Source organism: Caretta caretta, chromosome 1 (genome assembly GCF_965140235.1).
Source record: "Caretta caretta isolate rCarCar2 chromosome 1, rCarCar1.hap1, whole genome shotgun sequence".
Taxonomy (NCBI): Eukaryota; Metazoa; Chordata; order Testudines; family Cheloniidae; genus Caretta; species Caretta caretta.
In genome coordinates this window covers 93,085,051-93,229,229 of record NC_134206.1, presented here as the reverse complement: position 1 = coordinate 93,229,229, position 144,179 = coordinate 93,085,051, and the positions used below count along the sequence as shown (strand labels likewise).

General features: G+C 40.5%; 1 long non-coding RNA gene across 3 annotated transcripts; it reads left to right on the top strand.

Moving 5' to 3' along the window:
* The first annotated feature begins 25,270 nt into the window (after positions 1 to 25,270).
* LOC142072474 (uncharacterized) lies at positions 25,271 to 130,563 on the top strand. 3 transcript variants are annotated; one of them, XR_012668842.1, is made up of 4 exons: positions 25,272 to 25,502; positions 25,777 to 25,848; positions 109,736 to 109,947; positions 130,390 to 130,563. It is a non-coding gene; the product is annotated as an uncharacterized LOC142072474 (long non-coding RNA). The 3 variants fall into 3 exon arrangements; XR_012668841.1 differs by lacking the exon at positions 130,390 to 130,563 and having other exon boundaries at positions 25,271 to 25,502; positions 25,777 to 25,878; positions 109,736 to 110,137; XR_012668840.1 differs by lacking the exon at positions 130,390 to 130,563 and having other exon boundaries at positions 25,273 to 25,502; positions 109,736 to 110,137.
* Positions 130,564 to 144,179: the final 13,616 nt, after the last annotated feature.

Sequence of the window (144,179 nt, the reverse complement as noted above, 5' to 3'; positions counted from 1 at the left end):
GAAGGATATGATGGAAAATAATAGGTGTTCAATGGGGATTATGGATAGGCAGGGAGTGTATATGACAGCATTACCACAGAACAGGCAGAAAACTAATGAGAAAAAATGATTATTGAAGTCCATACTGTTCTTGAGTTGTTATGGCAGTAGGGTCAGAAGGAAAAATAAACCAGAGGTATGGCTAGACATAACCACAGTCAACCAGGGACATTGTAGGGTAAGGGTGAAAAGAGGAGAGAGATGTGAAGTGATGAATAAGGGAAAGAGAATCTGAAGAGGTAGGGAAGTGACACAGTGTGACGGTGCACTCCATATGATGTTATGAAAATATGCTAATGAGTGTGAATATAATGTAACTGGAATATGCTTCATGCAAAAGGTCTCTTGTATGGTATCATTACAAAGCTTATAATCTACTGAGTGTGTTCATGTTATTTGTATAAATGTATCATTCTTGTATCTGAAACTAGAAATATGAAATATAACTCTGAGGTCCTATTGTAATTATGCAAAGTGTGGGCCATTAATGATGGCCTGGAATCTTGATGGCTCCCATTAACCAGGACAATTGGTTGTAAATGGCTCTGTTTACCTGTAAGTCTTCCTGTATACCTTTGGGCTGGCAAGTGGGTAATGAAGTCTTACAGTGACATGTGATCATGTCACCTGAACTGGAATCCATCTTTAACCTGGTGCTTTTCCATTTAGAAGGAGGGGTGGGAACCCAGAGAGGGACAAAGGATTCCCACCTTGTACAAAAGATATAAAAGGGGGTGAACAGAACAAAGGGGGCTGCAGTCATGAGAAATCCCTTAGTTACCACCTGAGCTGGAAACAAGGACTGTACCAGGGGAAAGGATTGGGCTCAGACTAGGAAGGCATCCAGTCTGTGATAGAAGCTTATTGAAGCATCTCTGAGGGTGAGATTTTATCTTTATTCAGTTTTCTTACTGTATTAGGCTTAGACTTGCATGTTTTGTTTTATTTTGCTTGGTAATTCACTTTGTTCTGTCTGTTATTACTTGGAACCACTTAAATCCTACTTTTTTTTGTATTTAATAACATCACTTTTTACTTATTAATCAACCCAGAGTATGTATTAATACTTGAGGGGGCAAACAGCTGTGCATATCTCTCTATCAGTGTTATGGAGGGCAAACAGTTTATTAGTTTACCCTATATAAGCTTTATACAGGGTAAAATGGATTTATTTGGGCTTTGGACCCCATTGGGAGCTGGATATCTGAGTGCTGGAGACAGGAGCACTTCTTAAGCTGTTTTCAGTTAGGCCTGCAGCTTGTGCGGGATGTGGTTCAGACTTGGATCTGTGTTTGCAGCAGGCAAGCATGTCTGGCTCAAACAAGGCAAGGTACTGAAGTCCTAAGCTGGCAGGGAAAATGGGCTCAGAGGTAGTCTAGGCACAGCAGGTGGCAGTCCCAAAGGGGTTTCTGTGATCCACAGGATGGGAATATACGAGGAGAAGGGAAGGGGAGAGACGTGATTTAGTTTGTGAGGTGGGATAGGGAGTTGGAGGACAAGAGTAGATCTATGTAAAAGTAGAGGAAGGGAGATAATTGAAAGTGGAATTTGTTTTACAAGAACAAATCCCAGGTTCATCTGCTTTCCCCAGGACAGAAGAAGATATTCTTTTTAGGGTAGCTAAAACACTGAATACTCAGTTTGTTAAAGCTATAGATATGTATAATTTCCATTTCTATTCTTTCACGTGTATTGAATTTCTTTTTTCACCAGCCACTTCACTCAGCTCAGAATAGTCAGACCAGTTTATAAGTCAGTATCTGCTGTGTAGCTGTTGCTTTATTTACACTATGTGTGTAAGATCCACAATGGTTCTTCCAGTAGTGATGTCACCTTACCTTGCTCCTCAGAGTTTCATCTTTCTTATTTATTCAGGGAAAATAAACACAGAGAAGGCCATTTTCAGGTAGCTGATGTTTTACTTTGACCCAGCAAGATAGATGTACTGAATCAGCAAACCTCACAGATACCTGTATTCTGACATCACCTAACCAAGTTAGAGATATTTTAGCCAGTAACCTTCCAAAAGGCATGTGTCCAGACATCAGCCAAGCAATACAGTTTCTCCACCTGTAACTTCACACTGGCTTGGTTCTTGACATCAGCCCAGAAAGCTAGATGTTATAATGGGCAGATTTGTTTCCACTAAACTCTGAGATGAGACCTATATCTTTTAGCAGACGCTTGCCAGTTCTCAACAATTTGTTGAAAGAACTGAGAGAAGAAAATATAACTACAAAACTGGTCATTGGTGAATTTGAGGTTGCCATGGAAATGAGCCACTGTAAACCTGTGATGGAGACAAAAATGATTTACAAGCTTCATCGCGCAACACTGCAGGATTGAAAGAGAACAATTGGACTGGATTCTGCTTTCTGTTACATTGTACATCCCTATAAACTCCACTGAAATAAATTGAATTAGTCTAGATTTACACTGTTAAAATTGAGAGAAGAATCTAATATTTTGTTTTAGTCCAATATAATAGTTTGTTTTAGTCCAATATAATCATAAGGAACCAAACTGAAACCTGTGCATATGCGTGTCATTTCTATGGAGTATCAGGGACAAAGGACAGAGACCATTGTAAATGATGCAGTTGTGTAATTTGGAATTGTCTGGCATCACTTACGCAAAATAAATGTGAATTACAACAGAGAGCAGAAGGAGGTTGTACTAAGAAATACAACAAGTATCCGGGTGTAATATACCAATGTAGGGCTGTAAGGGTCCTTGAGACCATCTAGTTCATCATCAAAAATTTCATCTAGAAGTTTCAAATCAATATTGGGCCCTCAATCTGGACACTAGGAAAGATATATGTTAGGATCCAGCAGGTTCAAGGGAATGGAGAGATTCACAAAATGTGTGGATGGCAACTCAGCCCAACCTATAAAAATTAAGCTTACCACCAAAGAATTTAACAGCTGTCCAATGAATACAGATGATCTTTATTGGATATTCTATATTCAAAAGAATCAAAAGAACATTCTGCAAGGGAGAAGCGGACAACAGCTCAGTGTGCTTCCTTCCCAAACCTAAGGTGCAAGATTTCACTCTAAGACTGGATAGGTTTCTGAAGTCTATGGGCCAGGATCCACTGATGATTCTTCATATCAGCACTAATGACACTGCATCATGGGATATCTCATAGATAGTAGGGTGGCCAGTTCTGGTACCCACAATTCAAGAAGGATGTTGATAAATAAGAAAGGGTCAGAAAAGAGCCATAAGAATGATTAAAGAGGATTAGAAAATGCATGCCTTATAATGATAGAATCAAAAAGCACAATCTATTTACCTTAGCAAAGAGACGTGGTGACTTGATTAGTCTATAAGTATCCATATGAGGAACAAATATTAAGTAATGGTCTTTTCAGTCTAGCAGAGGACAGTATAATCAGATCCAGTATAATACGATCATTCAAAATACTGCTGCAAGTATCATTTTCCTAGTTTGTCACTTTGACCATGTCACCCCTCTCTCTGCATCCCTTTACTAACTCCATTCTTGAACTGAAATGAACTACTTATCCTCATTTTCACAGCCTGTCTTCTGTCATGTGCTGTTGAGATGTTGACACTCACTTTTTTTGGTCCGTGATGATGGCCTTCATTGCTCACTTGTTACATTTTTGTTCAAACACCTTCATACTTTTCCTATGGTGCCTCTTACGTTTGGGAAGGGTTTCCTATAAAGATGTGTACAGCCACCTCATAATTCATCAGATCTCTTCTTAACATTCTCCTTTGTCATGATACCTACACAAATACTGATGGTGGTTAGGAACATAATTTGCTACTGCCCAAAATGCCAACTGAGCAATGCTGTATGATTGTGATTGTTTCCTTATACTTCCCTGTCTATTTCCATCTGCTGTCTTTTGTCTTATACTTCAGTTGTAAGCTCTTTGGGTCAGGACATGACCTTTTCGGTTCTGTGTTTTCACAATGCCTAGTACAATGGCACCCTGGCTCATGACTGGAGCTCCTAGGCATTATAGTAATACAAATAATTTAATAGTAATTGTTACAGCATTCCTGGAACTCTTTTGTGCCCTTTCACTGCAAGAATCTAATGAGTTAGGAACTTTAGGAAAAAAGGTAATCCATTATTATGTGATTGTTATTTCTCTGGAGACATGTCTTCCTTCCACCTCTTATCAGAACCAAGGACTCTACAGCATCATATTTTTGTGTCTGTTATTCCAGCTGGCTACTGTGACTGAAGTGTCTTTTACAACTTGGTAAAAAGGGAATGGATCATTGAAACTCCAGGGGCAGCCTTACCATCTCAGCATGGGAATGCCTCCTGCTGGGTCTCCTTGAAGAACTATAGAACAATAGACATTCCTGAGATGGCACAAAGGCCAAAGCATTGAGGTGCACTGAGATATGTCTTCGGAGAACAATAATTATAGGTATCTCTTTTTCACTCCCGCTTCCCTCACTAAATAGATGATAGAATAATGTAAGCCTTTTGTAGCAGTAGACAATCAAATGGGTTAACTTCTTCTAGGACAGGAGTATTTTTCTTTTAAATTATAACTTTTACCTTTAATTGAATTGGATATAGCAATGTAATTACAATGTTTTGACATTTACACTACTTTGTCAATCTTCTTATTTTAATACTTGTTGTTACTGCTACTAGTTGTTGGGTTTTTTTGGGGCGTGGGGGGAACTCCAATTAAATTAAACAAAGCCAAGTTATTGGGCCAGATCCTCAGTTGTTGTAGTCAGTGTAGCTCCATTGAAGTCAACGGACCTCTAGCAATTTATACTATAGGAAGACCTCACCTACCCTGCTTTGTTAGATATGATTAAATGACCAGAGTATGCAAAAATCTAACTTGAATATTATGTATCTTTGTATGGCATGTTTGGAAAATGGCTAGTCTAATTATAATGGACCAACTGTTTATGGAAACGTCACTATTAAGCAGCCAGTATAAGCAACTCCTCATCAGCATATTTCTCGCATCTAGGAATAAAGCATGATTTACAGGATATCTGGAACAAATAAAATGATAAATATCAAAAGTAGTTGTTTATGGAAAAATACAATTTATGCTTGAACATACTCTTTATTCTTCAATGAAAGATGTGGGTTTTTTTTTTTAAATTTTACAGACAGGAAAGATTCATTCTGATTTCTTTTCAAGTTAATTAAAACACTAATCTGATCGCTTTGCCTGAGCCATGGATGAATCTTTTATGCTGCTTTATAAGAACATGTTAAACTTAAACCACTGGCCTTTCTCTGTAAGCCTTTTTTGAATTATGTACAGCTATGATTCTAAAATACTAATCTATCCCCTAAAGAAAAACGTAGTTTCTCATTCATAATGATGCAAATTGTCTTACATGTTCACATACTTATATCCTAGTGTAGACACCCTTTGTGGAAGTAACAATCCTGCAGACTTTCTATTGTGCTTAATTATTCATGTTTAATGTTTTTTTTTCATATTGATTAAAAATTAATTCCCTTTTACAGACTGGTTCTTTCGAGAAACTTACATGGCATTGACTCAAGCCTCATCTATATAACAATGATTGAAAATCCATAGACTACTTTGATGCTCCTGAGGGTTACCCAGGCTTGTAAGGCAACTCACAATCCTTGGTGAAAGGCTGTCTTGTGTGTGCCTGCTGTGGATCAGCTCACTGCATCTGCCAGTCTTTGGTGATACAAGAACTACTTTCCAGGCCCCTGCATGATTTGATTTCTCTGCTCAGGTAGTGAGAGGTACACCACCCCAAAGACATGGAGCATTTCCTGCATTATCCAGTCACTGAACACCCTCAAAATTACCAGCCCTCCTGTTTCCAAGAAACCATACACACCAGTTGGATTGTGGAATCCAACTTTGCACCCTCATTTTGCTGAATTCCACAGCACTGAGATATACTGACAATGAAAACAAACAAAAAAGGTTGATTTATCAAAAAAAGATTCAAGTAATACTAAGAGAGAATATTGGAAACGAGTGGTCACAAACAGTTATAACATACTTTCTTGAAACCAAACTTAACTAACAGGTTACCTCCTGTCTAAAGAAGTTTAGCTCAACCAGAATTTCCTTCAGAATTTTCAACCAAGCCTGATTGCTTCATGAAAAAAAAGGGGTCTTGGTGCTGCCCTCTTTATTATTTTATTTATTTATTTACTTATTTATTATTATGTATTATTTATTTCTGCAGTGAATGGTACCCAGGTGTCTTCTCTGCGCCCCTCCCCCTGTAGAGTCGAGTAAACCTTTTGAAGTGCACCTTTAGATAAAAATCTCTCCCCTGCTGTTTTTCTCTTCTTCTTTAAAGGATTATCAGAACTTCAGAAAGATTCTATTTACATTCCGTTCAGACCAGTGCTAGGGAGCCCATTGTGAATGACACAATACTCAATTTACGTCCACCCCCCTGGATCACCATCTTGATGTGGTAGAGCAGTTTGAGTGTTCCCATGATCCTCAGAGCAATGCTCTTGGGAGTCTCACACTCCTGGCAGAGTCACCCAAGGCAGCAAGGTTGAAGGTGAGGTTTCAGACTAACAGCAGTACAATCTCCCCTTCCAAGTCTTCAAAGCCAGAGCAGGCAGTTGAAGAGACAATTTATCTTAATGGCTATGAAGATAGATGAAGGCTTCAATGGGATGAAGGTCTCCAATTGGCTTGGTTTTCTTGCCATTGGATTTTGATCCTCATTTGGTCAAGTGTCATGTGGACACTGATGTTCAACTGTATCTCCACTTTAAAAAAAATCATGCAGAGGTATCTTTCATATTCATGTTCAAGTCCTGTAGTGATCAACAAGTGGTCATGGAAGCAGGACAAGGATGACTGGAAGCTCCTAGTCATGGACTGGCACACAGGCGGCAGCTATCAGATGGTCATTTGGACAGAGGCAGGAGTGACACACAGCAGCTGCAACTCCAATTGCAACTAAGCAGCTCCTTTTAGGATGCACTCTACTCACCCCACATATGGACGGGGCTCGAAAAGGTGCCCTAAACATAGTCTGCCTTGCCTTTCCCCAAATAGATAACTGTGTCACGAGGGATCACCTTACCATCGTCAAAACCAAATAATGAAATTTGGAACCTAGAAGGTTCACACCCTGATGGACAACTCAAAAAGTAACCAGTCAGAGTAAGGAACAGTGATCATGGCCAGAGAACTCAGGAGATATGACATTGATATTGCTGCACTGAATGAGACCCAATGTGCAGGAGGACAGTTCAAAGAACAAGGTGATGGTTCCACTTTTTTTCTGGAAACGAGCTGGTGATTATAAATGACAAATCTATGGCTTTGGTTCTGCTATCAAAAACAAAATTGTCCACTAACTCTTGGAATTACCAGTTAGCCTCAATTAATGACTCATCACCCTTCACCTTAAACTTGCCTAGAATCAGCATGCAACACTCATCAGTGCATATGTGCCAACCCTTGATGCTGATGATGAAACCAAAGAAGAATTTTACTTCAACCTTGACTAAATTCTCTATGTCATCCCCAAAGAGGACAAGATCATACTCCTTGGTGATTTTAATGCAAGATTTGGATGTGAATCAGAGCTTTGGAATTGCACGGTCAGAAAGGAAGGAGTAGGCAAGACCAATTCCAACAAAATTCTTCTCCTGACCAAATGCATAGAACATGATCTAATTATCATGAACACCATGTTCTGCCAAAAGAATAAGTAAAACACATTGTGGAAAGACCCACAATCTAAGCATTGGCATCTGATTGACTATGTCATTATCCATGAAGAAGTTTACATCACCAAAGTGATAACTGGTACTGACAATTATTGGACGGACCATCAGCTTATCTGCTGCCTCGCTTCCATCAAACTCACACCAAAATGACAAATGCAGAAGAAATCAGCCAGATGGAAGATTAACATTAAGAGTCTTAAGGACCCAACTAAACATGACCTTTTTCAGCAGTGCCTAAATGAGAAACTGAGGAGTAACAAAACCGAGATGGAGAGCTCTGAAGATCACTGGAAAGTGCTCAAATTGGCTGTCTATGCTTCATGAGAGGGAACACTGTGTTTCTTAACCAGGAAGCACCAAGACTAGTTTGCCAAGAACCAGGAAATCCAATACATGATTGACCTTAAGAGCAAGGTTGGCAGAATGACAACTTCAGACTGAAGCAATACATCCACCATCAACTCAAAGCTGAAGTTCAAAGGAAAATCTGTGAAATGAAAAACAAGTGGTGGGAGAACAAAGCGAAGGAGATCCAGCAACTTGCCAAAACCCATGACGTGTGGATTCTTCAATGCCATCACAACCCTTTTATGGTCCCAACACCCACGGGCTAGCTCTCCTCAGATCCAGGGATAGAGCCAACCTTCTCAGGAACAACAAATTGATCAGTGCATGATGGAAGTAATACTTTGAAGATTTCCTGAATCATGACTCCAACACTGATGAAAGCATCTTTGACTTAATCCACAACATCCCATCAAGGATTACCTCAGAACCCCACCAACATTCATCCAGATAAAGAAAGCCAACAAACAGATGAAGAATATGGCATCTGGACCTGACAGAATCCCTACCAAAATCTTCAAAGAAGGAAGAGAAGAATTCTCATCAGTTTCACATCTTAATCTTCGAGATTTGGAATTCAGAAGAAATCCAAGCTGATCTTAAGGATGCTATGATTGTATCCTTTTTGAAGATGGTTACAATCATATTGTGGAAACTATGGAGGAATATCCCAATTGTCCACCTCCAGAAAGATTCTTGATAGAATTCTCCTCAACTGGCTGCTCTTCTTGACCAAGGAAATCCATCCAGAATTGCAATCCAGATTCAGACCACCAACTTCAGGAAAAATCCTGTGAGCAACATCATTAAAAACAAAACATTAAACTCCATCAATTGTGAGGCTCTGTGGAGAATTCTTCTTATATTTGCATGCCTGCCAAAATTTGATGCTGTTCTCTGACTCCTCCATGACAACATGCCTATGAGAGTCATCAGTAATGGCTTGAAAACAGACCCCTTCCTCCTTCTCATTGCTGACAAGCTCCTCTCTGGAGTTGACATCCCACACAGAATGGACAGCAAGATCTTCAACCTCACTTGCTTCCAATCCAAGACAAAGACTATCACTAAATCAGTCTTTGAACTCCAATATGCAGATGACTGTGCCTTGTACACCCACTTGGAAGAAGATCCTGAAAAAATAGTCCACACATTCTCTGAGGCCTCACACTAAATACCAAGAAAACTAAAGTACTCCACCAGGCTCCAAATCACCAGGATCCTGCTCCCATAATTCAGATCAATAAAGAGACCCTCAAGAATGCCAAGTACTTCCTTTATCTTGGCAGCTGTCGCAGAAAGCTGACATTGACAAGAAAATTCAACACCACCTTCAATGAGCCAGTGCTGTCTTGTATGGTGCCAAAACCTGGGTCATGTACCGTAGAACCCTCAATACCATCAATGGTGCCTCCACAAAATCTTCTGAAACAAGTGGAATGACCAATACACCAACAGCAGTGTTCTGTCCCAAGCCAGAACCTCCAACATTGAAGCTATGATCATACACCACCAACTCCATTGGACTGATCATGTTCTTTGATTGCCAGAAAATTGACTCCCGAAGCAGGTTATGTACTCACAACTAAGCAAGGGGTCAACGGATGAGGGATGGGCAAAAAAGGGGGTTCAAATGCACTCTCTCAAAGCCATCATGAAGAAGTGCAATATTGATATAAACTCATGGGAAACCCTAGCCCTTGGCCAACCGAAATGGAAAAGTACCTAGTGGAAAAGATTCCAGTATTTTGAGATCCAACAGAGACAACAGGAAATGGAGAAATGGGAAAGGAAGAAAGAATGTTTCACAGCCCGACTCAGCAATCCAGATTCACCCCTTTCATTGGGAAATGTCTGCCCCAATGTGACAAGTTTTGAGGATCCTGGATTGGTCTCATTAGACACCTGCAGATCCACCAGTGATAACTGGATATAATTTCATGTAAAACAATCATCCTTAAAATTTGAGGGATCACCGATGACTCAATTTACATATAAACAGCACTTATCTGATCAGAACTTGTTTTTCACCTCTGCTGGTGACCAGTCCTTATGGAATTTAAGAACATATTTTAAGTGTGTGTGTGTGTATATATACATAGTATCCATAAACACATTTCAGTATGATATTGAAGATCAGTGTGACACCAGCTTTCATTTGACATCTCATATAACATTCTTCATCCTAGAATGTACACAGCAGACTCAAGATTTCTGTAAAGTCTCCATACCCCTTGCCAGTTGGTACTAAGTGGTTTTTGGGTCATAGAAACCCAAAGGTTGATCCAATTTGATGTGGTGTATGAAAACAATTTTACTATGCTCTAAGGTATATGGTTGAAATATTCTTTTTCCTGTCCAGTTAATGAAGCCAGAACAGCTTTATCTAAAACCAATTGGCTGTCTCTTCAGTAGCAAGAATATAATCAAATAAAATAGACCATTAGTAAAGAATACTATTACTTAAGCATGCATTTAACTTTATTTTAACGGAGTGTGTTTTATTTCCACATTTGAGCACCATCATCATGGTACAAGTAAAATTCTAGGAATAGGGTTTTTTTTTTTTTAAACTCTTGTGGGGGTTTTGTTTTTGTCATGAATCTTACCATGTACTGCTTGTAGTGTGCATGAATTGTTGTTGTTTTAAAGCCCTGGCTCCTGGACACCCTCAGCTTTCATATTTATAAAAAAAAGGACATTTTTAATCCACATTTTTATGTGGAAAAGCTTGAAAATGTGATCCCTAAACATTTCAAAAACACACAGGTACAAAAGAACCCATCCAACAAAAATGAAATATCACAGGCTTTATGCTAATCTCATGATTGTGGGGGGGCTTGATTCATGAATTTTGACTGCTTGTGGGTGGCAAGGGCCCATCTCTTCATTGCTTGCACGCACACATCTCCGAGTGAAATCAGTGGAAGTTTGGAGTGCACAAAGATCTTATAAGCTTGTCCCAAGAATCATAGAATCATAGAATATAAGGGTTGGAAGGGACCCCAGAAGGTCATCTAGTCCAACCCCCTGCTCGAAGCAGGACCAATTCCCAGTTAAATCATCCCAGCCAGGGCTTTGTCAAGCCTGACCTTAAAAACCTCTAAGGAAGGAGATTCTACCACCTCCCTAGGTAACGCATTCCAGTGTTTCACCACCCTCTTAGTGAAAAAGTTTTTCCTAATATCCAATCTAAACCTCCCCCACTGCAGCTTGAGACCATTACTCCTCGTTCTGTCATCTGATACCATTGAGAACAGTCTAGAGCCATCCTCTTTGGAACCCCCTTTCAGGTAGTTGAAAGCAGCTATCAAATCCCCCCTCATTCTTCTCTTCTGCAGGCTAAACAACCCCAGCTCCCTCAGCCTCTCCTCATAACTCATGTGTTCCAGACCCCTAATCATTTTTGTTGCCCTTCGCTGGACTCTCTCCAATTTATCCACATCCTTCTTGAAGTGTGGGGCCCAAAACTGGACACAGTACTCCAGATGAGGCCTCACCAATGTCGAATAGAGGGGAACGATCACATCCCTCGATCTGCTCGCTATGCCCCTACTTATACATCCCAAAATGCCATTGGCCTTCTTGGCAACAAGGGCACACTGCTGACTCATATCCAGCTTCTCGTCCACTGTCACCCCTAGGTCCTTTTCTGCAGAAGAATCATGCAGAATACATCATATTTTTGTGTAGGCCAGGTGCGGGTGCTGACTATTACTTGTTTGTTATTTCTCTGGGCTCAGCTTTGCCTTTTCAGCATCGTCCCATGTTAGCATTCTTACAGAGCCACCACACCCCAGAGGGAGCAGCACCAGGCATTCTAACCCAGAATGCCTTCCCAATCTCCTGAGTATAACAGGGCTGCCCACTCTTTCACTCTGTGTCTGCCTCTTAAAGGAGATAATGAGACCCTATTGAAATAGGGGGGGAGCAGTTTATGAACGACCCTGGGCACAGGGATAGGTTTCTTTGTTATTCGGCAATTAGGTATTTTCCCCTTTTTCTTTTTTAAAATAAACTAACAATATATTGGTATAAAAAACTTTCCACCAAATTATAACAATTTTTAGGACGATATAAAATGGGACCTAAACTGCTTGAGATTTATGTAGTTTGTTTAAAAAATAATCTTTCTTACTAAGGGGAAATATTTTTATTTGGGTTTATATGCTGCTATTCTAGTCCCAGTTATGGCTACCAAAAAGAAGTTTCATTTATCGGGTGCAATGAGGGTCAAATAAAACAGCCTGAAGGATATAACCATTGTGCACTGAAATGTTTGTTTCATACAAAAATTGTCATGAAGCATACAAAAATAAACAATCTTTACAATGTATCAGCTCTATTATACCACATATAAATCCCTAGGGGAAGGTAAGGGAGAGGAAGGTAGTAATCAGGGGATTACCACTCTAGATTAACCCCTCTTCCTGGCCTCCCACTCCTGTCTACTGTTTGCTAGCTGTGCCTGTCTAAAATGAATTTATAGCTGTGGACAGAGTCTAAATAACCCACACATGAGAAAAATCTTACATTTCTCAACATCAGTTAGGTCCAACAGGATTTGTTTTAAAGCTAGATCCAACTACTCTTAGGGTTTTTGTTGTTTTTGGCAAGTGGCTACTTTGCACATTTGTAAATAAAATTAAACCAAACCAGCCTTAGTCATCTTCTAAACTGAACCTCTTTTTTGAGCATTAAAGAAGTTTTTGACAAATCTAAATCTTGTCAAAGTAATCTATATTGTTGGAATCTCTAGATGGGACTGGTACAATTTATTCTACATGTGGCTAGTTTTGTAGACCACTCAGAAATTATATCTGGTGGTGAAAGTGGTTATTTGTCTTATTTAGTGGTATTAGCCAAAGGAAACCTGTTATACTAAGTCTCAAACTGTATTGTCTTCCTGTTTACTTCAAGTTATACTCTGATAACACCCTCAGGTTATGTGGGAGATGGCTTTCTGAGAGATCGCCTCTATCTGCATGTGTCACTGTGGAAGTTAAAATCATACTGGTGTGATTCTGACAGACCAGGTACCAGTTCTTGCCTAGGTCTCACCCAACACGGACAAATGCATAGCTGAAAAACAATCTGTCTTACCTATGTGTTAGTACTGTTAACATATATATTAGTTATAAGAATGTGTTTAGACTTTATGGAACACTTGTAGGATGTTGCATGTATTAATCCTACTTATAATATCTGTTTCCCATATTATAAGGCGGGAGATCCCAAACTTGGTTCGCAGCTTGTTCAGGGTAAGCCCCTGGTGGGCCGCAAGACGCTTTGTTTACCTGAGCATCTGCAGGTACGGCTGCTCTCAGCTCCCAGTGGCCAAGGTTCATCATTCCCACCGCTTACCGCAGCTCACATTGGCCGGGAAGCTGCCATCTTTCAGTTATCTGGAATATCAACTGTGTTCCAAGAGTTTTCAAAGATAGTTGATCATAGCTCATACATCTCCTCAGTCAGCTGCTAGAGTATTCTAGGATGTATTTCTCTCAGGCCCTGCCAACTTGAAGACATCTAACTTGTCTAAGTAATTTTTAACTTGTTCTTTCCATAATTTTAGGCTCAGATCCTACCTCATTTTCATTGGTGTTCACTATGTTAGATGTCATGTTGCTGCTATCCTTTCAGTGAAAACTGAAACAAAAAATTCATTTAGCACTACTGCCATTTCCACATTTTCTGTTATCTTCCTCCCAACCCCACCATTGAGTAATGGGCCTATTCTATCTTGGTCTTCCTCTTGTTCTTAATGTATTTGTGTAATATTTCCTTTTTACCCTTCATGTCTCTAGCTAGTTTAATCTAATTTTGTGCCTTGGCCTTTCTAATTTGGGAAAGACCTGAAGAAGAACTTTGTGTATCTCTAAACCTTGTCTCTCTCATCAATTGGAGTTGGTCCAATAGAAGATTGTACCTTCCCCACCTTGTCTCTCTACAGTTTGTAAGATAGTTTCAGTTTTTTCAAGTTTCTCTAGGTTTTTCTGTTTCACGTGTTCAGACTGTTTTTCTATTTGAATAGCTGTGGATAGGGTTAAATCTCTTTATAATTGTAGCTGCTGTGAAAAAGTTTTTCATCAGATAACTCAATAACCAGCCTGTCTCTGATATTTTCATGTGTTGTATTCCACAAATCACCGTTTTCAACCCAAGTATGAAGAACTCTTATAAAACATTCAATATTTTGCCGGGTTCTTGAGTTCTCTGGTGAAAACATGTTCTTTCATAAATCACATTTCTCTGAGTTATAAAGTACACATCAAAGAAAAGCAGAACCTTTTCATAGTAATCTTTGTGACAGTCCTCAGTAAAATCAAAGGATTTAAAGATGTACTCTTCCTGATTCTCCAAAGCATAAATTAAAGAAGATAGCCATGTATCTCCAGTTTCCTTGTGGAGTTTGTTTGCAATTTGAAGTTTTGCAAAATACTGCTTCCAGTCTGTCCATTGTGAAGGTTTATCAAAGCTTAAGTTCTCTGGGTCATTGAAGAGAGGCACATTGATGAGATCCTGCAGCCTTTGTTGTTACTTTGTTCCTTCGGTCTGCAACATTTGTTGCTGTTTTCCTCCTGTTTCAGTTCTTAGTTTACTCCTGGCACCTTATCATGTTCTTCTGTACCAGATATGGACTGGCTACAGAGCTTGGTTATACACACCAGATGCGTTCATCATAAGATCCTTTAATGCGCTGCCAGGTAGGGCTCAGGTTCATTTAAATAAGGCATTTTATACACACCATCTAAAGGCTATAGAGAATATAGTTTAGCATTCCATTACACCACCGACACTCACTGAAGCAGGTTTGAGGGCAAGGGTTGCCTTGTAAGCTATGACACTCCAAGTGTTGATGATTGTCCCAGGAGTTCATTTTGAGTCTTCTCGTGCTTTAGTACACTGTCTTTGGCTATTGGCCACTGCAGATTTTTAGGATTCTCAGTATGTCCTGAGGCTTTTGGCTGTCTGCCAGGTGGGATATGGGTGGACTATAATGTTGCTCTCATGCTTTTGGTAGTTCCTCACTGGACAAAGTTTCTTGCATCCTAACATAAACTGATACTTGATGATTTAGCCCATGAGTTTTAAAGCAAGAAAATGTACTTTTATCCTTTGTAAATTGAGCCTTCACAAATGTTTCCAAAAAGTTATTTTGTGAACAAACAGAGAAGTTTTATTAGTGTATTTTAAGGTTATAGAACCATTATTGTGTTAGGATTTCTCAAGCTGAGACTTAAAGAAAAATCAGAAAAACTATTAACAAATGAGGGCAACAGTCACTCAACTTTTCCACAAAATAGCAGACAGAAAGGTAAAATATTGAATTGTTTTATATTGCTATAGCAATATAATTTTTTTTCAAAAATGAATGTTGTACTTAAGATAGCTATTTTCATATCTGCAAACAAAAGTTTAAACAACATTTTCTGTTCTCTTTTAATGAGGTTTTTACATTTATGGCTTTCCATGTATGAATAAAATATATTTCCCCTTTAACACAATTAAGCCCCAGTCTTGCAAACACTTGCATATGTACTTAATTTTAAGCATGTGAATAACCCCATCAACTTCAGTAAGACTACAAAGTACTTCAAGTTAAGCATGAAGTGTCTGAAAAAGTGAAACCCCGGTTTGCTACAGTTTATAGAGCTGAGTCCATACCAATATCTCTGATCTGAACACCAAAAATGTGTGTGTGTGTGGGGGGGGAGTGGAGATTGTTTAACATCTGAACTCTGATTTAGGGGCAATTTGTGAGATGTGGCTCTATTTTCATAATGGGCTAAACCAATGCTTAATTCGACTTCAGTGGGAGGTAAGGGGAGTCTTTACATTTGTTTAATGGGAGGCCTTAGATCTTCCCCCTTCAGAATAGGAGTGCTCAAAATCCTGACGCAGATCTGATTCAGAATGTTGTGGCTTGGGCCCATACATAGTGGTTTCAAATAGTTCAGACAAACATTTTTTATAGTTTCCAGGCAACGTCTGGTGTTTTAGAAGCTTGAGCCCCAGTGACTTGAATGGAAATTTCAAAATGGTATAACATCTTAGGGAATAAAAAACCCCCATTTTTTTAGATATAATTACAGATATATCTCACCTCAGAGCCCTTTTTTTTGCGGGGGGGGAGGGAGAGGGAGCAGAAAGCTTAATTTAAGGCCTTAATTCTGGAATTTGATTCAAGTAGACTCTACAGGACCACGATCTTATATGGTAGGTTTCCATTAACAAAATTAGAATGGTCCAAATGATTAACTTGCAAAAATATTGTTCACATTTTACATTAGAAGTGCACATCAATTTGTCCATTATTTTAATAAATAATAAAAACTATACATGGCTTCTGCATAGCTGTTGTTCATGGGTGGTTGTTGTTGGGTTTTTTTTTTTTTGTTTTTTTGTTTTTTTAAAGTACTGTGTATATATACCAGTGTTTAAAAATGCATTTGATTGTCAAGTTTCAGGACATAATATTTAAGTCTCAATTTTTTACTACTTTTAACCAAATGAAGAAAAGATAATCCATACCTAGAAACTAGTTCTAACAGAAGTCTGAGCAAATGCATTTCCAGCACCATGTCACAAATGTCATAACATCTGGTCTCTGTCATAAAGGTAAGGAAAGCAAATTTTAGAGATGAGACTCTTCACTAAGAATTGATTGACACAAGTCCTCAGACATTTTTCAGTAGAGAGGTTTGTGCCTCATTGTCACACTGTCTGGGAATGGTGAACCACGGCCACTGGGAGCTGTGAGCGGCCGTACCTGCGGACAGTCAGATAAACAAAGCGTCTTGCAGCCTGCCAGGGGCTTACCCTGAACAAGCTGAGAACCAAGTTTGGGAACCCCTGTTTTACAGATATCTGTGTGGACTGGATTAATTTACACTGATAACAGACCATAACGTGCTTGTAACCCTGACCACCAGAAAAGACCCAGATCAAGCATCACTGAGATGACAATGTCTGTTGCTAAGGTTAATGTGATTGAACCCAATAGCTAAATATATTCCTGCAGAAAAATTTGGTAGTAGCAGATACTCTCTAATGGAGCCCAGCATTGCACTCAGCTACCTGTGAGCTTGAAGATGGTGTAAAGGCATGCATAGATGCTGTGGACATATACAGACCAATGTCAGAAAAGAAACTATTCCAGTTACAAAAAGGAACCTCAACAGACATGCAACTTCAAGAATCTCTAAGTTACATTGGAGCGACTGGTCCAACTATTGTAAAGGACACTAAGGAAGTGACAAGAGACTGCTTTGTGATGTATGGACAATTAAGCGAATCAAATGGACTCATTATTAAAGGCAGTTGCATCATAATTAAAAAAAGAGAGAGAGGAGAAATCCTAAACCTTATCCATGAAAGACATCAAGGATTAACTAAATGCCATGAATAGGCCAATCAGTCAGTGTTGTGACCAGGAATCAACAAGGACATAAAGTATCTGCATATGAACATTGCAGAAGTAACAAACGAACACAACAAAACTTTAATAACACTTCTACCAGAAGAACTTGGAAGAGACTAGTTGCAGATGAATGCAAATTCAGAGGATGACATTACCTGGTTATTGTTTCTATATACCTGGAAAGAAAAGTCCACAATGTACTTGAAAAACACAATGCCATGGTGTTATTGAGAAAGTGAAGTGCACTTTTGCTCACTTTGATATTCCAGAACAACTAATGATAGATGAGGGACCACAATTCACTGCAGCAGAATTAAGTCATTCTGAATGAAGTAAGATTTTGATCATGTTACTAGGAGCCAACTTAATCCACATGAGAATGAAGAGACTCAAAGAGCTGTACAGACAGCTAAGATGACAGGTTTCAGAGTAACAGCCGTGTTAGTCTGTATTTGCAAAAAGAAAAGGGTGTCTCTTGAAGTTAAAAGAAAAGGAGTACTTGTGGCACCTTAGCGACTAACCAATTTATTTGAGCATAAGGTTTCGTGAGCTACAGCTCACTTCATCGGATGCATATCGGTATGCATCTGATGAAGTGAGCTGTAGCTCACGAAAGCTTATCTCAAATAAATTGGTTAGTCTCTAAGGTGCCCCAAGAACTCCTTGTCTTTTTACAGACAGCTAAGAAAATCCTACACCAGGAATATTGATTCCTTGCTCTTCTGAGTTAGCTCAACACCAATACCGACTACTGGATATAGTCCAACACAACTCCTTATAGGAAGAGAACTCAGATTCTTTTCCAAAATTGGAACAGTAGTTCTATCTCCACAGTGACCAGACACTAAGAATAGCCAAATCAGCTAAAAGAGCTTATGAATGCTTTTACCACTGACATCACTCAGTTAGGTAACTCTCAGGTCTACACCCTGGTGACTGTTCCTGTCAAATTGGATGGAGAGAAGGAATGGATAACTCCAGCTTTGATAAAGGAAAAGAATTCAGTGCTCAATCATATATGATTGACATTAACAGTGGAGAGTTCAGTAGACATCTACAGTTTGTTCCTTGGAGAGAACAATCAACATGGCAAACTTTCTAGATAGCAGATGCAGAAGGAGGAGACTGAAAGGCTCTGAATCAACCACAGACAGTAGTTGCAACTAATGAACAGCTAGATGAACAAGTTGTTATGGATTTGTGTCATGTAATTAGAAAACCAGTAAGCTTCAGAGATACTTAACAGATTGATATGTACAGGACTTCAAAAATAGAATGATAGTGTGAATATTGTACATGGTAGGAGAGTAGAAAAAGAGAATGCTAAACTGTACTATATTGTTCAGCAACTGAGTAGTGGTAATGTGTGTAAAATACCTTTATTTAAATGAACCTCAGTCGTACCTCATTAAAGGATCTTGTGATGAACACATCTGGTGTGTATAAGCAAGCTCTGTGACCAGTGCATGTCTGGTACAGAAAAACATAACAAGTGGTAAATAAGTCATTGACAGTAGCAATATAGTTGCTGGCCAACACTACTTTTCAGATCTTATCCAACACTTCATTGCAGTTAGCATACTTTTGGATACAGAAGATAAAGGTACATTTTCCTGCCTTGACTGTGTCAGCTTCTGGCTGCACCAAAACTTCCTGTTCATCAGGATCATAAAAACCCTTTGAACTCAAAGAATGCAAACCACCAAGGTGGTCAGAATAGGGCATAAGAAGATCTTAGTTTGCCAGGAATTATATTGAGGAAACCTTGTCTCCTCAGTAATTACTATTCTCTTTCTGACTATGGATCTTCATTCAGTTCAGTCTGCTCCCAGGAAAGACTTAATGTTAGCCATAATGCACATTAACATATGTGAGGGTGTCCTTGGGTGTGTAATATACATGCGAAAGGCTCAATGGTACAATTTGTACAGATGGCATGATTCTCTGTCACCCCAGGAAGAGCAGCAAAACAGATTGTGCTTGTTCAGTGCACGCTGGTTACATTGCATTCCACATGGAACAGATTTCTTCCCCACTGTGCCAGCCCCACTCCATGGGCCAGTACAAAAGGCAGGCTGGCTCATTCTCTTTCAGAGCCCTTTCAAGCTCCTCCTTTCCTCCCCACACCTTCCCCTCCAGGATCAAGGAGTGAGAAGTCCTTATTCATAAAGACTGCTAGTGTGCTTTGCCCTTGGTAGTGAAGCTCCTTGTGTGTGCCACCCTTGCACATGTACAATCTACTCTTATATGGAAATATGATAACAAGAACATTCACAAGATAGAATGTAGACTTTCTTTGGGAAACATTCAGAGTGCCTTTGAACAATATATTGATTTATCTTGAAGACAGCATTTTAGCTTTTAGAGAGAGCCATATACAATTTGATGTAGAGTAAAGCTTTGAAAGAAAAATGGAGGGGGAAAGATCTATTGACTAACATTTCAGGGACTTTTAAATTGAATTGCACCTGAAACATGTTCAGATCCTTTTTTTTTTCCTTTGTTTTTGAGGAAATATTTTTTCACATAAATGCTCCATGTAATGCAAATCTGAGGCCAAATCTGAAGTTCATTTATAAAAATCAATTTAGGGAGGAAGCAGAAGTAGTTTACAAATAGTAGGTTATCCAATCAGGGAATAGAAACAGTACCTTGTGACTTAGGGGAACATACAGCTAAAATTTTAAATCACAAACATCAAATTCTCAAAGCAATATTCTCACTGAACATTTCAGAAGTGGTGTCACAGTGGATTTCATGGGCAGAAAATATATTGGACATGAAGTACTGGAACAATTTTGAGTAGTAAGCAAATTAGTAAAAATGAAGTTGTGTTTGCAGACAATTTGCCAGCAGGAAAGAAGAATTATTCACCAAATCAATAGCTAAATTCACCAAATCAATAGCTTGTTACAAATTTTCTCTTGGTATAATATGTTTTTTTTTCTCAGAAAATACATGTTAAAGAAATCTTTCCCCATGATTCAATGCCGTCCAGGGGTCAGAATCATATAACAGGGACTAGAATACAATAATATGCCAGAGCCATTCCAGTCACATCTACTGAGTTTCCCCAACGCAGTACCTTTTTTTGCTAATTTGGTTACAGATTTCAAAAATAATTCTTCAAAGACACCTGAAACATGACACCACTAGGATCTATTTGTCACAGATGAAAACTCCCTTATAATAAATGCTTCAGAGAATGAATTCTTCCTTTGGGTAGAAATGTCCTTTTTTTTTTTTTTTTTTTTTTGGTCTCAGGTATCTGCTTTTGTTGGCACTGTCTTTAAATAAGGCCTGGTCTACTCTGGGGGGCGGGAGGGAGGATCGATCTAAGATATGCAACTTCAGCTACGAGAATAGCGTAGCTGAAGTCAACGTATCTTAGATCGACTTAGAATCACTTACTTTGCATCCTCGTGGTGTGGGATCGATGGCCACCACTCCCCCATAGACGCGATGAATCGATCCCCAATAGATCGATCACTACCCGCCAATCCGGCGGGTAGTGTAAACGTGGCCTTAGAGGTTTATTTTGCTACACAGTCCAGAAACCTTAGACTTATGCTTGACTCAGGCCTCTCACATTTGCTTTGCCTGTCTGCTATTGTTAGCTCCTGAATATTTCAAGAATACATTCTTACTGTGACATTTCCAAAATACATACTTCTCATTAATTCATTTACTATCTTGGCTATTACATGCACCTTTTTCATTATCTTCCAAATTCTCTAATCTCAAAATTTAAATGGCTCCATCATACTCTGTATGTCCTCCTCTCTTAATAAGGTCCATATTCTTCTATCTTCTATTCATGTTCACATTCACTTCAAAGAGTGTGATCCTGTTTTCCAAAACACCAGGGACTTTCTCCACCCTTCCTCTCTGCTTGAACTTTGTTTACTTCTCTTCTCTCTTAGTTCTGGCACCCTCTGTTCTCTCCAACCCTGTGGGTTGCATTTTCATTTGCCCCACCCATCAAGAATCAGGAATGCTTTCTGAGCTATTGAGTTGGTTACTCTCTGCAGTTCTCACATAAAACATTGCTGTTTACTCCTCTTTCTGCTTGCATGAGCCACTCTTTTATACTCTGAAATGAATTGTGTTAGTACCTGTTAGTAGATAGTAATACCTTTAGTTCTTTCTTTCTGTATATTTAATTCATTTATTTATATTAACCATTCTTTATAATCTTTATCTTCAACAAAGAGTATGTCTAAGGCCTAGAACACTGGTCTTGACCAATAAGTAACCGTATTCAAGAATTTATTCATTATGCTGTATTTAATAATTCTAGGGCACCTTCAAGTCTATAAAACTCCAGATATTCTTGGAAACCATCTCCTTAACATATATAAAATGCTCACATAAGCATATCTAAACTTGGGGAACTAATAAGAGATTATTGTTATAGCAGATGTTTTCTGTTGGGGAAATCAACATGGAAGAATGATTGTGGGGTAAAAAAGCCCCACTGAAAGATATTAACTTGAAGAATTATTAGTCCTTTCAGCTGTAAATAATTATGCCTTCTCACGAGTCGGGTAAACTGAGACTGTATAGAAATGACATCACAACATATGTTTCTGGGAGAATATTCTTGGCAATTAGATTTCCTTTGTCCGAAACCCTATATAATGGTAGTGATATGAAACCTTAGGGAGGGGAATGAAAACTGTTTGTCCCTTCCAGATACAGGAAAGTCACATATCCAGCTCTTAGTCTAACAATACACGGTGGCAATGTATCTATTTATTTCTGTATTCTGTATAGTGCTGTACTAATTTCTGATGAATAATCTTGGATTAAATAATTTCAATTGAGCCTGTTATTTCGACAATCTCGAGTTGTTAACTCAGACATGCAACACTATGCTACTTTTCTGTAAAGTACTGATAGGTCACACAGGACATTACATAAAAATAATTATTTTGTATCAACAAAAGGTTTGGGACAAGTGTTTTTTTTTAAATTTTAAACGTTCAGGAGCTAAGATTATTTTATTATTATTATTGAATAAAGGTTATTTTTGACGTTTTATTCATCCAGCAAGCACCCATTTCAAATACAAATACTGTTCTGCTGTAGAATCTTGCCACGAGCATTAATGTAAACAGCAAAATTGAAACCCAATATTTAAAGGACAGATTATAACCTACTTTACAACTGGCTCACACAGAAGAGTTTTAGGGCACAACTTGTTTTGCAAACTATTGGACCTTTAGTGTAAATTTTGCAATAATTAGGGTTTTCCTTTACACCCCAGCTCCTGGAGTCAAGTGATTACAGGAGAATCTCAGTCTTCATTTTTCTAAGAGTAAATTTCTAGTAGTCATGATTGCACAAAAGAGCTTGAAACATGCCCCAATTGAATCCTAAATGACTGAAATTCAGAAGGCAACAGAAAAGGAACCCCAAAGGAATTTTATAAAGAAAATCATCTCATTTTTTTAAGCTGATCTCATGATTTTGGAGGACTTAACTCTTGGTTTTTGAATGTTCAGAGGTGGAAATCCTGCACATGATACATTCTTTCCTCCATGAATCAGTTCCCTGTATCATGGGTAGCAGTGAGGGAGGGAGAGAAGTCTGTATGGTGCTGCCAGTGCATCTCCTGGGTAGGGGATGGGTAAACACTTATCCAGCTGAGTTGGTGCTGCAGGGAAATTTGTCTGCTCCATGGATAGGGCAGGTGCTGATTACTGCATCGTGGAAGCAAGTGAGTAATTGAGAACTAGATTATGATGCTGAGTTACACTCTGGCCCTTGGTCTGTCTCGGGGGCAGCACAACTACATGATGCCTCTTACACAGGACATGTGCTAGGTTTTCTTGTGGCTTGTTTGTTTGGTTGTTTTTTTGTTTTTTGTTTTTTGTTTTTTTGGTTGTTTTGTTTTTTTACTGGAGACTCTATAAAGTTTCTTGCATGTAGAAAGTAAACATGAACAATAAGATTAAAGACTTCTCCTCTAGGAAAATAATAAGTATGTGTTAATAAATGAAACTTATACAAAGTGTATTAGTTGACTGAGAGAAATGAGGCCTTATACTCAACTTGATGGCATTTCTCTGTTTGTTACATCTGGTCGGCAGACACCCCAAAAATAAACATGGGGGAGGAAGAAAGAATGAGTGGGCAGACTTGGGAATGGGAGTGTATAACGAGGCCCTGGTATAGCAGCACAGAGTTATAGGGGGCATACAGGGTCCTGATGGAAGGGAGAATATTGTAGGAGAACCATAGTATGGGGGGCAAAGAGAAATGGGGGCATAAGAGAAATGGAGGGCACATGCAGCCAACAGTGTGGAGAGGGAGAAAGGGGGACAGTGGTATGGGAGACTGGGGCATTGAGGATACAGCACCAGGCATGTGATGGAGAAGGGGAATGGGGGCACACACAGCTCCTGGAATGAGGCAGTGGGTGGGGATTTGCAGGGAGCCTCTGAAATGGAGGGGCATAGGAGGGTGGCGCACAGGCTTTTGTGAGGGAGAATGGAGGGATGCTAAGAGTCCTGGGTGTGTGCAAGGAGCTTAGACCACTGAATCAATGAAGTGTTCTATTGCCTAGTATTATCCTTGAAATTCACAATTCATTCATATTTCATGGTTCTTAAAACACTTGAAAATGTTGAGGAAAAGAAAACTAGCTTGTATATGGCAAGCAAATTGACTAGATGAGCTAATCTGGCTTTCTCATCTATAATATCTATGATTCCACGGGTTGGTAATTTTGTACAGCTGAAGATCGGATAAGGCTTTTTCTGTACTCTATTTAATGTCAGGAGTAAAGATCATAATATTTAATAAATTGATTTTACTGCAGAAGAAAATTACTAATGTTTTGTGTTTTTTAAAATGTAGCAAGCCAATATTATAGAATTATTTTCACATTTTTATGTATATTATTTATGGAACTGAAATGATCTGGTGTAGCTGTAGAAATCTCTGGATGCAACTGAACTCAGATCTATGCTTGCTGGAAATTTAAAAAAAAAACAATTACTGATATTCTAGGCAGCCTTAGATCAACACAAGAAGACAGCCTGCAGCTCAATTTATGCACATAGTAGCAAGTACAAATGAAACATGGAAAATAGATGGATGAAGGAATTATGACTCATTTTAATAAAAATGTATCAACATAATTTTAAACTCCAGTGGAACACCCCCCACCTGCCATTCATTTCTGTAACATGAATTCATATTTTGTTTAATTACCCCTTGTTCCAGTAAGGCAGTAGTTCTCAAACTTTTGTACTGGTTACCCCTTTCACATAGCAAGACTCTGAGTGTGACCCAGCTTATAAATTAAAAACACTTTTTTATATATTTAACCCCATGATAAATGCTGGATGAAAAGCAGGGTTTAGCGTGGAGGCTGACAGCTTGCGACCTCCCCCATGTAATAACCTCACAACCCCCTGAGGGGTCCCGACACCCAGTTTGAGAGCCCCTGCCGTGAGAGGTATATTTTTCTTTGGATGTCATTATGAGCAACTCCCCTTCAGGTTGTTACTTAATGGCAAGTACATGCATGCACACTTTAGGGAAACTAGACTGCTTTGATTCTTTTCTAAAATCTAGTAAAAATTCCATTTGGAGGTTAGAAGTAAATTGAGCCCCATTTAAGTCAGTGGAACACCTTACATGCATAAACATAACCATGTGTGTAAGTAATTATTAAGGATTGGGCCTTAATAATTAACCAAAGCAAGAGGAAAAAGTTTTCCACTTCAGACAAATATGTTTTTTTAGAATTCAATCAGTTTCAGAGAACAACAAAGAATAATTCCTTTTCAGTTCAATTTTGCAAGGTTTTTCCAATTAACTGGAGGCAGTTTCCATTAGAAAAATTAAATACTGCTGCTAAATTTTACGAGAAGGCCTTGAACTGCTGCAGCGGCACAGGAGCCAGCAAACAGAGCTGTCAACAGGGGAGTTTGAGTGGGAGCTCTGTTGGAGGAGAAGGTATTTGTATTGGGTTTTGTATTTCTATGTGTAGAGGCTTGTAGGGGCTTTGTGCTGGGAGAGAAGCTGAGCCCTGATTAGGGGGAGGAGCTTCTCTACTAGGGGTCCTGAAAGGTAGCAGTTGTAGTGGCACAGAAGCCAGCAAACAGAGCTGTAAACAGGGGACTTTGTATTGTGGTGCTTGTTTGGGGTTTGGTTTTGCTGTGGGTGGTGGTGTTTTGGTGTGGTTTGTGTTTCCCAGATTAACAGCCTTCCCACCTAAATCCTATGACAGATACAGAGGCAGCAGTGGGAGCGACTCATGTCGTGGAAGACACAATGAAGATGACTGGATGTGGAAGCAGTGGTATGTACATGATCCTGGAGGGGGCACCTGGTAAGAGTTTTGTCTGTATGAAATGCCGTCTGATAGCACTGATGGAGGAAAAGATCCGAGGTTTGGAGATGCAGGTGGAAAGTCTGGTTGAGTTTAGGAAGGGGTTCGAGCAGATTATGGAGCAAAGACATGAGGTATCTGAAGGGAAAAGTTCAGACTTGCAGATGGAAGCCGGGTGGGGGGGAATTCTGAGGGGAGACTGGGTGAGGAAAGTGGTCAGTGGAAGCATGTGACTAAAAGAACCAGGCAGAGGAAAAGACAGGCTAGTGAAGGAGAAATAGAGCTCAAGAATAGGTTTGCAGAGTTGGAAAATGAAGAAGAGGCTGAGCAGGTAATCACTGAAGGTGGAAGGGCAAGGAAGAGGAGAAGAGCGGCTAGTCCTATAGGAAAAGGGGAAGAGTCAATGGAGACTACACCAAATATGAGCCCCAGGAGGATACAGGATGGGTTGAAGAGGATTACAAGGGAGAATAGGAATGGAAAGAACTTGCAGCCAGAGGGAACAGGGGATGATAGACTGGAGAATAGCACCATCACCAGGAAAAGGCAGGTCTATGTGATCGGGGACTCTTTACTGAGAAGAATAGACAGGCTTCTAACCAGAGCTGATCCAGAGAATAGAAGGGTGTGCTGTCTTCCAGGTGCTAAGATACGGGATGTAGACCTGAGGTTGAAAAGGATCCTAAAGGGAGCAGGAAAGAATCCCCTAATTATCCTTCATGTGGGAACACATGATATGGCTAGATTCTCGCTGGAAAGTATTAAAGGAGACTATGCTAGGCTGGGGAAGACGCTTAAGGAAATTGAGGCTCGGTTAATCTTTAGTGGGATTCTGCCTGTTCCTAGAGAAGGGCAACAAAGGTGTGACAAGATTATGACTATCAACAGATGGCTTAGGCAGTGGTGCTATAAGGAGGACTTTGGGATGTATGGCCACTGGGAGGCATTCATGGACAGAGGACAGTTCTCTCGGGATGGACTTCATCTGAGTAGGGAAGGAAATAGACTTCTAGGATGGAGGCTGACACAACTGATTAAGAAAGCTTTAAACTAGGAATTTGGAGGAGATAGTTGGGAGATGTCCAGGTAATCTCCATGCTGGATTTTAGCATTGAGAGGGAAGAAAATGAAGTAAGAAAGGATACAGCCGTGGGTAGGAGAATGTATATAAGGAGGAAGGGCAGTGTGGATACCAGTCTAACAGGCTGTAGAATGACCGTGCCTAATAGGGTACAGAATGTGAGTGAGGCCAAACAGCAAAAATTAAAACGTTCGTACACCAATGCGAGGAGCTTAGGTAACAAAATGGAGGAACTAGAGCTACTGGTGCAGGAAGTGAAACCAGATATTATAGGGATAACAGAAACATGGTGGAATAGTAGTCATGATTGGACTACAGGTATTGAAGGGTATGTGCTGTTTAGGAAAGACCGAAATAAAGGTAAAGGTGGTGGAGTAGCATTGTATATCAATGATGAAGTAGAATATAAAGAAATAAGAAGCGATGGAATGGATAAGACAGAGTCCGTCTGGGCAAAAATTACATTGGGGAAGAAAACTATTAGAGCCTTCCCTGGGATAGTACTTGGGGTGTGCTATAGACCGCCGGAATCTAATTTGGATATGGATAGAGCCCTCTTTAATGTTTTTAATGAAGTAAATACTAATGGAAACTGTGTGATCGTGGGAGGCTTTAACTTCCCAGATATAGACTGGAGGACGAGTGCTAGTAATAATAATAGGGCTCAGATTTTCCTAGATGTGATAGCTGATGGATTCCTTCATCAAGTACTTGCTGAACCAACTAGAGGGGATGCCATTTTAGATTTGGTTTTGGTGAGTAGTGAGGACCTCACAGAAGAAATGGTTGTAGGGGATAATTTTGGTTCAAGTGATCATGAGCTAATTCAGTTCAAACTGAACGGAAGGATTAACAAAAATAAATCTGCAACTGGGGTTTTTTATTTCAAAAGGGCTGACTTTCAAAAATTAAGGAAATTAGTTAGGGAAGTGGATTGGACTGAAGAATTTATGGATCTATAGGTAGAGGAGGCCTGGGATTATTTTAAATCAAAACTGCAGAAGCTATCGGAAGTCTGCATCGCAAGAAAGGGGGAAAAATTCATAGGCAGGAGTTGTAGACCAAGCTGGATGAGCAAGCATCTCAGAGAGGTGATTAAGAAAAAGCAGAAAGCATACAGGGAGTGGAAGATGGGAGGGATCAGCAAGGAAAGCTACCTTATTGAGGTCAGAACATGTAGGGATAAAGTGAGACAGACTAAAAGTCAAGTAGAGTTGGACCTTGCAAAGGGAATTAAAACCAATAGTAAAAGGTTCTATAGCCATATAAATAAGAAGAAAACAAAGAAAGAAGAAGTGGGGGATGGAGTGGAAGTCAAGGATAATCTAGGCATGGACCAATATCTAAACAAATACTTTGCCTCAGTCTTTAATAAGGCATTAGGAATAATGGTAGCATGACAAATGGGAATGAGGATATGGAGGTAGATATTATCACATCTGAGGTAGAAGCGAAACTCAAACAGCTTAGTGGGACTAAATCGGGGGGCCAAGATAATCTTCATCCAAGAATATTAAAGGAATTGGCACCCAAAATTGCAAGCCTATTAGCAAGATTTTTTAATGAACCTGTAAACTCATGGGTTGTACCGTATGATTGGAGAATTGCTAATACAGTTCCTATTTTTAAGAAAGGGGAAAAAGGTGATCCAGGTAACTGTTAGTTTGACATCTGTAGTATGCAAGGATTTGGAAAAAAAATTTGAAGGAGAAAGTAGTTAAGGACATTGAAATCAATGGTAAATGGGACAAAATACAACATGATTTTACAAAAGGTAGATCATGCCAAACCTGATCTCCTTCTCTGAGAAAGTAACAGATTTTTTTAGACAAAGGAAACGCAGTGGATCTAATTTACCTAGATTTCAGTAAGGCGTTTGATACCGTGCCACATGAGGAATGATTAGTTAAATTGGAAAAGATGGGGATCAATATGAAAATTGAAAGGTAGATAAGGAATTGGTTAAAGGGGAAACTACAATGGGTCCTACTGAAATTGAACTGTCAGGCTGGAGGGAGGTTACCAGTGGAGTTCCTCAAGGATCCGTTTTGGGACCAATCTTATTTAATCGTTTTATTACTGACCTCGGCACAAAAAGTGGCACAAAAGTGGAGTGTGCTAATAAAGTTTGCGGATGATACAAAGCTGGGAGGTATTGCCAATTTAGAGAAGGACAGGGATATCATACAGGAGGATGTGGATGACATTGTAAACTGGAGTAATAGTAATAGGATGAAATTTAATAGTGAGAAGTATAAGGTCATGCATTTAGGCATTAGTAACAAAAATTTTAGTTATAAGCTGGGGACGCATCAATTAGAAGTAACGGAGGAGGAGAAGGACCTTGGAGTATTGGTTGATCGTAGGATGACTATGAGACGCCAATGTGATATGGCTGTGAGAAAAGCTAATGCGTCTTGGGATGCATCAGGAGAGGTATTTCCAGTAGGGATAAGGAGGTTTTAGTACCGTTATATAAGGCACTGGTGAGACCTCACCTGGAATACTGTGTGCAGTTCTGGTCTCCCATGTTTAAGAAGGATGAATTCAAACTGGAACAGGTACAGAGAAGGGCTACTAGGATGATCCGAGGAATGGAAAACTTGTCTTATGAAAGGAGACTCAAGGAGCTTGGTTTGTTTAGCCTAACCAAAAGAAGGTTGAGGGAAGATATGATTGCTCTCTATAAATATATCAGAGGGATAAATACCGGAGAGGGAGAGGAATTATTTAAGCTCAGTACCAATGTGAACACAAGAACAAATGGATATAAATTAGCCACCAGGAAGTTTAGACTTGAAATTAGACAAAGGTTTCTAACCATCAGAGGAGTGAAGTTCTGCAATAGCCTTCCAAGGGAAGCAGTGGGGGCAAAAGATCTATCTGGCTTTAAGATTGTCCTCAATAAGTTTCTGGAGGAGATGGTATGATGGGATAACATGATTTTGGCAATTAATTGATCTTTAAATATTCATGGTAAATAGGCCCACTGGCCTGTGATGGGATGTTAGATGGGGTGGGATCTGAGTTACTACAGAGAATTCTTTCCTGGGTATCTGGCTGGTGAATCTTGCCCACATCCTCAGGGTTCAGCTGATCGCCATATTTGGGGTGGGGAAGGAATTTTCATCCAGGGCAGATTGGAAGAGGCCCTGGGGTTTTTTCGCCTTCCTCTGCAGCATGGGGCATGGGTCACTTGCTGGAGGATTCTCTGCAACTTGAAGTCTTTAAACCGTGATTTGAGGACTTCAATAGCTCAGACATAGGTGAGAGGTTTATTGCAGAAGTGAGTGGGTGAGATTCTGTGGCCTGCATTGTGCAGGAGGTCAGACTAGATGATCATAATGGTCCCTTCTGACCTTAATATCTATGAGAAGTTACTGCTGAGTTATATTGGTGGGTGACGCTAATTAGCTCCACTCCAGTCTATAATGAGTAGGGGAGTCTCCTTGAGCTTTAAGCCAACTGTGAACCTGTATTTATTAGTAGCCCATTCCCCGGCCCCCCAAACCAAGGGGTGGGGCGTGCGGTGCGTTTTTACACTTATTCAGGATATGTCTGTGCAGGAGTTGGGAGGCTCTTGCCAACCCAGGTAGACAGACATACATTAGCTGTGCTCAAGTTAAATTAGTGTGCTCAAAATAGCAGTATTGTTGCAGTGGCACAGAAAGTGCCTGGGGCTAGTTGCCCAAGTACAACCCTGCCCAGTCCCCGGGGTATGTATGTTGGCAGCTAGTCCAAACCGCTACTCATGCCACCATGGCTTCAACGCTATTTTTTAAACATGCTAGCTTAGGCAGAGCTAGTGTGTCTCTGTCTATAGGCACTGGGTGCCATTTCCCAGCGACTGTGTAGATCTACCCTCAGGCTCTGTATGATCTATCAGGAATGAGGTCAAGACTTAGGCTTGGTCTACACTAGAAAATTAAGTTAGCTTAACTATGTGGCTCAGGGATGTGAGTGGTGTAGTTAAGCCAACCTAACCCCTTGTTTAGACTGCACTAGATCAATGGAAGAATTCTTCTGCCGATCTAACTACCATGTCTCAGGGAAGTGGATTGCCTATGCCAACAGGGAGAATCCCTCCCTACAGCAGTGCCACGACGGCTGTGCAGCTGTGCCTCGGTAGCATTTTTTAAGCATAGCCATGTGTTTACCTTCTTCAGTTAGCTATAATACTTCCTGCCCTTACTAGTAGAAGCTATGGGGAAGTCCAGTGAAAATGTCCCAAGAACCATCCTACCAGCAAGAGGCAGGATAGCTCAGGGCAAGAAATAGTGGGAAAACACATAGAACATATACTGCTGCTTCCTTAAAAGGAACAATATGACTCCTCAGTTAGCACAGGCTGGCTGTATTGCTCAGCAGAAGGAACCCCTATTCCTGCTTATATGTGTTCATCCACTTATTTTCTATTTGTGTGTGTCATAAATATAAAGGGAAGGGTAAACACCTTTAAATCCCTCCTGGCCAGAGGCAAAACCCTTTCACCTGTAAAGGGTTAAGAAGCTAAGATAACCTCACTGACACCTGACCAAAATGACCAATGAGGAGACAAGATACCTTCAAAGCTGGGGGAGGGGGGGAACAAAGGGTTCTCTCTGTCTGTGTGTTGTTTTTGCTGGGGCCAGAGCAGGAATGCAGGTTAGAACTCCTGTAAAGGGTTAATAAGCAATATAGTTAGATATGGGTTAGATTCTGCTTTGTTTAAATGGCTGGTAAAATAAGTTGTGCTGAATGGAATGAATATTCCTGTTTTTGTGTCTTTTTGTAACTTAAGGTTTAGCCTAGAGGGATTCTCTATGTTTTGAATCTGATTACCCTGTGAGGCATTTACCATCCTGATTTTACAGAGGTGATGCTTTTGCTTTTTCTTTAATTAAAATTCTTCTTTTAAGAACCTGATTGTTTTTTCCTTGTTCTTAAGATCCAAGGGTTTGGGTCTGTGTTCGCCTATGCAAATTGGTGAGGATTTTTATCAAGCCTTCCCCAGGAAAGGGGGTGTAGGGCATGGGGGGATTTTGGGGAGAAAGATGTTTCCAAATGGGCTCTTTCCCTGTTATATTTGTTAGACGCTTGGTGGTGGCAGAATTCACTTGGGACTATTGATTTTTGTCCCACCCTACCTTTTTTATTGGTGTGGTTTGTTAGTAGCTGCTAGTTTGTGGTTCTGGAGACACTGTGCTGAGTATGAAGCTCTTTCCATCTCTACCCTCAGCCCATTTGCAACAAAAGAGGAATTGATATATCTGGTAAGTGAGTGATTCCTAGGTACCTATCCCAGGGCTTGCGGCTCCAGTGATTTTATTTTTCAAGGCACCTACAAATTAGGTGTGGTGTATCCTGGCCTTAGTAAAATTATTCACAGACTAGGAAAACGACTACATGGGTAAATAAAGAAAATGTCCATATATGTTATGGGTTACCTGCTTATGGAAATGTTGAAATGTCCAGAAAATGAACTCAGCAGTAACTGTTGTTTAAATATAGTGAAAAAGTTCTTGAAGAACTCTGCTACCTTTTCATTCAAAAACATATATTTTAAACACAATCTATACAGTATTCAATTATAGGGCATCCAGAGCTCCAAAAAGTGTCCAAATATCTTCACTAATTCATCATTTATAATTTCAAAACTCAAAAATGAGCAAGTATGGCTTGTACTAGTTTAATTAACTACAAGGCAAGGTTATTGTGAAGGTTAATTAAAATCTGCCTCTATGACTGTGGGGAAAACACTTTTGATAAGTATTTCAAGAGGTATTGTGGTGTTCTGTAAAAACCTTCAAGCATGGTAAATTTAGTGGGTTGACTTAAAAATACGGACTTTTTTCTGATTTATCCAAAAAACCTGATAATCACAAATATTACACTGTCATTCGTGTATAAAATAAGAAAGACAAAACATTCTTTGTAGTGTTTTATCTAACAATTTCTAGATTTTGATTCAAGGCACTTGCCCTATGTCAGCTACACAAATTAGTTGATGCTTTTTTTTTCTTGTTTTCTTATTGATTATTATAAGCTGTTGAGACAAGACCACAATAGTTCCCTTGGCACTCCACCAGCATGCAACAAAGGTTGTAATGTCAAGTATACAGCTTTCCTCTTTGATTAAACTCATCCTCAAAGGTGACTCCTTCCAGAAAGAAAACAAAAATTAATCCACTAATTACACTGCTGGCTAAACTTCTGAACTAGGAAGAAAATGAAATTTTATTTAAAAAAACACAAAAACCAACAATACTTTCTTTTCTCCATTTCTACCCCAGACCATGAAATGTCCGACTACTAAAAAGAAAAATAGTTCAGATACTCTTGTTTGCAGCGCACAGTGTTCATTACATGTTGCAACTATTCTGAGCCACCCTCTAGTTTAGGTAAAACAATTAACAAAAGATGTTGCATTATAGTATGCTATATTTTTGACATTTTAGGTTGCATCATGTTGAAAACTGATGTGGCAAGGCAATCTAATGGTGAAAGTCTGATTCTACTTTGAAAGGTGCCTCACATATCATGTGATTTTTTTCTTGTCTCCGAATGACTTTCAGGTCAAATGTGATCAGTGCAAGTAAAAAGGAGATATTTTTGTAAGAATGAATCTTACAAATTCTAGGGCCCTTGCTCCCATATTCAGGATACTCCTACACAGAGAAATGAAAACTCCATGTTATAGGGTTAGCCCTCGGTCAAAGAGGTTTGGAGTTCTGTAAAGAATGAATCATACATTTCCCTTGATCTGTTGGAGACAAGATGTATGTGAACAAAGGTTCTTGTTTTGTTACTGCATCCAGTCTACATTCATTCCTTGGATACCATGGCATATGCTCTGATGATCAGTTGTATCAATTTAGATGGGATGTATAGTCTCAAAGACTCAAAGGTGTTAACCTAACCCAGACACTGTTCAACATTAAACCGTTTTAAACTAGGTTTTGGATTTGTTGTACAGCCACCTTAGCCTGCTTAATACCATGGCAAACACACCATTAAAATCCTTTATAACATTTTTATTAAAATTATAGAAAAGAAGGAAAAACAGTTACAGCATTTGAAATAAAGTATTAAATAAGGCTTTTATTTTAACAGCCTCCCTTGTTTCCTTTCCTCTTGCTAGAGAGAGGTTTTAGAAGGAAAAACCTCTTGATTCACAGTTTTTTAGATGATACAAATTGTCCTTTGTGGAGAAAAGATAAGTTAGTTGAGATGGGCGGGAGCTGTTATTGCTGTTAAAGTCTGATCCCATTTCCTACAAAGGCAAACATACACACAAAGAGAGAGAAAAGAATAGCAAAGGTAGAAATTACAGCTTCTCTGGTGTTGACTTTCGCTTGTAACCTCATCGCTGGAATAACAAAGGTCCCACTGAGGGTCTTATCAGTTACTCCAAGACCTGACAAACTTGTACTAGCATTAGGATGTTTAGGGCACTGCTTTAAGTTGCTTTCTAGTCACAGGCTTGCAGCAGTGTTGCAAAATATGCAGTCTTGGCCGGCTGAGCCAGGGTCTCATAAAACAGAAGGCAGAGGAAAAGAAATAGGAAGGAAAAGAAATGAAGTGGGGAAGGAAAAGGATGCACAAGGAAAGAATTATGATTCAGAATACACACAGTAGTTCTGTTGTACAAGAAGATGCTAATTTTACAGTCAGAAGCACTGCATTTTATATCAGAAATATATCAGGACTCAGACTAGATAAAGATCAAATTTTTGAACTAATGCTGGACATTTTTTGTCTGATAGACTGGTGAGGGAGAACCCCCACAAAAGCATAACGTTCATGATTATAAATGCATTTGAAGCAGTCGTGGTAAGAATAAACTATCCCTCATACCATGAATTTTCTCAAAAAACAGAAATAATAATGGTCTGCAGTTCTCTCAAGAATTTGCGTGTGTGAGGAGTGAGGCACCACTTCTTTTGGAGGTGCAATTCATGTCCACAAAAAGTTTACGTATAACTGTTGCCACCATTTTGTGAATCAGTTCAAAGAGCTATTGTTTTGTACAGTTATATACAGGTATTGTTTAATAAAACATATCTGCCCTCAACACCGTTTTATTAGTGTGTTTCAATGGGTTCAGTATAATTCCCTGTGTAACTGATCCTAGCCAAATTGATCAAGGTATTCATTTAAATATGTCATAAGATTGCAGGAAAAGCCTTATCACTTTGTCACACTCTTGCTTTCTTTTTTTTTTAATATATATATTGGTGAAATCTAATGTCCCTTTCTTATACGTATATGACAGTACAGAAGTCTTTAAAAGAACACCTGTAATTATAGTTGAATAAAAAAAATTACAATGGAAAAGTTTTCCACTGGAAAATGTAGTTTTTGTCAAAATGGAAACATTTCACAGGAACTTTTTAAATTTCAACTACATTTTTGATGTGGGGAGAGGGGAGCCAAAATGAAAGATGGCAATGAAGGATGAGGAATCTCTCCCAACATGGAGGAGGAGATGCCAGGTACCCCCAAGGCTAAGAGGATCACAGCCACCACTGCCAAGAGGAAACAAAGGGTGGTGATGGTCAGTGAGTCACTTCTAAGGGGGATGGAGGTATCTAACTTGACATCCTGGGAGGTGTGATGCTTGCCAGGTGCCCAAATCGGAGACATTACATAAAGACTTCAGAGGATAATCTGACCCTCTGACTACTACCCTATACTGTTTACACATGTGAGCTACAATGATTTTGCAAGGTATAATCCTGAGCAGGGATCTGGGAGTGAGGTTGAAAGAGTTAGGGGCACAGGTGGAGCTTCCATAAATTCTTTGGTCTAGGGCAGGGCCCACTCAGAGACAGACACAGCCTGCAGCTGAATGCATGGCTTCATGGATGGTATCACCAGGAGGGGTTCAGCTTCCTTGACCATGGGATGCTTTTTTGAGAAAAAGCTCTGCTGATCAAAGATTCCCTATCAAGGAAGGGAAAGAGTACTTTCAAATACAGACTGGCTAACCTAGTGAGGTAGGTTTTTAAAAGCCATAAGTAAGTCCAAAACATTGAGACTGAGGTGAAGGGTCAGAATCTGGGGGCAACATGAGTAATCACACAGGGGCAAAGGAGAGACAAGAGGGAATATAGAGGGGGAATCTAACATCTTACATGTCTGTATCCTAATGCAAGAAGTATGGGAAAGAAACAGGAAGAACTAATTTAGTATAACAGAAACTTGGTGGGCTAATTCACATGACTGGAATATTGGTGTTAGTACCTGTTCTTAAATATTAACCTTTTTAGTCCTTTACTTTCTGTATATTTGATTCATGTATATATTAACTATTATTTAGAATTTTTAGGGTATTAACAAACAGTATGTTGAATTCTAAGTCCAAGAAGATTGGCCCTTCACCAATAAGTAACCCTATTAAGGAATTCTTTGAGTTAGACTATATAATAATCCTGGGCACATCTATGTCCATAGAACTCCAGATAGTCTGAGAAACCATCCCCTTAACACACACACACACACACACACACACACACACACCTGGGAAACTGATGAGAGATGATTGTTACAGCAGATGTCTTCTGTTGGGGAATCAACAGGAAAGAATAATTATGGGGAAAGAAAGACCCACCAAAATATATTATCTCGAACTGTTACTCCTCTCAGCTGTAAATAATAATGCCTTCACACACAAATCAGGTAAACTGAGAATGTATAAAAATAACATCAGAACATATGTTTCTTTTGGAAAAGAGGTTTTATTTTTTGAGAACTCTATACAATGACACTGGTATGAGAACTTAGCTGGTGAATAGAAAAGGAGTACTTGTGGCACCTTAGAGACTAACCAATTTATTTGAGCATGAGCTTTCGTGAGCTACAGCTCACTTCATCAGATGTTTACTGATGAAGTGAGCTGTAGCTCACGAAAGCTCATGCTCAAATAAATTGGTTAGTCTCTAAGGTGCCACAAGTACTCCTTTTCTTTTTGCGAATACAGACTAACACGGCTGTTCCTCTGAAACCTAGCTGGTGAATGAATCTTCTACATTCCTCCACATACAGTGAAGGAGAGAGCCAGCTCTTTTTCATCACAGGGTGGTAATGTACCTATTCTTTCTGTATTCTGTGTAGTTCTGTATTAATCTGATTGATAACATTTTATTAGACAATGCCAACTGAGCCTGTTGTTCAACAATCTTGAGTTGTAATTAACTCAGACACACAACATTTGTATAGAAGGGCACAGCTTTCAGGAAGGACGGGCAGGGAAAAAAAGCAGGGAGCTGTTGCCTTGTCTAACACACATGTATATTTGCATTAAGGTTCACATAGAAGTTGGAGGCAGACTTGTTGAAAGTCTCTGCTTAAGGATAATAGTGGCAAAAACAGGGATGTTGTCATGGTAGGTGTCTACTATAGACGACCTAAACAGGAAGAAGATGTGGCTGAGATTTTTTTTTTAAAACTATTAACAAAATCATCCAAAACACAGGACTTGGTGGTGATGGGGGACTTCAAGTACGCAGAAATCTTTTGGGAAAATAATACAGCAGGGCACATATTATCTGAGTTTTTGTAATGTATTAGAGACAACTCTTTACTACAGAAAGTTGAGAAAGTGACTGGGGATAGGCTGTTCTAGAGTTGATTCTGACAAACAGAAAGGAACTGATTGAGAATTTGAAAGTGGAAGGCAGCTTGGAAGAAAGTGATCATGAAATTATAAGGAATCATGATTCTAAGGGATGGTTGGAGAGAAAACAGCAGAATGAAGACTTCAAGAAGACAGACTAAGAGAATTGGTAGTTAAGATCCTGTGGGAAGCAAGTCTAAGGGACAAAGAGTTCGGGAGAATTGACAGGTTTTTAAAAAAAAAAACATTACTAAGGGCACAAGAAAAGACTATCCCAAAGTATATGAAAGATATTAGGTAATGTAAGAGACCACCCCTGGATTAGCCAGGAGATCTTCAACAATCTGAAACTCACAAGAGAGTGACACAAAAAGTGGAAACTAGGTCACAGTATGAATATAAAAAGCAACAACACAAGCATGTAGGGATAAAATTACAAAGGCCAAGGCACAAAACACAATTCAACTAGCTATGGACAGAAAGGATGACAAGAAAAAATTTACAAATACACTAGACAGAAAAAAGGAAGACAGGGTAGGGTCCATTACTCAGTGAGTATGAAAAGAAAATAAAAACACAGCAATGGCCAACGTGTTAAATGCCTAATTTTGTTGTTGTTTCAGTTTGCACCAAAAATATTACCAGTGATTGGTGACTAACATAGTGATCATCAGTGCAAATGGGTTAGAGTCTGAGGCTAAAATAGGAAAAGAACTAGTTAAGAATTATTTAGACAACTGAAATGTTTTAAGTCAGCGGGGCCTGGTGAAATACTTACTAGAATACTGAAGGGACTGGCTGAAGGAATCTCTGAGCCATTCAGCAATTATCTTTGAGAACACCTGGAGGACAGGACAGATCCCAGAGGACTGGAAAAAGATACTATATTTGCCCATCTATAAAAAGGGAAATAAGGACAACCCAGGGAATTATAGACCAGTCAACTTAATCAGAAAGATAATGGAGCAAATAATCAATCAATCAATTTGTAAGCATGTAAAAATAATGTGATAAGTAACAATAAACATGAAGCTGTTAAGAATAAATCATGTCAAACCAACCTAATATCCTTCTTTGACAGGGTAACGCAGGATAGGTTGATAGCAATAGATGTGATATGCCTCAACTTTATTAAGGCTTTTAATACCATCTCATATGACCCTCTCATAAACAAACTAGAGGTTTATAGCTTAGACAAACCTACAATACTATACTAAACTTACTGACCCTCTGAGCCACATATAATAGTCTTCAGAAGTTTGAGAGCCAGACACTTTTGCCAGGGCTCAGGGCTTCAGCCATGTGGGAGGCACCTGCTGGGGATCGGGGCTTCAACTGAAGCCCCAAGATCCCCTTCACCACAAGATCCGGTTCCCCATAAACCCCAAGATCCCCTTCCCCACAAGATCCTCACCACCCCACCGTGGGGTAGAAGCCCTAAGCTTCCCAACCCAGTCTGGTAGGTGGAGAATGTGCAGAGGATGTTGGAGGCTCCATGAGCCACACTTTAACTGTAAAAGAGTCGCATGTGGCTCATGAGACATGGTTTAGACACTCCTATACTATAAGGTGGGTACACAATTGGTTGGAAAAATATACTCAAAGAAGTTATCAATGATTCACAGTCAAGTAGGAAGGGCATATTGAAGGGTCCTCCACCGGTAAGAGCCGGTGCGCCGTACCAGGACTGGCTTTCCGAGAGGGCAATGTAAAGCCCTGGGGTTGTGGTGGGGCTGTGGTGGGGATTTAAAGGGCCCTGGAGCTCCAGACGCTGCTATCTTCCCCCCACCCCGCCCCAGGGCACTTTAAATCCCGGCCTGAGCCCTGCTGCCTGAACCCTGGGGTAGCGGCGGCGGGGCTCTGGCTGGGATTTAAAGGGCCCCGGAGCTCCAGCTGCTGATACTCCCCCGGGGCCCTTTAAATCCCCTCCTGAGCCCTGCTGCTGAAGCCCTGGGGTAGCAGTGGCAGGGCTCTGGCGGGGATTTAAAGGGCCGGGCAGTAGCAGCAGCTGGAGCCCCGGGGCCCTTTAAATCCCTGATGGAGCCCAGCCACCGCTACCCCAAGGCTCGGGCAGCAGGGCTCAGGTGAGGATTTAAAGGGCTTGAGGCTCTGGCAGCTGTTACCACAGCAGAGCCCCAGGCCCTTTAAAGCTCTGCCAGAGCCCAGAGCCCTGGGGTAGTGGTGGCTGGGCTCCATCGGGGCTCCTCTGTGATTTAAAGGGCCCGGGACTCCACTGCGGTAGTGGCAGCTGTAGCCCTGGGCCCTTTAAATTGCCCCTGAGCCCTGGGGCTCCCAGCCGCATCTGCAGCTGGTAGCTCAGGGGTGATTTAAAGGGCCCTGTGCTCCCAGCCACCACTACCGCAGCTGGAGCCCTGGCCCTTTAAATCAAGATTTAAAGGGCCCAGGGATTTAAGGCCCTGCCTCTTCCGATTGAGGCCACTCCCCCTGCTCAGGACTCCGGCATACTATTAAGTCCTGTAACTTACTTTCACCCCTGGGACTATGTCATTGAGAGTACACTTAAGGTTTGTAGATAACAAGCAGCTGGGAGGGGTGGCAAGTGCTTTGGAGGACAGTCTTAGAATTCAAAATGATCTTGACTGGAGAATGGAGAAATGGTCTGAAATAAAAAAAGGATAAAATTCAGTAAGGACAAATGCAAAGTACTACACTTAAAAGGAATAATCAATAGCACAAATGCAAAATGAGAAATGATTATCGAGGAAGGAATACTGCAGAAAAAATGATCTGGGGGTTTTATAATGGATCACAAGCTAAATATGTGTCAACAGTGTAAAACAGTTTAAAAAAAAAGCAAACATTATTCTAGGATGTATTAACAGGAGTGTTTCAAGCAAGATGTAAGAAATAAGTCTTCCACTGTAAGAGTAGTGAAGCACTGGAACAAATTACCTAAGGAGGCTGTGGAATCTCTGTCAGTGGAGAATTTTAAAAACAGGTTAGACAAACACCTATAAGAGATGGTCTAAATCAGAGGTTCTCAACCTATTAATCATTGTGGGTCACATATGCAGTCCACAATGTGTTACCTGGGCTGCAGGTTGAGAACCCCACCCACCCCCCATACTCTGCTATGCCTAGCACCCCCCAGTCCAGAGACCCCTTCACAGAGTGGATCCAGGAGTGGAGTCCCGGTGGCGGGGCTGGGCAGCAGGAACCCCATACTCTGTTGTACAGGGACAGGCAGCATTCCCAACCTGACCCTGCCATCAACACCAACCTTGACCTGCACTGTGTGGGGCCAGGTGGCAGCTCCAACCCTAACCCTGGACCCTGTTGTGTGGGGCGGGAGCGCTGACTCTGGACTTCAGCCCATGCTGCGGGGGGCTGGGCACAAGCCCCGGTCCTGGACCCAACTATGTGCTAATTGGGCCACATGCAGCCCACTGGCCGCGGGTTGAGAACCACTGGTCTAGATAATACTTGGTTCTGCCTCAGTGCAGGGGACTAGAGCAGATGACTTATTGAGGTCCCTTCAAGTCCTACATTGCTATGACTGTATGCCTTTAACTTTCTCATTTGGTTTTGATAATGTCAAAATGTTTCAGTTGAAAGGTAAAAATGTTCCATTTAGATTTTTATATTATAGTAAAATCTTGATTTTATAAGTCTATATAATTGTGTTGGACACTATCAAAATGTTTCCATGATCCCAAACCAAACTTTTTTGGAAATTTTATTTCAAAGGAAAAGTCAAAATTTGGGGGTTTATTCCTCTTTGGAACAAAAACAAACTTTATTTTCATTCCATTTTCCAACCAGTTCTATTTTTAACATTCCTCAGTCGAGCTATTTACAGTACATAAATTCTTGTACTGTGCATTATTGTTTGCTTAGCCTTGAACATCATTGGTTTGGAAATGAACATGTAAATCACAAACAGTGTGTTTTTAGTAAACTCATGTAATATTGAACACCTCACTTGGATTTCCTGCTAATCAGTTGGAGACAGGCGCTCAAAATAATCAAAATGGGAAATGATGCATAAAGTTAAACACAAATCTATTAATTAAAAAAGTTAATTAAAAACCCTTGAAAGATTATTTTAAAGAACAGTTGTGGTAGCCTTCTGAGCACAATCCTATGATTTTACATATCTATTTATTATTTTAGTCAAAGAGCAGTACTTAGCTGTACAATCTCAAATCACAGCAGGATGTTAATGCATGCAGATCATGCCATACAGAGCATACAATCTATAGTGAAATTCAAAAGCTAGCATTAATGCAACATTAATGTTCTTAGATTGAGCACTCATAAGTCAGAATTGCTCTGGGAATGTTAACTCTGATGAGGGCTGGTCAAAAGTTTTCTATTGAAACTGTTTTTCGATGGAAAACTTGCTTGACTAAATGATTTTTTTAATGAAAAGTGTCCACCTTCCTGGAACATTTCAACTTGTTGAAAAAACAAACACCCCCAAATTGAATATTTTTATTAGGAAATGCTGTCATGGTGCATCATGGGAGTTGTCATTTGGGTGTCTCATGCCACCACTTTCCTCTCTGGTTTAGGGTCCACAGCTGGACTATGTCTCTCACAATGCTCTGCAGCCAGGAACTCCTATGACGGCTCAGCAAGATGAGAGAAAGAAAGAGAGAGAGAGTCTGGCAGGAAGTCTGGCACAAAGAAACAAAATGAAGCATGAAGCCCTGAATTACAACTCCAAGGGAGGTTTCAGAGTAACAGCCGTGTTAGTCTGTATTCGCAAAAAGAAAAGGAGTACTTGTGGCACCTTAGAGACTAACCAATTTATTTGAGCATAAGCTTTCGTGAGCTACAGCTCACTTCATCGGATGCATACTGTGGAAAGTGTAGAAGATCTTTTTATACACACAAAGCATGAAAAAATACCTCCCCCCACCCCACTCTCCTGCTGGTAATGGCTTATCTAAAGTGATCACTCTCCTGTGATCATGTGCCAGCAATGCCCCTCTGCCATGTACATTGGTCAAACTGGACAGTCTCTATGTAAAAGAATAAATGGACACAAATCAGATGTCAAGAGTTATAACATTCATTAACCAGTCGGAGAACACTTCAATCTCTCTGGTCACGCGATTACAGACATGAAAGTTGCGATATTACAACAAAAAAACTTCAAATCCAGACTCCAGCGAGAGACTGCTGAATTGGAATTCATTTGCAAATTTGATACAAATAACTTAGGCTTGAATAGAGACTGGGAGTGGCTAAGTCATTATGCAAGGTAACCTATTTCCCCTTGCTTTTTCCTACCCCCCCCCCCCGACGTTCTTGTTAAACCCTGGACTTGTGCTGGAAATGGCCCACCTTGATTATCATACACATTGTAAGGAGGGTGATCACTTTAGATAAGCTATTACCAGCAGGAGAGTGGGGTGGGGGGAGGTATTTTTTCATGCTTTGTGTGTATAAAAAGATCTTCTACACTTTCCACAGTATGCATCCGATGAAGTGAGCTGTAGCTCACGAAAGCTTATGCTCAAATAAATTGGTTAGTCTCTAGGGTGCCACAAGTACTCCTTTTCTTTTAACTTCAAGAGACACTGTGGTGGCAATTATAAACAGAAATTCAAAGTTTCCAGCTAAAAACTTTGAGAGAAAAATGAAAGAAAAATGAGAAGTTGAATTTTCTACGTATTCCCCTCCCCATACATTTTCCCACCATCTGTAACTCTGACACATTATACATACTCCATATTTTATATAATACATTCATAAAAGTAATGACGTGAATTTTTGGGTATCTCTTAGGCAATGATGAGTGATGTTTTCCTCCCACTTTTTTTCTTTCTTGACTCAGTGGGACTACTCACATGAATAGAGTTAAGCATATGTGTGTGGCAGGATTGCAGCCTTGAAAAGTAAGAGGATATTTTTGACTTTAAAACTTCACATTTAAGCAGTGGCATACAAATGGATATAATTAATTAAATAGATTAGGTTTTCAATTTTATTTTATATTTGTGTATTATAGTAATATAAAATCTTCTAGAGATAAAAAAAATGATCAGACAAGAAAGGTCCTGTAACAATGACATGGTCCAAATTCTGTTACTTTACCCAAGTGAAGAGTCTCATTGAAGTCAATGATAAGTCACAACCATGACCTAAACAAAAAAAAAAAATAGTCTGGCATCTTTGTTTCCTGAACTGGTAACAGCATCAATATGACCATTCTTAACCTCTATTTTCTAGGTTTGCTTTATCTCAATCACAAAAATTCTATCAGCCATAAAGTCTTACTCTGGGAAAGAAGCCTTAAAACAAATAAATACATACATCAGTTGGATGACTTATTCTGTAAAAGGATGAGGATATGGAAATTTTCTGGTTTCAGATTTTTGTACTTTTCTAACTCAAAACCAGCTTTGATATCTGCAACTGACATTTGGAAAGTTTATTTTTAGAACAGAATGCCAAAAGCGATTTAAGCATCTGAACTCAATGAACACAGTCTTCAGTGTCCCATTGCTCTGGAAAGGTTATTTAAATTAATTAATAACACAGCAGTACTTATAGGATATTGTGTGAAATTGGTTGTGGCCAAGTTACAAATCAGAGTTAATGTGTTGTGACTTATTTTAGTTTAAAAGAGAAAGATGGCTTTCTTCTTTGTTCTCCTGACTGCAGTATTTTTACTCTGAGATGTTGACTTATTATACATGTACTTTATAGTTTAATTACCTTCATAAAGGAGGGACACTGCCCTGGCCAATTATCAATGTAGTCTCTCTGACCTTTCCTTTTTTACGTTCTTCTGCTCTAATTGCCGGACAGAAACATTTCTCATCATGAAAATTTTGCTCTTTTCCCCTCTATAAGAAAGTTTCCACACCAGCATGAAAGTCCCTTGGAAGTGGAATTGCTACTAGGCCTTGGAGGGAAATATATTTCTATTTAGGTAGGAGTTTAAGTTTTGGGGGAAAGATTGATGACCAATGCACATGGACTGAGATTGAAGGCACCACCAGGGAATAGTTTCCCTTAATAAGTGACTTTAGTTCTGTCACTTTATTGGATAGCTTCAGGCTTCTGATTATAAAAACCTAGCCTGAAGAAAAAAGGAAGGCGGGGTCATTTGAATATGACAACCTGTAGAGGGTGAAATGCTGAGAAAGAGACAGTATACTGGCTTGAGCCTGAAGGGTATTCTCCATCCTCAATAAACAATGTGATGTCTTTCTTAAACCTTCCTAACCTAAACAAGAGTCTGGTGATTCTGTTTCTGAGGGTACCCAAACCCAGGAATTTATACTCTGTTCTGTGAAAGTGGAGGTGTTGTGTGTTTTTTTAAGTACTTCTTCACCACAGCTGCTAGTGTAACAATGATTACTTACTTATATTCTGATAGTGCCCACAGTATGCTACCTACCAAACCCATAGGAAGACACAGATACAGTCCTGAATAGGTGACAACTGAAGTTTCAGTCATGCACTTTGTTGTGGTTGAGTGGGTGCTAGGTTATTTATGGTCAAAAAAAAAAAAGAGCAAATGATTATCCTGGGAAATACCTTGTCCCATTGGGATGAGACGGAGGCACAGTAACGCAACCTTTTTTCCTGGTCTACCAGTACTGGCTTCACACTATACAACCTGAGCCGTTGAGTCTTTCTCAATGACTTCCTTCACCTCAGGTAGCTAGGTGCAGCTGCTGACCTGCATGTTCATTGCCTGTGTTAGCCATCATTTTCAGGGTTCATGCTGGATCTGTCCACGTCGTATAATGCCCAAGGCGATATTTCGGACAAGCCTTCATCACTGATAGCATAGCTCCAACGAGCAATCCCCTATTTCAGATGTTACACCCCTTCCACCATGATGAGGTACAGGTCGGACTTGTGGGGGGACAGACTTGACTATGCTGATGATGTTGTTCTTTGAGTACAAAGCCCTAACAGGTTTCGTGAGGCACTCCAGCATATGGAGGAGGAGTCAGCTAAGATTGGTCTCCATGTTTCATGGTCAAAGACAAAACTGAAAAATCTAGGACCAGGTCCACCTGAGACTCCAATCTCTTTGCACAACCATTGAATCAGTCTCCAGCTTTTGCCATCTGGGGTCTATACTTACCAGCTCCTCCAGTTCTCACACGGAGGTTCTCCATCAGTTTGGCATCACAACATGTGCCATGGGCCATTTACAGTGGATATGGAATCAACATCATCTTGGTATGACAACCAAGTTTAGGATTTTTAAGGCCCAGCTTGACAAAGCCTGGGCTGGGATGATTTAGTTGGGGTTGGTTCTGGTTTGAGCAGGGGGTTGGACTAGATGACCTCCTGAGATTTTTTCCAGCTTCCTCCTCCTAGTGTGATGGATGTCTGTATTGTCCTGTGCCGGGACTAGATTGATAAGGAAGTCCCATTCCTTTGTGGGGCCACAGATGGGGTGCATGTAAGGGGGTTTATGGGTTGCTGTACCCACAGGAGCCCTTACTGGTATCCCTCTGCTTTGGCTGCAGTGGGTTTCAACAGCCTGGTTCTCAGCTACTAACCAGTGGTACCATCACTGACCATTTAAGGCAGTCAGGAACCATACCTTACCTCCCTATATTGTTTCAACTATTCCCAACCTGGTACTTATCCCAAGCCTGATACTCATATATACTCTACTGCCACCTGCAGAATGGATTAACCAACAATAAAAGTACACTTTATTTACAAGTGAAAATTTAGAGGAAGCAAATAAAGGGAAGGGGGAAATTGACAACCATACAACCCATCACTAACTTTACTTCCAGGGTGGATTTACTAGAATTCATGAGCCCAGTTCACAGGGGTCAGCACCACCATGTTGTGCGATGGACACTTGACAAAATTACCAGACTTAGTGGTGGACATTGGTGGGGGATAGGAGAGGGCTCTGGGCTGTGGCAGAGGGTTGGAATGTGGGTGGGGGTACAGGCTCTGGTCCAGAAATGAGGTTCTATACTTACCAGGGTGTGGTAGAACTGATCATTACATCGATGCCTGAAGGTTTGTTTGGGGGCATCAGATGGAGGGCTTCTCAGAACTTGGCCAGGAGTGAGAGGGACTGTAACTGGTCTCGGTCACCCATGCTATCCTTTGGGAGTTCAGTGCTGGTGCTTGCAAGGTCCTGTGGGACTCTTAGAAAGATGCCATGAACCCTCCAGCAGACTGTTGTTAAAATGCCAGTGAGCCAACTCCGGCTGCTCAGGCATTAATGAAACCACCTCAGTCACTAGATGGTGGTCTGAAAATACAGCTGGCCTGATGCTGGAGAAGTGGACCTGCAAGATGTTAGATGAGGAAACCTAAATGCAGTTCAGCTGGGAGTGGCATGACTGAGTATCAAAGAAAGGGGTAGTGATTTTCTCCAAATCCAGTGCAGAGGGGTCAGGCTGAGTCTCATGATCTGACCCAATGCTGCTTCCAGATTTAACATAATAAATAATATAAATATCTATTTATAGTAATTCTAAGCATATTAGGCTGACATGACTTAGTTTTCATCTGCAGTGCACTCTCTGTCACTCTCTTCTTATAATTTATGCTTTTTTTTTCAAAAAAGAACACAAGCCATATATATTTCTCCCCAAGTTGTACAACACTGTATTTAACACTGACAAACAGTGGAAAAAAGACAAACAACAACTCCATCCCTACTAGGGTTTCCACTCAGCCCTGAGCCTACCTCTTTTGCTCAAGTAATGAAGCAGATTGGGTACACAGTCTATAACATTATGAATTTATTTCAGGCCTCCAACATGCTAACATGATTAAAGAACACTTCAGGCCTGTTTCTGATCTCACTTTTACTTAGATCAGAAATAATTATTGTGGACTCAGACTACTCAGTTCAGCTTTAACGTTCACCCCTTTGCTTTCGTCACATTGTTTTATAACCTTAATAATCTCTAAATGTATTGCTGAATTTTACACTATATGCACTTGAGAAATATTCATGTTTTTGCCTAGCCCCTGTTCATATACTATACCAGAATATACCTAGATAAGCAAACCAAAGCCAGTACACGTTCACCAAGTTTTTGCTTTCAACTCCCACAAGCTTAGGATCCTTAGAAGAAAATGTGTACTCCCTCTGATGTAAGTATTTTAATGAATTAGCCCCTAAGCCATTGACCTCCTACTAAGCCTTAAAACTATCAAGTCAATAAACAACTTAAGCCAGCACACAAAGTAAATCCCTTATATTCTTGTCTATGGGTGAATGCATACCTAGAGTGGTATTGATTATGTAATTAATTCTGATGTTTCTGCCTGAGGTATCACTAAAAGCATTGAGACTCCGATGACACATATGATAGGAGATCAGGAATGACAACAAAAGAATTAGATACCATCCCTGCCATCTGTTAAATTTAAAAAAAAAATCCTTAAAATTGTCTATTAAGAACAAACTAATGGTAACTGTCAAGAAATACTGCATAGCTGAGAAATGAGATTTTACTCATAGGATGCTGCTGGTGCCCAAGAAGATTATGAAATTAGGGGTCAACTTTAAATTGGTTGAATTCAACATGGGGAGTGTTTGGATCCAGAATGCAAAACTCCTCCTATAGAGGGCTCCCACTCACTGCTGTTCTTCTCTGAGAGGGAGTCTCATAGACCTTTACTCTCTTTTCCTTGGGACTTACCATGAAGCCATTATAGGATTTGCCCTATTAAGCAGCAGTACTAGCAGTGGAGAGGCTTCTGCTACTCTCTGATGCTGTGTGTTTAGATTATTATAATCCCTTGGTAGTCCCATTCTGAATTAGGAGGCTGATGACTTTGATTTGGCAATCTCCATGCAGAAGCAGAGAAGCCAGCTGAAGAGCCATGAGGGTGGCCAGGTCAGGTGGGGGACAGAAATAGTAGAGCTGGAAAATCCCTTGAAATATTTTTTCTATTTTGGCTAGGATGCCATGTGCAAATTAACACTCAGATGACTGCCAGGTTTAGATAAATATCTCAGCCCCAAATTCAACTCTGGCAGCATCCCAATCTGGACACCTCTGCAATCTAGGATGAGCCATTTCATCTTTATTGAAAGATCTGTCTATATAGTTAAATTAAAAATCCCTTTCATATAATTAGCAGTGCTTATTTACTTTTTTTTTTCTCCTTTCCACTGTAGTTGTGAGTTTTGAATTTCAAAAGAAGACAAATATAGTAAACATATGCTAATGGAAAAATATGTTTGACACATTATGGTACCTAAATGAATGCATAACAAATAACAATTACTGAACTTAGAATATAATACAGTCAACAATAAACTGAAATATGTCAGAAATCACTGTTTGCTTCCCCAAGAGGGAAGCTAAATTAGTATGGAAAATTAGTCTGTTGTGCTAAGACAGACATCATTTATCTGTTTCTCTATGATTTTAATGCAATTTGTAACACTACAATAAGGTATGTCACTGGGAATTAAATGGGAACCATTCATTTAAATAATAACAAATCTCTATAAAGTAACATTGTAACTGTTTACTTGATTTTACAGCATGGAAATATAAGAACACATTTGTTGAAGAAGCTGTTGCTGTTACCTAAATCAACACCCATGATTAACAGTTAAAAGCAACAACCTACAAAGGAAGAAGGTCTCTTTTGTGAATGTGCCTCAGAAAGTGTACTTAAATGTTGAATCAATGTCTGAGCTGTATGTGAGATTACTGTGATGGAGGTGAGAGGCCTAAATCAGGTAATTGATGGTTGATTTGACTGTTAGATAATATTCATGGTTTACTTGTTTGTAGAAAGAATATCATTTTGGTTTTGGAAAGTTATAAAGCACTTGTAGAAATTTCCTTATGATTTAAGTGTGGTTTGACACTTCCCTTTTTGGGTATTTATCATCTTCTTTCAACAGTTTGCATCCAGTAATTTCCAGTTGTCCATATAGCTGCAAGGGTTATGTGGTATGGGGTTTCCAGCAGTTAGATCCTGTGGGAAAAAGTTGATCTCATGGTCTGATCTCGTGGTTAAAGTAACATACTAAGAATCGGAACATGGTCTGTCCACCTTCTCCACTGCAAAGGAAACTAACTAGTTTTTTATGTGCTTCACGTAGTCCTTCTATTCTTCATGAAGAAATAGGACCTTGATCCATCTTCCACACCAGACTGCACTGGGTACCTTAGCAGCCATTCTGTGACTCATCTGATGCTTCTTGTGTCAAGTGATGTCCCTTCACTGGTTGAAAACTGTTAGGGTCTAGGGACTCTTATTTCTCCCAAGGGAACTTTCTTGCCTAATGATTCATAGTTCACCACACCATTAGACCTGCTCTGCTACAGCTGTGATAATTTTTAATATTCACTGGCATTTGGAAGACAGAAATTACTAAATGAAAGACAATTGATAGATTTAAACCACAGAATATCCCATTCCACAAATAATAAAAAAGGAGGTGCAAACATTTAATAGGATTTTCAGGGGGCTGGTTCTTTAAGAGAGACAGAGACCAGCCTCCCTGTCTTTTGGCTCCTTTTCCCATACAGGAGCCGCTCAGACCCTCTAATTAGCCTGATAAAGGGTTACCAGGGCTCAGATGAGGTGGTTCCTGCAGACATGTGCTCTGAGGGACAGGGCACCCTCAAACCATAGCGTAAACTCAGTCTGTCATGGACTGCATGCCTCCTCAGAGAAGAGCTGCAGCTGACACATCTCTACAGCCCCCTGACTTTGGAAAAAAAGTGGCAAGAGACCTGACTCCAGGGAGGGACCCAAGCAGCGAGAACACTGCTCAAAGGGAGTGGATGGTGGGAATGGATAAACTGAGACTGACTGCTAGCTAAGATTCTGGAGTAGAGGTTTGCTGGCATTTTCACTGAATCTTTGGTTACTAAACTAGACTCCTCAGAAGGCGTATTGTTCCCAACATAAAGCCTCAATGAACATACTGATGATATTAAACTGAGACAGGGAATATCTATAGGCACACCCTGTGACAGGGACTAATTGTGAGGTATGTGACAGTATTCCTCTGTCTTATGTATTACACTTTTCCTGCTGATATATTGTGTATCAGTATTTTTTAAAAATATGTTTGGATATGTTTAGCAGGGAAGAAGCTTGTAGTGGGGTGGTCACCCTGCTCCAGTCCTGAAAGGGTTAAAAGCCAGCCCTTGGAGAGGGCTGGGGCTGAGAGCCAATCAGAAAAGGCTGGGAGGCAGCCAATCAGGGCCAGGATGGGCTCTATAAAAGGGCTGCAGGGCCTTGGAGAGAGATGGACCTGGCTGCCTGAAAGAGTAAAGAGTACATTGGACAGTGCAGTGCTGAGGAAGGGCAGAAGGAGCTGGGGAAGCTCCAGCCTGGCAAACCCCCAGGCAGGGGCCTTGCTGTCAGGGCCAGAAGAGGTATTAGGGCTGTGGGGAGGCAGCCAGGGAATGAAGAGACAGCAGGTCCAACACCCTGGCCGATGATGAGTGGCCATTGCAGAATGCAGTCAGCCCCTGAGTAAAGGCGCTAGATGAAGACTGGCAGTGGGTCACTGAGGTAAGGTGGGTTTAGGGTATTGGGGTTCCCCAGGGAGGGGAGGATCCCTTAGAGTGTGGACACTGAGTAATATCCCAGAGAAGGGGCATCGTGGGCTGGGAGGGATGCGGGGCCTGAAGTACAGTGGTGGAGATTGACCAGGAAGTAGGTACCAGTAGGCAGACACGGGCCAACAGGATTCCTGCAGGTAACCAGCAGGAGACGCCATGGTATTGAGTGTGCACCGTGTTACAAAGCTACACCTGAAACAGGCTAGATGTGAGCAGAATTGTGGATGACAAGTCACATTTGGATGAAACCTGGTAATTTCATATTTTGAAAAAGGGAAAAAAAATCTTAACTAGTCTTACAGTAACCTTCATTTGTGTCCATTAGAGGGAGATTGAATATATTTGAAATTTGGTTATGTCCAAAATTCAGACAGATGAAAGTGTGTGTTTGAAATTTGTGGGGGTTTGTGTGTGAAATTTGATCTGAAACTAAATTCTAAGCCCATTACTTAGGTCTAAACTAGACCTAAAATAACTCAGGGCCTGTCAACATTGCCCCACGGTTCAAACTATGGGAGCGTGAATAGCAGTGTGCATTAAGGTGCTGAGCTGTAACTCCCCAATGTGAACACTGCAGGCACGAAATTTAGTGCAAACTAGAAACCTTTAAGTTCATACTTGGAGCATCTAAACAGGGGAATTACAGCCCAGCACTTGTAAAAGAACAGACAAGCAAAGGTAGAATAGAAAAGATGCTGTGTAATTGTAACCCATCCATTTTCCCACTAAAACACTTTATTTATTTATTTTTTAATCTAGCGAGAGGGAGGGCAGCCAAGGGGAGAGGATTGGTCCTGTTATAATCACTCATGTCTCTACATGCAGATGACTGAGCAGGGAGGATGGATTTTTCAAATCCTAACAAAAATAATCTAGTTTGGTTTATATAACCTATGTTAAAACCTCACCATAGTTCATTATCTGGATGAAGATACGGAAGGCTGGATTTTTGCTGGCCGTGCACTATGTCTAAGGTAGGGACAGAACACAAGAAGCCTCACTCATTTTCCCTTGACCCAGTGTACAAGTGCTAGTCACAATCCCAGTTGGAAACACAAAGACTCTAAGTCTGATGGTAATGGACAAGATGTGATGTTGGAGGTAAGCCCCATGGCCCTCTGCACAGCCCAGCAAAGTTGGCCCAGTGTAAGAGAGAGTACAGTCTGCAAAGGAATGGCAGAGCTGCTGCTTTAGCCTGCACTCTCCAAAGACCCCTGGAGGAATTTGAGCTCAATCAATCAGAATGCCTCTCGGCATCCTTCTGGAAGACCCTCTACATCCCTGTCCACATACTCCATACAGTATGTGACTCAGACTACACTATGGCCAAAATCTTCTAATGTAAGTACTGAAAGTTGGGATCCAAAATCCATGCTCAAGTATTTAAATAACAGGCAACTTAAATATAACTAAATATGGGTTTAGGAGCCTAATTTTAGGAACCTGTGTTTAAACAATTTTGCCTATAATTCTATGTGTATAGCAGCACATCCAATTCCTAAGAGTTTTCTTTTAGTAGTACAACTCAGCTGCTTCTAATCCAGGTTTCATGGACTGAGTTGCTGGCCAAACCCAGAGAAATAGAAATCCTGGGATCAGTGGTTCAATATTTTTTTAAACATATATTTTGCTAAACATATATACTTATACCTGGTCTACAGTATACTACACTACAATAAAAAGTTAGGTCAACCCAGCTATGTGAAAATGCACACGTCCTGAGTGACATAGTTAAAATGACCTAACCTCCCATGTAGAATTCTTCTGTTGACATAGCTACCACCTCTTGGGGAAGTAGATTACCTATGCTGATAGGAGAACCTCTCCCATTGGCATAGGTAGTGTTTTAGGGTGACCAGATGTCCTGATTTTAGAGGGACAGTTCTGATATTCAGGGCTTTTTCTTATATAGGTGCCTATTACCTCCTATCCCAGTGGTGGGCAACCTGTGGCTCACAGGCCGTATGCAGCCCATCGGGCTAATCTGATTGTGGGCCTCAGGGATGTGCTAGCCACTGCTTCCTGCAGCTCCCATTGGCTGGGAACGGTGAACCAGGGCCACTAGGAGCTGTGTGGGGCTGTGCCTGCGAAGGGTCAACGTCAGCAAAATGTCTCACAATCCACAATCAGATTACCCTGATGGGCCGCAGGTTGCCCACCACTGCCCTATCCCTGTCCCAATTTTTCATACTTGATATCTGGTCACCCTATAGTGCTGGTCACCCAAAGTGCTGCAGCTGAGCCAGTGAAGTATTTCAGGTGTAGGCAAGCTGTATTATTTATTTTAATAATTGACAGTTTAAAATCCAATACACTCTTTTATTGTGTCATTTTGACTTTGTTAACCCACTCTAATAACTAGATTCTGGATCTTGGTTTGAATAAGAATCACCATATTCTGTACTGATTTCAGTGTTTGATTTCTAAACATACTGTCTGGATACAGTGAACAGAGTCTTGTATAGTTTGGGATGTTATGAATGTTGAGACTGTTCAATGATTTAATTCTAGCAACCTTTCTTTGTCTTGTTCAGTTACGCTTTCTTCCCCTATTTGATCACTTTGGTACTAATTCAGGAAAGCACTTAATGACATGCTTAATTATAGGCAGATGCTTAAATCCAGTTGACTTCAATTCAACCACATGCTTTATTGCTCTCTCTGCTTCCCAGAGTCAGGGCCTTCATGATATTTAGTATGAAAGATTTCTGATAAAGGAGGTGGTTATTAATCTTGACAGATTACAATATTTTCAGATACTGCAGAGGTCTTTAGACCCAGAAAAGGACTGAGCCCTGAATGCCTCGGCCTTGTTGTGGTTTTTAATCCTACACTATGGGATGAGAGTAAATCTGTGCTGGCACAATGCCACTCACCTCTGTCTTGTTAATGAAGCAAAGTGTAGAAACCTTTCCAGTTGTCTTGTTCCAGTTTCCAAAACAAAGGAAAACAATGGATGTTTCAAATAACAGTGAGCTGTTTCATGATTTTTTTTAAATGTTCTGTCACAAGAACATACTGTTAAAAGTTGAATTGTTAATTTGTACAATTTGATTTAATTCTGTTGTGTGCAAAGTGCGATTGCATTTATTTTCAAGTAAAAACAATAGTTGCTATGAAAGAGAACATAGGCAATATTTATCAGACTTAATGGATACTAATGCACTAAATCCATATTGTAAAACTCTCATGTGTGGCCCAAGAACAATGATCCTCTGAAACCTTGCTGGTGCCTACCTGTTTACAAACTAATGACATGGAGGCCTAACACGTTGAAATCAATGAAAAGACTCCCATTGGCTTCACTGAGCTCTGGATCAGACTCCTGATGAATACTGATGGATATAAGCATCTTATAAATACTCAACCGTTACAGTGTAGTTGTTACACCTGATTGCAGCAATTGTAATGAAATAGTGTAAACCAGTGCTGGACAACCTGTGGCCCACGGGCTGCATGTGGCCCGCCAGGGTAATCCGCTGGTGGGTCAAGAGGCAGGTTGTTTACATTGACTGTCCGCAGGCATGGCAACCCGCAGCTCCGAGTGGCGCAGTTCCTGGCCAGTGGGAGCTGTGGGAAATGGTGCGGGCCAGCCACCGCTTCCCGCAGTTCCCAGTGGCTGAGAATGGTGAATCGCCACGACGGAAGTTGAGGGCAGCCCTGCCCATGGACGGTCAATGTAAACAAACTGTCTCGTGGCCCGCCGGTGGATTACCCTGTGTGTGGCATTGCCCACCACTGGTGTAAACCATGTGCCTAATAAGGAGATACCTCTTTAAGAGATCTATGTGGGTTGGGTAGGAATGAGTTGTGTCTGGGTCATTGTTGCTAAACAGATGCACAATTGGCTCTCACACACAGAAGTTTCTGGAATTGGGTGTGGTAGTTTTGGATAGGTTCTGTGGAGCTGGAATACAATGAGGGCAAGGAGTCAGGGCAGTCCATGTGCACTGTGTGGGTTGGGAGAAGCTGAGCCACAGGAGCAGAAAGCAGGCTGTTTTCCTCTATCTGAAGCATTTTGCAGCAGGTTAGTAATATTCTTAACCCTTCAACAGGGAAGCCCTAGCAGTGTGAATATAGAAAGGGGAAATGGGGAGGGAACGCTATTTTTTTTTATTTTAATTTTAAAATTGGAATGCTATTTGATTTGAGCCAAACTTTTTTTTAGTTAAATTGTCTCAACTGGTATGATTCACCAATTCCTCTCTTCTTTACATGTGATGATGGGAAAAGAGTCACTTATATTTTACTATTCTCAGTTTGTATTTTTCTTGTAACAGGGTTTTTAAAAATCTATATACTTAACTGAGTGGTTGGTTAATTAGTTAGCTGACTACCCAAATGAGTGAGTGCAGCAGAGGAAGAGTCTGCATGGATTCCAGTTGAAGATTTCTACAAGCAAGTGGAGGGAAGATGTTGTTGCCATGCTTTTGACTCAGTAAACAGTATAGCTTTTGGTGATCGTTGACTGTAACTGAGACTCAGGTGAACTCAACTTAAGATGTTGGGAACTCTGAGTTTCTTCTCACTGTGTTTCTGTCCGGACTGACCTGTTTAGGTTTAGTTTGCTTTCATTCTTTATATTTATGTATAACTGTGAAGATAATGTATGTAGATTAAAAAGTAGCCATATTATATAGTAAAAATTATATTATTGTTGTTGATGTTTCTCTATGATAAGATTTTATAAAGTTGGTACTTAAGAATTAAATACATTATTTTTGTTATTTTTGGATTTGATTGTCAGGAGGTTGACCCTGTGCAATCCTGGTTGAAAATCCTCAGTGACTGATTCAGGGTCTCTGATCTTTCTCTGGGAGTTCTTTTTAGGCACTGAGCGAAGGGCAGTGAAGTAATCTCTGGCCCACAAAAGGTTACAATAGCTGTAGATTTATTATCATTCAGACTTAACTGCACATTTGGATATTGCCAAATTTAGGAATGCTGATCTACATACAATGATAGATATTTTACCATCTCAGTGACATGTTGCTGCTGAACTGAGCAGCTCTTATTTCATACCAGAGATCATGTAAGAGCATACATGAGTATGAGAAGAACCTATGTATCCACAATGCATGAGCTGAACTCTGACTACAGGTATAGGCCCACTTGAGGGGAAGGAGTTGGGTAATACTGTTTGACCTGGCCTGTAAATGAAGGGGCCAAATGTTAATGTTCCTTCTAGTAGCACTGAATCTCCGTTCATGTGTACTACTTTTCCTTTGTCCATTACATTAGGGATGTTGGGATGGTAGACACCTGTCCAGAGTTTTTCAGACAAGCTCTCTCTTCCTGCATACTACTTAAGCTTAAAGAAGATCATATGTTCTTATGACAGTTTTGGACTTGGTGAAAGTGTTGGCTATTGTGATGCTTTCTTAGGAATTCAGGACTGTGAGTTATGTGAGTTACCTCTCAGCATCACCTACCTACATGGCTGGGGATCCCCCATTCATGGATACACAATGGTGTCAGATAGATGGATAACCAAAATATCTCCCCCCAAACCCCTCCATTTTTATAGTCCAGTAAACCTTTTTAAAGTATTATTGTTTGTTCCCCAGAGTGTGGGCATCATGTCCCTTTTTTCTCATCCTCTTGTTAATTTGCTTTTCCTGTTGACTTCAGATGGAATTACTAATGTCTTTTGGTTTACCCTGCTCCCTTTACATTTGAGACGTAGGCTGACAGGCAAATCAAACCTGCATGGTTTCATGGTTTGAGCATATTTTCAGTACATACCTAAACTTTTTTAATTGTTACCCATACATACAGTACACAATGATTACTATGACCTGTATAATCATTCATGGGATATCTTAGACAACATTCTTTATAGATAAATACAATGAGAGCAGTGTGTATGTCAGACCTAATAGGAGTTGCTGTATGAATCCTTTGCCAGTGGGCACTGAGGCGCTTCAGAGTCACTGCTACCTTGGAGGATGATCTAAATGTGCATTTTTAAGGGGATGCATGTAAGAAATATCAGAGAACAGTAATTTGTCTGGTCCTAGTGCAACAGGATTATTTTTATATCATCATATTTTTTACTTATTTGAAAATGACTGTAGCAAATAAAGGAGCCTGGTTTGGAATTAGACAATTTAGACAAACTAAGTGCAGATTTAAATGTTCTGTAACTATTTAATTGTAGTAAATGGAATATACACTCTTCAAATAAAGGAAATGTTTTACCTTAGCAGTGTTTGCTGGTATGTTATACATTATGGATTGTAAATGCATTGCAAATAATTTTAGGCCGTTTTATATAGAAAGGTTTATAGACAACTTTCAAAATACTTTATCAAAGTGGATAGATCGTGTTTGACTATTACAACTCAATTATGTTAGTTATGTATTAGCACCCAATGCCCTCACTCAAGACTGGGGATCAGAATTGCTCAGCATTGGTTTTACCATTGACTTAAAGGGGATCAGTTTTCAGCTAACACTGAGCACTGTTGGAACTCCCCATCAGGCTCCCAGTGTGCTAAGTGTTGTACCTAGTACATGGAACACTATGGTCCCTGATTTGAATAGCTGAAAGTTATAAACCATCAGACATCTATGTTTTATTTTAGAATGCAATACTGTTTATTCTCAGTGAAATCCTCCTCCTCATATAGGGACATGAAAGAGTTAAACTAATATCACCAGTCTTTTACCAGTTACCTGTTTCCATGGAATTCTCAATATATGCTTGGAAACTATTTCTAGGGGAGAACTTACATACCAGAAGGCTGAACAGATGGGCATTTCCAACTTTATCGTTCCAGAAAAAGGAAGGGTTTTCAGTGTTGTTGACATCTGAAGTTTATACAAGAACATGCCTACCATGACAGATGAAGAATATAGCACTAGTCAGCCTCATGATCAAGCAGCTTGGAACTTGGTGACAGAAGTTTGTCCATGTGTTGAAATCCAAAGAAAAATTAAAGTTAACGTTCATGAAAGCTCATAAACTTGTCACTCTGCTTTGCAAAGCTTTTGATGGCAATTTTCTGCTTTTGGAAGAGGAACAAAAGCACTGACAGGAAAGACTGAAAGAAGGAGCAGTCAGATATAAGAACCAGAACTTGACCTCATATGAACCAGGTTTATAATGCCCATGATCACAATATAAGGCAGGGGCTATATCAGAAATATTTCCTTAAAATTCTCAATTAAGGCTGTCACTTTTTTCCATTGGAATTTTTTACTGTTATTTCATTCTGGGGTGTTATCCAGACCAGTGAGGGGCTGTGTCACCACCTGCCCTGCAACCCGGGGCACCTCGCAATGCTTTGCTGCTGTGGCTTCCAACCCGGGCTCCTCACAAACAGCATGCAGATCACACCCTGAGTATCTGTGTATAGCCACAGCCCTGGTCCACAATTCTGACCCCAGCAGCCTATCAGCAAACACCAGCCATGCTCTGGCTTCCATCATCATTGATTACTACATGCAGTGTAAACACTACCAGTCCCAGATTGTTCCCCAAAAATGTGTTTGCACTGTCCAGCCCTCTCATTGACAGTCCAGCTATATTAGGTCCCTTGCCTCTAAGGGGATCAAGATACAACAATTTGCCACCTTAAATCGAGTTACCCACACAGTTCACAACATTGGGTTAGTTTTGATTAAAGGAAAACAAATTTATTTAACTGCAAAGAGAGAGGTTTTAAGTGAGTACAAGATTTAAGGCATTAAAGTCAGAAATGATTACAGGAAAAATAAGGACAAAATGCCTTTGCATACTAAATTTAACAAACTAGGCTTGGTTCAAGGTGAAATTCCTACCATGTGTTTTCAGTATACTCCTGACCAAACTCTCAGGCCAGGATCTGATCCCAAGGTCCAAAGGCTGTTTCTTTTGTCGTCTTAGGTAAAAAAAGAGAGGTGTAGGGATAGATAACTTGAGGGCTTTTTTGCCCCTCGCTTTTATATTTCAGTCACCATTTTGAAAAGCTTTTTCCTGAGTGTGACCCATAGTTCTTTCCAGCTGAGAGTAAGGGGATATGGAGTCTAGTAGGGAAGAAGTGTTGTGCTGTTTTTTTTCCATCTGTGTATGCTGAAATGCAGATTTTATTTGTGTTCCTCCTTCCCCCTCTTGCTGTCTGAGGACTCTGTTTACAGCTTATATATAAATTGAGATGAACACATATCCCTTTGTTTAAGACAGGCCTGCTTGATCAATTCTACCTAATTGGGACTATGTGAGTTTGAACATGTTCCTTTAACATCATAACATTATGAATAATATTGTTCCATACATTTCAGCATGATATTATTGATGAGTGAGTTACCAGTTTTCAGATGATACCTCACAGGGTATATTTTGTACAATAATTACTACAATAGTATGCAAGGTGTGAATACATTCCCATCCTTCCATCTACAACTAGAGGGAGATTGTGGCTATCCCCAAGTGCTCATGAAAGGAGATGAGAAGTGCATTACCTCCTTGGGCTACTATCACTTGAAGTTACAACAGGAGGTAACTGCAAACTTGGGGCTATTACTCCCCATCTTGTACTGACAGACATGGAGTGGGAAGAGAGTTGGTGGATCCATTACTTCTCCCCCACGTGCCAGCTAAAAGAGTATAGCTGAGGAAATAAGGAGCAGCAAAGGCTGTTTTAGAACTCTGAATTGCAGTTCAATCATTGATCTGCTCCTGGGGCAGTGCAAAGCTGCAGTGCCATTTCTCTGGATTGGCGTACAGTGTAACCTAAAGAAGATAGTCTTTAGTGATCCTTTTTCCATTGTACAGTTTAAAAACTTACTGATCCTCATCACTACAGTACCTGAGCATCTTGTAAACATGACACATTTTAGTCATAATAGATATAATGTTTCCCATGTTTAATTGATGGGGATTTGAGGCAGAGAGAGATTGTGACTTCCTAATGCTCAAGAAAGGGATTTTGTTCCTGGGGCCAGAACTGAACGCACATCTCCTGAGTCCCCATCCAGTCCCTTAACCACAAAATTGTCATTCTTTTCCTGGTACAATAGCTACTGGTTAGGCAAGACCCCTATGATATGTTACATGTTTGAGGAGACAGTTGTCTCCTCAAACATGTAACATATCATAGGGGGCTTGTCTAACCAGTAGCTATTGTACAGCAGCTTCTTATTCCTTCGTGCAAATAGTTCCAAGTGTTTAAACTCCATGTATAACAAGTATGTAATATTACAATTTTAATAATATTACTGTGCACTTTTTCTGAATGGCATGTGCAGCTTTTGTTGCTTTCAGCAGAATGTAACATACTGTCCAATGTGTATTCCACTTATTAATTAAAACTCATAAATTGCTATAACTTCAAACGAGGAGCCATCTTGAGGTTTAATTTCAAAATTTGCCTGATTCTCAGGGACTCATAACATTTGTAAGAATAATAAGCACTTTTACACCTAATGCTCCACAAACAATAATGACTAAATCTTCACAATACTCCTCTGACGTATTATTATTATGATAATTTAAGAGGGGGGGGGGTGTGTACATATAATGCTAGAATAGTGCATAGTGCTTTCCAGAAGAAACAAATACAGGGATGTAGTTCCACAAAAGGGGACTTGGACTCAACGTTGCAGTGCTTAACTTTAGACACCCTGCCACCTAGAGGAACCTATACCCCTAAGTCAAGAATATAATGGTGGGGGGGGAGTGAGGGGAGAGGTGCCTAAGAATGGTATTCATAAAAGCCATCACACTGAGTAGGAAGCCACCTAAGTTAACCACCAGGAAATGCTGAGAAGCCTAAGCACTGCCCCTCAGAAGGCATTAGGTGCCTCCCTCCAGCTTAGGCTTTGGCACTTATCTAGATTAGGGATTCACAGCTATGAACTATCACCTGGAGTTATTCATTGGTCCAGAGAGAATGACTCCCTACGCCAATAATAAGGGCACTCAGTTGGGAGTTCCAGCTTCCAGTGAATATTTAAGTATTTCATACAAAGTAGAACAGCTTCAACAGGAGATTGAGAGCCATGCAGGCTAAAATACCCTTTCGTTTGCTGGTTAGGACACTCACAAAAGTGGGAAAGGAGAAGCCCCTGCTCTGAATCAGCCAGCAAATGGATTTGAACTCAGGTCTCATCTCCTGAGAAAGTGCTTTAAGCCACTATCGAACAGGAGGGGACACCACCCTACCGCCTTCTCTGGCTGTGTTTGATTTAGTTTCTCAGTTTCTTATGTGCACTGGTGCACTGAAAATTGTATTACAATTTAAGCAAATGAAATGTCACTCCACACACCACCTTACACTTCAAAGTTAAGTATTCTCTGTCAACCTCTCAAAACACACACATAATAAATTGTATGGGCTTACCATTGATACATTTTTCATTCTTAGTTATATAGCAAATATAAAGGAATGACAAAGATTTTTGCCTTTGAATAAAGGGTAACCAACCCTTTAACCAACCTGGAAAGACTGAGCAATACCGCACTACCCTGTATATAACAAATGCTATCACTTTGCAGATATGACTAGGTCTCAGGCACCTGTATTTCCTACCTTCAGGGACTTGTGAACAGTAATAGTGTGCCAACAGCCTTCTTAAAACAAAATATTTTTATTTAGTAGCTGGAACAAAACAGAAAAAAAAAGGATTTTAAATCAAACACCTCTCATGAATATGTATTCTCATCAAATCTAAGGCTTCAATACAAATCAAGTTAGGCAGTCTTTACTCTTAAGTTATAGGAGTAGAACAGTCTTACATTATTTTAGGATGCTAAGGAGCTCTTGGGACACATCCTGGCTGCAATTTGTCTCCCAGAGACTGTTTTCCCTCTTCCCAGACAAGTGGTTTAAAAAAAAACCCCTCATTATAGGTGTGCATCTGGGCTCAATAACCTACAGGGCCCAGCTGTGAAGTCCTCCTTCTGTCTCAAACTTGTTTTTCCCAGTTGACCATCTGGCCAGTTTGGAGGATTCCCTTAGGATGGTTGCTCCATTGTTCAGGCAGTTAAACTAAGTCAGCCTTAGGATCTTGCAGACACTGGCCTTATGACTGTACCTATCTGCTGGTAAAGCTGTCTATTCCCCTCTGATAGCATGACACCCAACTCAGAAATCCAGTACGTTAAGATGTTTTGGAATATGGATTCATATTCATCAATGTGCACCTCAACATTTGTCACAGGCGCCCTAATCAGGTTTTTCACATTTTTCTTAATTTATTTTCAGTTATCTACGCTCCATACAAAGGCATTGTTTCCTCTTTTTTATTGCTAAAGATTATTTATATCAGAAATAAAGAATCATGACACTAAGAAGATAGTTATTGATCACACAAGAAGGAATCTTATAGCATATTAAGCCTCCCAAATGAATACATTTTGTGTGCCTGCCATTTTGAGCCACAACTTGCATCTCATACTTGGGCCTTGGAAGATTGAGATGTATGGTCCTGACCTTGGTTGGGGCATTTGGGTGCTACTGTAGTACAACTACTACTAATAATAAATTTGACTCACTCTCACTATACTTCAGTGTAAATAATAATGGATCATGGCTCCCTTTGGGAAAACCTATGGGCTGGCAACAGTGATTATGAGGCGATGAGCACATATAAAGGCTTCCTAAGGGGACATGTATCTGTGGGAAGAGGGTCAGGGTTGTCTTTCTGCAGAATGGACAGTAGGAATATCCAACCAACCTCACAGATCTTCTGAGATTTAAAGGGAATTCACATGCAGGCCTGGGTCACCTCCACTACTGCCTGAGTCTCCATGTTCTCACTAGTAGCACTGCTCCAGGTGGAACTATTCTCTCATTCTATTTTTGCCCTCTGTGGAGGGCTAAATGCATGGTGGGAATGCCACATAGGTTGGCTATTCCTTCAACACTCTACCTGCCTAACTGTCCATGACCCCCTTCAACCTGTTGTGCCCCAAATGCCCAGTCTGTGTGTGTTGGCAGGGAGATCCTGAAGGGTTGGAGGGAAAGGGAGGGTACTGATCACTCCTGAACTCCTCACATAGATTTTCAACATTTTTAACTAGGCTTGTCATTTTCTTTTTCCTCCTAGGACTTTCACTCTCTGGTCTAAAATCAGAATCTGATCATTTGTAACTATTTAAAAAGCTTTTAGAGCAGTTGGACTCTTTCGATGAAAGACACTATATGAATATCAATAATGGCAGCTTGAGGGTACTTTCTGTTTAAGCCAGTGTACTGTACATTCATTATCTCAAACATTGAGGCCAAAAAAAGTACATGAACCCAGCAGAGTGTCATTATAGAATAACAAGAAGCTAACTTATCATTTTTATACTAAAACATTTAATTAAATATTCACATTATGACTGTAAGTGAATTTAAAGGCTCAATTTTTGTATTTTTAACAGCTGGAAAGTAAATTTGTTTTAAAAATAGACTTCAAACATGTTTGGCCCTTCTTTCCCCTCCCTCTGCGCTTTCCTCTTTATCTTGTTTCTCTGATACCCAACTCTGCCTTTCCCTGTGCATTGGCCAGCTAGAGCCTTTCCCCGAGACTGAATTTTGATTACATTAGGCCAGATTCTTAAACCGTTGATTGTCCTCACAGTGACTAGTACTTGACCTCAACAATAGTCTCATTATTTTAGGTAGGAGTCCTCACAGACTACTGTATTGCTTAACAGGAGTGAATCTCGCCCACCGCATTTCAAAACTAAATAGAAGAAGGAAGGCATTGTCTCAAGGTACGTGAACACTATAGGAGCTAGAATAGCACAACTGCAACTATGCCACTGTAGTGTAGACACTTGCTACAGTAACAGAAGGAGTTTTTCCATTGCTGTAATAAATCCAGCCCCTCGTGCTCCAAGAGGTGGTATCTAGGTTGATGGAAGAATTTTGCTGTCGACCTTGCAATGTCTACTCTGGAGCTTAGGTTGGCTTAACTATGTTTCTCAGGGGTGTGAGTATTTCACATCCCTGAGTGGTGTAGCTAGGCTGACCTAAGTTTTAGGTGTAGTCCAGGTCTCAGTATCTGGTAACAACCAATGGCCCACTGCAAAGCACTAAGGGTTCAATTCTGCAGGGTGCTGTGGATTCTGTCCAAAAGCCAGCAGACCACTTAAGTGCTTACTTAACTTTAAGCTTATGGACAGTCCTGTTGAATTTGGAGGCACTACTCATATGGCTAATATTAACCACATGGTTAAGTGGCTTGCTGGATTGGGACTAGAATATCCAGTACCTTGTAAGATTGAGCCCATGAGCACACTGCAGTTGTTGAGACTATTCATGTACTTAGGTTAACTATGTACTTAAATACTATGCTGAATCTGGGTCACCATGAACACCAATATATGACAATGAATCTAGATACCTTAACCCTTGCTAGCCTGTGAAGACAAAAGGCGGCATAAGAGAACAATCAGAAGAAGGGCCTGATTCTGTTTCCATTGAAGTCAAAGGCCAAAAAAAAAATCTCATTCTGTGTAAAAGAAAGACAAATGAGGGATGAGGGAAATATGTGTTTAAACATTTCTTCTTTCAGCAGTTTCACAACCCCATGAATTTATCATTGTGGGTATTCCTCCCCCTTCTCTTTTTCATGCCTTTTTGTATTTTTCTGCTTCAGGTAAGGGAAGAGCAAAGCTGAGAAGGCAACTTCATTGCTGGAAAACAACTTGCATATTCTGAATATAGTAGCAGTAAGAGCAGAGGGGATATTGCAGCGAGACAGTTTAGAAATATTTGCCATATTTGCAGTACAGCTATTGAGAAATAACCATAGTGGTTATGTAAAGCCCTTCATTCTGATTGGCTAATCTCAGAGTTCAGTGATTTGCATATTATATACTTCTCAGAGAACTCTACAGTGTTTAAATAATTCATACACCCTGTGGCAGGTTTTGTACCTCGTCAACCCCTTGAGTCATGGAGGACGAGTGCTAACCCAGCCTCTCTATGCCTATGTCTGTTTCTATCCCCCCCCCACTCGCCACCTGGTGGTCAGCACAGTGTGGCCCAATGGCCAGGGTCCGTATACTGCCTCTCCCTGAGTGGGGTAATGCAGTCTAGTGGCCGGAGTCCATGAAATGTGCCCCTAGGACAGTGCGGTCCAATGGCCAGAGTCCACCTAATTCCCCCTCCCTTAGTGGGATAGCGCAGCCTAGCGGCTGGAGTCCATGCAATGTGCCCCTAGGGCAGTTCAGCCCAACGACCAGAGCCCGTCTAATTTCCCCTCCCATAATGGGATAGCGCAGCCTAGCAGATGGAGTCCAAGCTGCCCCCTGTGGAGGCAAAACAGGGGTCAGGTAACTGGGGCCATCGCAAGGGGACGGTGACCCCGGCAGGGAGGGCCCAGGCCTACCCATCTCCACTGGGCCCCGAACCAAGGCCCTGCCAGTGGCAGAGCGGTCTGCCACAGGGTCAGCGGGGAATCCTACCGAAACACGCTGACCTCATAATGGTAGGAGGTACCACTCCCTTACCTTCCCTGGGTCACATCCTACCATTTCTCCAGCAGCAGTAGTCCATATGGCATTGGGGTCTCCAGGTTCCCCAGCACCAGACACTCCCTTGGGTTCCGATAGCTGCAAGCCTCTGGTCCAGGTTTCTGGCTCTTCAGCTCTCATAGATATGGGCTGTAGTGGCTCCTGGGCTGGAGCCTCTGCCGAGCATCCTTCCTCCTCGGCAGCCAGCCCTGACTGAGCAACTGTGCAGGCTGTTATACCTGACTTTCAGTTGGAGCATGCCCACCAGAGTCACAGGGACATGGCTTCCTCTGCTAGGAGGGAAGGGTTAACCCTCTCTGTACCAGTGTGGGTCCAATCTGCCCTGTCACCCTCGCCCTCCAAATCAAACCAAACCCCATTGGAAAAGTCATAAAATATAATGGACACATAAGCAATAGGGTTCTATAGAAAGTACTGTAAAAATAAAACACAGGCTATAATAGAAGATATCTTTCTATAGAATTCTATTGGTCAGTTTAAAAAATTTATAACAAGGACACAGTTCTCTTTTGCATTCCAAAGGAGAGTCTAATAAGTCAAAAGAATGTACATCATTCTGTAAGACACAAGGAGACTTCAGGAAACTGCATGACTGAAAAAAATATACAGTTATGGGTCAGAGGATATTCAGAATCCTTGCACTCTGACTTAAGACAATTTCATTTCATTGTTAGTAATGATTATAATTTTACAAATATAGATCTCCCAAGGTAATACAATCTTTTCAAAGTGACTATAAAAACAGCATTGAAGATTCCATGTTTACTCTCTTTCAATGGCTTTCAAATAACAGTTTGCTTAGGGCATATTCTAATTCCCATTACAATCAATAGTTCCCACTTATTTCAGTGTGAGTTATATCAGATAGGAAGGAAGTACAAGTTTGTTTGTTTGTTTGTTTTCTAACTGCATATTCATCTTGGCATGTATAAGTCAAGCTGTGTCTTTCTAGTTTGTGAATCATCATCCATAATAAAGACTCTATTGGCTGAAATCCCTCCTCATGCCTCCCCCCACAACATTCAGTTACAGCTACAACTATGCAAGCCTACCATCTTTGAATTATGCCCTCATTTACACCCTCACGACCCATTTGTCTTCAGTAGAGCTGCTGAGGTGTAAATGAGAGCAGAATTTGGCCCTGTGTCATAGATCTCGTTGAGGATCCCCTTTTGGACATGGTACCAGCAACTGAATGCCTTGGTGTTTTAAGTCCCCGGAATCCGAATGGAGTCCAACGTTGGGCACCCTAGACACACTCTCAGGGTGAAAGCCTTTTGTCTAGCCACCCCCTTTTGAGAGCTTAGACCATACTTCCCTCTGTCTAGTCCCTGGAATCAGTGATGATCCCTCAGGTTCCCTCCCACCCACATTGCTTAAGCACACTCTACTTAAAGGTGTGAGCCTTCTGATTTATCGCTTCAAAACCTTTTGCAGGCAACTGAAAGGCCCAGGAATTTTGCACAGAGATCTCTAATGCTATCATTCTTTATTTAATTGCACAATACACAGAGAATACAGACCACATATAAAACAACAAATATCCTGAATGCAGTTCCTCTCATTCTAACTTACCCTTTCCTTGGCAGTCCTAGAGGGAGAATCTGAATTTCACTTAATTGTAAGAAGAAAGCCTCGTCAACCTCATCCTCCTAGTACTGTGGTCTAAAGCACACGCCTACCACAACATCACCCTTGTTGCTCTCAGTTCTAAATTTAACCCAAAGACTCTCAACAGGCTTTTCTCCAGCTTCATACTGGAACTCTGAGCAATCATACTGCTCTCTTACATACAGTGCAACTCCTCCACCTTTCCTCCCCTGCCAACACTCCTGAAAAGTTTATACCCATCCATGACAGTGATCCAGTCATGTGAGCTACCCCACCAAGTCTGTGTTATTCCAATCACATCATAGTTCTTTGACTGGGCCAGGACTTCCAATTCTTCCTGCTTGTTTCCCAGGCTTCTTGCGTTTGTGTACATGCACCTAAGATAACTAGCTGATTGCCCTTCTTTCTCAGTATAAATAAGGAGCCCCCCCCCACCCCGCTCATTGTACTCTCTTCTTTGTTTCAGAGTAGCAGCCGTGTTAGTCTGTATTCACAAAAAGAAAAGGAGTACTGGTGGCACCATAGAGACTAACCAATTTATTTGAGCATAAGCTTTTGTGAGCTACAGCTCACTTCATCGGATGCATCCGATGAAGTGAGCTGTAGCTCACGAAAGCTTATGCTCAAATAAATTGGTTAGTCTCTAAGGTGCCACTAGTACTCCTTTTCTCTTCCTTGTGTTTCCTCCCGATATCCCACTTCCCCACTTACCTCAGGGCTGAGGTCACCATCCCCCAGCAAACCTAGTTTAAAGCCCTCCTCACTAGGTTAGCAAGCCTGCCTGCAAAGATACTCTTCCCTCTCTTTGTTAGGTGGATCCCATCTTTTCCTAGCAATCCTTCTTCCCAGAACAACATCCCATGGTCAAAGAATCCAAAGCCCTCTCTCCAACACCTTCTGCATAACCACGCATTTACTTCCACAGTTTGATGGTCCCTACCTGGGCCTTTTCCTTCAACAGGGAGGATGGACAAGAACACTACTTATACCTCAAACTCCTTTATCCTTCTTCCCAGACCCAGGTAGTCTGCAGTGACCCCTCTCAAGGTCATTCTTGGCAGTATCATTGTTTCCCATGTGGAGAAGTAGGAAGAGGTAGCGGTCCGAGGGCTTGATCAGTCTCGGCAGACACTCCATCATATCCTGAATTCTAGCTTCAGGCAAGCAGCACACTTCTCAAGTCTCTCGGTCTGGTTGGCAGATGGATGACTCTGTCCCCTTAGGGAGGGAGTCCCCAAACACCACCACCCATCTCCTCCTCTCGGGAGGGGTGGTAGTGGAACTCCCATCCCTGTGACAATGCATCTCATATCTTCTGATCAATGGGGTTTCCTTCTGATCCCTTCCCTCATATGGCTCTTCCAAATCACTCTCTGCAGTAGTATCTGTGCAGAGAGCCTGAAAACGGTTTCTTACCTCTATCTGCACAGGGGGTACATGGGTTCTCCTCATTCTTCTTCTGTAGGTCATATGTTGCCAATTTTCTTCTCCATTATGCACTGCCCTCTCTGATTCTTTGGCATATTGTGCTTCCAGAACCAAACGCTGACTTCTATCCAGAAAGTCTTCATTTTCTCTGATGCAATGCAAGGTTGATACTTGCGTCTCTAGTCCTTTAACTTTTTCTTCCAATACGGAGACCAGTTTGCACTTTGCACAGACAAAGTTGCTTCTATCCTCTGGGAGAAAGATAAATATGGCACATCCTGTGCAGGTCACAACAGCTGATCACTCACTATCCATGTGTTCCTTCTAAAAGCATCCTCAGATGTTGTATTTATTTCTCACAGAAGCCTGAAAGGCAAAAACACTTTGTGGGAAATATTAGGCAAACACCCTGTGTTTGCCTGTCCTCCGTTCACCACTGACTCAGTTCACAGCTGGCTGCATTTTTATAAGGCTGTTGGCTCAAAGCCTTTCCTCCAATAAACCACTCAAGGCCCACCTGGAACAAAGCACTCACAATTCACACTTTTCAAACAAACAAACAAACACACACACACCACCATCAAATGGTCCCTGCAGCTAGCTCAAGTCAAACAAATGGTCACAACAGACAGGCACTCGGATATTCACCCCACCAGCTCACAACACAGTTCCCTAAGGCAGCACTCACTGTAGCTCCTCTCGGACGGTTCCCAGGCAAACTCTCTGTTACTTGTCCTCTGTTTTGACTTCCTTTAAAGCACAAAAACTAAAATCCTTTATGTTTCTTGGCAAAAAAACTTGAGAATTTTTAAAGAAAGCAGACACTATCGTAAAAATAACCTTTGTTTTGTTGAAACCCCAATTTTCTGTTAAAAAAGTATTTGACAAATTTAACTGTGCTGTTTTAAGAAGAGTAACTATAGTATGTAGTAACAAATGTAGGCCCTGATCCTGGAGTTATTCACTCATGTAAGTAATTTTATAGCTATGTAATTTTATAGATATTAGAGATCCAAATGAAGACTACTAATGAGTAATATTACATGCCTGTAGGACCTGTACCTTATTTTTGGAACCAAAGGTTAGAGGTTAGAATGATGCACTCAGACAGTGGGCCAACATGATGTGTAAAACATTGCCATTTGTAGTTACTTTTCACAATACAACCACATTTTAAAGGGATAAAATTGACCACATTCTCCTTCTCAGTTATTCACTACTGCAGTTGCTTAGGGGTAAACTTTAACTTGACTCTCTGGCTCACCACCATGCACTTTGATGTTTCTTCAGTGAGAGAAAAAGCTGCCCACAGGCACTGTCTGTTTCATCTTTGATATATCCCTTTTAATTTTTCATGTTTATATTATTTTCCCTTGGTTTTCAGTGGAAAGGGTTGTTTCTCTGCCTTTATCTCCTTTTCACTGAGTCAAACCACGAAAGTCTTGATGTGTTGCAGTCCTGCCGTTTCCTTCCTAATTTCTCAATTGCAGAAAGTTTTAGTCTTTAATAACAGAAACAGACATAAGTTTATTCAGGTTTATATTTTAACAATAGTTAAATGGGGATGAAGAGACTTCTGCATCAAGGGGAGGATATACCTTACTCTTCAATCCCTACAACCTTGGCTTGCCTAAGTACCAACAGAATAAAGCAAACAAAAGCCTCTGAAAACACCTACCAGAACAGGCCTCATGTCACCGTGTCAAAGTGGGTCACAGCTGAGAATACCAAATTCAGGGTAGATTGCTGAGAAATAGTGCAGACTCACCCCAAACTGGTGGTTATTCTATTATTAGATCATACCAAGCCAGTAACAAAAGTGAACTTCTGGCTCACCACACTGGTTAACAAAAAGTCCAAAATGCAATCTCTTGAGGCATTCCAGCCCTTGGCTAACCACACAGACACTAGACTTTATGATGAGTGGTTACTGAAAACCAATTTAATCAAATATAGGGTCCTTCTAATCCAAAGTCATCAGCCACTTATCCAGGTCAATATATAACTCAGATCTTACCCAATAATCATGCTGATGCCAATCATTTAGTAACTAAAAACCTAAAGGTTTAATAATAAAAGAAAAGAAGAGAGTTATAAATGGTTAATAGGTCATATACATACAAATAATTGCAAAATCCTTGTATCAGGTTTGTAGAAATGATGGAATAGATGGCTGGCTTGTACAATCTCTCTGGTAACTTCCAAAAGATTAGAAGGTCCTCAGTCCATTGTTCAAAATGCTCCTTTTATGTGTAAATCCACAGTCCAGAGAATCAGGGCAGGAAAGAGGCAAAATGAAGATATCCCAGGGGACTTTTATATCCTCTGCCATGTGCCTGGAAATGTACTGTCTCAAACAAAGATCACAGCTCAGGTGCCTGGGAAATAATTGTCCAAAGAGGGAGTCCAGGGTCACATGAGCATATCACATGTCCTTACATAGTTTACTGTAGCACAGGGGATGGCCATTGGCCCCTGAGAATCGGAGGTGTCTGCAGGACGAGCTATCTGGGTGGAATGAGTTTCTTCTATGGTCCATTGTGAGACTGAAGTGTCCTTGATGGGCCATCAATATATAGCTGCCAGGTCTTAATGTATATTCAATCTGGTGGGTTTTACTCAGTAAGACAACACATGTGTAAGATACCAGTCCATAGCCAATATCCATAACTTCAGATACAAAGATGATACATGTATATAAACCTGATAATCATAATTTTCCATTGTCACCTTACATGACAAACTTTGTACAAAGATTTGTTGCAATTGTATAGCAGTGGGAGCAACAATGATATAAATAGTCACCATCAATTATATGCATCACACCTCACAGGAGAGAGAAACAAGGTGTTAACTGCCTGAGGATCCTGCTGTGGCTTAGGCATGAGCTTGGCACCTCGGCACACACAGTTGCACTGAAGTTCTGACACACAAGGGCAGTAATTTAGGTGCCTGGGGGACTTTATCCACAGAAGTTTAAGCACTGAGGAAACTTAGGCGTGTACATGGTTAGGCGAGGATTGTGAATGCAGTGCATGTTGAGGACTGATGCCAGCGCACATGGTATAAAAAGCTGTTGGTAGCATTGCACAGAGCAGACAAAAGTAATAGGTATCCTGCCATGCCGAAAGCGGGTGGCAAAATCTCACAATTAACTATTGCCAGCCTGAAAAGTGACCCCTTTTATAAACTATGAGGGTAAAGGTAAGACAAACACTAGTCTTGGGCTTCAGGATGCAAGTCTTTTCAAGCTCACAAGTAGCTGAATTGTGCACTAGGTGCCTCCCTCACTAAGCTAAGGAGCAGGAGCTGAGTCAATAATGCAACCCTAAGACCTTAGAGCTACAACAGCTCCTGTTGGGTCTGGAGGAGCTAAGAACTACTCCCCTGCACCTCCCAAGTCTGGCTTCTGTCTAGCTTCTAAAACCCATTGTTCAATGGTACATGGGGTACTGCCATAAAGTAGAAAGCTCTGCCACACTGACAGGTGAAGTGATGTATACAAGTCATGGACAACACCTATATTTTCAAATTCTGCCCTTCCATGAGCAGAATTCCAGGAGTTCCACTGTTGCTGGGGATATATTTACTCAGGAGAGAAGGGGGCATAATTTGCCCCTGAAAAGTTTTATACACACACATAAATTTTGCCTCATTTTGAACACACAGTTAACTCTCTGTCCTAATTCTTTCCCGGAAGAAGAGTTTTTCACAAGTTTATGGTGTCACATTCAGGGAGAAAACATCACGTGTTCTAAAAAGGAGAGGACAGGTTTCTTTCAAATGAGATGTCTGGAAGGACAACAACCTTTTCTCACCTTCCCTCTCCCTCCAGCATACAGAGCATCAGGCAGGCTGGGGCAGACTTGGGAGATGGACCCTAAACCTTTCTGAGAGTTCAAAGTTAACAGGGAGAGAAGGACTGGGAAACACCATAGACTGCAATATAGTGAAGTTGGGCAGCTGAAAACTTTGATTTGTGATGCTGAGGGTGGAGGGAGAGGAAGAGAAGATATCTGGAGGGAGATCTATTGCCTTTATCCTCCCACTCAGTGACAGATCAAAGGGATGGAAAAGTGTACAGTGGAAGCTTGTGGCAGTCAGTTGACGGTACATGGGAAGGAGCAATTCAGATGACTAGAACTATGCTTGCTATGCTACCGAGTTCTGAAGCACCATTCTGCTGCCCGTTACTTACCACCATGCCTTTTGGAATTTATCTCTTGGGGTGTTTGAGAAGGAGTATGTGTTCTTGGTCAACTCCGATTACTAGTAGGCAGTGAAGCTCCATTTAGCTAGGAACTATACATAAATTGGCAAAATATTTTTTAAGCCACTCTGTAATTGAACATTTTAAACTAAAAGAATTTTGTTTCACCTTTGAATTACAGGCATTTTTATGGCTAGTGAGTTGAATCCTTATGCTGACTTCTTGTCATTTCTATTAGGCCACTGATTTCTGCTAATCTTTAGGGAGCTGCTTAAGTATTTTTCAAGATAACTTCAGTATTCACTTTTTTTTTCTTCAAAATTTACAACTCTGTATGGTAATATAGTTCATATATCAATAAACAGACATGTATTACTATCTGCAGCTTCTGCCATATGGATTCAAGCACCGCTGGAGGCATTGTTTCAAATGAGTTACTTTAGCAAGCATTTCAATTTCTATTGGATTGTCCTTTTGGTTGGTTAGCCTTTGGTGTCCATTGGGGAGCCAAATGCACTAATCAATTACATTTTTCAGATTTGTTTGCTTGGGTTTATTTGTTTTGCTGTGGTTTGGTATTAAATATAAAATAGAATGTGTGTGTTAGAGAATACTACAAAGAGAAATGTGAGTTAAAGCTACATACAAACAAATAGCTGATTACCTCGTAGTACCAATTCCAACACACAAAACTGTGTTAATGTAGAGTTGCTCATGGTCCATTTCCTTTAATGAAATCACTAAAAATGAAGGAAATCACCAGCTAAAGGAATACTGAGATCCAGAACGATTTTGATTCACAAGATTACTACCCCCACACTATGATTCTCAATACATTTGGACTCCTTGCCTTTACAAATTCCCTTTTCCCTTGGAAAACACTCATATGACCAATACATTTGAATGGCAGGGATTTTTTATTTCAAGGTGTCAAGGTTCCTCCCCCACTCTGAACTCTAGGGTACAGATGTGGGGACCTGCATGAAAAACCTCCTAAGCTTATCTTTACCAGCTTAGGTCAAAACTTCCCCAAGGTACAAAATATTACACCCGTTATCCTTGGAATGGCCGCTACCACCACCAAACTAATACTGGTTACTGGGGAAGAGCTGTTTGGATGCGTCTTTCCCCCCAAAATACTTCCCAAAACCTTGCACCCCACTTCCTGGACAAGGTTTGGTAAAAAGCCTCACCAATTTGCCTAGGTGACTACAGACCCAGACCCTTGGATCTTAAGAACAATGAACAATCCTCCCAACACTTGCACCCCCCCCCCCTCCTGGGAAATGTTGGATAAAAAGCCTCACCAATTTGCATAGGTGACCACAGACCCAAACCCTTGGATCTGAGAACAATGAAAAAGCATTCAGTTTTTTACAAGAAGACTTTTAATAAAAAATAGCAGTAAATAGAAATAAAGAAATCCCCCCTGTAAAATCAGGATGGTAGATATCTTACAGGGTAATTAGATTCAAAAACATAGAGAACCCCCTCTAGGCAAAACCTTAAGTTACAAAAAAGATATACAGACAGAAATAGTTATTCTATTCAGCACAATTCTTTTCTCAGCCATTTAAAGAAATCATAATCTAACACATACCTAGCTAGATTACTTACTAAAAGTTCTAAGCCTCCATTCCTGTTCTGTCCCTGGCCAAGACGACTACAGACAGACACAGACCCTTTGTTTCTCTCCCTCCTCCCAGCTTTTGAAATTATCTTGTCTCCTCATTGGTCATTTTGGTCAGGTGCCAGCGAGGTTACCTTTAGCTTCTTAACCCTTTACAGGTGAGAGGAGCTTTCCCCTGGCCAGGAGGGAGTTCAAAGGGGTTTACCCTTCCCTTTATATTTATGACACAAGGTCTGTAATCTGCTACTATATCTGAAAAGTTGGGCAGTTGGAGTTAAAGTTGTGCATGTGAGTGTGATTTTGAGGGATTGGATATGCATGTTGTAAGTGAAAGGGAATTAGCTAGGGAGGTGGAGTCATTTGGATATTATATGTTAGAGATAAGGCATATGAAATTAATCATATAGTTTAACTGCACAGGAGACTCTTCATAGCATGGGCTTGGTGTAGAGCTGTGTGCTCAGAGGAAAGAGAAGTAGTTTAGGATATGGGTGGGGAAAGGACATGTGGCAGCCAGAACAAAGGGGCATGGCAGGTGGTAATGTGAGACAATAAGGTACTGGAGGGTGTGTGGAAGTGAGAGGTACCAGTCTTGGAGACTGGGGCAGGATTAGGATATGTGAGTATATCCCCTGTGTGGGGACAATTGAGAAAGGCAGTGTCATAATGGAACAAAGGTTCATCAGGGGAACTTGTAGAAACCAGCATGAGTACAGCTTCACTCCTGAGCAGCCTGAACCAGCTAGACAATCCACTTCAGGGATGCTAATGGGCTCCTGCATGAAGCATTAAAAAAAGTATTACATTTTTTAAATGATTTTTGTAGAAATGTTATGTTGATTGATTTTTTTCCAGCCTACTGCTTAAATGAATCTTTTGCTTTTCATGGAGATTTCATTCTAACAAAAAGTTTCTGAGCATCTTTAAAAATACCTACTCACTCTTCTCAAGATGTTCAGAACAGATAATAGTTGCCAACAGACTTAATTATCAGTGTTTGGATGCATGATTTTTGTTTCTTGAGAGGGGTTCCAAATCAGTATTATCAAGGCAGCCTGGTTGAATCCTCAACTATGGAATGTCTACTAACTCCACAATGGGACTGAGAGGAGCAAAGTTAAGGAGAAGTGAAAATCATAAGGAATGAAGTATGAGATAAAGATGCAACATTAGCTATATGTTTTTTTTTTGTTTAATGTTCTATTAATGTCCCATGAAGGATTTTTTTCTTCACTGATATTCAATCAATAATGGAAGTTATTGTTATTGAAACTAAATGTGAACATGATTTCTCTAATTTGCACAATCTCAAATATTGAATTGATATGGAGAATAGAATTCGGATATACGTGCAAATGATAGAAACAGTATTGTCACTGAAGAGTGCTGAAAGTAAAAGTGAGCCAAGATTAAATCAAAGACCAAACAACGGAATGAATTCAAGCAAAATTGCATCAAATAAAAGCACAAGTGATCACTAACCAAGATCATGTGAACTATCAGAACAATAATGGGTAAAATGCAGTAAAGAGACAGCTGAAAAACAAACAGTAATACATAAAATCAATAAATGCAATATTCCCAAGAATGCTTGATTAAAACAAATTGAACATATTTTGTGGCAGAGCTCTCGCTTTGCCTCGGGGGGGAGCGGGTGGTCCTGCCCTTCTAGGTGGTTAGGGCTTGCCTCAGAGGTTTTCTGTGACCCTTAATGTAACCTTTCTCTCCTCATGACCACGCTTGTTCTTCTGGGTCTTTTACTGCTCATCTTCTTTCTCCCAGTCTTTCCACAACACACACCTTCTTACTCCCAGCTCCTACCAGCTGGCCTCTCTGAAACAACTTCCTTTTAAACTAGTCCCAGACAGTTCTAAATGGGCTTCAGGTGATCTGATTAGCCTGTTTCCCTTGATTGCTTCTAATCAGTTCTTAACTGGTTCCAGGTGTCTTATGGAGTCTGCCTGACTTATTTACTTCTAGCACCTTCCTGACTGCTCTTGCCCCTGCTCTGGTCACTCAGGAAACAGAAAACTATTCATCCAGTATGCAGTGTGTTTTCCTTCGACCAGACTCCTGCACCCAACCGGTCTGGGTCTGTCACAATATTTATACAGCATCTATTTTTTTGAGATGAAGCTTACCAAGACTTTAGAAGACTAACTTTTGTTCAAAAACCCAACTCTTGGTAGACCACTGAAGGTAAAACAGAAGAGGTAAAGCACCCCCTTCCATCATTAAATCCAACACTGCATTTCCACTTTCAAAGGTCACGGAGAAGTGTCTACTCAGCTAATCTGATTTATTGACTAATTAAAAGATCAGTGTTTTAAAAATGCTTTTTGGGCCCAATCCAATGCCTTCAGTTGAAAGATACTCATTGCTCGCATCAGCTGAAAGATACTAATTGCTGTCTATTGGTTTGGATCTAGCCTTTATACTTATTTGTGTGTAAACTGCAAACATTTTATAATCCAGATTATGAAGCCTCAATCATGCAAACACTTATGCATATGGTTAATTCTTCCATGAATTAACTTTCATGAGTAGTTTAATTGTTTTTAGTGGAACTACTCATGGGAGTAAAGTTACATGGATGTATAAGTGTTTGCAGGATCAGGGCCTAAGCAATGAATATGAGCACATCAAATCTAGAAAGATTATGTCATCAAATCTCGACATGACATTATATCAGTAAAATCTTGCTGATATCAGCTTTACAGGAGAAGAATAATGGAAATCTTCTTATGCCCAATTTAAAATAATAAGTCAAAGAACCTTTGGACTAAGGAACAAAAAGTGCTCTTTCTTGTTGCATCTCTAAAGGTACGATACTTAGTTTGCTAAGCAATTTGTCAGGAAAAGACCGTATGAACTATCAAGCATCAGTAGCTGCATTAACTAGTCATTTTGAGTTGGACGTCAAACAGAACTGGCCACTGTGCTGTTCAAAAACCATATTAGATGACATGAAAAATCTCTAGCAGAACTGACTTGAGACATTGCGTGATTGGTATATCAGGAATATCCAGATACCTCAAAGGAATTACAAGCCATCTTCATCTGATTGTCAGTTAATAGATTCTTTACTTGTCCTGAATTAGAAGCTGAAGATAAAATGTACTTAATAGAAAATATGGACTATGCCTGCAAATTATAATTTTTTATCAAGCAAATCTCCCAATGTTATCTGAAGTAATTTAGAATTAAATAATGAAAGAAATAATTTGTTTTTCTTTTCATAAGAATGCTTTGCTATGTGGCAAAAAAGCTGTTTCTCACAGTGTATGAAGTGCTGGCCAAGCGTCAAATTTACTTGTTTCTAGTGCTGTCAAGCGATTAAAAAAATTAATTGTGATTAATGAGAGATTAAAAAATTAATCATGATTAATCACGTGATTAATCACACGTTTAATAATAAAATATAATGTATTCAAATATTTTTGGATATTTTCTACATTTTCAAATATATTGATTTCAGTTACAACACAGAATACAAAGTGTACAGTGCTCACTTTATATTTATTTTTGTTACAAATATTAGCACTGTAAAAAACAAAAGAAATCATATTTTTCAATTCACCTCATACAAGTACTATAATGAAATCTCTTTCTGATGAAAGTTGAACTTACAAATGTAGAATTATGTACAAATAATAACTGAATTCAGACATAAAACAATAGAGACTACACATCCACTCAATCCTGTTTCTTGTTCAGCCAATCACTCACACAAACAAGCTTGTTACATTTGCAGGAGATAATGACATTGTTTACAATGTCATCTGAAAGTGAGAACAGGAGTTTGCATGGTACTGTTGCAGCTGGCGTCGCAAGATATTTACAGGCCAGATGTGCTAAAGATTCATATGTCCCTTCATGCTTCATCCAGCATTCCAGAGGACAAGCGCCTATGCTGATGACAGGTTCTGCTCAATAACAGTTGAAAGCAGTGCAGACCAATGCATGTTCATTTTCATCATCTGAGTGAGATGCCAGCAGCAGAAGGTTGATTTGCGTTTTTGGTGGTTTGAGTTTTGTAGTTTCTGCATTGGAGTGTTGCTCTTTGAATACTTCAGAAAGCATGCTCCTCATCTCGTCCCTCTCAGGTTTCGGACGGCACTCCAGATTCTTAAACCTTGGTTCGAGTGCTGTAGCTATCTTTAGAAATCTTATATTGATACCTTCTTTGCCTTTTGTAAAATCTGCGGTAAAAGTGTTCTTAAAATGAACACCATGTGCTGAGTCATCATCCGAGACTACTATAACATGAAATATAGGGCAGAATGTGGGTAAAACACAGCCAGAGACATATAATTCTTGACCAAAGAGTTCAGTCACAAATTTAATTAATGCATTATTTTTTTTAACAAGTGTAATCAGCATGGATGCATGTACTCTGAAATGGTAGTCGAAGCATGAAGGGGCATACGCAATGTTTAGCATATCTGGCATGTAAATACCTTGCAATCTGAACTACAAAAGTCCCATGTGAACGCCTATTCTCACTTTCTGGTGACACTGTAAATAAGAAGTGGGCAGCATTATCTCCTGTAAATGTAAACAAACTGTTTTGTCTTAGCGATTGGTTGAACAAGAAGTAGGACTGAGTGGACTTGCGATTAAAACTGCGATTAATCACAATTAATTTTTTGAGATAACTACATGAGTTAACTGCGATTAATCGACAGCCCTACTTTTTTCATGTTTTAAACTGTCCCCCTTTACATTTCCAGGTTTTTGTTAGCATTAATGGAAGAAACGATAGTGATGGAAAAATGGTAGTGATAAGTTTAAGGCATTCAGAATGTCATAGTGTCCTCCAGTCCTAGAGAATTGATTTGAATCTAGTTTTGGTCATTACTATTTCTTGGCTGATCAGTGTCCTATGTGAAATGGTTGGTTAACTTAGTTCTTAGTGAACAGGTGTCCTAATCGGCAACTTTACCGGCAAAATTATAGCAAAGGAGCCAAGGATTAAATCTCTATGAATAATGAACTGACATCTCACCTGAAGAGGCATGTTTCCCTGTTAAATGTTGAGACCATTTGGATCAATTGAGTATTGTGTGTCCAAGCTATTTAGTAAATACGAATACATTTACAGAGATCATGGCTGATTAATGAATGCTCCACAAACAGAAGAAAGGGATGTTTTAGGAACAGATATTATTTGCAATGAATAATTTGACCACATCTAGTAAATGTGCATTGACTGACACCATTGTGCAATGAGAAATATTAATAATGGGTTCCCTGCAAAGTAAATACCATTTAAACTAAAAACTAAACATTGTTGTGACAAAGTGGTTAGAGGGCTTGGATTTTCCACAATGCTCACCATTGAGCAACCTTTGCTCCCATTGATGTGAATGAGAGTTTTACCATTGATGTGAATGGGAACAGAGCTAGGAAAGCAGTGAGAACTTCTGAAGTGTTCACAATGTCTGAGAATAAAAATCCATTTTCTAAAGAAAGAAGAAAAAGTGAAATTAATATTTTGGATTTAGTATGCTTATAATCTGTCAGAACATTTTTCTAGTTCTTTAGGGTTGCTGACAGCAAAAATCAACAAATGTAGAGAGGTAAAAATACCTAGAATCTCTTTGTATTCTAAGATGTTACTAGATTCATAGATTTTAAGGCCAGAAGTTACCATTATGATGTCTGATCTCCTGTATACCACAAATCCTAGAACTTCCCCAAAATAATTCCTAGAGCAGATATTTTAGAAAAAAAACATCCAATCTTGATTTTAAAATTGTCAGTGATGGAGAATCCATCACAACCCCAATGTTCCAATGCTTAATTACTGTCACCATTAAAAATTATACCTTATTTGCAGTCTGAATTTGCCTCACTTCACCTTATGATCATTGGATCATGTAACATCTTTCTCTGCTAGATTGAAGAACTCATTACTAAATATTTGTTCTATATGCTGATATTTATAGACTGTAACCAAGACATCCCTAAACCTTCTCTTTGTGAAGCTAGAGATAGATTGAGCTCTTTAAATCTATCACTCTAAGCATGTTTCTAATCCTTTAATCATTCTTGTGGCTCTTCTCTGAACCCTTTCCAATTGATCAACATCATTCTGGAATTGTGAGCATCAGAACACAATATTCCAGCAGCAAGTACACCAGTTACAAATACAAAGGTAAAATAACCTCTCTATGATTACTCAAAATTCCCATTTATGCATCCCAGGTTTGCGTTAGTTCTTTTGGCCACAGGTTTGCACTGGGAGCTTATGTTGAGTTGCGAAACCTGCGAAACTGCGAAACTTCACAACTGCGAAACCTTTTTCAGAGTCACTGCTTCCAGAGTCCCCCATCCTGTAACTATGGGCTACATTCTTTCATCCTAGATGTAGACATTTACATATAGCCATATTAAAGTGACTATTGTTTGCTTTTGCCCAGTTAACCAAGTGACCCAGATTGTTCTGAATCAGTGACCTGTCCTCTTCATTGTTGAACATTTCACTAATTTTTGTGTCATCAGCAAACACTATCAGTGATAATTTTATATCTTCTTCCAGACCATTGATAAACTTGTTAAATGGCATAGAGCCAAGACCTGATCTCTGTCAGATAGCACTGAAAACAGACCCGCTTCATGATGATTCCCTGTTTTACAGTTACATTTTGAGATCTATCAGTTAGCCAGCATTTAATCCATTTAATATATGCCATTTTTTTATATTGTTCTAGTTTTTTAATCAAAATATCATGCAGTACCAAGTCAAATGCCTTACAGAAGTCTAAGTATATTATGTCAACACTAATACCTTTATCAATCAAAGTTGTAATCTCATAAAAATATGTCAGGTTAGTTTGACAAAATCTATTTTCCATAAACCCATTTTGATTTGCATTAAGTACATTATTCTCCTGTAGTTCTTCATTAATTGAGACCCTATCAGTCTCTCAGTGATCTTGCCTGGGATAAATCTCAGGCTGACAAACAGGTCATCCTGATATCCCTTTTTAAAAATTGGCACAACATTAGCTTTCTTCTACTCTCCTGGAACTTCCCCAGAGCTCCAAGACTTATTGAAAAAGAAGATTAATAGTTCAGCAAATGCCTCAGATAGATCTTTTAAAACTTTTGGATGCAAGTTATCTGGCCCTGCTGATTTTAAAATGTCTAATTTCTGTATCTTCTGTTTAACATCTTCCAGAGTTACTAGTGGAATGAAAAAAGCATTACCATCATAAGTTGACTATATCATTTGTTTTTAGCCCAAATACAGAACAGAAATATTTATTGAACACTTCTGTTTTTTCCCCGTTATTATTGATAGTTCTGGACCAATATAATTGTTAGAATTATTTTCTGTTCCTAATATATTTTAAAAACTCCTTCTTATTGTCTTCAACTTTGCTGGTTATGATTTCTCCTTGTGTCCCTTGGCTTCCCTTATCAATTTTCTACAGTTCTTTAACTTCTGATTTATTGATTACTATCAACTTCCCCTTTCTTCCATTTTTTATAATCATAGCTGCCTTCACTTTCCTGCAAAGTCAGGTTGGTTTTTTTAGTCATCATAGTCTTCTTCCTTAACTGTGAGGCATCTAGTAACATATTCTTAAATTATTCCCAGTTATGATTACCGTTTTTATGATTATTGAAAAATTATCCACTTCTAGTAGTAAAGTAGCACACCACTCTGCTTCACCATGTAAATTTTATTCTGCTTAAGTAACAGTAATCTCAGTGTAACATTTAATTCCTTCTCTAACATTTTAGAAAGCTGCACAGTTTCATCACAGTGACAATTTTGCAGCATTTTTCTGAACTATAAATACTAAACACTTCTTTGCTATTCTTTTTCCTTAACCATTTGTTTTTAAGAGCTGCTACCCTCTAAAATTGGTTAGAACCTGAAAGATGAGGGCCATGAGATGAGTAATTGTGTTCTTTACCATATAATCCTACATTACAAAAACTAAATATTCCAAGTCAGTCATATTTGACTGAATCATAAGGTAAAAACTTTTAATTTTTTTGTTTTTTCTTCTTCTTCTTCAAAAAGTGACCTGAGAAACTGGAACGGAGGAATGAAAAAAACAAACTTGTAAGATTTTCTCTAACTCAGTAAGCTCCAGTTGTAATGAATACTTAGGTCTGTCATGCAAAGCAACTCCTAATAGAGTGCATCTAAATATTAAAGCTGGTCAGGACATTTTAAATTATTTTAAATTTCAAGGACAACTGGAAAAAAATCTGTAATTTCCCCCCTTACTTTATTGCCAATTCTTGAGTGGTTCTCTCTCAAAATCTTCAGTTGAAGCTGTTCCATGTGTATAAATAAATAGTCATTTGAGCTAAGAGTTGGGTCTTCTAACCACTCGTATAAGTGCCCTAACCATCAGGCTACAGAGTCATTCTCAGTCTTGTTCTCTCTCTCTGGCCTAATGACTATTACTGTTGCTTTTTGACCAGTTCTGCAATATACAGCATGCTACGAGTGAAACAGGAATTTTCTAGCCTAAACACTGGAGCTAATGGACAAATTAAAACAGACACAAATGTACAAAAAAATATTGTTGCATAATGATCTTTTATAGATGAGTGTATATTTGTGTCATAGTGATAACCTCCCACCAACAACTCTCTCTCATAGTCCAAATGAAATCCCATTGATTTCAGGAACAAGAATTTCATCCCAGTTTTTGAACATATTGTTTTCCTAACTTGTTCATGAAGGACCCTCTCATTTCAACGTTTTTTTAAGTGTATAAGATCTGAGCAGATAGCACTTGACTGACACCTTTTCTACATAGTGAACATGTTGATTTAGCTGATTACCAACAGGTACAGCAACTGTGTTAGTCAGATATTTCAGCCATACTCCATATCTAGGCAAAACAAAACTGACTCAATGAATAAGAACATGATTTCCATCTATCTTCAAAGACAAGCTAATTCAGCTCTGGTATAGTTTAATATTTCTAGGAAAGTTGATCTTGTAAACCCTTGCAAGTGACAGCTCAAGAAAAGCCAAAATTAGCTTGTGTGAGATTATACTAAAAACCTCAGTAAACCTAATGAAAACTGTAGAACAAACGTGAGAATTAGAAAGACTAAAGGTCTTTTGAAGCTGATTTATTGTATCCTCTTGACCCAGTCCTTGCATTAATGTTACTTTTGTGATTTGTAGCGTCTATTAGAACAAAAAAAGAAAGAAAAGCATGATTAGCATCTGTGGCATTAAGAAAATCATCAAAGAATACAAAGAAATAGAAGAAAGGGAGGAAATGCTGAAGTCTTCAGAGGAAAAAAAACGTTTTATCTATTTTTCATTTGCTTTCATATTTATGATGAAGTTCTGTCTGCCTGATAGCACTGTAGAATGTTATGTCCTTTCCTGACATTGTAGGTAATCTGTGTTTAAGGGGAAATTATGTTACTAATTCATTTTAAGACTAGGGACCAATCCTGCAGTTCTTTCTCAGGAAAAATATCCAGTGAGTTTAATAGGACTTATTCTGAATAAAGACTTCAGTATAGAAACTGTAGTTATTCAGTAATATTTTAGCTAATTATCCGAAAGGAGAGGGATGATCCTACCATAAAGATCTTCACAATCTACTGTGACATCTCATTTCAGCACTACAGGTGGGTGGCATTTGGGAGAGTACCACCATCTTCCCCCCCCCACACAGTCAAATGTCACTAGCCCAACATGGTATCAATGTCGTAAGAAGGTGGCAAGCTTAAGGACCCCAGGGTGAAATCGGAACTCCAGGGAGGGGAGGTCATTCCCAAGGAACCTAGCTGAACCACAGGTTCATCCAAACTCTAGTGAGGGAGAACCAAACTTGAAGATCCCAGAGAAGATGTCTGATCATAGTTTGAACATATTCTTTATCTGCTATGAGCAGTATCTTATCTTGGTATCTCAAGTGGGCAAAAAAATCTGTTGTGCCCAGCACTTGGAAGAGTTTCACAAGGTCCATTCCCCAATTCCATCACTGTTTGAAATAGCATGTTTCTGCATTTCTTGGGTACGTATCATGATTGATGAGTCCTTTATTACACAAGTTCTAGTCCCACTCTAATTAGTTGAGGGATCTAGCCCTCTGAATAGTTAAGAACCAAGAGACTTCTTTGCTTTCTGTGGTTGTAGTTAAAAATCACTATTGGCCAACAGTTAATCCAAACGGAGTCTGAGATAGCACCATTTTCCTCTATTTGGAGAATAGTTGTGAGATAACTACTGGCATATGCTGGCTATTTTATAGTAAATATTGTTAACAACATCTACATAGGCATGATTCTCCTCTGTCATTGTAATAGAAGATGTCTGTGTTCACACTAGACTCTATTGTAATAATGTTTGTACAAGGTATGCCTTATGAGTTATTATTTAAAACACTCATAATTTGTTGCTCAATATTGGCTGGTTAAATATGTGTGGCAACATTGTATGTGAAGTTTTAAGATTCCCCTATAAGTTTCCCAAATAGACAGACCTCAGCACATGCCCTGCTCTTCTGAAACTTAATACTTGTTTTCCTCAAGGCAATTGGCTCTCCTCCTGTCCCTCCTGGAGCTGTTTCTCTCTCTCTCTCTCTCGGCAATCCTTCAGCTTCCCAGTCTTCTTGGGAATTACCTATAATCTTCTTTTGTTCTGGAGCAGTTTTTCCCATTAGTAATTCTTCAGCCTCCAGTCTTCTTAGTCATTGCCTCTACTCCTGTGTCTGGAATGACCTGGGCCTGGCTTATATCGACACCAGACCACTTACACACCCAGCAGCCTTGAAAAGGGTAGTTAATTGGAGTCTCATAGACTCATAGACATTAAGGTCAGAAGGGATCATTATGATTATCTAGTCTGACCTCCTGCACAACGCAGGCCACAGAATCTCATCCACCCACTCCTACAATAAACCTCTCACCTATGTCTGAGCTACTGAAGTCCTCAAATCATGGTTTAAAGACTTTGAGGTGCAAAGAATCCTTCAGCAAGTGACCCATGCCCCATGCTGCAGAGGAAGGAGAAAAAACCCCAGGGCCTCTTCCAATCTGCCCTGGAGGAAAATTCCTTCCCCACCCCAAATATGGCGATCAGCTGAACCCTGAGCATGTGGGTTAAATTCACCAGCCAGATACCCAGGAAAGAATTCTCTGTAGTAACTCAGATTCCCACCTTGTCTAACATCCCATCACAGGCCATTGGGCCTATTTACCATGAATAGTTAAAGATCAATTAATTGCCAATATCATATTATCCCATCATACCATCTCCTCCAGAAACTTATTGAGTTTAATCTTGAAGCCAGATAGATCTTTTGCTCCCACTGCTTCCCCTGGAAGGCTATTCCAGAACTTTACTCCTCTGATGGTTAGAAACCTTCATCTAATTTCAAGTCTAAACTTCCTGATGGCCAGTTTATATCCATTTGTTCTTGTGTCCACATTGAGCTTAAATAATTCCTCTCCCTCTCTAGTATTATCAGCTGGTTGGTTATGTTTTGTTTGCTTGGTTCACTGTTTTTTCTCCTCCATGTGACAGTTCCCACTGTCACAGTACCAAGTGTAATTCAGACAGAGGAGACGAAAGGCTGCCCAGGAACCAGTTTCAGGTCCCTGATCTTGTGCTGCCTGGCCCAAAGTAAGCTGCTGAGCACCAACTCTAACTTATGCCACTGGTGTAAGATCCTTATGCAGTGGAAAACTGGGTGTAACAGTTCTGATTCTCTCTGTTATGCCCCTCCCTACACCCACAATAACATGCCATCTCCATTCCCTTATGCCAGGGATAGAAGGCAACAGCTGGAACAGGAGGTGGCACTTCCACCAGTTTTATGTCAGTTGGAGTTTCCTTTAGCAAAATTCTCTGCTGGCAAGTTCAGTGAGAATATCATTAATTAGAAGTGCCCATTCTCCAGGAGTGCACAATTTCAGTAATGCCAGGGTAAAGGCCTAAATTGCTTACCTTCAAGTTTTCTCCCAATACTGTATCATGAATTGTGATCACCGTTTTCTTTAAATGACACCAGTGACCCAGTATCCCCAAGACGCAAGAATGAATGCCATAACCAGATTCTTTGTTTGAAAAAGTTCTGCCTGTAAGTTTTTAGTCTATTCAATTTTAATTTCATGGCATGTTTCTTACTTTTTTATCTGTGTTAAAGGCCTAATTCACAATTAATAAGACCAAAAAAAGATTGCTTTTCAAGTTAATCCCCACAAGAAATGTGGTTGTGTGACTGAAACGTTCTCTTGATAAAGCCATATTTAACCATTCTGTTTGTTGTAAGACTGACTATACTATCTGTGACAAAATGATATTTTAAAATAAAATTAATTAGAATATTACTAGGAAAATTCTGTCAATCAGACAGTTTTAATTTCTAGGGGATTCTGACTTGTTATAAACCTTCTGTCATGTTCAGCTCTCTGTTTGCTTTGTTTTTTTAAACAACAACAACAAAATAATTTTGTCTAACATTAAAACAATTAACAAAAGATAGTAGTGGCTTTTAGATACTGCCAGTTTTTAGAGTACATCAGTGTATGTTCTTCTAATTTCAATCTGCCCCCTGCTTGAGAGAGACTTGATGACATGTCAGTGTCCTGCACTGACATCAGGAAAGGGAAAAATATAAAAAAAATCTAATATGTCTTTAAAAGTCATATTCATCTAAACTGTGATCAAAAACACTACAATTTCTTCTTTATAATCAGACAATTATTTCGTGACACCACTAAAAGGACAGAGTGGGGGGAAATAAGGGCTTTTCTTTTTAGCCCATCTAGTCTGACAGATACTTTCCACAACCAAGTAAAACAGATAATGCAGTTGTTCTGGGAAACAAATAAAAATGAATAATAGTCTTTATTTATTACATACATTTGGAGAATGTCCATCACCATGGTACCATTTGCCAATGTCATATATTTTTAGAAGATTTTGTATTTTCTGCACTTAGGAAAAAAACAAGCAGCTTGCTTTTACACTTATGTCAAGCTTCCCTGTGAATACTTCTCAATAGATGGACTTTACGTAACCCATTTTATTTGTGTATGCAGAACTTTTCAGAAGTAATGGCAAATATAAACTGTGTTGGTTATCTTCTAAGGATAACTGGGATAATTGATATATGTCCTTGACTATATAAAATACTATGAATAATTTCTGCAGGTTTCTGGCATAATTGGTACATATGTCTTCATGACCTTCAAAATAGTTTAAAAAATCAGACAAGGAAAAGGGATGAAATATTTGTACTAATTTGGGGAATTTTCTCTGCGTAAACAAGGAGTGTATAAATATACTCTGAGGTTAGCTCATAATCTTTGGATAAGTGAAAATTTGAGCTGCAAGCCTTCTCCCTGAATTAGATAATATATTAACCCTTTCTGTTTGTGCTGATCTATCTTTTACTAATAAACAACAGTTCAGCTGAGTTATTTATTGTCGTATCCATCAATAATCTAAACTGAATCCTCTTACAGTATCAAGGCACAAAATGTACTAAAGTTTGTGCCTGTAAATTCACAAAGAGAGGGAAACAAGCAATGAGAACTAGAAGTGTTGCTAAATTATGGAAGTAAATTATAGTAGGCAAAACTGGAACATGGTGGAATGATTCTCATAAATAGAATATGAGAACATGTGGGTTCAGTTTATACAGGAGAGATAGAATAGTAAGAAAAGGTGGAGGAGTGGTTATATGTCAAAAATGTTCACAATTCCAGTGAGCCACAGTTAAGTGATGAAAAGAGTGATTGTGAAATCTCATGATATCCATTCACCTCTCAAATAATCCCCATAGTGGAGTATTAGAGGAAGCTCCATTGCCTGCAACACTTAAAACTCCTGAAGAGAACACTAGAACATGTACCAGAGAGAATAGTCCTACAGTAAAGGAAGGAGGAAAAGCTACTTAGCAGACCTTTTCAGTTCTAAATTCAATGGCTAGGTTGTTGACTATAACCCTACTGAATTCACGGTTTTAGCGAGTGCCATCTCTAAACTTTGTTTAAATAAATATCCCTCATTTCGAACGATTGACATGACCTTGAGCAGTGAACAGGTGAAGGAAAAAATAATTCATTAACTTGCAAAGTACATTAGCAAACTTTATCTACCATCAAAGATTCAATCCAGGAAAGCATTTTCTAAAGTCAATGGGATTAAAAAGTGTTTGGTATTGAACAGATTCTGCAAGGGAAGTCAGTAATTGAGTGTTAGGTCCCCATTTTTTAAAATTACATTTTACTTCTTCAGTGATTAATAAACCATTTCATTAAATGACTCATGACTGGAGTACTGTCATAGATGGATATAAACTTTTCAGGAAGGACAGGCAGAGCAGAAAAGGTGGGGGAGTTGCATTGTATGTAAGAGAGCAGTATGACTACTCAGAGATCCAGTATGAAACTGCAAAAAAAACTGAGAGTCTCTGGATTAAGTTTAGAAGTGTGAGCAACAAGGGTGATGTCGTCGTAGGAGTCTGCTATAGACCACCAGACCAGGGGGATGAGGTGGACAAGGCTTTCTTCAGGCAACTAACGGAAGTTACTAGATTGCAGGCCCTGGTTCTCATGGGGGACTTCAATCACCCTGATATCTGCTGGGAGAGAAATACAGCAGTGCACAGACAATCCATGAAGTTTCTGGAAAGTGTAGGGGACAATTTTCTGTTTCAAGTGCTGGAGGAACCGACTAGGGGCAGAGCTCTTCTTGACCTGCTGCTCATAAACAGGGAAGAAGTAGTAGGGGAAGCAAAAGTGGAGGAGAACCTGGGAGGCAGTGACCATGAGATGGTCGAGTTCAGGATCCTGCACAAGGAAGAAAAGAGAGCAGCAGAATATGGACTCTGGACTTCAGAAAAGCAGACTTTGACTCCCTCAGGGAACTGATGGGCAGGATCCCCTGGGAGAATAACATGAGGGGGAAAGGAGTCCAGGAGAGCTGGCTGTATTTTAAAGAATCCTTATTGAGGTTGCAAGAACAAACCATCCCAATGTGTAGAAACAATAGTAAATATGGCAGGTGACCAGCTTGGCTTAACAGTGAAATCCTCGCTGATCTTAAAAACAAACAAAAAAGCTTACAAGAAGTGGAAGATTGGACAGATGACCAGGGAAGAGAATAAAAATATTGCTCAGGCCTGCAGGAGTGAAATCAGGGAGGCCAAATCACACTTGGAGTTACAGCTAGCAAGGGATGTTAAGAGTAACAAGAAAGGTTTCTACAGGTATGTTAGCAACAAGAGGAAGGTCAAGGAAAGTGTGGGCCCCTTACTGAATGAGGGAGGCAACCTAGTGACAGAGGATGTGGAAAAGGCCAATGTACTCAATGATTTTTTGCCTTTGTCTTTACGAACAAGGTCAGCCCCCAGACTACTGCACTGGGCAGCACAGTATGGGGAGGAGGTGACCACCCCTCTGTGGAGAAAGAAGTGGTTCGGGACTATTTAGAAAAACTGGATGAGCACAAGTCCATGGTACTGGATGCACTGTCCCATCAATAACATCTGCCAACTCCGAGGGAGTTGGCAGATGTTATTGCAGAGCCATTGGCCATTATCTTTGAAAACTCATGGCAATCGGGGGAGGTCCTGGATGACTGGAAAAAGACTAATGTAGTGCCCATCTTTAAAAAAGGGAAGGAGGAGGATCTGGGGAACTACAGGTCAGTCAGCCTCATCTCAGTCCCTGGAAAAATCATGGAGCACATTCTCAAGGAATCAATTCTGAAGCACTTAGAGGAGAGGAAAGTGATCAGGAACAGTTAGCATGGATTCACCAAGGGCAAGTCATGCCTGACTAACCAAATTGCCTTCTATGATGAGATAACTGGCTCTGTGGATGAGGGGAAAGCAGTGGACATGTTATTCCTTCGCTTTGGCAAAGCTTTTGACACGGTCTCCCACAGTATTCTTGTCAGCAAGTTAAAGAAGTATGGGTTGGATGAATGGACTATAAGGTAGGCAGAAAGCTGGCTAGATCATCGGGCTTAACGGGTAGTGATCAATGGCTCCAGGTCTAGTTGGCAGCCGATATCAAGAAGAGTGCCCCAAGGGTTGGTCCTGTGGCCAGTTTTGTTCAATATCTTCATTAATGATCTGGAGTATGGCGTGGATTGTACCCTCAGCAAGTTTGCAGATGACACTAAACTGGGAGGAGTGGTAGATATGTTGGAGGGTAGGGATAGGATACAGAGGGACCTAGAGATATTTGAGGATTGGGCCAAAAGAAATCTGATGAGGTTCAACAAGGACAAGTGCAGAGTCCTGCACTTAGGACAGAAGAATCCCATGCACTGCTACAGACTAGGGACTGAGTGGCTAGGCAGCAGTTCTGCAGAAAAAGACCTAGGGATTACAGTGGATGAGAAGCTGGATATGAGTCAACAGTGTGCCCTTGTTGCCAAGAAGGCTAACGGAATTTTGGGCTGTATAAGTAGAAGCACTGTCATCAGATAGAGGGATGTGATCATTCCCCTCTATTCGGCATTGATGAGGCCTCATCCGGAGTACTATGTCCAGTTTGGGCCCCACACTACAAGAAGGATGTGGAAAAATTGGAAAGAGTCCAGTGCAGGGCAACAAAAATGATTAGGGGTCTGGAACACATGAGTTATGAGGAGAGGCTGCGGGAACTGGAATTATTTAGCCTGCAGAAGAGAAGAATGAGGGGGGATTTGATAGCTGCTTTCAACTACCTGAAAGGGGGTTCCAAAGAGGATGGATCTAGACTGTTCTCAGTAGTAGCAGATGATGGAACAAGGAGTAATGGTCTCAAGTTGCAGTGGGAGAGGTTTAGGTTGGATATTAGGAAAAACTTTTTCACTAGGAGGGTGGTGAAGCACTGTACGGGGTTATCTAGGGAGGTGGTGGAATCTCCTTCCTTCGAAGTTTTTAAGGTCAGGCTTGACAAAACTCTGGCTGAGATGATTTAGTTGGGGACTGGTCCTGCTTTGTGCAGGGGGTTGGACTAGTTGACCTCCTGAGGTCCCTTCCAACCCTGATATTCTATGATTCTATGAATTGATCAGAAGCGTCCAATAATGAACAAAAAAATAATTCCTGCCAGCTAAATTTTTGCTATCAAAATAGCAGACTAGTCCATCCACCTTTCTTTAAAAAAATCTTGTGCCATTAAAATACAGCAACAACAAGAAAAAAACACAACAACATTGTTTTCACATGCCAGCTGTTAGGGGACATCAGTTGAGTATAATGATTTTCAGGTGTCATAAGCACTGGGACATGCTGAGGAAAATCAGGTTTATCTTTAAAACTGACATTTAGGGGGCTTTACTACTCTGTAGGGAACATAAGAATGGCCATACCGGGTCAGACCAAAGGTCCATCCAGCCCAGTATCCTGTCCACCGACAGTGGCCAATGTCAGGTGCCCCAGAGGGAGTGAACCTAACAGGCAATGGTCAAGTGATCCCTCTCCTGCCATGTATCTCCACCCTCCAACAAACAGAGGCTAGGGACACCATTCCTTATCCATCCTGGCTAATAGCCATTAATGGACTTAACCTCCATGAATTTATCCAGTTCTCTTTTAAACCCTGTTTTAGTCCCTTCACAGGCTCCTCACGCAAGGAGTTCCACAGGTTGACTGTGTGCTGAGTGAAGAAGAACTTCTTTTTATTTGTTTTAAACCTGCTACCCATTAATTTCATTTGGTGGCCCCTAGTTCTTATATTATGGGAAGTTCTTCACAGTCTGATTTGGTCTTAACTATCTTGAGCAGTCTAGTATCATCTGCAAACTTTGCCACCTCACTGTTTATGATGAATAGGAAACTGAGGATCTGGAATAAAAGTTTTGGGAGTGGAAGTAATAAAGAAATAGGAAAAGAAAAAGAAAAAAAAGAATAAAAATAACTTTAAGGTTAGTATGTGTTTTATTTTATTAATAGTTCTACATTGTGAATTATATCTGTGGGAAAAAGAGGAGATGGATGGAAAATGTTGGTTTTAGTTGTTGAAAATCTATTGTGAGCCCTTGATAGAACTGCGACTTATCTGAAGACATGTTAAGACCCAGCCTTGATTATTAGATGGAAAGAGAGAGGGAAATATTCTAATTCCAATATCCAATTCATATGAAGATTTTTTTGACTAAGTGGTACAACTGTTGAAGCTGTGTCTGACTCTCAGATTGTCTTCTCTCCGATTATGGAAGAATGGGTTCAATTTATTTCTGCAACTTCTTCCAATTATCCTTCACTTAGTTATGTCTTTCACAAATCAAAATGGAATAGATAGACTCTTTCCTCCTACATCTCCCTCCTAAAAACTCACTTCTTCAGTTTTGCTTACAAGAAGTGCATTCATCTGGCAAAAGTTGATGATGAGAAGGTGAAATGTAAGAATAGGAAAAAACACAACTCCAGACCTCCATCTGAGTTATCATCTGCCCTTATTAATGTAAATCTGTTTTACTGTCATCCCTCCTGTATAACTTACAGTTAATGAAAGGTAACCCAATGCTATGAAGATATAAAGTGCTATAACAGTGCAAATTATTATTATTAAATTCCAGTGGTCCAGTTGTGTAACATTTACTCAGAGTAGTGGGCAAATATGAAAATTCTATGGGGCTGCTTGTGTGAGTGAGAGATCACCAGAGTGAGTAAGGGTTGCAAAATGGGAACTGGGTCATCATACCCACAGTGTATGAATAGGTTTCAGAGTAACAGCCGTGTTAGTCTGTATTCGCAAAAAGAAAAGGAGTACTTGTGGCACCTTAGAAACTAACCAATTTATGAGCCGATGAAGTGAGCTGTAGCTCACGAAAGCTTATGCTCAAATAAATTGGTTAGTCTCTAAGGTGCCACAAGTACTCCTTTTCTTTTAGTGTATGAATAGGGATTTTTCCCTTGTCCAAAAGCTGGTACACAGAACTTAATGTCTACATTCCCCACAGTTTGGACTATGGGATAGTGAATAGCAGTGTACACCAAAATGCTGCTCTGTAACTCCCCCATGTTGATGTTGTGGGCAACAAACTAAAATGTCCCTAGTTTGCTTTAATGTAATTGATTATATTTCAGTTCTCACCTGCAGAGTATACATGGGGGAGTTACAAAAAAGCACTCTGATGTGCACTGCTGTTCACACCCCAGTAGTCTCAACTGTGGGGCAGTTTAGCAAGCCCTTAGACTTCCTAGTCCAGATCTGTTGACTTCAATGGAGCTATGCTGATTTACAACAGCTAAGGGTCTGGCTCCCTGCTTGCCAGGTCAGAGAGAGCACAGCAAAGAGTCTTACAGCTGACCCTGCTTGCAAAAGGAGGTGTTTAAAATTCAGAGCATGAGGACTGAGCTTTCAAAGAAGCTAGGTCTATGAAGACAGTGGATCTGAATGAGGATACTTTAGTTTCATGACACTAGAGGGCACCATCAAATACACAGGTCTCAAAAGACAGTTAACTTTAAAATTTTAACTTTAAAATATTTGTCTTCACCTCTGAAGTGGTGAAAACCAATTGCCTAAAAATGTTAAAAGATGTCCAGTTGAGACATTCATGAATCACAGAAACCTCATATAAATAAGGGGCTATTGGTATTATTAAAACAAATTGCCAGCTGTTTGACAAAGAGTTCTGACTACTCAATTCACAGCCTAATGAATCAGAGGAAACTGCTCCCCTGCCTTCACCATCCCCTCTATCAGCTCAATTTTAAGTCAATACAACTTTTTTTATGGATTACTTCATTAAAAATAATAGGCAGATTTTTGTGGAGCCAAAGTTGATGTTAGCTTTTTTAAAAAAATTATTGTGCACTCTTGCAGTTTAAGCCATCTGTCTTCCAATCTGGGTAGGATAGACAGAGACTGCATTTAAAGTATAACCTAGAGCAAGAAAAAGTAAAGCAGTCAAAGAGAACTATCCATACATGTTATTTTCTCTTTTTTTGTAATTTTGCAAATTCTGTTAATCTAAAATGATCAGGTTCTGACTTAAGTCCTTAATTTGGATGCCTCTGTTCCTATTAGGAGCTTTGAAAATTTCAGCCTGTACATACACACAAACACAAATTTTCAAAAGTGACTAGAAGTTTTAGAGTCCCTCAGATTTTGGGTACTCAACTCGAGACACTTTAAATAGTCTTGATTTTCAGACTATGATTAGCAGCCACCCTCTGGAAATCAGGCCTCAAAACTGACGTACCTAAAATCAACAGATACTTTGACAAATTGGACTATGGAGTATACTTAATGTAATTACAGTAGTTACAGTTTAAAATTTTTCTTTTATTTTTTTTACAGGTAGTTAACTCTTAACAATATAATTCCTGAAAACAGAGGTAAACAACACTTAGGGTTTCTCTTCACTACTGGAGTAAGTCGACCTAAGTTGCACTACACCAGCTACGTGAATAATGTAGCTGGATACGACGTAGCTTAGGTCAACTTACCCCAGTGACTTCACTGTGCTGCGTCGATGGGAGACGCTCTCCAGTCAACTTCCCTTATTCTTCTCAGAGAGGTGGAGTACTAGAGTCTACCGGAGAGTGCTCTGCCGTCAGTTTAGTGGGTCTTCACTAGACCCGCTAAATTGACAGCTGCTGCATCGACTGCAGCAGCGTTGATCTCCCCAATAGTGAAGACAAGCCCTTAGTGTAGATTAAAGGACATTATGATACAAACACTGAGCCATAATTCACATTTTCCAGAACTAAACTTTTATGAAACAGAATCAAAGCATATGTCCCCATGACTATTTGGTGTCACTGGAAAGAGTCTTTTAAAATAAATATTGCACTTCAGTTTTTGCAGCCCAAACAATGACATTGTGTGGATAAAATTGGCAAAGAGCCTGACATTAATGGAAATTGACTAGTATCTTGCCAGTTGAAAACAATGCAAAGATGCAATCAAGACATAAATGGTGAAAAGTAGCAACTTTTATTTTTTGTTTGTTTTTATAAAAGGCATCATTTCTGGTATAATTAAGAAGGAGGTTATTTAAAAATATATTGGCCTCCTCCTCCACTTATACCAGTTCTGTGCAGGGCAACATCAATGAAGCGATTTCCATATAATAGCAGTGAAATGTTTTTAAACCTGACAGTGTCCCATTAGTGCCACTGGACTGTGCTGGTGTGGTAAAATGAACTGAGGAAGACTATTCAGTATTGACATTGTAAAGGCATTTTGTATTTCTGTGTTGCCTGTGTTCTTTAAAAGATATTTGTGTTCAATTTCCTTTTTTCATGAGTCACAGAGGCCATGCATTAACAATGAGTTGAAAATGGGGTCAGCTTCAGAGGTCACTATTTTATTAATGAGAACACTAAGAAAAATATGGTATAAAGCACATAATGGTTGTGTATTTGTGATAAACCTATGAACCATACAAATTGATTTATGATTAATTGCATTTTGGTTTCTAGAGCTCAGTTTCAAGAATCAAAGAGTCTCAAAAATGTGTAAATTGTATTCATCTTAAAATGCTATTTTGATTAATAAGAATCCATAGAAGGGGTAGTGAAAAGCTGCTGTGTCTGAGAAGTTGCATGGAACATGTCATAAATACAAAAGGAAGGCTAACCACCTTTAAATACCTCCTGGCCAGATGAAAAAAACCCTTTCACCTGTAAAGGGTTAAGAAGCTAGGATAACCTCGCTGGCACCTGACCAAAATGGCCAATGAAGAGACAAGATACTTTCAAAGCTGGGGGAGGGGGGGAAACAAAGGATTCTCTCTGTCTGTGTGGTTTTTTTTGTTTTTCTTTGTTTTTTGCCGGGACCAGAGCAGGAATGCAGGTCAGAACTCCTGTAAAGGACTAATATGCTTAGGTGGTTTTTCATGCAGGTCCCCACATCTGTACCCTAGAGTTCAGAGTGGGGAAGGAACCTTGACATGGTGGCAGAGCGGTGGGATTAACTTGAAATCATTTTGAGATCAATTTGAGATTTTTTGAACCAGAAGCACAGATTTTAAAAGAGGACATTTTTTTTTCCCCTTTGGGCTGCTGGAAAGCAGGTTTTAAGCTGAAAACAGTTAGAGGGTTTTTTTTTTTTTGTCTCTGCCTGGGGTCCAGAGCAGAGACAAAAGGGAATTGTCTTTTGTGAGCTGGAGTTTTCTCTACCTAAAGGCAGGGTAGTTAACCTACTGCAGGGAAATTCATAAGTCTTCACAGACCTGAAGGTGATTTTTTTTTTACCTAAGAGCAACTAGAGGGGTTTTCTGTCTATTTTGCTGGAGACAAAGGTGTTAGGGTTTTGGGTTTTTTTATTATTTTTCTGTAGGCCTGACAATCACTGTCAGAACACAGGAATCCAGTTACAGCACAACCTATATGTATATATATTTTTTGACAAGCCAAGTTTTTTGATTGTTTGTTTGTTTTATTTCTAACTCTTGGGTGTAAATTTAGTTAAAAACAGAGAGGCTAACATGACAGAAACCAAGGCACAACACAAACTGGAGTTAACCGGACTGGAGGCAGCAAAAGAGGCAGAAAAATCCCAAGAGGCTGCCCACAGGAGAGCTATGGAGGCAAAGGATAAAGAAATGGAGGCAAAGGACAAAGCAATAGAGGCAGAAAAATTCCAAGAGGCTGCCCACAGGAGAGCTATGGAGGCAAGGGAAAAAGAACTGGAGGAGAAGGAAAAAGAGAGAAAGCATGCACTGGAGATGGAGAATGTAAGGGCTGAGCAGAATCTACTGGATAACCCTAACAATCCTTCCCCAACAATCCACAAATGGAAGTGACTATGTCCACAGTATAATGAATCCAGTGATATTGCTGAATATTTTCTCACCTTTGAGAGACTGTGCACTCTCCCTAAAATTTCTGAAGCTCACAAGATGACCACATTGGTCGCAAAATTGACTGGAAGAGCTCTGGACATATTCAATAAGATGCCTGTTGATGAGGCTTCTGATGATAGTAAGTTCAAGGATTTGGTTTTAAAGCAATTTCAAATTACATCTGAAATGTACAGAGTAAAATTTTGAACACTTAAGAGAGGGTCTGGACTAAGTAATGTGGCTTATCTAAACCAGATGAAGGATCTGTTAGATAAATGGGTCCAAGGAAGGGGTATCACTAGTTTTAACGGAATGTGTGATTTGATAGCTCAGGAGCAATTCCTGAATATGTCCAAGGAGGAAATAAAACAGTGTTTATGGGAAAAGGAAATGGACTCAGCAAAAAGTCTTACTTCTTATGCTGTTCGATATGAGCAGTCTCAGACCACCAGAGAGGTGGGGCAAGCTGGAACAAAATGGGTGGAGGGAGGAGAGAGGAACAACCCTGGTCGCAGTTGGAATGGGTACCAGAAGGAACACCCTCAGACCACACCCTACTACCGGGGGCAGTCCAAGGCCCCAGCTACACACCAAGGAATACTCCAGACACCTTATCGTTCCACCACCCCGTTCTCCAGCAACGCACCTCACCCCACTGACCCATCAGCTGGACGATGTTTTAAATGTAACGAGCTGGGGCATGTAAAGGCCAACTGCCCCAAGAACCCCAACAGATTACAGTTCATTGCACCGGAATCACACCAGAGGTCCGCAGGCCCAGATACCTCCCAGATACCCTTGGAGCGGAGGGAAACTGTGAGTGTGGGTGGGAAGAAGGTCACCGCATGGAGGGACACCGGAGTGCAAGAAAGGCTATCCATGCTTCCTTAGTGGACCCCAATTTAATCAACCCAGAGGTCCAAGTGACAATTCAACCTTTCAAGTCCAACTCTTTCAATTTGCCTACAGCCAAGTTGCCTGTCCAGTACAAGGGCTGGTCAGGAACGTGGACTTTTGCAGTCTTTGATGATTATCCCATCCCCATGCTTGGGGGAAGACTTGGCCAATTATGTGAAGCTAGCCAAGAGGGTGGGAATTGTCACCTGCAGACAGCCTAAGCAAGCCGTCATGCCTAGCTGTGTTCTGGAAACTTCTACCAGGACCCGGTCACAGGTGATGAACCCGGAACCCAGGCCAACCTCTGCAACAGCGGTAGTGGCTCCAGTCCCAGAGACCCAGACAGAGCCAGTCCCAGAACCAGAACCGGCGGAACAACCAGCACCAGACCCATTGCCAGCACTGAATCCATTACTTGCAACCTCAACATCAGAGGGCCCCACTGAACCTGAACCGGCAGTAGCCGATAACCCTACACAAGAGACACAGCCAGAGCCTGAAATGCAACATAGTGCACCAGTGGTGAGTGGTTCACAGTCAATGGAAACAACACCATCCCCTACATCGCTTCCAGAGGGACCAAACCTAGGTCCACAGTCCAATGAGGAACTGATGTCTCCAGCATCAAGGGGACAGTTCCAGACCGAACAGGAAGCAGATGAAAGCCTCCAGAGAGCTTGGACGGCAGCACGGAGCAACCCACCGCCTCTCAGCTCTTCTAATCGATCCAGATTAGTTGTAGAAAGAGGACTTTTATACAAGGAAACTCTTTCTGGTGGACACCAGGAAGACTGGCATCCTCAGAGACAGTTGGTAGTTCCAACTAAGTACCGGGTAAAGCTCTTGAGCTTGGCCCACGATCATCCTAGTGGCCATGCTGGGGTGAACAGGACCAAAGACCATTTGGGGAGGTCATTCCACTGGGAGGGAATGGGCAAGGATGTTTCTACCTATGTTCTGGATTGTGAGGTATGCCAAAGAGTGGGAAAACCCCAAGACCAGGTCAAAGCCCCTCTCCAGCCACTCCCCATCATTGAAATTCCATTTCAGCGAGTAGCTGTGGATATTCTGGGTCCTTTTCCAAAAAAGACACCCAGAGGAAAGCAGTACATACTGGCTTTCATGGATTTTGTCACCCGATGTCCGGAAGCAGTAGCTCTAAACAACACCAGGTCTAAAAGTGTGTACCAGGCACTAGCAGACATTTTTGCCAGGGTAGGTTGGCCCTCCAACATCCTCACAGATGCAGGGACTAATTTCCTGGCAGGAACTATGGAAAGCCTTTGGGAAGCTCATGGGGTGAATCACTTGGTTGCCACCCCTTACCATCATTAAACAAATGGCCTGGTGGAGAAATTTAATGGGACTTTGGGGACGTAAATTTGTAAATGAGCACTCCAATGATTGCTGCAGCAGTTGCTCTTTGCCTACAGAGCTGTACCACATCCCAGTTTAGGGTTTTCACCATTTGAACTTGTATATGGCCGTGAGATTAAGGGCCTTTACAGTTGGTGAAGCAGCAATGGGAGGGGTTACACCTTCTCCAGGAACTAACATTCTGGACTTTGTAACCCACCTACAACACACCCTCTGAACCTCTTTAGCCCTTGCTAAAGAAAACCTAAAGGATGCTCAAAAAGAGCAAAAAACCTGGTATGATAAACATGTCAGAGAGCGTTCCTTCAAAGTGGGGGAACAGGTCATGGTCTTAAAGGCGCTCCAGGCCCATAAAATGGAACTATCGTGGGAAGGGCCATTCACGGTCCAGGAGTGCCTGAGAGCTGTTAATTATCTCATAGCCTTCCCCATCTCCAACCGAAAGCCTAAGGTGTACCATATGAATTCTCTAAAGCCCTTTTATTCCAGAGAATTAAGGGTTTGTCAGTTTACAGCCCAGGGAAAAGATGACGCTGAGTTGCCTGAAGATGTCTACTACAAAGGGAAATGTGCTGGTGGCGTGGAAGAGGTGAACCTCTCCATGACCTTTGGGCATATGCAGCAACAGCAGATCAAGGAACTGTGCACTAGCTATGCGCCAACATTCTCAGCAACCCCAGGACTGACTGAACGGGCATACCACTCCATTGACACAGGTAACGCTCACCCAAATAAAGTCCAACCTTACTGGGTGTCTCCTCAAGCTAAAACTGCTATAGAATGGGAGATCCAGGATATGCTACAGAGGGGGGTAATCCACCCCTCTGGCAGTGCATGGGCATCTCCAGTGGTTCTAGTTCCCAAACCAGATGGGGAGATATGTTTTTGCGTGGACTATCATAAGCTAAATGCTGTCACTCACCCAGACAACTATCCAATGCCATGCACAGATGAACTATTAAAGGAACTGGGACAGGCCAAGTTCATCTCTACCTTGGACTTAACCAAGGGGTACTGGCAGGTACCGCTAGATGAATCTGCCAAGGAAAGGTCAGCCTTCACCACACATGTCGGGCTGTAAGAATTTAATGTACTCCCTTTCGGGCTGTGGAATGCACCCGCCACCTTCCAAAGACTTGTAGATGGTCTCCTAGTGGGATTAGGAGAATATGCAGTTGCCTACCTTGATGATGTGGCCATATTTTTGAATTCCTGGGCAGAACACCTGGAACACCTACAAAAAGTCTTCGAGCGCATAAGGTAGGCAGGACTAACTGTTAAGGCTAAGAAGTGTCAAATAGGCCTAAACAGAGTGACTTACCTTAGACACCAGGTGGGTCAAGGAACTATACAAGCCAAAGTGGATGCTATCCAAAAGTGGCCTGTCCCAAAGTCAAAGAAACAGGTGCAATCCTTCTTAGGCTTGGTCAGTTATTACAGGCGATTTGTACTGCAATACAGCCAAATCGCTGCCCCACTGACAAACCTAACCAAAAAGAAACAGCCAAATGCTGTTCAGTGGACCGAAGAGTGTCAGAAGGCCTTTAACCAGCTTAAAGCAACACTCATGTCTGACCCTGTGCTAAGGGCCCCAAACTTTGACAAACCATTCCTAGTAACCACAGATGCATCTGAGCGTTGTGTGGGAGCAGTTTTAATGCAGGAAGGACCGGATCAAGAATTCCATCCTGTCGTGTTTCTCAGCAAGAAGCTGTCTGAGAGGGAAAGCAACTGGTCAGTCAGTGAAAAAGAATGTTACACTATTGTCTACGCTCTGGAAAAGCTACACCCATATGTTTGGGGACGGCGTTTCCACCTGCAAACCGACCATGCTGCGCTACAGTGGCTTCATACCGCCACGGGAAATAACAAAAAACTTATTCGGTGGATTTTAGCTTTCCAAAATTTTGATTTTAACATACAACACATCTCAGGAGCTTCTGACAAAGTGGCTGATGCACACTCCCATGAAAGTTTCCCAGAATCAATTGGTTAAAATCATCCTTGAGATGTGGAAAATATTGTTAGTCTTTATATACTTGCTAGTATATTTAGAGGTGCATGTGTCTTATTAACTCTGTTTTCTCCTAGAGCTCCAGGAAGAAATCACAGCCAGCATTTCACCCTATTTGTGATTTGGGGGGAGGGTCATAAATATAAAGGGAAGGCTAACCACTTTTAAATCCCTCCTGGGCAGAGGAAAAAACCCTTTCATCTGTAAAGGGTTAAGAAGCTAAAGATAACCTCGCTGGCACCTGACCAAAATGACCAATGAGGAGACAAAATACTTTCAAAGCTGGAGGGGGGTGGGGAAACAAAGGGCTGTGTGTGTGTGTGTGTGTGTTTTGCCGGGATCAGAGCAGGAATGCAGGTCAGAACTCCTGTAAAGGGCTAATTAGCTTAGGTGTTTTTTCATGCAGGTCCCCACATCTGTACCCTAGAGTTCAGAGTGGGGAAGGAACCTTGACAGGACAATATTGCATTTCAGTCATCTTCTGCATTTACACAGGCTACACCTTCACTATTACAGCTCTTTGTTAGGGTGCAGCCCGTCCCCCGCACTCACAGCTGGACATCTTTTCTAGCTGAAGCTTGGGGTTACTGAGGTAATGGACTCATCTCCTCATCACTCTTTTGGTTTAACACAAATATATAACATATTCTTGACTACTACCAAGAGATTTCCACAAGCACAAACTGAAGTCAGTGATAAAGCTTCCATAGATTTAATTAGGAGCAGAGTTAAGTCAATGCTGAGCACATTTGAAAATCCCATTTTAAGTGAGATGAGACAAGAGTAAATCTCAAAAGCACACAAAGGGAGTTAGATTTTCAAAGGTATTTAGGCATTAAAGATACAAATATGTGTCTAATGGAATTTTCAAAAACCTCCCAGTGGGAGTTAGGTGGTTTGAATATCCCATAAAGTATCTATGTGCATTTCTAGGTCACTACATAACTTTAAAATCTGACCTGAATTGTCTCTTCCAAAGGTGCAGCACTGTAAACTGTGAGATTTTGAAGGCAGTTCAAAAACCCTGAAAGCCTGGATATGAGGTCAAAGGTTTATAGTTAGTCAGGATTAGGCATAAACTGCTGTTTCTTATATAAGATAACAAAGCAACCTTACCACCAGCCCTAGGAAGAAGACGAGGAGATGTTAGCGGGACTTTGAGGAGTTTCATTCCCCATACAAGTAAGACACCCATTACTATATAGCCCCAAATATGTATATTACAATACACGTAATGCACAGTTTTAAGGGTCTTTACTTGATATGGAAGCTTGTTCTGCCAGGGTTTCCTGTTCTGTTTTTTCTTTTTCTCTTGAAAATATTTTTTTTCTTATGACTACATCAATCTTCATTTGGATCTGACTAAATCAAAAATTTCTTCTGATTTGAAATATGTACGTTCAAAACTTGGAGGGTTCCTGCATTCCAAGAGTTTCAGTCTAGGGCCATGAATACCACAGAATCATGGAACTGGAAGAGACATTGAGAGGTCATCTAGTCCAGTCCCCTGCACTCAAGGCAGGACTAAATGTTTTCTAGACCATCCCTGACAGGTGTTTGTCCAACCTGTTCTGAAAAATCCCCAGAGACGGAGATTCCACAACCTTTCTAGGCAATTTATTCCAGTGCTTAACCACTCTGACAGTTAGGAATTTTTTCCTAATGTCCAAACTAAACCGCCCTTGCTGCAATTGAAGCCCATTGCTTCCTATCCTATCCTCATAGGTTAAGAACAATTTTTCACCCTCCTCCTTGTAACAACCTTTTATGTACTTGAAAACTGTTATTATATCCCCTCTCAGTCTTCTCTTCTCCAGACTAAACAAACCCATTTTTTTTTCAATCTTCCCTCATAGGTCATATTTTCTAGACCTTAAATAATTTTTGTTGCTCTTCCCTGGACTTTCTCCAATTTGTCCTCATCTTTCCTGAAATGTGGTGCCCAGAACTGGACACAATACTCCAGTTAAAGCCTAATCAGCGTGGAGTAGAGCGGAAGAATTACTTCTCATGTCTTGCTTAAAATACTCCTGCTAATACATTCCAGAATGATGTTTGCTTTTTTTGCAACAGTGTACACTGTTGACTCATATTTAGCTTGTGATCCACTATGACCCCCAGATCCCTTTCCACAGTACTTCTTCCTAGGCAGTCATTTCCCATTTTGTATGTGTGCAACTGATTTTTCCTTCCTAAGTGGAGTACTTTGCATTTGTCCTTATTAAATTTCATCCTATTTACTTCAGACTATTTCTCCAGTTTGTCCGGATCATTTTGAATTTTAATCCTATCCTCCAAAGCACTTGCAACCACTCCTAGCTTGGTATTCTCTGCAAACTTTATAAATGTACTCTCTATGTTACTGTCTAAATCATTGATGAAGCTATTGAACAGAACAGGATCCAGAACCAACCCCTGCGGGACCCCACTTGTTATCCCGTTCCAGCATGACTGTGAACCACTGATAACTACTCTCTGGGAATGATTTTCCAACCAGTTATGAACCCACCTTACAGTAGCTCCATCTAGACTGTATTTCCCTAGTTCGTTTATGAGAAGGTCATGCAAGACAGTATCAAAAGACTTACTAAAGTCAAGATATACCACATCTACCGCTTTCCACTGATCCACAAGTCTTGTTACCCTGTCAAAGAAAGCTATCAGCTATCAGCATGGATTCACCACGGGAAAGTCATGCCTGACTAATCTAATTGCCTTCTATGAGGAGATAGCTGGTTCTGTGGATGAAGGGAAAGCAGTGGACGTGTTATTCCTTGACTTTAGCAAAGCTTTTGACACGGTCTCCCACAGTATTCTTGTCAGCAAGTTAAAGAAGTATGGGCTGGATGGATGCACTACAAGGTTGGTAGAAAGTTGGCTAGATTGTCAGGCTCAACGGATAGTGATCAATGGCTCCAAGTCTAGTTGGCAGCCGGTATCTAGCGGAATGCCCCAAATGTCGGTCCTGGGGCTGGTTTTGTTCTATATCTTCATTAATGATCTGGAGGATGGTGTGGATTGCACCCTCAGCAAGTTTGCGGATGACACTAAACTGGGAGGAGTGGTAGATACGCTGGAGGGTAGGGATAGGCTACAGAGGGACCTAGATAAATTGGAGGATTGGGCCAAAAGAAATCTGATAAGGTTCAACAAGGACAAGTGCAGAGTCCTGCACTTAGGACGGAAGAATCCAATGCACCGCTACAGACTAGGGACCGAATGGCTAGGCAGCAGTTCTGCAGAGAAGGACCTAGGGGTGACAGTGTATGAGAAACTGGATATGAGTCAACAGTGTGCCGTTGTTGCCAAGAAGGCCAATGGCATTTTGGGGTGTATAAGTAGGGGTATTGCCAGCAGATCGAGGGACGTGATTGTTCCCCTCTATTCGACATTGGTGAAGCCTCATCTGGAGTACTGTGTCCTGTTTTGGGCCCCACACTACAAGAAGGATGTGGATAAATTGGAGAGAGTCCAGCGAAGGGCAACAAAAGTGATTAGGGGTCTGGAACACATGAGTTATGAGGAGAGGCTGAGGGAACTGGGATTGTTTAGTCTACGGAAGAGAAGAATGAGTGGGGATTTGATAGTTGCTTTCAACTACCTGAAAGTTGGATCCAAAGAGGATGGATCTAGACTGTTCTCAGTGATAGCAAATGACAGGACAAGGAGTAATGGTCTCAAGTTGCAGTGGGGGAGATTTAGGTTGGATATTAGGAAAAACTTTTTCACTAGGAGGGTGGTGAAACACTGGAATGCGTTACCTAGGGAGGTGGTGGAATCTCCTTCCTTAGAAGTTTTTATGGTCAGGCTTGACAAAGCCCTGGCTGGGATGATTTAGTTGGGGATTGGTGTTGCTGTGGGCAGGGAGTTGGACTAGCTGACCTCCAGAGGTTCCTTCGAACACTGATATTCTATGATTCTATGATGGTTTGACATGATTTGTTCTTGACAAATCCATGCTGACTGTTGCATATCACCTCATTATCTTCTAGGTGTTTGCAAATTGATTTCTTAATTATCTGCTTCATTATCTTTCCGGAAGTACAGAAGTTAAGCTGATGGGTCTGTAATTCCCTGGGTTGTCCTTGTTTCCCTTTTTATAGATGGGCACTATATTTGCCCTTTTCCAGTCTTCTGGAATAGCTTCCATGACTTTTCAAAGATAATCGCTAATGGCTCAGATATCGCCTCAGTCAGATCCTTGAGTATTCTAGGATGCATTTCATCAGGCCCTGGTGATTTGAAGACATCTAATTTCTCTAAGTAATATGCCACCTTAGCTTCACTTTAGTTAAGTTTTATGTGCTGGGATGCTCAATGGAGTAGGTTTCCAAAACCCAAACCAGATAACTAGAATAATATATTTTCAAATACCTTTACAGTTATGTGTCATTTTTGTGAGAGTGGGAATTTGCATTGATTACTAAAAAACAATGAGTTGCAACACTGACCACAAATTCACCTATGAGAAGAATTTCAGAAAAGCCACAATACCATGCAGCTACAGATACAACTGAGCTGTTTGTATTAAAACAAAATAAGATATTTTTTCAACCAGTTACATCAATCAAGTATCAATAAGACGCAAGTCCTTTTTCTGGTTTTGTTATTTTAATAATAATGTTCCAATTTGTAGTGTCATCAATCAAGATGCAGTCAACCTAAATATTGTTTCCAGTAGCATGTAGTGCTATGGCATGAGGTGCCTTAAGTTTGTAATATTTAAGCATGAAGTTGCAGTCCCTTCCAAACTAAAGGCTATAATCTCTTGTCAAGGATACCTGAATATAGGTTTTAAATATACAGCAAATATTCACTATGTGCCAGCAGAGCTGTGGAAGTGATTCTGAACCTTCTTCTTTCAGACCGGAGGACTTGGATATGACAAGGCTCTCTAGATAGATCCACATTCCTAAATATGGGGCAGGTTCAAACTAGCACCTCATATATCACTGTAATTCGTAGTAAAATAGGAAAATTGTGAAATACACATAAAACTTTCCTGAAAAGGAAGAGAATGGAGACAGATAGTAAATTATATCAACAGGTTGATGCCTTAAGTCGATTCACTTTGTGTGACTATATTTATGACTACAGATGCTGCAAAGAAAGAAAATGTAAGATCACATCAAGGAGCTGAAAGCTATAATTTCCTCTTCAAAGAAGCTCATGGACTTTTACATTGTTGAGCAGACACAATGATGGCATTGGGGAAGAGATTCATTAATTTACCAGAAGTGTCAGAGGAATACATTTTTTTTAAAAATGCCATAGCTGTCCTTTAAACAAACAACTAGGCCTATGATAACAGCTGCTTCTCAAATGAAAGTCATCTGGGATAGTGAAGCACCCAATGTTTACTCCAGCTGGTCCTTATGTGTTCTCCTATTGGTTTTTGAATGTTATGATTCCTGATGTCAGATTTTTGTCCATTTATTCTTTTTGCGTAGAGAATAAATGGACACAAAAACTGGTAGGAGAACACTTCAACCTCTCTGGCCACTCAATAAAAAAATTAAGGGTGGCAATTTTGCAGCGGAAAACCTTCAAAAACAGACTCCAACGAGAAACTGCTGAGCTTGAACTAATATGCAAACTAGATACCATTAACTTGGCTTTGAATAGAGACTGGGAGTGACTGGGTCATTACACATATTGAATCTATTTCCCTGTGTTAAGTATCCTCACACCTTCTTGTCAACTGTCTAAATGAGCCATCTTGATTATCACTACATAAGTTTTTTTCTCCAGCTGATAATAGTCCATCTTAATTAACTAGCCTCTTACTGTTTGTATGGCAACTTCCGCCTTCTCTGTATGTATATATGTCTTCTTACTCTATGTTCCATTCTATGCATCCGATGAAGTGGGCTGTAGCCCATGAAAGCTTATGCTCTAATAAATTTGTTAGTGTCTAAGGTGCCACAAGTACTCTTGTTCTTTTTAATCAAACTGAATTTCAAATAAGACATCTTCTCTAGAGGTTAAACCAGAAGACTGGAAGTCAAGAAATCTTGACTCTATTCCCAATTCTGCCACAAAACCAAATGTAATTATATGGGTTCATAGTTCATTTGTACATCTGAACTAAAGTGAGACTGTTATTCAAAGTTAGATATTTTGAAGCATTCAATTGTCATACAACAGTAATTAATTTAGAGATTACCATTGAAAAGAAAATATGGAGAAATAGTGTGTAACCAAAAATGCATGTTTTACAAGAAGCGGAAGTACCAAACATGGTGTGTACCTGTGTGAGACAAAGTCTTGGAAAGAAATTACAAGAGATACAGAAAAGTTTTGCCTTTTTATTGCTTTGAACTATCTTCCTATAGTTTGGGAATATGAAGGGATGTAAGAATTGCAGTGAAAGCAATAAGATAAGGAGTGGCTTTGACACTTCAAAAGGGAATAGAAATACTGTGTGCTGGATCAGTTAGTTTAAGCAAGTGCTCGTATTTAGTAGGGAAAGTATTTTATTTTGTTACTTCAAATATTTGATACCATGGCTGAAATGTGGCATGCAGAGGAGTGCCATGACTTCATCACATTGATTTAGTAACAGTTTTTACCAGTTATGACATTAATTATTAGAAAATGAGATGATCACAATAAGATTGAAAGCCCCTTAGTACCTGGACCATCTTTTTTGTTCTGTGTTTGTACAGCACCTAGCACAATGGGGTCCTGGTCCATGATTAGGGCTCCTAGACATGAAGGTAATACAAATAAATAATAAAAAATAATAGTTAAACATAAGGAAAATGGAGTGACTAGTATCAGATTTATAACAAGGCACTGTGTAACCCTTACATTTATAAGTGTTTCATCCTCTGAGGTACCGAGTGCCTCCACCATCGTGGAAGCCAAGAGGGCTGAACACCTCACAGGAGGTCCTAGAATACTCCTTCCAGTTATGATGTTAATGTCTGTGAATGGTTTGCTGATCTCCTCAGAAATGTTTGCATCTATCAGCTCAACAGTTATATGTTGTGTATATAATGCATGTGCAATATTCAGAATATATGAAATGTGCCATATAGAGTTCATATTTTTAACTAAAATGCTTGTTCATATTTCATACCCCTTCTTCATATTGATTTAGGGCCAGACTGTTCCCTTTACTCATAAATATTCCCAGTAATGTCAATGAGGCTATTTTGGGAGTAAAGTGTACTCAACATATGGTTATCAGAATCTGGCCAAAGTAACTCTCTTCTCTTTAATCAGGGTATAGAACCCTTGCTGATGTTAATGAAGGTTTGGGATGTGGAAGATGAAAAGAATTTCAAAGTCTGTGGAGTGTTCAGCACTAGCTTGTCTGTAGACAGCTTTCAAATTTCCCATGGCTATTTATTTATTTAAATGAATTATAGTTCACACAAATCTCTTACCATTGTTAGTGGGAAATTTGCATCTCGTTCACTGCTCATGATGTTGAAAATATACTGCTTTGTCTTTGGCTCAAAGATGCCTAGTGAAACCAAAAAACAATCAAATTAGTGTAATGAAAGGAAAGTAGATGGTTTCTTTAACTACTGTGGAGCCTTCAGGAAATTTGGTGAATGCCCAGGAAAGAGGCACCTGTATTACCCAAAGGACACAGACTGAATGTCTGAAAATTCCACGAAGTTTCATGCATGCCAAAAGAATGTCAACGTCTCTGAATGTACAACACACATGACACTTAGGGGACTAAACTACTGAACCCTATTGCATCACTAAAATGTAAGATGATGGGATGATTACAAAAGATAAAGAAGTAACTGTATATATGAACTGCAGTGAGATTCCTGTGGAAATAGCTATAGCATCCACATTAATAACACCAAATTAATTAGTTATGATCACTATTAACAAAGTGAATACCAAATGTAATGATAATAATGGACACTTAAAATGAAATAGAGACATAATAAAATAAGAAGTCCCAACATTATGATTTCATGTGGTATTCATCTTAGTAGTAATTATCACAATGAATTAATTTGATATTTCAATGGTTGTAACATGTATACTTTCAGAGGAGATCCAGTATAATTTTCAATAAAGTGTCTTTTCTGTTGCTGTCCAATTTTGTCTACACGCAACAGAAAACATACAATTCAGCTGTAAATAGATGATTACAAGAAAGAGGTGAATATGTGAAAAAATAGATGATTATCCAATGTGGAGCCTGGCAAAGTGCGGAAAGGGACAGTTAGGACTGGTCTACACTATGACGTTACGTGGAATTTAGCCGTGTTAGATCAATTTTATAATGAATGTGTCTCCTACGCAGGACGAGATGCTGAGGCTAATGGGGGAGCAAACGGACATGATGAGGCGTCTGCTGCAGGAAAGGCAACTAGACTACAGACCCCTGCTGCAGCCACTGTTGGACCACCTCACCAAGTTCCATATCCTCCTCACCCAGATGCCCAAGAATGCAGGAAGGGGGAGACTCCGGGCACCCTGCCACTCAACTCCAGGAGATGGTCCAAGCAACAGAAGGTGTCATTCAAACAGCTTTGATTTGTAGTGTGGCTACAATAAGCAATGTGGTCTTTGTCTTTCCCTCCTCCACCACCCTATCCCATTATCAAACCCTTCGTACACCCAGGCTTCCTTTTATTAGACAGCATTGCCAGTGATCTCAAGGTTTTTTTTTTTAATAAATAAAGAGTGAATGGATTCAGAACAATAGGGACTTTATTTCCTGTGCCAACTGTGGTCAAAGCGGGGAGGATGATTGACTTACAAGGAAGTACATTCATCAAAGGGGGCAGCTTTGCATTAAGGACAAACACACACAACTGTCACACTGTAGTCTGGTCAGTCATGAAGCTGTTTTTCAAAGCCTCTCTAATGTGCAGCACACCTCAGTGTCCTCTTCTAATTGCCCTGGTGTCTGGCTGTTCAAAACTGGCCACCAGGCAATCTGCCTCAACCTCCCACCCTGCCATAAATGTCTCCCCCTTATGCTCACAGATATTATGGAGCACACAGCAAGCAGCAACAATGGGAACATTGCTTTTGCTGAGGTCTAACCTACTCAGCAACCTGTGCCAGTGCCCTTTTAAATGCCCAAAGGCACATTTTACCAGCAGTCTGCATTTGCTCAGCCTATAGTTGAACTTCTCCTTGCTGCTGTCCAGGCTGCCTGTGTACAGCTTCATAAGCCATGGGAGCAAGGGGTAGGCTGGGTCCACAAGGATAAATATTGGCATTTCAACATCCCCAACAGTAATTTTCTGGTCTGGGAAGAAAGTCCCTTCTTGCAGCTTTCTGAACAGCCCTGAGTTCCAAAAGATGTGAGTGTCACGTGCACCTTTCCCCACCATCCCATGTTGATGTCTGTGAAATGGCTCTTGTGATCCACCAGTGCTTGCAACACCATTGAGAAGTACCCCTTGCAGTTTATGTACTCTTTGGCAAGGTGGTCCGGTGCCAAGATAGGGATATGAATTCTGTCTATTACCCCACCACAGCAAAGCCATCCACTATGGCCTGCACATTTCCCAGAGTCACTACCCTTCTTAACACAATGGTATTGATTGCCCTGGCTACTTGGATCACAGCAGCCCCCACCCTAGTTTTGCCCACTCTGAACTGATTCCCAACTGACTGGTAGCAGTCAGGCATTGCAAGCTTCCACAGGGCTATCACCACTTGCTTCTCAGCTGTCAGGGCAGGTCTCATTTTGGTATTCCTGTGCTTCAGGGCGGAAAGCAACTCACAAAGTTCCATGAAAGTGGCCTTATGCATGTGAAATTTTAACAGCCACTGGGAATCATCCCATACCTGCGACACTATGCAGTCCAGAATCTGCATTCCACAGTACCAACATGCCCCAATGCTGCCATTACATCCCAATTGCCACACCCCATGCTTTCAGGAACGTCTGTGTCCATGTCCTCCTCACAATCTTCCTCGTGCTGGCAGCTCCTAGCTAGGCTTTGCACATACTGCAGGATAATGTGTGAGGTGTTTGCAATGCTCACAAAAGCAGTGTACAGCTGAGGGGGCTCCATGCTTGCTGTGCTATGGTGCCTGCCAGGATAACTCAGGAAAAAAAGGCGCAAAATGATTGTTTGCCATTGCTTCCAAGGAGGGAGGGAGGAGGGGAGACTTACGACATGTACCCAAAACCACCCATGACAATGGGCAGAAGGGACTGTGGGATAGCTACGCCCAGTGCACCACTCCGTGAGTCAATGCTAGCCGTGGCATTCCACTGACCTAATGTGCTTAGTGGGGACATGCACAATCGACTGTATAAAATTGGTTGCTAAAGATCGACGTCTATAAAATTGACCTAATTTTGTAGTGTAGACATACCAAGCTCCACTAAAGAGTGTTGTTATTTACACAAAAGATACCCCTGCTTAGTCCCTGTCTGACCAGCATCACTCCGTTGGAAGGTGCAACAACCATGTACTACAGTGAGCTGTTGCAACTGAAAGGAGAGAAAGTATCAGACAAGAAAAAAAGCAGTTTGGTATGGATGTTGGGGGGGGAGGGGGATAAATTATGAAAAAAGTATTAGATCAACCAATGAAGAGATCTTAAAAATATTACTTAACTAAAATATTAATATATTGTTTTGTTTTTCATGGGAAAAAGCTGGTCTAAAAACCCTGTGAGTGATTCATAGGGGATAAAATTCATCCGTTGTGCAGCTGGCGGTTACAGAGTATATGTACCAATTAAGGATGAAATCCTGGTCCCACTGAAGTCTATGGCAAAACCCCATTGATTTCATTTGAGACAGGATTTGACTCTAAATCCCTAAAAAGAAAAGGAGTACTTGTGGCACCTTAGAGGCTAACCAATTTATTTGAGCATAAGCTTTTGTGAGCTACAGCTCACTTCATCAGATGCATGCAGTGGAAAATACAGTGGAAAATACAGTGGGGAGATTTTATATACACAGAGAACATGAAACAATGTGTGTTACCATACACACTGTAACAAGAGTGATCAGGTAAGGTGAGCTATTACCAGCAGGACAGTGGTGGGGGGTGGGGGGGACCTTTTGTAGTGCTAATCAAGGTGGGTCATTTCCTGCAGTTGACAAGAACTTGTGAGGAACAGTGGGGGGGGGGGGGAAATAAACAAGCGGAAATAGTTTTACTTTGTGTAATGACACATCCACTCCCAGTCTTTATTCAAGCCTAAGTTAATTGTATTCAGTTTGCAAATTAATTCCAATTCAGCAGTCTCTTGTTGGAGTCTGTTTTTGAAGTTTTTTTTGTTGAAGAATTGCTACTTTTCTTTTTGTGGATACAGATTAACACAGCTGCTCCTCTAAATCCCTAAAGTAGTACTTAAATGTGACCTAAGTAGTATATAAGCCTTAAAAAGTATGCAGGGACCAAATCTGCTAGATTCTGATTATCCTCAACTCCCACTGAAGGGAATTAATCTGATTTTTTGAAGAACATGGGGGGTGGGGGGGGGAAGGGGGTAAACTGTTACCATGGCTCTTAAAACCCAAAGCAGCAAGTCCAATATATTCCCTTCTCAAAAGGTAGAAGAGGGTGGCAGTACCCACTGGCTCATCTGTCAGGGGACTTGTAATTGTCAGAATTTTATGCCAGGTCCAGTATGTCATTAGGCTGGAAAAGAAAAGGAAAAACCACTGCTACGATTTGGAACACCAAAATCGCTAAAATAGGGTGTAGGGCCAAATTCAAGATTCCATGTCAGTGTGGGACCAGCCAAATAATATTTCCTACCAGTGCTGTGCTAAGTCCTGGCCAATACCCATTTAATTTCAATGGTGTTATGATGCATGGTAACCATGATTCTGCACCCTTCCTGTTTGGCAGTGCAGCTGGTTCTGCAAATCAGGGCGCAGAAGCAATGTTTGTAAAACACTTAAATTCATTCCACAGGGTACAAGTTGTACAGTAGAGTACAAAGTATGTGTCACTTTTAACTGATTATATTTCAGTTCAGGCACTTAAAATTCAAAATCACATCCCTGAATCACTACAACATGACAAAAACATTAACTAAATAAGTCATAAAACAATTAATTATCAAATACTACAACCATGGGACAATGACTTCAAAACACAAACACATCCCTTTCCTGCATACACAGCTGACTTTTTTTCAGTGAGAATATCAAACATATATCTTTAGATCCCTCTGGTATTAACATAAAAACATTAATCTCTTTCTTGAAAATTTTGTCCTCACACACACACCCCCTAAATTTTCATGGGCAACACTCTGAAATATGTCAATGGTTCTTCATTATTGGTTCTCTTTATATTCCCAGGAGTGATGATCAGCAGAATACATAACCATTTTTTTTATTAACTGGATTCCTATGGGTACCACCAGATATATATCAATAATTAGACTGGGGTGTACAGTTACTACTTATGCCCATAGAACCATTTGATCTTTATGTAGTCCAATGTTTACCAATTTCTACTATGCCAATTTTTATCTTCCCCATTTTGGAACACTTTCCCCCTGCAGCTGTTTATTTCCAAAAGGCAAATTTCCTTGCCTGCCTTCAAATTATTTGAATAACTAACTGCTGACTCATTTTCTGGCTGGTGTACAGGCTAATGCAAAGGACACTTTCCCTTGTATTGTTTCCATCATCCCTGCTAGAAGTAACACATTCTGTTCACCTTGTTGTAGCCACATTGGCAGTATTTAAGAAATCAATTGTTTTGCCCCGTTCCTAATTTTGGCAAAGATCCATTAATGGGCTTTCCCCATTTCTGTAGTACATTTACTGGCCTGGGTTTCTTTGATCCATTCTAGGGGTTTCATTTCCCTTATATCCCCAGTACGCACATGACAAGGTTCATTGGCACAGTTCCCTAACTCAAAATTTTTTGGCCAGAGGGAATAGTCAATGTACTGGGACTTGATTCCCAGATTTGAAGCAGGTGAGGCTCATTAAATCCCACTGACATCCTCATGTCAATGTCCCTTCCTGGCTGCCAAGCAAATCCAATAACCTTCAGTATTTTACATTGGGGTTGTGTTAGGGCAGCTATATCTTTACTGGGCCTTTACTGTACTGTTCCTTATAGTACACAGAAGATATTGTGGTAGCATCCCTTTTCTTAAATTTAATTCTATACAACACCCTACTGCCTTCAGCTGACTTACATGCCATAGGTTAATTAAGACTTGCCAATTATTACCGGCTACTATTTGGCAACCAATGTTATAACATACCCTTTTATATTTGATAATTCTACTTTGTGCTTAAATGTTTTGTCTTTATCCTTTCATTGCCACCAACAGATAAAATATGCATAGGATGCAAGGTTTATCTTTAAACCTACTTCCACCACCGGTTAACAGACTGATGTTCCTTGGCCTCTGCCCTTCTGCAACATTTGTTTCTGTAACTACAGATAAAGTGCTCATTGATTCTTTTCTTCCCAAAGCAGTATTCCCCTTTTTAAACACCCATTACAACAATACTAGCAACAAGACACAAAGAAAAAATTTCTACCCCCTTTGGAGGGGGCAGATTAATGCTTAAAATACCCCTTCCTTTTACAAATCTCCTTGCTGACTGCAGGCAAAACAGAAGAATTACCTCCATACTTTCATGAGGTGGTATATCTCAGTGTCCTTTTTTATACAACAAACCAGGTTTGTAATGTTTTCTCTGCTGTGCCATGTTTTAAGGTTATTTACAAGTAGTAGCTGAAAAGCATCATTACCATATAACTTAACATGAGGTATGTTTCCAGTTACCATTTCTAGCATGCTTAAAGCTTTCCCCCCAAAATCATACACATTATACATTGTTACAAGGTTACTCGTTAACATTACATTTATCCCAATGTTTAATATTAACAACAACATTAGCATCAAATCTATTACAAGTATTTATTACAATATCTTCTTTTATTTCGATAATTTGTCTCTGGCACCAATACGTTCAATAGTCTTAGAACCCTTGCATAGGCTTTCAATTTAATTATATTCTTGGGGGTTTGGTGAAATAAAGAGGTAGGGGTGTCATGCATATGAGCAGAACCCTTTTATATCTGTCTCCAGATTTCAGCACTGCGCATACACAACTATTTTCCCTAACTAGGGTTAACCTGTCCCTCTCAGTATCAGGACTGATTTGTTTCCCACCTTCCTTTCCTGGAGTGTTCAAATCTGAGTCTTTGGGTTTCAAGTAGTTTGCTTGCTGACCAAGTATATCCATTATCTGCAGCAACTTTGTGCTACAATAGATGAGCAGATTTTTCCCTCCCCTGTCAGCTAGATAATTTGCATCAACACAGATGCTTTCTAGCTTGCTTGCACCAGCACAGAGACTGGACTCTGTCTTAAAAGGGACACAATCAATTTCCACCAGAGTTCTGATTATTTTCCATTTTCAACTACTGCTTCCAAAACACAGAGCGATCTGAAAAAAGAAAACAACCTATCATGGCTCCTGTTGGAACCCTAATAGGATTTTAATTAAATAGCATGATTTGTTTGCATTTCTTTTACACATTCTACATGATACACTCCATGTTTCATGGAAAAAAATGCACATTTCTTCTATCAGAGGGGTAGCTCTGTTCGTCTGTATCCACACAAAAAAAGAGGAGTCCAGCGGCACCTTAAAGACTAACAGATTTATTTGGACATAAGCTTTTGTGGGTAAAAAAACCCACTTCAGATGCATGGAGTGAAAATTACAGATACAGGCATAAATATATATTGGCACATGAAAAAAGGGGAGTTACCTTACAAGTGGAGAACCAAAGTTGAAGGCCATTTCAGTCAGGGTGGATGTGGTCCACTCCCAATAATTGATGACGAAATGTCAATACCAAGAGAGGGAAAATTGCTTCTGTAGTGAGCCAGCCACTCCCAGTCCCTATTCAAGCCCAAATTGATGATTTTAAGATTGCATATGAATTGTAGCTCTGAAGTTTCTCTTTGAAGTCTCTTTTCAAAGGGTTTTTTTTTTTTTTTTGTTAAAGAATGGCTACTTTTAAGTCTGTTGTTGAATGTCCAGGGAGATTGAAGTTTTCTCCTACTGGATTTCATATGTCACCACTCCTGATGTCTGATTTGTGCCCATTTATTCTTTTACGTAGAGACTGTCCGATTTGGCTAGTGAATGTGGCAGAGGGGCATTGCTGGCACATGATGGCATATATCACATTAGTATAAATGAGCCCCTGATGGTGTGGGTGATGTGGTTGGGGCCTATGATGTTGGCCAGTGGTATTCTGTCATTTTCCTTGTTGGGTCTGTCCTGTAGTAGGTGACTTCTGGGTACATGCCTCACTCTGTAAATCTGTTTCCTCACTTCCCCAGGTGGGTATTGTAGTTTTAAGAATGCTTGATAAAGATCTTGTAGGTGTTTGTCTCGGTCTGAAAAGCAGTCTCTGTTATTGTCCTTGTTGAACCTCATCAAATTCCTTTTGGCCCAATCCTCCAATTTGTCTATGTCATTCTGGACCCTATCCCTACCCTCCAGTGTCTACCATATTCCCCAGGTCAGTGTCACCTGCAAAATTCCTGAGGGTGAAATTAATTCAATCATCCAGATCATTAATAAAGATGTTGAACAAAACCGGCCCCAGGACCAACCCCTGGGACCCTTCGCTTGATACCGGCTGCCACTTAGACATCAAGCTGTTGATCACTACCTGTTAAGCCTGACTATCTAGCCAGCTTTCTATCCACCTTATAGCCCATTCATCCAATCCATACTTCTTTAACTTGCGGGCAAGAATACTGTGGGAGACAGTATCCAAAGCTTTGCTAAAGTCCAGATATATCACATCCACTGTGTGACAGATTTCTGTTACCAATCTGCCTGAGGCGTCAGGTGATCAGACTGAGGCCACAGGATCATTAAGGGAGGAGATGACGGAACACACCAAGTGTCTAAGTTTTAAAGATTTATTGATAAAATAATAAAACAGCAGAGAGTGATGGGTGCTCCCCACGTCACTCAGAGGAAGGAAGAAAGTGTTAGTGCCCCAAGCCCTAACCCACTTTCATACTGACACCCACACTACCCGAGGCTGGCCAGGCCTGGGTGTAACATAAGAAGAAGAGGGGGAGGGGTGGACGGGAGTTCTGTCCTGTGCGCACAGGTCATCCAGGGTTCGCTGCCAATCTCCGAATTGGTCCAGCTCTCAGGAGGGTTTTAAGTCCTGGGCTCCTTTGGAGGCGTTCCATTCCACAACCTCTGTTCCTGGTGCTCTTTGTGCTAGTCTAAACCGGCTTTCTGTGGTCTTCTCCACTTTCCCAAAACACAAAGGCTCCAGGGACGCAAAGTTCTGCTCCCCCCTTTGTCGTCTCACCAATGTTTTCTATCTCTGCATCCCTGGTTCAGTGTACTTTCTGGTTTCTCATGGCTGGCTGTGGCTGGGTGAGAATTTTTTGTCTAGTGCCATGACCTTGGACTGGGGCCAGTGTCTTATTGTCGGATTGAGCCCTGCAGTGTTGAGTTAACCAATTCTTTGCTCTCTTTCTCCTTCCCCCTTTGGCCTTCCGCAGCCTGCAAAAGAATCTTCCTCTCCCCACTCACACCTTAGACCCTCCCCAAAATGCTTTGCAATGCTTGCAACAACGTTAGCAACAAGAAGTGCTGATCTGCCTTCCCCAAGGGGAACCCCTGAGGTTGTGACAACTGCTTTCCCCATATCCACAGAGCCAGTTATCTCATCATAGAAGGCAATCAGGTTGGTCAGGCATGACTTGCCCTTGGTGAATCCATGTTGACTGTTCCTGATCACCTTCCTCTCCTCCGAGTGCTTCAAAATGGATTCCTTGAGGACCTGCTCCATGATTTTGACAGGGACTGAAGTGAGGCTGAGCAGTCTGTAATTCTCTTTCTTCCCTTTTTAAAAGATGGGCACTATGTTTTCCTTTTTCAAATTGTCCGGGACCTCCCCCGATCACCACAAATTTTCAAAGATAATGACCAATGGCTCTGCAATCACATCCACCAACTCCCTCAGCACCCTTGTATGAATCAGATCTGGACCCATGGACTTGTGCATGTCTGGCTTTTCTAAATAGTCCTTAACCTGTTCTTTCACCACTGAGGGCTGCTCACCTCCTTCACATACTGTGCTGCCCATTGCAGCAGTCTGGGAGCTGACCTTCTCTGCGAAGACCAAGACAAAAAAAAAAAAGCATTGAGTACTTCAGCTTTTTCCACATCCTGTCACTATGTTGCCTCCCCCATTCAGTAAGGGTCCCACCTTTCCCTGACTACTTCTTGTTGCTAACATACCTGTAGAAACCCTTCTTGTTACCCTTCACATTCCTTGCTAGCTGCAACTCCTATTGTGCCTTGACATTTCTGATTACACCCCTGCGTGCTCTAGTAAAATTTTTATACTCCTCCTAAGTCATCTCTCCAGATTTCCATTTCTTCTAAGCTTCCTTTGAGTTCAAGCTCACTGAAGATTTCACTGTTAAGACAAGCTGTGCCCATGTCTGCCCAGGCGCTCCTGACCGACCTTACCGAGGCGGCCAGGAGCACCTCGGACACGACGAGGATGGCTACCAGTCGTATTGCACCGTCTGCTGCCACAAGACAATGGGTTGCTGCTGCTGTGTAGCAATGCACTACCGCATCTGCCAGCACCCGGGAGACATACTGTGAGAGTCACCACTGTGAGAAACAGTTCCCAGCTGTTGGGAAAACCGGTTTCTCTGCTTGCTTGCTGTGAACTATCATCTTCCTCGTCCCCAAAACCTGCTTCCGTGTTGCCTCCATCTCCACTGAAGGAGTCAAACAACACAGCTGGGGTACTGGTGGCTGAACCACCTAAAATGGCATGCAGCTTATCATAGAAGCAGTATGTTTGCGGCTCTGACCCGGAGCGGCTGTTTGCCTCTCTGGTAGGCTTGCCTCAGCTCCTTAAGTTTCACGCGGCACTGCTTCGGGTCCCTGTTATGGCCTCTGTCCTTCATGCCCTGGGAGATTTTGACAAAGGTTTTGGCATTACAAAAACTGGAAGGGAATTCTGATAGCACGGATTCCTCTCCCCATACAGTGATCAGATCCTGTACCTCCCATTGGGTCCATGCTGGAGCTCTTTTGTGATTCTGGGACTCCATCATGGTCACCTCTGCTGATGAGCTCTGCATGGTCACCTCTGCTAATGAGCTCTGCACTCACCTGCAGCTTGCCACGCTGGCCAAACAGGAAATTGAAATTCAAAAGTTCGCGGGCCTTTTCCTTTTAACGCTGCTAAATTCGACCTCAACTCCTAGTGTAGACCAGGGCTTAGTAGTTCTGCTATTTCACATTTGAATTCCTTCAGAACTCTTGGGAGAATACCATCTGGTCCTGGTGACTTATTGCTGTTTAATTGATCGTTTTGTTCCAAAACCTCCTCTAATGATACCTCAATCTGGGACAGTTCCTCAGATCTGTTACCTAAAAACAATGGCTCAGGTTTGGGAATCTCTCACATCCACAGCCATGAAGACAGATGCAAAGAATTCATTTAGTTTCTCTGCAATGGCCTTCTCGTCCTTGAGTGCTTCTTTAGCACCGCGATCGTCCAGTGGCCCCACTGGTTATTTAGCAGGCTTTCTGCTTCTGATGTACTTAAAAAGAAATTGCTATTAATTTTTGAGTCTTTAGCTAACTGTTCCTCAAATTCTTTTTTAGCAGTCCTATATTTTTACACTTCATTTGCCAGTGTTTATGCTCCTTTCTATTTTCCTCACTAGAATTTAACTTCCACTTTTTAACGGACGCCTCTTTGCCTCTCACTGCTTCTTTTTCTTTGTTGTTTAGCCACGGTGGCTCTTATTTGGTTCTCTTACTATGTTTTTGCTGTTTTTAATTTGGGGTATACATTTAAGTTAGGCCTCTATTATGGTGTCTTTAAAAAGTTTCCATGCAGCTTGCAGAGATGTCACTTTTGGCACTGTTCCCTTTAATTTCTGTTTAACCTATTCATTTTTGTGTAGTTCCCCTGTAATTCCAGGATTGGAATTTATCAATAAATTAACTCATGAACTACAACATGGGCACTTTTAGGGAGCAACCCCACTCCACCATCTTTTTCCTTTAAGATCTCCCCATACAAATCTACAAGAAGAATTTATGTTAGTCTTATGTGCAGCTATAATACAAAACAAACATCAGATAGATATTTTACTGCCAGCTATCAGTAGAGTGTCTCTAATCTGTACACTAAATACATTATTTTGTAACACACAGATGCTAAGAGCCTCTCTTTCTCCCTTAGGAGTCGTGAAAACTTCACTCTTATTTAACGTAATAAAATATTGCTACCTCCTCACTTTCCACATTGGTTTCTCAGCTGGCAACTATTCCAATAATCACACAGGCAAGATTCTGGAGCTAGACACACAATTAAATATAGTTTGACTTAACTAAGCTGTATGGTCATCATGGGCTTAATTCAGATTTTGTCTAAGCAAGAACAACTCTTGTTGACTTCATTATTTCCCATTACACCAGGAACAAATTTGGTCAGAATTCATCTGAAAAGCAGAAATCTGTCCTAATATACAATTCTGGGGTTACAGATAAAGGCCTCACATTAAGCACCACATAATTCACACTGAAGCCCTTACAACAGAATGTTTTTTTCCTCTTTGTTTTAAGAGGGAATCTGTAAAAAAAAAAGATAGAAACCAAAACAGTATTTGTATGTAACTATTGCTATCTGATTGTCTAATATAGAATAGGCCTGTTATCTAAGCCGGGCAGAAAACTTTCAGTAAAATGCAATAAACAATTGTCACTCCACTGTATCTACATTTTACCAACAAACTGTGTAAGTTTACATCTATTTGTGATAGGTCAGAATGTTTTTAATTAGCATATCCTGATGGAAACAGAAATGAGCCAATTAAACAACCATCTTAATGATCAGAGATTTACTGGGATTTATTTTGATGGAATGATTTACAGGGATATATTTTGCTGGCATACCCTTTTATTCCATAAACTGCTATAAAAATGTCATGTAAAAAGAAGCTGTGAGACATTGTTCGGTTAAAATAAATGTTTAAAATCATTTGATAATTAAAACTGAAAAAAATATCAAATTTTCTTTTCAGCATTACAATGGTTTTCATCCACAAGGACCCCTCTTCTATACCAGGACATCTGAAACGTCCCTCTTATCTGGATGGGATCCTATTGGGACCCCCCCCCCCATTCTGATTCAGTAATTTGAGAAAGGCAATGTAGGCCAGTATCCCCCAGTTTGAGAACCTATGAATTAGTATAAAGAAAAGGAGTACTTGTGGCACCTTAGAGACTAACCAATTTATTTGAGCATGAGCTTTCGTGAGCTACAGCTCACTTCATCAGATGTATACCGTGGAAACTTCACTTCATCAGATGTATACCGTGGAAACTGCAGTTTCCACGGTATACATCTGATGAAGTGAGCTGTAGCTCACGAAAGCTCATGCTCAAATAAATTGGTTAGTCTCTAAGGTGCCACAAGTACTCCTTTTCTTTTTGCGAATACAGACTAACACGGCAGTTCCTCTGAAACCTATGAATTAGTATGTTGCAGTTTTACTTAGTTTCTCTCAAAAAACAGACTTGAATAGAAACAGACAGACAAGTTGAGTGAAGTAATATCTTTATTTGACCAACTTCCACTGGTTAAATAGGCAAACTTTCAAGCTACACAGTGTTCTCATTCAGGTCAATAGAAATAGACTAACTCGTAGCAAAACAAAAGCAGTATTTGCTAGTCAATATCATTTTCATAACCCTACTAGCTACAATGTTGCTATCTCCGACTTGTTGTCCTTGTAAGGAAAATTTTATTTTCAAATAAAAGTTGTAAATGTTACTTGGTTTTGCGGTTTGGGGTTTTTGTTTTGTTTTTAAGTAATGGAAACATTTTTACTTCAGGTTTTATAGAAACTTACTTTTAAAGCCTAAATTTTGGACCCAGTTATGAATAGACTCATTGGAATATTTTAACACATCATTCTCATTTAGAACAGGGAAATAAAAATGAACTGAACAAAGGGCCACAAAGCAGGAAACGTATTTTGGCAAACAGTAAAGTTTTCTAATTAATTACAATGAATAGGCTTTTGGACAACACTAGTTTACCATTTAAACAGACTAGGTGAGCCATTTAGCCCTTGTTAAAAGTAATTGAATGTATTGTGCTGATTCTGTTTCTTAGCAATTGTCCCAGTTAAGCAGGCATTGTATTTATCAGGATGCCAATTAAAGGTTAAAACCTAGTCCTAATGAAAATCAGTGGGTGCTTTTCAATTCAACCAACATTTTGTCCTAAGTGAATTGTACTGTGCTAGATATAGTGAAATTGAAAAATATTACCTCACAATCAACAGATCCTGTTTTTTAAAATAAAAATCTAAAATCTCTAAATATGAAAATGGTCTCTTAATTTGAGGCCATGACAAAATACTGATATTGATTTGAGTGTAGGTATGGACATGGGTACTCACTTGTTATTTTATTCATATTTAAGTTCAGAGCCATCACAATTTGGAAGATTCAGATAACCCTTGTGTCCTTGATTTTAGTTACTGAGGGAGAAAAGGAAAGATTTTGGCAACAATGGGATAAAATTATTGTCTTGGTGTCAAACAAAAGCATATAGAACTCTTATCCTTTTCATGACTCTACCCCTATATTTTCTACTTAAAGACTCAAACCTCTGATCGTTTTACACCGAGGTTTATTTCTTATAGACTATACATGGGTTGGCAGTGTCATCTTCTATTAGCATGGATCTCCACACATATGCAGATAGTCCTAATTCTGAAAATAGCACAGCAGCTATGATTAGGTTGCCCTAAATGTCCATCCTTGGGTCTGTTCTCCAGGCATGGGGGCAAGAGATCCCCCAAACACTTACCTCACCTCTCTTCAACAATCTCTTCTCCACTGTCTCTATGGCTAAGGATCTAATACGGACAAGTCTCACTGGGGCTAACTACTCCAAGTTGTTCCTGGATCACTGAAGGTCATGCAGTCAACGCCACTTATGCTTTGCCTGCAGTGTGAGTGAACAAAGATCTTCTCTGCCAAGTACACTTGCTATATGCAGTACAAAGCTTTTCAGCTTGTAGATAATTAAGCAATGACAAATTAAACAAACACAAAGGAAATAAGCAAGAAAATAAAATCAATGTAATTAACATTGAGAACTGATTCTCAACCAAGGAACAAAAAGGGAACATAATGAACAGTTGAAAAGAGTCAATAGGTGGCAGGCAAATGCCACATTTTCTACAAAATGTCATACATTTGTAATTAACGCGGTTTTAATTATGAGCTACTGTATACTTTGCAATAACAAGAAATTCCTTTAAAATGTACAGAACTAAAGATGGTTGATAAAGTTATCTTAATATATTGATCAGCAAACACAAAAAGCACTTTTTACATTGGTTTTGTAATTAATGAGTGGCATGTTGCAAAAATAGGCTTTTAGATAGCTCAATTTGACAGAAGTGATATAGTGATCATCATATTAATGGGGGGGGGGGAGCAAAATACCCCAAGCACTGATTTGTTTACTGCATTTATTTATTCTTGGTGCTGTGAGTAGCATATGTCTAGTTTGCCCCCAAAAGAAAATGGAAATGATTTGCTGCAAAGGGGATAACATTAGAGATTTGCTAAAGAGTTAATTCATATAATATAATACTTCGGGCCAAATTCTGCCATTCACCTGGAAAGAGGCCTAATAGCCCCTCCTCCCAACATGGGTGCTCAGATGTGATACGAAAATATTTGTATTCTGTTGAAATTAGGCACCTACTCAATGCATTCCTAATCTATGCATGTAGAGGCCATTGCTGGTTTAGGGAGGATAGGAACATCCATACAAGGAATGTAATAACTGTAGGCCATGTATATTTATATTTATTTATACATACCTACATAGGAAAAACAATGGATCAAGTTTCCTGGAACTTCATGACACATTTTAATTGTTTTTTTTCCCCTCTTTATTTTTATGTTACAATTTCCTGCCCTGAAGTTACACACATGACAATATTTCCCTTTGAATTTCACTGGTGGATTTTAATTCCCTAAAGCTTCAATGAGAAGCACAGGGGTCTGCCTTTGTGTTTCTTATTGGAGGATGAGGCCAAAGGGAAAGAAATATAATTGAAAAAATATCTTCCCAGCCACATACTCTGTCCCAGAACACACAAATACAGTTACAGAATGGGGTTCTGATAACATTTGTGTTACAGACACTGGAAAGAATGAAAAATTAGCCTATTTGGTTCATCATTAACAAGACATTCAGCTAAAAGCCTAAGTTTCTATTGCCCTGCTGTCTGGCAAGCTGCCTAAATAAAAACCCTGTTTAAGCAAATTAATGTTTTAAGAAAAAGTGATATACAGAACAAAAGAAAATGCTTAACTAAGTAGTACCAGACTCTGGCTCTTACTTTGCCCTTCAGACAAAAGCTTGTATCATTTGGCAATTTTCCCACTTTTAAGATGAATTTATTTCTTTCAACATGATCTTTCTGGGTATCCAAATTGCAGCATTTCCAAAGTATTGCAGAATATACTCTGTCTCATCTAATTTCTAGTTCTAAATTGGAGACCAAATTCAACTTGAAATGAGAGAGTGGGTAAATATCACTTGAGGCCTCTTTTACTACACTGTTCAAAATTCAAAAAATCCAGTTGAAAGAGGAGGTGCTTGTGTCTCTCTTATAACTTTTAGCCCAGTTGTTGGAGAACTCCCCTGGGATGTGGGAGACCCAGATTCAATTGCTCTTTGCCTGACATGGAAAAAAGAATGCAAACAGGGTTCTCCTACCTTCCAGGAAAAAACCTTCAGCAATGGGCTATGGCATATTCTGAGTTCATAGAATCATAGAATATCACGGTTGGAAGGGACCTCTGGAGGTCATCTAGTCCAACCCCCTGCTCAAAGCAGGACCAATCCCCAAGTAAATCATCCCAGCCAGGGCTTTGTCAAGCCTGACCTTAAAAACTTCTAAGGAAGGAGATTCTACCACCTCCCTAGGTAACCCATTCCAGTGTTTCACCACCCTCCTAGTGAAAAAGTTTTTCCTAATATCCAACCTAAACCTCCCCCACTGCAACTTGAGACCATTACTCCTTGTCCTGTCATCTTCTACCACTGAGAATAGTCTAGAACCGTCCTCTCTGGAACCACCTCTCAGGTAGTTGAAAGCAGCTATCAAATCCCCCTCATTCTTCTCTTCTGCAGACTAAGCAATCCCAGTTCCCTCAGCCTCTCCTCATAACTCATGGGGTTCCAGACCCCTAATCATTTTTGTTGCCCTTTGCTGGACTCTCTCCAATTTTTCCACATCCTTCTTGTAGTGTGGGGCCCAAAACTGGACACAGTACTCCAGATGAGGCCTCACCAATGTTGAATAGAGGGGGATGATCATGTCCCTCGATCTGCTGGCTATGCCCCTACTTATACACCCCAAAATGCCATTGGCCTTCTTGGCAACAAGGGCACACTGCTGACTCATATCCAGCTTCTCGTCCACTGTAACCCCTAGGTCCTTTTCCGCAGAACTGCTGCCTAGCCATTCGGTCCCTAGTCTGTAGCAGTGCATTGGATTCTTCCGACCTAAGTGCAGGACCCTGCACTTATCCTTATTGAACTTCATCAGATTTCTTTGGCCCAATCCTCCAATTTTTCTAGGTCCCTCTGTATCCTATTCCTACCTGCCACCGTATCTACCACTCCTCCTAGTTTAGTATCATCCTCAAATTTGCTGAGAGTGCAATCCACACCATCCTCCAGATCATTTATGAAGATATTGAAAAAAACTGGCCCCAGGACCGACCCTTGGGGCACTCCACTTGATACCGGCTGCCATCTAGACATGTAGCCATTGATCACTACCTGTTGAGCCTGACAATCTAGCCAACTTTCTACCCACCTTATAGTGCATTCATCCAGCCCATACTTCTTTAACTTGCTGACAAGAATACTATGAGAGACCGTGTCAAAAACTTTGCTAAAGTCAAGAAACAATACATCCACTGCTTTCCCTTCATCCACAGAACCAGTAATCTCATCATAGAAGGTAATTAGATTAGTCAGGCATGACCTTCCCTTGGTGAATCCATGCTGACTATTCCTGATCACTTTCCTCTCATTTAAGTGCTTCAGGATTGATTCCTTGAGGACCTGCTCCATGATTTTTCTGGGGACTGAGGTGAGGCTGACTGGCCTGTAGTTCCCAGGATCCTCCTTCTTCCCTTTTTTAAAGATGGGCACTACACTAGCCTTTTTCCAGTCGTCCGGGACTTCTTGGGGGCTCTCTCACCCTCTCCTGTTAAAGCTGTTCCTCTTTGTATAAATAAAGAAACAGTTATTGAAGCAGGGGCTGAACATTGGGTCTCCCACCTCCCAGGGGAGTGCTCTACTTACCAGTCTACTGAGAGATTCTCAAGCTTGCTCTTTCCACCAGATTATAGCATTATTTTTACTCTGTCTCTGACCCAGTAATCAGAAAACTCTAAGTGGGAGTTTCTTGTTCAAATCCTCTCTCCCCATCAGGCAGCAGGGAGGAATTTATCCTGGGTCTCCTACATCCTGTGAGAGAGCTCTAATCACTGGGATCTAAATTATAAGATAGCCACCATCTGTCATAAATATAAAGGGAAGGGTAAACACCTTTAAAATCCCTCCTGGCCAGAGGAAAAACCCTTTCACCTGTAAAGGGTTAAGAAGCTAGGATAACCTCGCTGGCACCTGAGCACAATGACCAATGAGGAGACAAGATTCTTTCAAAGCTGGAGGGGGGAGAAACAAAGGGTTTTTGTCTGTCTGTGTGATGCTTTTGCCAGGGACAGAACAGGAATGGAGTCTTAGAACTTAGTAAGTAATATAGCTAGATATGCATTAGATTCTGTTTTTTTAAATGGCTGAGAAAATAAGCTGTACTGAACGGAATGTATATTCCTGTTTGTGTCTTTTTGTAACTTAAGTTTTTGCCTAGAGGGATTCTCTATGTTTTGAATCTAAATTACCCTGTAAGGTATTTACCATCCTGATTTTACAGAGGTGATTCTTTTTACTGTTTCTTCTATTAAAATTCTTCTTTTAAGAAACTGAATGCTTTTTCATTGTTCTTAAGATCCAAGGGTTTGGGTCTGTGGTCACCTGTGCAAATTGGTGAGGATTTTTATCAAACCTTCCCCAGGAAAGGGGGTGTAAGATTTGGGAGGATTTTGGGGGGAAAGACGTTTCCAAACGGACTCTTTCCTAATAATATAATACCGGTTAGACGTTTGGTGGTGGCAGCGAAAGTCCAAGGGCAAAAGGTAAAATAGTTTGTACCTTGGGGAAGTTTTAACCTAAGCTGGTAAAAGTAAGCTTAGGAGGTTTTCATGCAGGTCCCCACATCTGTACCCTAGAGTTCAGAGTGGGGAAGGAACCTTGACACCATCTCTGGTATTTCTTGAAAGAATGTCTTAGATGCCTAAGCCACCTGACTCCAGGAAAGGTTTTCCTGGCTGTAGGTAACAAGTGGAGTTAGACATGTAAATCCCGGAGAGAGGTGAGGCTTTGGAGGCATACCTTTCATCGTTATTTCCCGTTGGCTAGCTTAGGTAGTTCCCTGCCTAGTGGGTTGGCTTTTGTGGATCAGTCTCTCCTAGGCATTGTATAGGGTGTCTAGGTGTCTAACCCAGTCTTTGTGGATTCTAGTGACTTTCTAGACATTTTAAATTAAGTGTCACAATGCATGCATCCGATGAAGTGAGCTGTAGCTCACGAAAGCTTATGCTCAAATAAATTGGTTAGTCTCTAAGGTGCCACAAGTACTCCTTTTCTTCATGGATTGGCACTCCAGCCAGGTCACTCTAATTTTTCCCTTCCAGGCAGTTTGTGTATCAAAGTCTCTCTGTATCAGCCATCCCAGACAGTCTTCCAATTCACTGCCCCTCAATGGTACCACTTTTTCAGTGGCTGGCAGGGAAACCTGGGGCCACCCTCTTTTCTATGTTCCAGCCCAGAGACCCTACAACCATCAACAAATGTCTGCACTGTCCCACACTTTACTTCTCTTTTGAGGACTGCTTCCTATACTGCCTCTGTCAGGCTCCTTCTCCACCATCCTCTGGGCATGCCCTTTCCTCTGGAACAAGCTCCCGACTCTCCCTAGTGTCAGAGAGAATGACTACAGACCACCTCATCCCTGCAATATCTTTCTGCCCTCAGCTAGCTGGCTTTATACAAGCCCTTTCTGTACTGTCCAGATTAGCTTCATCCTTTAATTGGTCCACATAGTTCCCTGGCTCTTCCTCCCGATGCACCTTAAGCAGTTAATTTTACACCTAGCCACCTTAACCCCTTCAGGGGCTGGTGTGCGGCGAACACCTCATCACACTTCCCCATTCACTATTCCACACATGAGATAACCAGATAATGGAGTTTCTTGTTTTGCACTAGTGGTATAGAATTGTATTTTTGTGCTGAATGATGTTCCTAAATAGTGTGAAGTAGCGGTCAGCTGCAGTTAGCAGAGTCAATTTAATTCCTCACAGAGTACGGCTACTGAGCTTGAGATGAGAGAGTGGGTAAATATCACTTTAGGGTGTAGTAACAGAGGCCTACAATGTATGAGGAGTTATTATTTAAGAACTGTCCAGGTATTAGGCCTTTTAGAAAAAACAGAACAGAGAGCTAAGCGAATAAACTCATTGTATAACTGCTAGATTTCTTCAGTAGTCTGAGGAAACTCAGAGTTGCAACAGTCTTGTGCAAAAGTGTACCACTGGTGCAGCTAAAGTGAATTTCCCTTTTCCCCTCTCTGTGAATTAAAAATAAATGTCAAACATTAAAATATGATATGATAGTCCACATAGAGTAATAAAATAGGGACTTGGATGGAATCTCATATTATACTTAAAATGTGGATAAAAGGGAAGTCAATTGGTTTGTAAATTTTGTAATATGGTAATTTTTTATAATTAATTTTCTTAAAGAAACAATAAAAATATCACTTACTACAGCTTGTGTGTGTTATCAAATACCACACATTTCACAGGATATCCAATAAAATTATGCAACTATGCAGCTTACCAACTTGTCAAAGCTGCAAGACCAGACAATACAAAATCAGACAATGTTCTACAGACATAACATCTTGGGGGAGCAGGTGGAAATACACAAAAAACAAAACTCCACACAAACAAAATAGACTGACAAAAATAGACAAAAAAAAGAGGAGGGACTGAAAGGAGGGAGAGGAGGGGATGGGGAGAGGAAGTGAAGAGATCAAGTGGAATGGAAGTCTTACATGACTTGAGATCTCAGCATGCTTTTTCCAAGTGTATCAAGAAACAAGGTCCAAATAAATATAGTTGCTCTCGAGATCAATAAGCTATAATTTATTTCACTCCTCACTCAGATGAGTCCAAATATCACTGCTCTATTCTAGGCATAAGCTTGCTCCTCCTTTTTTTATAAAATCATGCTGTGACACTCCATACCTTGGGGAACACCCTGCATCCCCATATTCATCCTTCTAAAATGATTGTGTGGTATCCAATGCTAAGTTTGTAACATCGGGTGTCTTCGGAAGGCTCATGTTGCACTAAGCATTGTTATAGTTATGTTATAGGTTGTCATTTCATGTATATAGTTATGAGGCTGAAAATGTGTCCTCATGGCTTAAAACAAGCCCAGGCAAAACTCTCCAAGAGAAGAGGGGCAGTTCACACCTCATCAGGGCATGTATGGGACAAACCCAGCCCAGCCTCACAGAAACAAAAGATACTGGCCTAAGCAGCAATAAAGGATCTGTTGGACTCTGCAGTGAGTCACCCCCCTTACCATGGTCAGTTTGGGACTACAACGAGGTAATGCTTACCTGACTCTGAAGGGGAGGGGTCAAAGCCAAGAAGGAAGAAAGAACATGATAAAGGGAGAGATGTTTGCCATGCTCTCTCTCTTCCTCCTTCATCTACAGACACCACCACCAAGCGACTGAAACACTGATCAAAGGGGAGAGCCTGGCTGAAGGGCAACCAGCAAGCCTGTGGTGAGAAGCATTTAAGTTTGTAAGGGCATTGAAAGTTAAGATCTTAGAATGTGTTTTGCTTTTATTTCATTTGACCAATCTGACTTCTTGTGCTTTGACTTATAATCACTTAAAATCTATCTTTGTTGTTAATAAATTCATTTGTTTATTCTACCTGAAGCAGTGTGTTTGTTTTGAAGCGTGTCAGAGACTCCCCTTGTGAAAACAAGCCTGGTACATATCAATTTCTTTGTTAAATTGATGAACTCATACAATCTTGCAGCGTCCAACAGGCATAACTGGACACTGCAAGCCTGAGGTTCTTAGGGTTGTGTCTGATATTGGCTAGTGTCATTCAGTTGCACAATCCAAGCAGCGGTTGGCCAAAAGTGCTCTCTCATGTAGCTGGGAGAAGCTTACATGCTAGAGGCTGCGTGTGAACAACCCAGGAGTGGGGGTTCTCACAGCAGAGCAGGGTAAGGCTGGCTCCCAGAGTCAATGACTGGAGTTATCTAGCAGATCACTGGTCCAGATAACACCAGGGGAATGTCACACATGCCCTTAGTAATCATTATGTCACTGAAGAACCAAAGTTTTTGTGGTTGTGTTAAATGCAGCATAGTAGGTACATATACTAGGATATATTTTTCAGCTGAGGTTTGGTTACTAAAGCCACTATTTTTACCCCTGTTTTCACCTATTTTCACAATTGCCTGATTGTTGCAAGTCCTATAGTATATGCATTAAGGCTCCTTTATATAAAGTACAGCACCAAACAAACATCAGAAGAGAAGGCCCCTCATATTGCACAACTCTTGTGATGTCCAATGCATTTGAATAGAATTTTTTGCTTTATCACATCTAGCCTGAGAGCCAAAGAAGCATCTTTAGCATTCTGTTATATGCTCAGGGTGAAGGCGTCATGTCTTGGGAGACAAGATTAGGGAGGTAAATGACTGGAAACAGAATGTCTATACTGGCTAAAATAAGGGTGAACACCCAGGGAACCATTTACAAGGGGCAAGATCACAATGGATAAGAGATCCTAGAATGTAAAATGAAGAACAGAGTAAGTCATACATGGACAGTGGGTGGACAGAATGTGCTGTGCAAGGATTGGTTCCTACAAAGTGACCAAGCCAATCCTAAAATGTGTGATGCAAAGTATAGAAGATGCGATGTAATGTGTAAATGTCTATAAAGGAAGAGGTTGGTGTGTAACTTTGGACGTATGGTACACACTCTACCCACCCCCTATGATTGAGTCTGATCATCTTAGCTTAGCTTTGTTGTATGCCATATGAAGGAACCTGAGGGATGAGACTGGAGTTGGTCAAAATTCCAGACCAATGTAATTCCTCTTCATTCATAAAATATGTACAGTGAGATTTTATGAAGCAGTTGCAAGGTTGCCAGTAGCTCTGGGGCCTCTGGCAATCCTAGAGCACCAGGATACAATTGATACATTAGCACATGTTTTAGTTGTAAGTACTGCCACTCTCTTGAGGGTGGCAGGTCATATGGTGTTAGAAAAGAGACACAGCTTTCATATCTGACTACTTGGGAAATCCATATGATGCCTTGGCTCAGTCACTTCTTTCTAACATTATGGTTTACCCCCACCCCAGTTTGCAAGTTTGGCAAGGATGAAAGTGATACCTCTTAGCTAGACTAGCCCAAACATGTTAATGCAACCAGCACTCTAGGGAACTTCTTTTTCTCCATCGGATAAAAGAAAATGCGAAGACCTGCAAGGGGAATTGACTACATTAACATCTGTTTAGTTTTCACCTTTGTGGGTATACCTGTGTTACCATGCTGGAACCAATTTGACATCTCTGACATCATAAAAGTGTTAGTAATTTTGTATGTCTGGGAGCCTAATCCCCATGCCCCCTCTGAGCTATAGGGAACTGGAGTTTTTAAAGTTATATAGTCGTGGACATTGACCTGGGCCCCACAAGAAGGCTCTGATAATGTTATTAAATAAAAAGATAGTTATATACACGTAGTCCATGTAGAAGATGGAGAGGCCTAGGCAAAATATTTATTTTTATTGTATTAGCCTTTCCCCACAGGCTTAGGGAGAGGGAATGCCACCTATTTGTATAACTAGTTATTTAAGTAAAGGTGTGACATATGGGGGGAGAGATAGCTCAGTGGTTTGAACGTTGGCTTGCTAAACCCGGGGTTGTGAGTTCAATCCTTGAAGGAGCCATTTAGGGATCTGGTGCAAAAATTGGGGATTGGTCCTGCTTTGAGCAGAGGGTTGGACTAGATGACCTCCTGAGGTCCCTTCCTACCCTGATATTTTATGGCTAGAAAGGGTTAAACAGCATGCAAAATAACCCACAGAAGACATGTGTGGACATAATGTTTTTGTTTTTTGTATTTACATATATATGAGTGGGGTGGACAATGTAATCAACAGTCCCAGTCTATACTGCTTTCTGATAATTTAGAGGTCAAAAGAACATCCTATCATGTAAGTGAATTATAAACATGGGATATCTCAATATTCATCTCTTTGAAATGTAGTGTGAATGGTGGTGGAACAAGCAAATGACCTTATATTAATTCATATAGCTTAGTACCAGTGATGGAATTCCTTCAAAGTCATCCTAATTACCCTTTATTCCCTGAGAAATTCCAACTTTTCAAGAGACATGAAATTGTATAAAAGATCCTTGGGTTCTGTCATCTCAGATTTCCTTAGACTTCATTAGGGGAGGTTTGAGTCGAAAGATTGAGGTCCCAGTATGCTAATATACCCTGAATATGAGACTTAGAATTGGACTATAAACTATGAACTATTTCTGAAAGAACTCTTTGCAGCCACAAAGCTCACCATCTCTGCAATGAATCTTCAACAAAATGAATTAAACTCATGTCTGTATTTATATTGGTCTTTCAACCATACTTCCTCTTTTGTTTAATACATTTTAGTTTAGTTAATAAGAATTGGCTGTAGCATATATTTGGGTAAGATCTGAAACATTCATTAACCTGGGAGGTAATGTGTCCCATCCTTTGGGACTGGTAGAACCTTTTCTTTTATATGATGAAATAAGATTTGCAGAAATCATCATATTTAACATGGGTACCCGGATAGAGGCTGGAAGCTGGATCACTGTATTGTTTGGACTTCTGAGTAACCAGAAGGTAATAAAGAAGCTGTTTCATGCTGGCTTGGTAAATCTAAATACTGGAATATCCACCAGCTTTATGGGGATTGTCTGCCCCATTCTTTGCAGTTACACCTACAAGATCTCTATCAAGCATTCTTACAACTACAATACCCACCTGCTGAAGTGAAGAAACAAATTGACAGAGCCAGAAGAGTACCCAGAAGTCACCTACTACAAGACAGGCCCAACAAAGATAATAACAGAACGTCACTAGCCATCACCTTCAGCCCCCAACTAAAACCTCTCCAATGCATCATCAAGGATCTACAACCTATCCTGAAGGATGACCCAACACTCTCAGATCTTGGGAGACAGGCCAGTCCTTCCCTACAGACAGCCCCCCAACCTGAAGCTAATACTCACCAGCAGCCACACACCTCACAACAGAACCACTAACCCAGGAACCTATCCTTGCAACAAAGCCCATTGCCAACTGTGTCCACATATCTATTCAGGGGACACCATGATAGGGCCTAATCACATCAGCCACACTATCAGAGGCTCATTCACCTGCATATCTACCAATGTGATATACGCCATCATGTGCCAGCAATGTCCCTCTGACATGTACATTGGTCAAACTGGACAGTCTCTACGTAAAAGAATAAATGGACACAAATCAGATGTCAAGAATTATAACATTCATAAGCCAGTCGGAGAACACTTCAATCTCTTTGGTCACTTGATTACAGACCTAAAGGTCGCAATATTACAACAAATAGACTTTAAAAACAGACTCCAACAAGAGACTGCTGAATTGGAATTAATTTGCAAACTGGATACAATTAACTTTGGCTTGAATAGAGACTGGGAGTGGATGTGTCATTACACAAAGTAAAACTATTTCTCCATGTTTATTTCCCCACCCTCACTGCTCCTCAGACATTCCTGTTAACTGCTGGCAATGGCCCACCTTGATTATCACTACAAAAGGTTTTCTTCCCCCCTCACCCCCCGCTCTCCCGCTGATAATAGCTCATCTTAAGTGATCACTGTCCTTACAATGACAGGTTTCAGAGTAGCAGCCATGTTAGTTTGTATTTGCAAAAAGAAAAGGAGTACTAGTGGCACCTTAGAGACTAACCAATTTATTTGAGCATAAGCTTTCGTGAGCTACAGCTCACTTCATCGGATGCATAAAAGTGGAAAATGCAGTGAGGATATTTTTATGTACACAGACCATGAAAAAATGGGTGTTTATCCATTATCTGCTTTATGGACACTTGATCACAAAGTGGAGTAATCAGAAGTGTAGCTGTTTGAATAATAACGCACAGACTCAGTTCAGACATACATACCAAGGTCCCACCATTGTGGTTAAAACAAGAACTGAAATGGAAAATTTATACAGCTGTCCTGGGCTGCTGGAGAATGGCAGTTCTTCAAGTGACTTTGCATTGTATAATGGACTGTTAAAATAAATTTTAAGAGCATCAAAGAACATGAAGAAATTTTGTATAAATTATACGAACTTTAAGTTGGACATTTCAGCAGCTGGCAGAATGTTGATAAAGAAACTGCAGCTTGAGAAAGCATAATTGCAAAGTTGACTAAGGGATGGACTGCAAAGTGGCTCATGGAATCCAACTTGGGAATGTAAGTTGCAGACTGGACAAAACCTGCTGGTGTTTAAGGTATGTCCCAAGATAGGTCATAGATGTTGGTACACCTAACTTGTTTTATACAAGCTGGCATGAAAAGATGCACAAAGAGATTGGACAATTTCAGCCCCTTTTGCAAGAATTCAAAAAGCTGATGTCTTATTCCCTGATTGGATAGTGAGAGAGGATGATTCTCATTTTGACTGGACATGTCTAATCTTTGGAAGTAGTATGGATCACCATCTGATTGGTTCATGCCAGCATCTCCAAGAAAAGGAACCAAGTTAAGCCATTTTTTCCTATTTCTCCTGGGTGATCTGTCTCCTTCAGTACAGTGCTTAGTAAAAGCTGAAGATCCCTGGAAGGGAAAAGACTGAGGTCCTTTCCTGGTCATCTGGGAGTCTTCCTGGTGACATTAAGTACCTATCTCAAGTAGCCACCTTTAACTCACTTTCTATTTTCCAGCAATTTGGGTCTCCCAATTGCACACCATGAAAATACTATAGTTGTGTCTACCTTTTGCTTCATTTGTGGTTGTGCTGTCAACTCCTGCTATGAAGAATAACTGAGCTGAAAACTGATGTCTGAGTAAAAATCTGGTGATAAGTAACAGAGACTTTCTCTGGAGTAAGAACCAAAATCAGTTAAAAAACCACTTCTTGAAATGGGGTACTTCATCAATAAAGCAGTGTACATGCTTGGATATGTGGTTTAATGATTTTTTCAGAGATACAATGTGTGTCCTTGTTTTGTAACAGTTTCCAATCAAGGTTGTTTTAAAGTAACTTTAAAATTGAACAAGTTGCTGCTGTAAACGAAGACTGTAGAATACTTGTACATATGACTACTATAGTTAATGGTTTCATGCTGCCTTTCAAATTCTAAGTGTATACAGACATAAAAATAGACAGTGTGCAAGCTTCTTGTACTGTACTCAGTCTATACAATTTGTGTTAAGTGTTGCAGTTTATGTTAGGTAGTTAGAAGCATTCATTAAATCTTGGGGCTAATCTAATTCATTGGGAAATAGGTAACAAGGATTGAAAACTATAGAGCCTTTGGGAAGGAGACCTTGGTGAATTGGCATGTAAATAATTGACCAAATTGTCTTGTGATCTAGCTTTAGCTTGTTTTTCCTCTGTTGTGTTAGCAACACCGGAGCTGATAATCAACTGGCACAAGTGAGGCCCTATTCTGAGGAACTCAATCAAAAATCAAAACAAAGTCACCTTCCCAAGACAGTGATTGAGTATAAGTATTGATTTATATTGTGGTTTTGTGATTTGATTCAGAAAACCTGAATGGTGTTGTCACGGGTCAGGCCCACGGTCGTGCCTGCACACCCCAGCCAGGGCTGCGCAGTTTAGCGGTTGGGTCAAACTCTGCCCCCAGGCTCAGGGCTGTACAGCCTAGCAGCCAGAGTCAGTTACTGTCAGGATGGGCCACCACCTCAGGGTGGGTGGTGGCCAGCATAGGGAGACCCAGGCCCTTTCTCTTCACCAGATCCCAACCCAGGGCCCTGTCAGTGGTGAGGTTGCCTGCCACCAGCTCAGCGGGGATCTGGCCAAAACACGCTGAGCTAGCCTCCGGTTGTCAAACCAACTCACCGCAAAGACTTTCTAGGTTACTTCCTCCCTTCTTCTCCACATCTCATGGCTCCCTAGTTCCCCTGGTTCCTTCTCCCTCAGTCACGTCCAGTTCCTGGGGCTTGAGGGTTGCTGTCAGCTGGCTGGCCTCCACATCATGAAGTAGCATGGCCCTTCAGCAGGAGCTAGCAGCCCACCTCCTTCCCCTACACCTATCTGCCCAGACTGGGCCAGGCTGCTCCCTCTTATACTGGTGTTGCACTTTGACCATGTCCAGTAGGGCTGTGGGGGCGTGGCTTCCTCAGCTCACAGTGAGGGGTTAACCACTGCAGTCCCAGTGTGGGGCATGCATGCCCCGTCACAGGTGTTATCAGGCAAAATTCTAGTTTGTTAGCCAAAGCGTAGTCCAATACTATGTTTGCCTTCTTATATCCTACATTGTTAGTTGCTGTGGTTAAGAATATTTAATAAAATGCTATACAACTAAATTCAACTCTTGAGTCCTTTATTTAAGTAAGCTATCAAAATGAAAAGAACCCTAAAAAAGGTGCTAAGGGTAATCAGTTAATCAGTTGCTTAATTAAGGTTTGTTTTATACCCTATCTTTCTTACAGCATGCCTTTGGATTGGGCCCAGCATGCAAGATAAGCATTAGGACATTGAGATTGAGGCATTTTGCACATATTGAGAGGCTGAAAGTTAGGTACCAAGTTAGAGCAAAAAATTAGGCATAGAGTGAATATAGACAGCTACAGTGTTAGGCAGCAGCCAAGCAGGGGGGTTGTGGATTGCAGTGACATCTAAACTCATTTGTGGATATGGGACTCAGTGTGGTATGAAGCCCATACAACATTATAGAAGAAGCAGCAGCAGCTAATACAGTTAAAGTCATGGAAACATTTCTATTATAATCCCCGGATTTCAATAACATACCTTTCTCAAATTTTCACTCCTCAGGTTGAACTGGAATTTTTTGAACGTTTGAACAAGATTGTGTAGAATTCTCTTTTGATAGGGCACAATCCTGCAAAGTGACATGCACTTTGGCCGCAATCCAAGTTTAATTTGAGCATGTGAGTAGTCCCACTCACTTAATTCGACTACTTGCATGTTCATACAAGTGCTTTGCTGGATCAGGGCCAGAATATTCAGCATCTTGCAGGACTGAATTTTTAATCTGCTAGTCCCAGTCAATTTCACAAAGGAGGCGTTTCCATTGACAACTATATTTAAAGAATAACAGATTTGTTTCACTGAACACGACTGTGAATGTGCCATTTAATCTAACCTCTTGATCTATAATCTGTAACTCAGAAATCTACGTGCAGTCCATCATGGAGCCTCAAAAGCTCACACATCCCCGACAATTCCAGAATTGTTTGGCACCTCTACAACCCAGACAGTTCTTTTCTATTTCTAATGGCCTGCATTGACTCAGCTTTAATCAGAGTCAGTTTATGCTATTAATCATCTGACCTAGTTCTGATTTAATCAGAATACATTAACAACTTCTCTTTGGTAAAAATGAGGATTGTGTTATAAGACCAAACTGAACATTTTTTCCTTGTAAATCTTTCATAGTCCTTAATATTATGCTGCTCTCTTTCTTCACTAGCTAAACCTGTACTGCCGCACTGTACTGGGATTTGATTTTCTAAAGATAAAATTAATTAAATATAATCAGCATTAGCAGCCTCTGTTCAAAAAGGGATCAATCGGAAATTGTTTTCACACTTCCTTACAATGGTTAGCTGAGACAAAGTCTTCTCTGTTAGGCTTACATTCAATTGTGCTTGCACTGTTTGAATCACAACTCATTTAAGGGCAACAGTTTTGAAATGTATTCCATCATCAGTGGCTAAAACAGGCATTGTGAAAGAAGGTTGCTGATTTGTCATAAAAGATTTGAACTGTTTGGGTGTCCGGTGCTACCTGCACCTCAGCTCATGCTTAATCATATCCATCAAAGGCGAAATGTAGGGTGATTAACACATAGTTTAATTATTTTTAACCTCCAGATTTAAATGTTAGAGATCATAGGAGCCAAACTCCACAAATATGGGGCTGTTTTTAAATCTGTACACGGCTGACTTGACAGGCAACCAGCAACCTAAATCTACAAGTTGAGATTTCACTACAAGCAGCTGCTGCCTGCTGCTACTAGTAGTCATTCTGATAGAGGGATGAAGAAAGGTGTGGAGATCAAGGAGTTAGGTGTAATGTTTATAATAAATATCATATGACCTCAGTGTGATATTATACTCTCTGAATGTATAGAGTTAATCAAAGGAGGCTGATGGTGGAAGCGAACAAGAACCAAAACAAGGGCAGAGATAAGGGGCTATCACAGGGAATACCAAAGTCCTTGGGCAAACAGCGGGGAAGCTGTTAGAAGGAAATAACCCCCTACCTGGTTTCTAGGGGTCTGGTAAAGCTTACTCTTCCTAATTCCAACCTAGGATCAAAGAGTATTTAAAAAACCTTAAAGATGCTAGCCTAGACTGCAAAGGGGGATGTTAGGGTTGTCAGTAGACTTAAGCTGACACAGACTGAGTTATATACGGAAAGAATTCTGCAGAAGTGCAATTTGTTTGGCCAGTTCAGAGATGGAGGTAATGGGGCGGTGTGCCACTTACAAAGCTTGCAAGAAAAGGATACGGTAAGTTAAGACCCAGGAATATGGGACTCTGTTGTTTTAACCCATTTTGCTAAATGGTGTGTTCCCTTTGGCAAGGAACATGTACTTTGAAGAAGCTGTTCTTGAGTCATTTTAATCAGCCACTGTCCCAGGCTCCTGAAGTAAAAAGACTTACAGGTGCCAAACCCAATAGGTCCTGTTCTGTTAACACAGTGTGGAAACAGGGGCCTTGTTGTGTTAACATGGTGTGAAAACAGGGAGGCTGTACCGAAAATTGGTCTATGAGTATTTCTTCCCTGAACAGTTAGCCTGGGTGATTGGCACTCAGATCTGAACATTCACTTTAGCCTAGGCTGAGTGTGAGTGTTCCTACAGCACAGCTTCTACCCACAATATTGTGTCTTCACTGTTTCTTCACTTTCCCATGTGTATCTGAGGTCATATCCTCTGGGTCTTTGTGTGTAGAGGTTCTAGGATTCTTTTCCAGGCAGCTGAGCCATTGTGGGAGAACTTGTCCGTCCTTCAGGGTGGAATTGTGGAAAAGGCATTGGGGGACTATCAGCACTCAAGTAACAGTACCTGTGTTCTCACTACAAAATGCATGGATTCCAGCCCAATTTAAAGTGGAACTCAGGCTGTAATACTTTCTCTCAGGTCAGGCTTAAAGTACTCCAATCCTGGATCAGATTTGTCATACAAGATTTGAACTGTTTGGATATCTGGTGGGTTAAAAGTGCAGTGAACATAACATGTGCGGTGAACATAACATAAGGTTTTACCCATGGAAAACCAAAAAAACTACACAGTAATTCCATTCACATCAGTGACACTACTTGAAGAGAAAGGTACTAGTCAACATGAATGAGGATGACAGAATATAACCCTTAATTAATGGGAATGGCAGAACAGATTTGTGTGAGTCCGAACAACTCTGAGTAAAGCCACACCTGAATCTTTTGAAAGGGTTGAAGTATTTGTGTTAAGGAGACCACCTCTCTCTGCCTCTTTTTCTGGCCTATGAGAATCTTAACAAAAAGATTGAAGGGCCTAACACAGGATATGCTGAAGTCTGCACTACTTTTCTAAGCATGAAAACTCAAAATACAGGTACTCAGCCAAGCCCAGTAAATCTTTGTTAAAATGGTGCACGGGTAAGGGGGAAGAGATAAGAAAAGGAGGGCTTGGGGGGCAGGTAGATGGGGTTGTAATGAACTAGGCAGACAAGGTCTTTCCCAAAGATTTTGCCAACAAAGAAGAGGAGATCCTGAAGCCTTTCTGTGGAAGCACCAACTGCTGTTGGTAAGCACAGAGGGAAACATTCCCTTCAACAAAGGTAAGAGATTCTGATAGTTTTGTCTGCACAAAACACAAATATAATCCCCATGCAATCAGTGTAGCTTCCTGTCTCCCAATGGTAGTGGCTGGGCCATGTATAAAGGTTGATGAGTCTGCTACAGCTTTGGATAACAGAGTTAGTGTACTTGTTTAAGGTGTTTTTGCAAAATTTGCATAAAAACATCCATTATAATTCCTTCAACATGTGCATTACTATTTCTCCACCACAAGTGTTCTGGCATTTTCGTTTCTCTCCTGTCATTACTTCTAAGCGAGTGTGGTTAGTGGCACTAGCTGGAGTAGCTCTGAGTGCCATCTGGGCTGATGGAATTAAGCTATCCCAATCCTTTCCATTCACGGACACACATTTTCTTAACATCAATGTAATAGTTTTATTCACCCTTTCCACCTGTTCTGAGGACTGTGGGTGATAATGAATGTGGAACTTTTGTTTTATTCCTAATGTCAACAAACAGTTTTGCATGACGGCTCCTGTCAAATGAGTTTCTTGAACTGTATCCAGTTTTGCTGGTAAATCCCATCTGGAGAAGACCTGTTCTACCAATACACATGCCATAGCTAAGGCTGCGTTGGTTCTCAATGGGAAAGCTTCAGTCTATTTTGAGAATGGATCTACTACCACCAAGAAATATTTGTTTCCCTTTTTAGTCTTTGGTAACAGACCAACAGAATCAAACTGTAAATTAGACCATAGCCCTGTATTTATTTGTGGTCTAAGGGGAGCTTTTTTTTTATTGCTTGTTGGATTATTTTGTGCACAGCTTAAGCAATTGGCACAATATTCTCTTATATCTTTTTTCATCTGTGACCACCAGTGATTTAAGCCTCTCCGTTGTTTTGTCTGTTCCCTGATGTCCTACTGAAGGTATATAATGGATTGAGTACATTAAATCCTTCCAGATTTGTTCTGGTACCACCTATACTGGTTTCTCATTCCCATGATATATGAGCAAAGAACTCCCATTTTTGATTCATAATGTTTTAAAGGTGAATTTTGTGACAATTCCTTTTTTCCCTGTACATGTTTAATAGCTTCTAATAACACTGCATCCTTCTTCTGTAGTGCTGGCAAGTCAGTCACTATCTCTGTAATGCTTCCTGCTGTGCTGACTGCTGACAAAGACAGAGTTTCTGCAGTATTTACTGGAGGAATCATGGTGCTTATGATTATGTGTGAAAATGTCCATTTCTTGTCCTCTTGTGCACCTTGTTTCACCAGAGAATCAGCAACATAATTTTTCAGGTGAAAAGAAGTTGTTTTACTATGACTTTTCACCTTGAAAACAAAGGGAGGGGGAAAAGGGGTTATGCAAGGGAAGCAATGTAAGAAAGTAGCAAGGCATAAGCCAAAGGAGATCCGTCAGAGGGTACAAAGTTGTGAGAATGCCAAAAAGAAAGAAATTCTGTAAGAGCATTACAGGCCCATGCAGAATCAGATAGGAAAAGCAACTGTAAATCAGAGGTAGCAAAACGTTCCAATGCACATGTGTCAAGGTTCCTTCCCCATTCTGAACTCTAGGGCACAGATGTGGAGACCTGCATGAAAAGCCCCCTAAGCTTATTTTTACCAGCTTAGGTTAAAAATTCCCCAAGGTACAAACTATTTTTCCTTTTGTCCCTGGACTTTATTGCTGCCACCACCAAGCGTCTAACAAATATATAACAGGGAAAGAGCCCGCTTGGAAACAGTCTTTCCCCCTAAAATCCTCCCAAACCCTACACCCCCTTTCCTGGGGAAGGCTTGATAAATATCTTCACCAATTTGCATAGGTGAACACAGACCCAAACCCTTGGATCTTAAGAACAAGGAAAAAGCAATCAGGTTCTTAAAAGAAGAATTGTAATTAAAGAAAAAGCAAAAGAATCACTTCTGTAAAATCAGGATGGCAAATGCCTCACAGGGTAATCAGATTCAAAACATAGAGAATCCCTCTAGGCAAAACCTTAAGTTACAAAAAGACACAAAAACAGGAATATACATTCCATTCAGCACAACTTATTTTATCAGCCATTTAAACAAAACAGAATCTAACACATATCTAACTAGATTGCTTATTAGCCCTTTACAGGAGTTCTGACCTGCATCCCTGCTCTGGTCCTGGCAAAAACAACACACAGACAGAGAGAACCCTTTGTTTCCCCTCCCCCCCCAGCTTTGAAAGTATCTTGTCTCCTCATTGATCATTTTGATCAGCTGCCATAGAGGTTATCCTAGCTTCTTAACCCTTTACAGGTGAAAGGGTTTTTTCCTCTGGCCAGGAGGGATTTAAAGGTGGTTAGCCTTCCCTTTATATTTATGACAACATGTCATAGCAGTGAGTTCAGCATATTACACTGAGTGGGGTGTACATGAAAAAGAAAAAGAAAGTGATGGAGAAAAAATGTAGAGGCTGAAACCAGTAAAAGGTTTCCCATCTTTGTAGAATCCATCTGTGAAAATACACAGGAATGACAATGTGTCAGAGGAAGGAGGTAATGGTTTGAAAAACTGGTGTATAGAAAAGTTTGGTGTCAGCATAGGACACTTGTGAGGGACACCATCATACAAAAGTGCAAAAGGGAGAGGTGAAGGTGTAGACAAAGGGGGAAGAGTTATGTCCTTGTCCTGCAACAGCAGTGACCAGTGAGCTAATCTAGCATTAGAGACCTGTCCATCCTTGAATGATCGGAAAGAAGAAATTTAGTTGATGTGTGTGTTGTATGTATAATTATGGAAGAGAGACCAATTAAAAAGATAAAATGTTTGATTGCCCAATAAGTAGTTAATAAGTTACATTCACATACAGAATATTTGGGTTCCACTGGTGAAAGTACTTTAGAAGCAAAAGCAATAGGCCTTCTTTTGTCATGGATTTCTTGAGAAAGACAGTGGAGAGCTCTGTTTCTCTTGTGGCAACTTCCAAATAAAAAGGTTTGGTCTGGTCAGGTGTTGCCAGAACTGGAGCCAAGGCTACAGTTTGTTTCAAAGCAGTAACTGCCTTTGTATGTTCCTCTGCCCAGCACCATTGCACTTCCTTTTGAAGAAGGTGGTACAAAGCAGCAGTGACTGATGCAAAATCAGGTATGAAATCTCTATGGTAGCCAGTAAGAACTAGAAGAGATCTTAAGCTAGATGCACTAATAGGTAGATGCAAACACAAAATTAGGTCTACTTTTTGTTGAGATGGTGTTCATCCTTCCTTAGAAAGAGTAATTCCTAAAAAGGAAACTGACTGAGCAGGTGAGTTTTGGTTGGATTACACTTTAGCAGTTATAGCAGTTTCAGTAGTCCATCTAGCAGCTTGAGATGCTCATCTTGGGTAATTGTAGCAAGGCAAAGTCACCAACATACTGAACAAGATTAGATGTTTTAGAAAAAGGTAACAGTGCA